The sequence below is a fragment of the Mirounga angustirostris genome, unplaced genomic scaffold, assembly GCF_029215605.1.
Source record: "Mirounga angustirostris isolate CCGP_5_RB_7025 unplaced genomic scaffold, mMirAng1.0.hap1 SCAF_4, whole genome shotgun sequence".
Classification (NCBI taxonomy): Eukaryota; Metazoa; Chordata; class Mammalia; order Carnivora; family Phocidae; genus Mirounga; species Mirounga angustirostris.
In genome coordinates this window covers 171,833,897-171,949,528 of record NW_026991712.1, presented here as the reverse complement: position 1 = coordinate 171,949,528, position 115,632 = coordinate 171,833,897, and the positions used below count along the sequence as shown (strand labels likewise).

Sequence of the window (115,632 nt, the reverse complement as noted above, 5' to 3'; positions counted from 1 at the left end):
CCAATTCTTTGTTCATTGTTTACGGAGCCTTATTCTTCTCCTTCCTGGCGCTTCCCCACCTTTTTCCTGCTGATTGCACGTTTTGGACATAGCTCTGCTCATTTCAAGTATGGCCACACATATGGCTTTGGGCAAGTCGCTTCCTCTGTTTGAGCCTCAGTTTCCCCATGTGTATATTGGGGTGACTAATTCCCACCTCACAGGATTATTGAGAGGATGAAAGGAGTCCATGTATGTGTGAGGTCCTGCCACAGAGTTGAAAATTAGGCAAACTCAATGTCTGGCCCTCCTTTCAGCTTCAGCCCTGAAAGCTATCCAAAGACCAGAGGGGCAAAGCTGGACTAGGAGAGAGAAGAGGTCTGAGTTCAAATCTCAGCTGGGCATCTGACTTGCTGTGTGACCTTGGGAAAGCCCCTTCGCCTTCCAGGGATCAATTCCTTCAGCTGTCCAATAAGGACTGGACCAGAGGAGCATTTCCCAAACTGCAAAAAAAAGGGTAAATAGCATACCACAAAAAGAGAGAGACTGAGTCTTAGGCCAAATATGTTGGGAAAAACCATTTAATACCTATTAGAATATTAAAAACTCTGACTGAGGTTGGGCTGTCCAATATGGTAGCCACTAGTCACATGTGATGACTTAAATTAAAATTAATTAAAATCAGTTAGGGGCGCCTGGGTGGCTCAGTCGTTAAGCGTCTGCCTTCAGCTCAGGTCATGATCTCAGGGTCCTGGGATCGAGCCCTGCATCGGGCTCCCTGCTTGGCGGGAGGCCTGCTTCTCCCTCTCCCACTCCCCCTGCTTGTGTTCCTGCTCTCGCTCTCTCTTTCTCTGTCAAATAAACAAATAAAATCTTTTAAAAAAATCAATTAAAATTGAGAATTCATTACCTCCATCTCACCAGCCATATTGCAAGGGCTTGATAGACATGTGCGACTGGTGGTTGCCATGCAGCACAGAAGCAACTGGAGAATTTCCTTGCTCACAGAAAGTGCTGGTTGATGGTGCTGCAGTCAGAGGAGGCCTGTTCCAGCTTAACCAGAATCTCCCACACGCATTTGACTGCACTACCCCTACGGCACATCCACGACCAACGTGAGAAGTAATATTGCTCCCAGGAACATGGTCAGATGTTGAGCGAGAGGAATTTCTTGGGGCCCTTCCAACTCTGAAAGTGAAGAAGGGGGAACATTCTGGTAACTGAATTCCTCCTAGGGGAGGGAACCACCTGTGTGTAGCAGCTCTCTTGGCTAAAAAGACATTGTAATTGTGGATGCAGCTGGGATGCACTGGGAAGGAGGGGGCAGGGAACGCAGTTGCTCATATGAAAGGGTGTGGAATTGGGAGAGGGAGAGGAGGTGAGTGGGTGATTGGGTTGAGGGTCATGGAGGGTCTAGCAGTCTGGTTGGAAGATGGGGCCCAGGCAGGAGGGAGGACGGGGGGTGGGATGGCTGAGGGACCCTGGAGAGCAGAGAGGTCTGATGTGCAGGTGGAAGGCATCTGCTCCCGGCTGCACTGCAATGGAGCGCCCCTCACACATCACCCGCGAGTCAGCACGTGTCTCCCACATCTGGACACGTGACATTGGAGAAAATTAAGAAACGGGAGCTTTGACCTTTGGGCTGCCCAGAAAGGGACTTCAAGAGAGTCGAGAGCTGAAGGATAGTGAATCCAGCAGAAGAAGGTCACATGGAAAAGAAGACTTGCAGAGGCAAACTAGGGGAAATGGACCCCCACCATGAGAGTCTCCAGAGAGATCGGAAGGTGTGGTGGCTCTAAAACATGCCCCCCACCAGGAGGGCACCTGGGTGGCTCAGTTGGTTAAGCATCTGCCTTCAGCTCAGGTCATGATCTCAGAGTCCTGGGATCGAGCCCCTGAAGGGCTCCCTGGGAAGGAGTCTGCTTCTCCCTCTCCCTTACCCCTCTCCCCTGCTCGTGCTTGCTCTCTCTCTCTCTCAAATACATAAAATCTTTAAAAAAATAATTAAAAAATAAAACATGCCCCCCAAATGCTCTGACACTCTTTTTTTTTTTTTTTTTTAAGATTTTATCCATTCATTTGAGAATGAGAGACCACAAGCAGGGGGAGCAGCAGAGGGAGAGGGAGAAGGAGACTCCTCGCTGAGTTGGGAGCCTGATGCGGGGCTCAATCCCAGGACCCTGGGATCATGACCTGAGCTGAAGGCAGACGCTTATCCGACTGAGCCACCCAGGTGCCCCTGTGACACTTTATATGCCCTCTCCTTAGATATTGGTCCTGTGACTGCTTGACCGATAGAATACGGTAGAAATGACCTAAATCTTAAGAGACTGGTAGGCTCCACTTCCTATTTCTAGGGACACTTATTCTTGGAATCCAGCTGCCGTGCTGTGCCCAGGGCACACTGAAAGGCCAAGTGTAGGTTTCTGGCCGACCAGTCCTGACCGAGATTCCAGTTGACAACCAGTGTCAGCTGTCAGCCATGGGCCTGAAGAAGCCTCTGGATCGCTCCAACTCCATTCACCACCACTGCAACCACACAAAAAGCCCTGAGCGAGAACCCCTTGTTAGGCCCAGTGAACCCCCAGAACTGTGAGGAAAAAATAATAAAATGATTTTGCTCTAAGCTAGTAACTAAGTTTTGGTCGATCCATTTTGCAACAATAGTCTCACTGAAGGCATGGATCCCTTCACAGTGGGATGGGATAGGGGAGCCAACTTTTCATGAAATCTTAAAGCACAGAGGGGCCTCAGCAAACTGTTCTACTCGGAGGCTGACAGGAGTGACATCTGGTTGAACTTGGTATGAGATAAAGTTTCTGCTGTGACCTTGAGGAGGGGGCCCAGAGACTGTCCAGGTGAGAAACGGAAAGGTGTCAACGGTGACTTGGAAGCTTCTGTCTTGGGCAACTGTCCTCAGGGACAATGTGAGCTGAAATTGGGGGCGGGGAGGGAGGAAGAGGATGGATGAGCGGGTTGGGAGGAAGGGGAGAAGACCAGTTTGGGATGCACTGCTGCATTTTCGATGTGCCTTGTAGAAATACCAGAACCTGCTGATAGATTAATAAAAAAAGAGAAGCTTCGGCTCGTGTCCCCAGAGCAGAGATTTGAGAAGTCTGAACCCCAGAACTCATTCGTAAATGCCCACGTGCGTTCACTCATGTATTCCCTCGCTTACTCAGCCATTCAGGCAGGCAGATTTATGTCTAAGAGGGCAGACCCTGCAGCCAGACCGCCTGCGTTCAAAGCCCAGCTCGATCTCTTCCTAGTGGCAGGGCCGTGGGCAGGCGACACAGGCTCTGTGCTTGCGATTCTTTATCTCTAAATAGGGAAGATAACGGTATCTATATTATTGTAAAGATTAAAAAAGTACACACGCGGAAAATTCTTAGAACGGTGCTTGCAACATAAATACATACGACCTGTGAGCTACTAATATTCAACCAAAAATCTTGGGTCCCCTGCTGCACTGAGAACACAGCAGGGAACAAGGCAGACACAGACCGGGCCCCGGGAAGCTTCCATGCCAGTCCTTATTCAACACCGGGGCCCTATGGTTCCTTAGGTTTTCTCTCCTATGTATTGTTCCATTTGATCCTCAGAAGGGCCCCAGGAGGTTGTTATAACAGTGAACTTATCCCTACTTGACAGAGGTGGAAACTGAGGCCTGGAGAGGAGAATTGCTGTCCTTGCACAATTGATGTCCTCCATCTGCCGTCACAAATCTGTGTGTCCCTTCAACAAAGGCTCTGTGACACGAGGGCTGACCAACCTCTTGCCCCCGAGTGAGGGGCCCCGCAGCCCTCTCATGCCCAAGGTTCCAGAGGCATGAGGTGGGGGCACTGAGCCTGAGCTGCCCCTCTCCCTGCTCAGTCTCCCAGGTGAAGTGGGTGTTTTTCCACTGGGTGTGACTCACAAAACCCCACCCAATACCATCTTCATGGATGCCTGAAATTCCACCATTCGTGATTCATTCTTTCAGGTTGAGCAATTGCTCCCAGGAACATCTTTTAACATCCCAAATTCCTCTGGGATGGGTTGCTAAAGGCCCTAAATATGATCCCTTTCCTTCTATGGATGAAGAAAGCGTGCTCCAGAAGGAAAAGCGACTTGCCCAAGGACATATGGCCAGTCAGTGGCAGAGCGGGGATGAGAAGCCAACACGGCGGACCCTGGAGCCCCACCCTGGCTGCGGGGGGCACCGAGAGATACTCCCATGCATCGTACGCTACTTTGCAGCCTGCGAGGAGCTTTTCCCTCCCAGGGTCCACTTGCTTCGGGTCATCCCTACCAGCTGGCCGCCCTCCTCCCTGCTGTGGGCATGAGCTATGTGGGGCTGCTACAACCATTCCCTCTTCTGATAACAGGGCTTGGTTTATTATTTTGGGAACTAACCTAAAGGTGCCGTTCCTTGGTCCCCGCTGCTGGATCTCTGAGGGGCTATGGTTTCTGGCCTTTCCCAGGCCTGGTTTACCTCCTCCTTCCATCTTATGGGCAGCCCCAGATCCTTGCAGGGCATTCGTTTTCGTTGTTGAGATAGTTTAAGTAAGCCAAAGTTGGTTTCTGTTGCTTCCTCCTGAAGAGCTCTAATTGGCATACCCACCTTACAGATGAGGAGGGTGAGGCGTGGAGAGGAAACGTGAAGGAGAGGTAGAGCCAGGACTGCGAGCCCGTGGCCTGCTTCCCAGCCTGGGCTCTTAAGGAAAGAGGAAGGTAGAGAGGAGTACAAGTGAACAGGCCTGAACAGAGTGTAAGTGGTTAAGTGAGAGGCTTTGGAGTCAGACAGACCTGAGTTTGAAGTCTCTATCTGTGATGTGTTAGTTTTGGGGACTTGGACAAGTCATTTCATCTCCTCAGAGCCTGCAGGGTACTGTTGGTGAGTAGAGCACTGGGGGAATTTTGCCTTTCACACATTTCCCTGGACAGGGACTCCTGTGCAGTGAACAACCTGGACAATGGTACAAGACATCCCTATGGATAGATAATATCGGCCTTATGTGGTTGGTATGGGGATAAATGAGATAATGTATATAAAGTTTCTGGCACAGTGCCCAATACTTAGTAAGTACTCAATAAATAGTAGCTAAGTATCGTGACACAACACCGCAGGCTCAGTCTGGAAGGTCTCCAGCGCTCTGTGCTGACGCTGTGCAGTCTAAGCTCTTCCCTTTCTCACCACCCACCCCCAAGCCTCATAACCTTTCCTAGATGGCCTCAGTGCCCTGCCTCTCCCTTCGCGGCTCTTCAAGTTTGGCTGGGCTGCTGGGCAACAGGGTTCTGGCCTTGTCTGGCACACCACGGCTTTCAGTTTGGCGACGGCCCCAGATCCGCTGGGGTCCAGCTGGCAAGGCCCTCCTGTTCCAAGTTTCTGAAGGTTCCAGCAGCCAACCCTGCCCTCCAGGCTCCTCCCTCAGACCCCAGGCAGATGGTGAGCATATACTCGGAGCCTAGCTGCTGCAGGCCCAGAAGTCCCCTATAGCAGCCCAAGCCCCCTTCGGCCTCCTCCCTGCTCTCTGGAAAGGCCCAAGTGGCCAGAAGCAGGAATGGTTGGACAAGGGCCTCTGGGAGAGCCACGTGGGCCAGCCCAGTGCCTGCCAGCTCTCAGGCTGATCTCACAATGGCTCCTTTCACCAGAGAGAGGAGCTGGCCTGCCTGTAGCCCGCGAGGTGCTGTCCCAGGCCCCAGGGGCATGGAATGGGAGATCAGAAACTAAGGGATTGCTAAGGCTGAGAGAGGTAAATGTGCTGAGCCACCCCCTCATGACCACCTGATGTCAAGGTCACCACCCCACAACTGGGGCTGCAGGAGATCAGGTTCTCTGGGGCCCGGGGCTGGAGTGGGGGTGGGGGGGTGAATAAGTGTGGGAGCAGATGGAGGGAAAGAGTTAGTCATGGGGTTCTGGGGAGGATGGGAGACTGGGCCCTCAGCCCACGCTCTCGCTGGCATCTGCAGGCCCATAGCAAGAGGGTGACGTGGTCCCGGTCCTTGAAAAGCCCTTCCAGTAACAACTGGGGCATCCCATCCAGGCATCTTTCACATCCCCCCTCTTCTCCATGCCTTCTGCCCAGGCTTCCATGATCTCTCAAAAGGACTTGCATCTTCCTACAAATATATCTGCCCCCATCCGCTCCCCCTTCTCCATTCCCAAGGCACAAATCTAATCTAAGCTGCTCAGTGAATTAAAGTCCTCACCAGCTGCCCACTGCCCAAAGGACCATGGCCTCGGGGTCCACACCACCATCTATGCCCACTCAATATCTATTCCTTCTTCTGATCTCCAAATCCTTTTATTCCCAGGAAACCATCTTTCCCCCACTCTCAGTCCCTGTGGTTTGGGTGGGGCTCACACCTAGGGATAGGCATGTGACCCCAATTTGGCCATCTCCCCCACTTCCACACAGTGACTGGTTCAGGCATAGGCATGTGACCCAAACAACTCCAGGGAGATGCAATTTCAGAATCTGTGTTTAAACATTTGGACAAATGAATCTTTACTTCCACAGGGCTTGGAACTGGGAGGGTGTCAGCCTGGAGCCTCCTTCATTTGGAAAGAACCTGCTCCACAGTGAAGCCAACAAAGGAAGCAGAAAGATGGGAGACCAAGTCCTGGTGGCATCATTTGAACCCCTAGATCCAGCTGTACCTGAAGCAGATAAGCTGAATTATTTTTTGTTTGTTTCTTGAGTCAGTACATTTCCTTTTCATTTAAGCCTCTTGGAATTGTGTTTTCTGTCTCTTGCAACCCAGGACTTATGACCAATACAGCGGCCTCAAGCCAGTTTTGCAGTCCCATCTGCCTTGCTCTGGACTCGCTATTCCCTTGAACACCCCATGTACTTGGTGACTTCTGCTGGGCACTCTACTTGGGGTGGACTTACTTTCCCCCTTTCATACTTGCTCAGCTCTCTCTCTCTCTTTTTTAAAAGATTTTATTTACTTATTTGACAGAGAGAGAGAGCATGAGCACAAGTCGGGGGAGGCAGAGAGAGAAGCAGACTTCCCACTGAGCAGGGAGCCTGACGCGGGGCTCGATCCCGGGACCCTAGGATCATGACCTGAACTGAAGGCAGATACTTAACCGACTGAACCACCCAGGCGCCCCTGTCCTTGCTCAGCTCTTAAAAGTCCAGTTCAAATGCCAGTTCCCTCACAGAGCCTTCCCCAACACCTCCCCAGGGAGAATTTGCTCTTTGCTCCTGTGCACTCCGGAAGCATTATTAGACTGGTTCCTAGTGATTTGCTTTTTTGTATATCCATCTCTTCTGCCAAATTATTGAGCTTTTTGAGGGCAAGACCTATGGTATCTTGTTCTTTTCTTAGTACCCAGTGTGCCTGGCCTGGCACAGAGTAAGTGCTCAAGAAATGCTTCTGGACTGATCTGACTTGCCTTCGGACTGGGTGGGTCTGGCTGGGGTTGGTGCTACGACTAGGCAGCTCTGCGGCCCATTTCCACCTCGGGGCAAATGCTGTTCCTTCAACCTAAAATGTTTATCTCCCCTCAGCCTAAATACCCTACTCATCCATCAGGCGACTCTGCCCCTCATATCTGACGAGAGGCCTGTTTTGGAGGCAAACAGACTTGAGTTCAAGCCCCGATTCTTCTACATGGCTCTTGAGTGATGTGGGCTGAGTCACAGAACTTCCTTGAGCCTCGGTTTCCTTAAAATAGCAAACACATGGTGCTTATTTGTGTGCTGGGCATTGTTCTAAGTGCTTTCCATGTCCTAGCACTTCCAGTTTTCTTATCCGCCCTGTGAGGCGTAGGTTCTATTATTGTCCTCATTCTAGTGACAGGAGAGCTGAGGCCCAGAGAGGTTAAGTGTTGCCCGAGGCCATGGCCCGGAAGTGGCTGAGCGGGGGTTTGGAACTCCAGCCCCAGTCAATGCTCTTCACACTCAACTGTCCTGCCGCATGGAAAATGGACATACTAGAACCTTCTTCATGAGGTTGTTGTGAAGTCCAACCCTCACATAATGTGTGTGGACGATCCAGCAGAGCTGAGCACTGCTGTTACCACTGGTGTGTTCTGAGCCTGGCGGAGTCCAGTCCTCTCAGAGAATCCTGAATCTTGGGGTCGCGCTGCAGGGACTGGGGCCGTGGCTGGGCCAGAACAGTATCCACTTGGCTCTGGCTACATTCTAGGGCTCTCTCTGCTTGGCAGAAGGACTCTGCTCATAATGCTCATTTGTCCAGACTGTGGTTCAGTGGCTTCTGCATTCTCTGCACGCACTTCCCTGGGCCCAGAAGGGATGGAGGGTGACGGGACAGGCTCCAGCCAGGCCAGGGAAAGCTGCTGGGAATTAAGAGGTCTGGGGAGGCAGGATTAGCCTAGTTTCTAGAAACCCCAGCTGTGCCACAGCCTCGTTGTGAGAACTTGGGTAAATCGCATAGTCTCCCTGGGCCTCAGTTCCTTCATCTGTGAAATGGGGACAGTAACTGTGCCTACTTTATCAGGTGGTATAGGGATGAAAGAAGTTGCTGTATTTTGCAGTACCTTTGTGGGCACCTAATAGACAACAGTTAATCATTAGTTTTATTTGGCTGTTTGCTCAGCCAGGCTGCCTAAGTTTCAGTCTTGGCTCTACCATTTCCTAGCAGTGTGACCCTGAGCAAGTTACTTAACCTCTCTGTGCTCAGTTCCTCACTTATAACCTGGGGACGAGGACAAAATGCTAATAAAACAACAATGTGTCTGCCACGTTAAAAGTGCTCCGTAAGCTTTAGCGCTTGCTATTGTTATTCTCCAGCTGCAAGACCTTGGCCACAGCCTGTCCCTTCCCGTGCCTCAGTTTCACCACTAGTTCGGTGAAGTTTAGACTTGACTGTGAATGCCATGTGCTAACAGATTCCCGGGCTCCACTCCACTCTACCAAATCAGTCTGTCCTTGTTTTTGCTCATCGGTGTATTCTCAGAACCTGGCCTGGATCTGGCCCTCACTAAATATTTACCAAATTTATGTTTTTCATTAAACAAACACCAACTTAGTGCCTTTTTTTGCATTTATTTTTATTTTTTTTTTAAGTAGACTCCACACCCAACATGGGGCTTGAACTCAAGACCCCGAGATCAAGAGTCGCATTCTCTACCCACTGAGCCAGCCAGCCGCCAACTTAGTGCTTTTTATGTGCCAGGCACTCTTCTGAGTGCTTTACAGATGTGAATGCATTTATTCCTCGCCATCTTGGAGGGAGGGACTATTAGTATCACCATTTTTTTTTTTTTTAATTTATTTGCGAGAGAGAGAATGAGAGACAGCATGAGAGGGAGGAGGGTCAGAGGGAGAAGCAGACTCCCTGCCGAGCAGGGAGCCAGATGCGGGACTCAGTCCCGGGACTCCAGGATCATGACCTGAGCTGAAGGCAGTCGCCCAACCAACTGAGCCACCCAGGCGCCCCCCATTTTTTTTTTTTTAACAGATGGGGCAGCTGAGGCAGAGAGTGAATGTGCTAGGGGATTTGAACCCAGGTCCTCTGGTTCCAGGTTTATCTTCTGAACTTCTCTGACCCTGTCCCCTCTGTTCAGGAGTGGGGGTGCACAGTGAACCCACCCATCCGTGGGCATCCATTACTCATCTCCTGGGATGGGATTCTCCCATCTTCAGGGTGGGAGGAGGGGGTTGGCTGTGGGATGTGGGGAGCTGAGCAATGCGCCTAGCCCCTGGGGACAGCCTGCCAACACCTGCCACTCGGCCAAGTCCAAAAATGGCTTGGGCGCAGCTCCCATCCTGCTCTTCTTCCTGGGAAGGGAACAGGAAAGGCTCAGAGGTCTGGCTTTGGTACTGACTCACGGGGAGGTGGGGGGAGCCGCGGAGTCAGGAAGGGCTCAGCGTGCGTTAACTTTGTCTTCTTTCCTTGGACACTCACTGGAATAAGGCTGGGTCCCCAGAGCCAGAGGCCTGAATCCACCAAACCCAGAGCCTCAAGATGCTCACAGACTTGGCAGGGGAAGGGATGCTACATTGAAACCCAGTCACAGCATCCCTCCGGGAAGAGGAGGGTCTTTGCATGGCCAAATACACTGGTGGCCACCTCGGGTGTGAAGGGCACTGCCCTCTCCCTGGCCACAGCCTCCAGGGAAGGCCTCGGGCAAGGAAACAGGGAAGACTTGTGACCATAAATGGGAGAAGAGGACAGGAGCAGCGAAATGGAGCCTGAAGAAAGAGGCAACCTGTCCAGAGTCCCATTGTTCCCAGGGTGGAAATGTTTGCTGGATTTTTAAGATGAAGGATATTTAATAATCAGACTCAACTGTTTAGCAGTGACTGCGTCGCCACTAATCCCTCCGGACTGACCACGTGCCACACCCGGGCCTTCCCACCACTTAGGGGCAGAGGTGTTCCAGGACTGGGAGTGGGGGTGTGGACAGCACACATGGGGCCCTAGACAGGTCTGGAGAGCGCCAATTCAGTGGATGCGGTCCTGGGAGGCCAATGAGATGGGCTGCCTGTAACCTGCCCATCTCCTGGCTTTCTCCCTAGGTGGGCACTAGGGCTTTGAATCAGGTGGTCAAGACTGCAGACTGCAGAACTAGATTGTGCAGGCTTGACTCACGTACTGCCCGTGTAAATGTGGGTCCTGTCCTAGACTCTCTGGGCCTTGGTTTCATCTGCAAAATGAGAATAATAACATAAAGGCTAAGGTGTAAGGACTTTATGTGGATTATCCTATTTTAACCCTTGCTACAACCCTGTGGAGTAGGTACTCTTTGCAGGTGAGGACACTGAGGCAGGGGAAGCAGCTGACTACGTTTCCACAATAGGTAGCAGAGCTGTGAAAACCCAGGAGGTCTCACTCCAGAAAATGTGCTATGACCTACTTCATGGATCACATCAACCCATGAAGGTAGTTGTGAATGTTAAGTGAATTTATGTATGTAAAGCTCTCAGAACAGTGCCTGGCGCGTGGGAAGTGCTCGAAAAGTTAAATGTGAGCTCTCATGCTGTGGTCAGTGATGTGGACACCTGACTCAATAGGCTTAAACATTAAGGTAATTTATTATTTCACCAACAGGAAGTCCTGATGCATTCCTGGCCTCAGGATTGATTGATTCAATGGTTTGACGATGGCATAAGGACCCAGGAGCTTTCTTCATCCTGCTCTGTGCATTGGATCCAGTCTAAGGTCAGCTCCCCTCTTGGTGGCAAGATGGCTGCCAGCAACACCTAGACCGTCAAACATCCTTACTCTTTCCCAGCAAGAGGAAGAGGCTATGCCCCTAAACCAGACATCTAGGGCCTTCCCTTCAGTCTGACTGGGCAAGCCATGTCATGTGGTCATCCCTGGACCAATAACGGCACCAAAACAATGCTCCCGAGCTGGCTGGCTTTGCCTTCTCTGTCTACAGGCTTGGAACTGATATGGGGGTAGGCTTTCCCTGAATAAGGGGGCTGGCCAGAGGGTTCTGTTGGGAAGGGATAAAGGGGTTGTGGATGCAACTTTAAAGAACTAGTGACCCTTGTCAACTGGAGGATCTGGGGAGGACCCCTGGGTTACACAAATAATTTGAATACAGTGTGTTCATCCAGTGTCCGTTGGTGCCGGATCCAGAGGAGGAAGAGGTTTATTTGGACTGAGGGTGGAGGTGTATTTGTAGGAAGATCCCTGGAGGCTTCGCCTCTGAATCCTGGACTATGAGAAAGATTTCCTCGGCCGGGAAAGCCTGCGAGGAGGGTCAGAGGGTACAGCATGAGCAAAGATCTGTGTGCTTCTGGGAAGCTGGGGCTTACGGGCAGAGTAGCCTGGGAATGGGCAGTGTGGAGACATGGCCCTCGGCACACAACTGGTTCCTCTCTACTTCCTCCCCAACCAAGAGCACCAGAACGTTAACAGCTAGCACTCCCGAGCACTTGCTATGTGCACGCACTTCTCCGGCATTCAAGGCAATGAGATACAGAAAGCTAAAGTCCCACAGCTGCCAAAGGGCCCTCTGACCCCAACACCAGGGCTTTCAACCTGCCCGGTACCTTCCTCACCAGGTCCCCAGCCCTGCAGCAGGAGGAGAGAGAGGAGCCCCATCGGGCCAGGGCGTCAATGCATGAGTCACTGCAGCTGGTGGTGGCCTCTGTTAGGGGAACCTGCATCTGGCAGACAAAGGCGGGAAGCCAGGTTTTGTCTCTAGTGGGCAGGGAGGTGGCTTCCTCCCAAGGTCTGAGAGATGGGGAGAAGCTGGGGGAACAGATGTGGAAAGGGGCCCTAGAGCCCAGAGATCTTGCTTTCTAGGACTAGCTCCCCAAATCGCTGTTTGCTCACTTGAAGTAATAACAACCCGCAGTATTTCAAATATCCTGCCATTGGGAGGGGGCAGATGGAACACGGTGAAGAATGCCAAACGCCTCTTTACCATGCCATTCAAGTGTTATTTGTTTTTCTTATTAAAGCAGAAATCCTGGGTTGAAAATGTGGGCAGCAATTGCCTTTGCCACTCAGCCTTTGTTCTGCTTTTCTACTTTTTGTGTTTTTTTCCCCCCAGTGTTCTCTACAACGAACATATTTTACTTTTTAATGGACTCCCCGCCCTCACAAAGGAGAACATTAAAATTCATTATTAAAATTCCTCCGTGGGCTATGTCTACATAAACCTATGCATATATTCATAGAATGTCTTTGGAAGGCAACCTAGAAAAATGGTCAAGCACGGGGCTGGTGGGAGGGGAAATGGGGGAGGGGGGCTCTGGGCTGTAGTGTCCATGGGACTGCTTGAATTATTATTTATTTATCTTACCATATGTGTGCATAACCCTTCCAAGAAGTGTGTTTAGTTTTGTTTAGATTTTCTTTTTTTTAAAGTAATCTCCACACCCAACATGGGGCTCAAACAACGCTGAGATCAAGAATCACATGCTGTACCAACCGAGCCAGCAGGGGCCCCTCAAAAAAGTTTTGTTTTGTTTCACTTTTAGTCAAGAATATCAACCAGACCCAAGCCCCAAATTTCCATTGGGTCCCACAGTTGCCATCCTGGGGACTCGGCTATGGGCTTCCCCCTCATTCTCTGGTTCTGGCTCTTGAAGAGACACCCCTTTGCAGAGACCCTGGGTCCAACTGGGAGTCTCCCAGCCAAGTGGCTGTTTCTCCCAAAGTGGGCACCTGGCCACTCAGGGAGCAAAACTGTGGGGGTGCCCCTCTCCCTGGAGGACCCCTACCAGGGCAGGCAGCTGCTCCTCACTGGCTCCTCACTGCACCTCCACACCGAAGAGGAAGGCCACGTCTCTTAGGAAAGCATGGGGTCCTCCGTGACCAGCCCCCCTTCTGTCCAGTTCATCCTCTCCACTCCCTCATCACCGACGCTCAGCTGGGAAGCAGAAGAAACTTCCTTCTCTCACCTCAGGCCCAAGCACAAGCTGTTCCCTGTACCTGAACAGTCCCCCTCCCCCATCTAATTCGCCCAGCTAATATCGACTCATTACGCAAACCTGATCTTAAATGGGCCCTCCTCCAAGAAGCCTTCCCTGATCAGTCCTGTTAGGGGCCCTCCGCAGGGCTCCCATGACACACCGGGATTCCCTAGTGAGGGCTAATTACCTAACTCACCGATCCTCAGTTTTCTTGTTTGTAAAACAGTGCTTAGTGCAGAGTTGTAAAAGATGACATGACTTAATAAAGATAAAATGCTCAAAATAGTGCCTGGTACAAGGTAAGCACTCAATAACTCTTGGTCCTTATCAGGCGATATTTAGAATCGCCCGTTGATCTGTCTCCCCCGATAGACTGTGTTGAGCTTCTTGCACACCGTGGTTGGGTCATGTCATCCTGACAGTCACTCAGGGCCTGGTACATATTAAAAAATTATCAAAAAATTCTTGTTAAAGGAATGACATGATCCATTCACACCAGTAACCATTTCTGGAGCATTTGCAAAGCATGTAAAGTATTGAACGCTCTGTGTCAAACACTGAGCTACATGTACTCTCTACATGATTTTCACTTAATCCTTGTGTGGAGGGTGTGAGTTAGATCCCTGTAGTATCCCCATTTCACAGATGGGTAAACCTTCTATCCTCTTAACCCGTTTTCTTTTTTCATCACGGCACATCCCCTCCTGATGCGTTATGTATTTATTTGTTTGCTAACAATAGAACCTGACTGTCACTCCACCAGCATAGAAGTTCAGTGAGAACTTGTGTTCTATTTTGGTGGTGTTCATGAGGCCTAGCACAGGGCCCAACACATAGCAGATGCTCACTTTATATCTGTGCTAAATATCCTTGCTTCTGGAAAACCTGTTGACTCTTCTCCATCCGAGACTAAGAGGGATGCCACCACCTTTACTTTCACAGGGTGTGCAAATTATGAGTACGTCCCCTTCTTTGATATTCCTTTTTAAATCTGTGGTTTTCTTGGCCAGCCAGCAAACTCTTGGAGGACGGGGCCTGTGGTTAATGACAGGAATAACAATGAACATTTGTTGAGCATTTAGCATCGGCCAGCTCTTCACCTGATGTATCCCATTCACCAGTTTCAAGGAGCCTATGGGTAAGGTCTTGTCCCCTCCTTACAGAGGGGGAAACTGAGGCTTATGGAGGTGAAGAGACTTACCGCAGGTCACGGGCCGGTCACTTGTTAATGGCACCTGACCCAGGCAGTCTGAATTTAACATTGGGGTCCTTAACCACCACACACATTGCCTCTTTGGGAAAGACAATAGTCATCTGGACCATAGACTGAGTGGAGAGCATTCCCAAACGCTTTGACAAGCAGGAAACAGAAAAGGTGGTTTCTGGTTCCACTGATTTCCAGCCCCACTTGAGACAACGGGAGGTGGGATACTTGACAGAAGTCCCTGCAGGGGAGGAATCATGCAGGAGGAATCAGGCAGACTTTCCAACTTGCCTTTCATGACATTGATATTTAGAAGCACATGGACCAGGTATTTTTGTAGAATGTTGCTTGATTTGGGTGAGTCTGTTATTTCCTCAGGTTATACATTCTCAGCTGGAATATTTATGCAACTGATACTGTGCGCATCAGTTCCAGAAGCCCCCGATGTCTTTCTGCCTGGAGAGGGTGATGTTTATTTTGATCACCAGTTAAGAGGCGGTCTGGTTTCTGAATGTTATAGTTTTCATCCTTGCAAGTAGTAAGCAATCTGTAGGGACACTTTAAGGTTACATAAATATCCTGTTCTTGTTGACTCTTGTAGTCTTTTTTTTTAAGATTTTATTTATTTATTTATTCAGAGAGAGAGCACAAGTGGGGGGAGAGTCAGAGGGAGAAAGAGAATCTGGAGCAGACTCCTCACTGAGGATGGAGCCCAACCCAGGGCTTGATCCCATGACCCTGAGATCATGACCTGAGCTGAAATCAAGAGCTGGACACTTAACTGACTGAGCCACCCAGGCACCCTTCTTGTAGTGTTTATTTCTGATCAGCAGGAAGAGGTGCCCCGCCCCCTTTTACCTTCCTTGTCCTTGTCATCCTCCCCTGGTGAGGGATGGGGATGGGCCTTGCTTAGCATACTAGATCAGCATTCTGTGGGGCTTGGACATGCTCACCCCCTGAGGAGCCCCACTGGGTGAATCCAGGGACTCAGATCCTTGCCTTGGCAGGGTGTATCCAGCAGCTAAAGAGACCGGCAGGGGAAGAAAGGACTCCTTCTGGAGCCTCACCTGAAAACGAAGAGGTGAACCAAATGACAGAAGAAAATAGTACTGGGCTCATCCCCCAGGGCCCTGGCCATGTCTGTGAACAGCTCAGACAAGGCTATTGTCCTTCTGTCAGGGACTGTCCCCTAGGGGTTACACAAAGACTAGGCGGTCCTGGTCTAAACATGGACATTGCATTAGCTCTGTGGGCCTCCAGGTATCACCAGGCCAACAACTGAGGGAGGTGGACCCCCAGGGCATGGGATGCAGCTGGGAAAACATCAACTCCAGGCTTTTCCTTTTCCCCTGTTTGCAGGGTCTCCTCTGGCTGCTGACATTCAGCACAGCTCAGAGCTGGGGAACTCATTTATTCTTTTGAAGCGTGAAGGACACTTCTCAGCTTTGAAAAAATACTGTTGCCTGCTTGAATTTCAAATAGTTTAATGCCCCCTCTGCTACCTAGCTGTGATCTAAAGGACTGATTGTTCAGGCCTCAAAGTACCGAATAAATGAACTATGAATGCCCAAGGATGGAGAAGAAATGTCCTTATTCGAATCAAACCTTATGGCTGGAGACAATTGTCCATTTTTGCTCTTATGTAGCAAGGAAACAGCTGGGAAGGAGACTATCCAGCCCCAGAGTTCTCCTGGAGCAACGGCTTGACTGTCTCTGCACCTTTAGGCAGAAGGAAATGAGCAGCTCCTCTGAGTCAGGGCCACTAGCTATTTGTCTATGTTGCAAGATCGCCTTCGTAGTCTTAGGTCAGAGGTCACAGAGCAGAGCAGGCATCTAGCCGAACACTGTTGAACACAGGGTACTGCCCACAGAATGGCTGTGGGGGTGGGGGAGGGGAAGAACAGTGTAGCACAGGGTACCACCTGCAGTCAGAATAGCCTTGGGTCCAATCCCAGCTCCGCTGCTCATTTACCAGCTGTTTGACTTAGGCAACTGATTTAACCTCTCTAAGCCTCAGTTTGTCCTCTGCAAAATGGGGAGCAATAATAATACTCAACTCAGGGGCGCCTGGCGGGCTCAGTCAGTAGAGTGTGTGACTCTTGACCTCAGGGCTGTGAGTTCAAGCCCCACATTTTGTGCAGAGATTACTTAGAAATACCACCTTTAGGGGCGCCTGGGTGGCTCAGTCGTTAAGCGTCTGCCTTCGGCTCAGGTCATGATCCCAGGGTGCTGGGATCGAGCCCCGCATCGGGCTCCCTGCTCAGCAGGGAGCCTGCTTCTCCTTCTCCGTCTGTCTACCACTCTGCCTACTTGTGCTCTCTCTCTCTCTGTCAAATAAATAAATAAAATCTTTAAAAAAAAAAAAGAAATACCACCTTTAAAAAAAAATAATACTCAACTCAGGTTGTAGGTATCATAGGTATTTTAAATGAGATTGTAGGTATTAAATGAGATTGTGTTCACAATCCAATCAGGCAGATATTAAGGGTCCTGTAAACCCCTAAAAATAGTGTAAGATCTAATAACAATAATAATGGTGGTGATGATGATGATGATGATCACTATTATTTCTGAGCCTCCAGGCTGCTATGTTAGGGTTGACGAGGAAGTTGGAGCCGGGGTGAAGTAGGAGTAGGGTGTGGGCTAAAGGAATGGCAACCCTCAACCTCATTTTTAATGACTGCATATTATTCCATTATACAGATGAACTATGTCTTATATAAGCAAACAATCATTTTTAACAGTGCAGAATATATTTTTTTAAAGATTTTTTTTTAAAGATTTTATTTTTTATTTATTTGAGAGAGAGAGCACAAGAGGGGGTAGGGTCAGAGGGAGAAGCAGACTCCCCGCCGAGCAGGGAGCCCGATGCGGGACTCGATCCCAGGACTCCAGGATCATGACATGAGCTGAAGGCAGGCACTTAACCAACTGAGCCACCCAGGTGCTCAACAGTTGCAGAATATTTCCATGATTAGATGGATCACATTTTAGCAGGGAAGCAAAGGGGTGTATTAGAATAGGCTGTGAAGATAGAGATCATCAACCATTTAATTAACACTTTTTTCCCACCTTGACTCCGGGCCAGGCCCTGTGCTTTGTGCCAGGGTAGAGAGGACAGATGTGGACTTGCTCCCACAATGCTCATGAGCCACAGTAGAGACAGACATATAATCGGACCTGACTTTAAACCCCTGGCTATGTGGGCTTAAGCAAGTCACATGTCCTCCCTGAGTCATACTTTCCTCATATTGAAAGTTCAATGTATAGTGTTACAACCACAGTATTCAGCCAACAAATACTACTTCTCTTTTCTAATGATTAGTGGTTTTAAATATATATATATATTATTCTTTTGTTTTTATGGATACTGTAGCCATAGATATCCTCATAAATGTCTGGGGTTTTTGTTGTTGTTGTTGTTGTTGTTAGTTTTGTTTTGTGCATGGGTCATTTATCATCCTGGGATGATTTCTGTTATCCAGCTAAATAAGCTTTTCTAAACCCTCTGCTACTTTTGAATGTTCACTAGGCAGAGGCGTGGGTAAGAGCCACTGAACTGGTGGCAGGAAGTGTCAGCAAACAGGTCACCAAACTGTCTGGAGCTTTGATTTCTCAGCTGCCTCTTTACCATTTCTCCAACACGCTGAGGAAATTCCTGCCTCAGTGCCTTTGTACTTGCTCTTCTCTCTACCTAGAGCGCTGTTTGCCTGGATATTGTCCTACTTCCTTCAGGTCTTTACTCCAATGTCACTTTATCAGAGAGGCTGTTCCTACTCCCTGCCTCCAGCACCCCTCCCCATCCCCTGACTCTGCTTTGTTCTTCACAGTAGCTCTTATTACCTCTGGACATAGGCAAATTGTCCTGGGTATTGGTTTATGGTCTGTCTCCCCAGATAAAATGTAATCTTCGTGAAAGCCAAGATGCTGTCTGACCTGGGCCTGGAACAGTGCCTGACACACAGTAGGCTCGCAATAAAAATTTATGGCATGGGTGAATAAAGAGATCAAATGAGACTACTCACAATACTTGCAGTGTTTGCTAGTGCCTGGAAACAGTAAAAACTTGCTCAAACGGAAGGGAGAGTCATAATAATTGGAAACTTAATACAGGACCTTATTTGGGTGGTAGGCCATTGAAGATCTCGGCTGGGCCGTGTGCAAGTGGGGACTGGGGTGAGGGGGGAAATATTTCCTCCCTGCCAAGCTGCAGCAAGAGGCTAATGGCCTCCACAGGGATCCAATCCAATTAAGGCCCTGGCTCCATGTCAACTCGGGTTCCCTTCCTGGCTGCTGCAGCTTCCAAGTGACAAAATGAAACCTGTAACTTTCCCAAGACGAGACAGTCTCCAGGCGAGCAGGGCAGGAAGGGGCTGTGGGTAGGGTTTCTGCTCCCAGGGAAGCAGATGTGCATTTTACCCAAATGGTTTTAATACTGTGTGTGTGTGTGTGTGTGTGTGAGAGAGAGAGAGAGAGAGAGAGAGAGAGAGAGAGAGAGAGAGAGAGAACGAGCCAGGATCAGAGGCTGGGTCACCATCCTCAAGACCAGTCCTTGGAGGGAAGGAGCTGGATGCAGTCAGTGGAAAAGAGATGAAAGCAAGGAGACCTGGGCTCTCCTGCTCCCACCTCACTGTGTGGCCGGACCAGAAACCAAGGCGGTGAGAACACACGCCCTGCTCGAGGTCACATAGCTCCCGTGGTGGAAGTGGAAAGGCTACTGGCCACAAGTTTAGGTTTAATGGCACTCAGAATTCATTTTTTCTTCTTTCTTTCTTTCTTTCTTTCTTTCTTTCTTTCTTTCTTTCTTTCTTTCTTTCTTTCTTTCTTCTTTTTAAGATTTTTTTATTTGAGAGAGAGAGAGAGAGAGAGCACAAGCAGGGGGAGGGGCAGAGGGAGAAGCGGACTCCCGCTGAGCAGGGAGTCCCATGCTGGGCTCCATCTGGGGTCTCCAAGATCATGACCTGAGCCGAAGGCCAATGCTTCACCGACTGAGCCACCCAGGCACCCCTGTTTATTTCTTTTTAAAACCAATTTTTGGAGAAGTTATGCATACCCAAGCACAGACTTTTTCAGTTATGAAACAAAACAGTGTAGAGTAAACAAAGGGGCACCCCTGTCCCCTGTGAGCCAGTTCTCCTCTCGGGGGATAAATACCCTTAGCAATTTCTTGTGTGTCCTTCCAGAGAAAAATGCATATGTGATGAAAGATGAATTACAGGTTATGAAAAGATGATTCACAGGTGTGCACATGTGATATACAGGCATGCAAAGATGATACATGGGTATCGCATTAAATTTTGGATTAATATAGAAAGACCTAATATCATAATGATTTTGAGTCTCCTTATGCAAGAATAGATCATGCCTCTCAATTTGTCCAAGCATTTCCAAAGTTTTTTTGTGAATATATATATTCTCTCACGTATATATGTTTCTCAAAAGCATAACCATTTTTTTTTTCAAATGGAACTTGTACATGTTATTTAGATGCTTTCCTATTTCTTAAATGTTTTTATATTTTTGGTCACTTTTAATAAATGAGATGTTTTGTTCCATTACAATTTAAAAGATGGTAGGGGTTTGTATACAGAAAGACACTGATTTCTAAAGAATATTAACTTAGTATCTCATCGCTTTTGTGAGGTCTTGTATTGTTGGTGATAGATTTCCAGCTGGTTTTCTCTGGAAGTAATGTTGAAGACAGCCAACCCAGTAGATCCTGTGAGCATGTTAATAAATTCTTTTCGATATGAATAATGGCCTCTCACATCTGTGTAAACTTTCCCTTCCTTCCCTGATTCCACATAAGCCTCTGACACTTGGCAGAAGAAGAAACTGAGGCTTAATAAGGTGGAACAATTTGCCCAAACTAGTGAGCGACAGAGGTGGAATTTGAACCAAGGCCTGTGATGCAACCTCAGGATCACGAGGCAAAGGAGAAATTGAGTTGAGGAGGGGTTTGTGCAGAAGAAGCAGAAGATGACAGTTTTTGAATGTCTACACTGTGTTAAAAACTTTACCATTTTAAAATTTTGATTTGATTTTTTTTGAAGTAATCTCTATGCCCAACGTGGGGCTCAAACTCACAACCCTGAGATCAAGAGTCACATGCTCCACTGACCAAGCCAGCCAGGTGCCTCTATGTGCCATCTTTTTTAAGCACTCATAAGAACCCTTCAAGACCAGCATTATGAGCAGATGGATGGCCAGGGTATGGGCAACACGGATAAAGAGATTTGGGTTTGATTATTGGTTCTGCCACTTACCGGATGTGTGACCCTAGGCAAACTGCTTAACCTCTCTGAACCTTTCTCCACTGTACCCTTGTTTCAAATGGTACCTGGATGGGTCCTTTTTTTTTTCTTTTTTTTTTTAAGATTTTATTTATTTATTTGAGACAGAGAGAATGAGAGACAGAGAGCATGAGAGGGAGGAGGGTCAGAGGGAGAAGCAGACTCCCTGCCGAGCAGGGAGCCCGATGCGGGACTTGATCCCGGGACTCCAGGATCATGACCTGAGCTGAAGGCAGTCGCTTAACCAACTGAGCCACCCAGGCGCCCTGGGTCCTTTTTCTAATGAAGGTCCATCTACTGGGGCTTGTGGCCAGGAGGAACATGTTAGTCCTTGGACCCACACACTGGAACTCTATTCCAAGGGCCTAGAAAAGCTGAACTGAAATGTGTCTCCAGCTTCTGTGTTTGATTCTTCCAGGGGAGCCCAGATCTATCTATAGGGAGGCTGGGAATGTTGGTGCTCCTATGGACACAGCATTCAGGTTAAACTTTAGCCAGAATTATGGCTAAGTCACAATTAGCAAGATTTTATAGGACCTAATTCACATCAATGGGGACAGAGTTGAAATTCAAAGCTGCGTTGGGATTTTCCATAGCTGGGTTGACTGGCATCACCAAAGAATAACTGAACACCTATAATATGTGCAGTGAGAGAAACAACAATATGAACTTAGGAAATGGGAAGTTAAAAGGCAATGTTTGAAATTTATTTTATTTATTCTTTCACTTAGTCTGATTATTATTATCCTATATAATGCGGCCAGGCACTGAGTTAAGCATAGTAGAGCATATATAATAACTAATGTGTATTGAGCACGTAGTATATGCTGGGCACAGTGTTAAGTGCTTTACATTTATTAACCTGTATAATCTCCATCACAAGCCTGTGAGGTAGGTATTGTAATTATCATCATTTTGCATGAGGAAACCGAAGGTACAGAGAAGGTAACTTACTTGAAATCACGTGGCTGGGAAGTGAAATATTTAGCTCAGGTAAGGATGTATATGACAAGTTTCCCAGTGCTCCAGGAAGCTCATAGAATACCAGGGCAGAACACATTGATATGAATAGTAATCATAGCTAATATTTATTAAATGCTTCTTATTAATTGCTTAATGCAGATATTATCTCATTTAATCCTCACAGTGACTTTATGAGTTAGGTTCTCTTTTATTGCCTGCTGTAGTGATGAGGGAATGTACTTGAGTAACTCACCCAAGTTGGGGTTGGAAATCAGGCAGTCTACCAGTGAAGCCCACACTGAGAACTGCAACACCACCCTGACCTTGACCTTGATGTGTAGTGGTGTAGAATCCAGACCAATGCAACAGTGGAAAGACGCTCCATGGAGCAGGGGAATTTATGAGTGTGCTTTGAAGGATGAGTAGGAGCCTACTTTTTCCCATACCACTTAGTGGACAGTGTAGCCAAGAGATAACTGTGGGTTCGAATAGCAGCCCCACCATCTTCCCAGCTGAACGGCTTCTGTTTATCCCCTCTGACCCTGTTTTCTTAATTGTAAAATGGGGACAATGAAAACTATTCCTCTCACACCCCCTGAGGAATAGATATAATTGGTTCAGGAAACAACCAGCTAGCTGTTGGGCATGTAATGTGGAACAGTGGTCAAGCTGATGCACACATGGGTACAATATCAACAGTCCCTACAGAGCACTTACCACACACCAGGCACCATTCCAAGCACTTAACATAGATTCACTTGCCAATGATCTTATCAAATAGGTACAATTTTTAGGTCCATTTTATAGATAAGAGATGGTAGCCCAGAGAGACTGAATAAGTTATGCTGAGCTAGGAAATGACAGAGTGGAAACCAGGCAGTCTGGCCCCAGAGTGCATGTGCATAGCACCTCTCTACTGCCTCAGTTGTAGAAAGTGGGGTTGAGACTCTCGGCCAGCAACGCCACATAATCAAGAGTGGGAGGAGGGAAGTGTGTCATTAGGGGAAGCTTTTTGGAGGCGCCATCTTGTCCTTTGGAAAACCTGACTCCTTGGCAAGTGGCAATCATAACACACACAAAGCACCTGGCTTCTCAGACCAGGAAAGCAGGACCCTCCAGAGTATGCCCGGGGTACAGGAAACCATAGCGTAAACACGGCTCGTTCACTCATTCCATAAGTTTTTATTGTGTACCAGGAGCAGTTCCACGAGCTGGAAATATAGCCATGAGCAAAATCAAACAAAAATCTCTGCTCTCATAGAGTTGATGTTCTAGTGTGGGGAGACAGACAAGATGCAAATAAATAAGTAGACTATATGACCGAGGGTGGTGGTATAGAGAGAGATAAAATGGAGGGTGGAATGACCTATAACAGCTTGCGCTATCAGATAGGATGGTATTTGGGAGATCTCTCAGAGTGCTTGGCCTGTTGAAGGAGTAGCAAGGAGATGGGTGTGGCTGGGGTAGAGAGCAAAGGGGAGAGCAGTTAAGATGAGGTCAGAAGGGTGGGGGGGAGGGAGGTGGGAAGGAGAATGCATCTCCACCCATCTTTAAAGTTGGTGTGTGTGCTATAGAAACAAACATGAGTTTAGAATGCAAACTATGCATACATTTCACAGTTGGAAAATGAGACTTGAGCACAAGGTGCTCATGGAGCCTCCCCTGCATAAACATCCCAACTCACCCCCTCTCTGCCCATCCCTGTGAGCCCATGGGGTTGAAAGTGGGAACACCAGGTATGAGTGACTGTGACCGGGTTTCTAAGGCTTGGGGTCTGAGCCTTGGAGACCACCACTGCCTCGGCGTTCCGAGGAGGAGAACGTCTGGTTTCCTCACAGCTAAGATGGGAGTGTAGTCAGGGAGGTCTCAAGAGCCCTACTTCCAGGCTTTCCCCAATCTCCTTATCCTGGTGCTGGGAGGCCAGTACGTGACCGACAACAGACACCGCAGGGAATGTTCGCCGATTCAAACTGAATTCGATAAACCCTCAGGCACACCTGGGAGAATAGGATGCCTGGAAATATTCCTCAGCTCCAGGGCCAGTTTGGGGCCTTCTTTGAGGTTTCATTTGATCGTTTTAGACTTGGATTTGCTTTGAACTGGTTGACCACTTTGGTTGCTTTTCAGGCAGGGTGGAGGGGGGTGGCTGGAAGGGAACTTTGGTTCAGTTCATAATTTCATGAAAAACTAACATTGAGTTCGGTTCAGAGTCCAGACAAGCACTTCAGTTTGTTTTAGGTGTTAAGTCCCTATCTGGGGGGCAGCCCCCTGGTGTTTCTTTCTTTTCAACAAACAAGCTAGTCACGGAGGGAGTTGAATATGACGTCATCCTAGCCTGTAGGGGTGAACGGGGACGGTACAAGGCTCAGGGCAGAGCTAACAGCCGTCACCGACTGAGTGACACTTGCCGTAAGGCAGAGACTGGTAAGAGCGCCCCACCCGCCATAATGAAACAGGCTTAGGGGTTTCAGGACTTCATCTGACTCTAGACACTGTCTCTTTCACAGAGTCCCTACAAGAATATTTGAGCAACTTGCTGTGGTCTGGGAGAGGAAGAAGCTGCAGGTTTCACAGTATTTTCATGCATACATTCAATTTGTTCAAACTGAAATGTGTTAATACACTAAGGATGTCGAGAGACAAACCTCCTACGACTGACCTCCATCATTCAACTGAACCTGGGAAGTGGGGAAAAGTTGTGAGTCAAGTATTACCGAAAGTCAGAAGAGGGAACAAGTAACTCTTTCCGGGCAGGGGGTGGGGGGGTGACATTTGCTCCAGGCATTCAGCAGTAGCAAACCTAGACTAGGTACCCACCTCCTGCCGGGCTCAAAGGATCACAGTCCCTGTCTTTGGGGCCGAAAACCCAGGACAGTTTCTCCGGTTTAAGGACCACCTGTATCAAAATTGTCCTGATGCTTGTTAAAATGTGAATTTCCCCTCTCCCCAGAGAACGGGAATTAGATGGATAAAGCGGGTCTGGGTGTAGCACCCAGGTGATTCTAATGCACATTCGAGTTGGCCAGGTGAGCGGGGGTAAGAAATCAGTCCAGGCAGGAGGAACAGCATGGAAATAGCTTGGGAATCCTTCCTAGCCTTCAGGCACTGGGGTTGCAGCTCAAGACTGTAGGCTCTAGGAGAGGGATCGTGTCCGTGCTGTTTACCACCCGGGGCCTGAAACACACGAGGGCTTCATAAATATTTGTCAATATGCTGGCTCCAAGACAGAAGTGACAGGAGAGTCAAAGAAAAAAGGAAGAAGTCAGAGGAGGAAAAAAAGGTGTTTCTAAGGGGATGAAAACTTTCCAAAAAGTCCCTCCGGAAGGCAGCTCCGCCTAGCAGAGGGAGTTGGGGAGGTGGCCGCTGCGGAAAAGGGCTGAGTCCAGTCGGCTGCAGCGGGGGGACAGAGCGGGAGGCGCCTCCTCTCCTCCCCAGGCCAGCCGAAGGCATGAGGTCACCGGGCAGGGCGCCAGCAGCAGCTGCGAGGCCGCGCCCGCGCCGCCGCGGGAGGCGGTGTCAGGCTCCGGCCCCCGGGGGAATTTCCCTCCCGCCCCCTCGGGAGGCGTGGCTCGGAGTCCCGCCCACCTACTGCCCGAGCCTGAGCTTCTCCACCGCCCCCGCCCGAAGCCACACCCCCCGAGCTTCGTCCTCCCCGTTTCCTCCAGGGTCCCGAGACGCCGGGCCTTGGCCGCGCCCCCGACGACGCCCCGCCCCCGGGCCCCGCCCCGCGGCTTGAAGTGGCTCGGGCTGGGGCCGCCTCCGAGTCGCGCGCGGGGCGTGGGGCAGTGCTGGGCGGGCGAGGCTGCGGCGAGCTCGACGCCGGGACCGTCCAGGGAGGCGCAGCGCAGCGCGGCGGGAACCCTCAGCCGGAGCAGCCCCGGAGCAGGAGCAGCCGCCGCCGCCGCCGCCGTCCACGGAGCGCAGCCGAACCGGCCATGGCGTTGTCGATGCCGCTGAATGGGCTGAAGGAGGAGGACAAAGAGCCTGTCATCGAGCTCTTCGTCAAGGTGAGCGCTCGCCCCCGTCCCGCCGCGCTGAGCCCCCGGCGTCCGCCCGGCCGGCCGTGGGGGGGCGGCGCTCCTCGGCCCCGGCGCCCCCGCTGCGCCCTCGCGCGGCGCCCGCCCCGCCCCCCCCGGCCCAGAGACGCTGCTCCCGCGCCCCCGGCCCATTGTCTCGGGCGCACCCGCGCCTTCCCGCCGCCCAGGCCGGTTGAGGGAGCCGGGGCGGGACCGGGACCCCCGGCAGCCGGCACGCGGAGCGGCGGTCACCGCCTCCAGCTGCGCGGGCTCCGGCGGCCGCCAGACCGTCGTCCCGCGTCGGGGTGGGACGCGCCGCTGCCCGCAGGACCCGGGCGGGGGTGGGCCCCGTCACCCCCGGCCCCGCGCCCGCCCGACCCCACCCTCACCTCCGAGTCTCCCCGGCCGGGACCGAAACCTCTCAGTCGGGAGATGATGAACCCAACTTCTTGGAACGCTTTGTCAACGAGCATTTCGCTGCCCGCTGGCATGAAACTCTAACTTTAATTTTCGATGCGATCTTAATTTTTTTTTTTTTTTTTTTGAAAAGCAGACATTCCAGGGCTTCCGGGAAAGACCGAGATTCCCAACTTGGGTTTTCCTGTCTTAGGTAGTTTACCACCATCTGGGTTTCTTGTTTCTCAAACTCGGAGTGGTTTGTATGATGCAACATTTTGGCTGCTCCCTTCGGTGTTGCTGCCTCGGGAAAGATTGTGTGCCCTTTTGTTTTGAAAGAAAAACTGATGAGGGAAAGAATTCATAACTTGCTTGGGCTTTAAAGGGTTGATTTTCCCCTTTGGTCTCTTTCCTGGAACTATCTTACTTGCTTACAGATTATACCCCTATCTCTTTCCTATTTTAATATTTTTCTTTTTAGCAAAGGAGAGAGAAGTTATGAACATCTGGCTCCAGCTGCCTCCCTCAAAACCTCAAAATCCTTGAGATGCTCATAGTCACTTACACAGGCTTATTCAGGGCTCTGAATTGGAAAGTTAACAGGAATCTAGAACAATTTTGTTCTTTTTTCCCTGAGTTTTTATTTTAAAGAAGGGAAGATATTGAAGGGTGTGTTTGAGAGATGGGAGAGAAGACATGATCAGAACAATGTTCGTTTTAGGACTTTCTTTCAGTTATCGGTGTTAGAAATATTTTGGTGTTAGAAACATTTTGGTTCGGGGAACCGGAACAGCAGACAGGTCTAGAACCCCCAGAATATTTTCAAAGATTCTGTTTGGGTGACAGATACAGTACTGGGAAGTGCAGAGGATGTAGGAAGGAGCCTGAAATAAGAGAAAGTAAGATGGGTGGAAGGCAGAAGGATGGGTCACAGATCAGTGTTCAAAAAATTTTATTGAATTAGGAATAGGAAGGAATTTCCATACACTCAAAAACAGTATATCTACTGAAGTTCTAAAAAAAAAAAAAAAAAAACAATACTTAATGGTGAAACTTTAGAAGTAGCATTAAATTTAGAATCAGATAAGGATACTATCAGTAATGGTTTCTTTTCAGCCTTGTGCTGGAGGTCCTAGCCAATACAACAAGACAAGAAAAAGAAATCAAGTGTATGAGTTAGAGAGGAAGAGATCAATGCCTAATGCTCTGCCTACTATTAATTTAACCCTTCAATTAGAAGGAGAGGGGCATGGTGCATTGTTTCTCAACCCTGAGTGATTGTATACTGCTTCCCAGTTTTCCATATTTGTGTTGGATGTGTATTATTATTTACTAAATACATCTTGTAGTAATATCTGAAACTGATTAGGTGTGGTGATTATATTTCTCCTGTGCCTAACTATTAAAGTAAAAAATGTTGTGATCCACCTAAAAGCATCCTGCTTACCACTAATTGTAAGTCTTTCTCACGGGGCTTGGTGGCGGAGACCCAGGGTTCAAGTCTCAGTTCTGTATTCAATGGGCAAGTTGTTTTCCTTTTCTGAGACTTATTTTCTTCATTTATGAAATAAGAGGTGAAATGTTTTCTGCTGCCTTGTGATCCTGCTTAGGTAAAACATTGTATTGATATAAACCAGGAGAGTTGTTTCAAAGGAGAAAAAAAAAAGGGCCAGGTAAATTGTGGTAAAGAGTATTCTTTTTTTTTTTTTTTTTTTTTTTTGTTAAAGAGTATTCTGGATTTCTTCTCAAAACCTATTTATGGGAAATGCAAATGGGGGAAGATACCCTGGTAAATATAGTTATTTTGAAAGCAGTGAGGGGGCAGAGGCCATGGTTGTTCAGCATGGTATGTTAAACAGTGTTAATTATTCTGCCAAGAGGTATCTGAGTGTGTAGCCAGAAACTATTATACACACTTAAAGCATATGAGTGAAAAGGATACTGAGCTTCCCTGTTTAGGTAGCTTTAAATTTAAGAGAAATAGACCAGGACCTTACTAAGTAGTGTGACTGGACTCACAGCTACGTTGCCCTCCTGGTGAGTGTTATTTTTGGAGTTCTCTGCCCCTGAGTCCAGCGGCTCCCCATCACCTGGATAAGTGCAGTTCTCCATTTGTGTTTGTTTACCCCAATACCCAGAGGGTAGGGCACCCTCCCAATAGTAAAAGAAGCTTACAAAGGCAGTCATCCTCAACAGTGGGAATGCCTTCTTCCCCCACCAAGAGGGGCCTGGTAGGTGTATATATTTTGATATACCAGCTCTAGTTGGGAACCACTAACCAATAGGGTGAAATTCCGATCCTTTAGCAAGGGCATAAGCTTCTTTATAATTTTAATTTATAATTAAAATTTGTGGTCCACTTTGTTCACTTACTAGTTGTGTGTCCCAGGACACAATACTTAAACCTCTCCGTATCTCATCTGTACGGTTAGGATATTAATAGACCAAGCTCAAAGGAATAAATTAGTTGGTATATGGAGCATGTCATAAGATAAGAACAGCTTCTGATACGCAGAAAATAGATACTAAGTGTGTGTCATTTTGTATGTACATATTTATATGCATATCTCCCCTTCTAGATAGACAGTTCCATGAAGGTAAAGTCTGTATATTCTTCTAAGTGCCTGGAAAATAAGAGGGTACCAAATGTTTAAAATGAGATTTGTTTCCTTTTTTCTTAGCACTTTGCTGTTTATATGTATGTGTGACATGCTTTGGAATTGGGAACTACTTACTTAGGTCCTCATAGTCTGAGTCTCAAACCTTGGTCCTTTGCTTCTAAAAAACCCTGTGCGGTTTTATCTACCTACTTTACCCTCCCTCCAGTTTGTAGTACTTCTAGTCTTTTCTTGTACCTTCCATATTTTCCATCAATATTTCTTCTTGGCCGTGTTTAGAATTTGGGAACCAAGATTTCTGTACTAAGTAAAAATGACTGAACCACACAATGAGAGAAACTGAAAATGACTGTCGTTTTTTTCTCTGGCTTGTATAAACCCAGCTCTTGTTGACACTGCTGACTCCCCAGCCCTTACCAGTAGCTTTGGTATGATGCGATGGTATTTCTGATCTTAGCGTAGAAGGAATCCCTTTGTAGAGTTTAGTTTTATGGGCTGGAATTTATTTATTTATTTAACGATTTATTTATTTGAGAGAGAGACAGGGAGAGGGACGGGGGAGAGGGGAAAAAAGAGAAGCTGACTGCCTGCTGAGAGCAGAGCCCTACTTGGGACTCCATCCCATGACCCTAAGGTCACCACCCCAGCCAGAACCAAAGAGTGGGGATGCTCAACTGACGGAGCCACCCAGGCGCCCCTTATGGGCTGGAATTTAAACTTGGTGGTGCATGATTTTGAACCAGGACGATCCCTGTTGGCAGTGGTCACTAAACTGCTGGGATTGGGGTGGTGGTTGTAAAAAATTAGTCTGGTGCAGGGTGGCATAACACACAAGAATAACTGTTTCTTTTGAGATACTTGGCAGGATTTCCAGTGTGCACGGACCCTGGAGCCAGACTGCTTGGCTTGACTCTGGCTTCACGTAGTGTGTCAGGCAAGTTTCTTAAGCTCTTAGCACCTCAATTTCCTGACCTCTAATATCAGGATAATAATAATAACAACAATTTTATAGGGTTGCTGAGGGGATTAGCTGCTAATCTGTATGTATTAATTAGGGTAGTCTGAGGTGCTTTAATAAATAATTCACCCCAAACAATGATTCAAACAAGATGGAAGTTTATTTCCTTTCTCATTTAGCAGTCCAGGGAGCGTGTTTTGGACATTGGGGTGGCATTCTTTCTTAGTCATACAGGGACCAAAGCGTTAACAACTTGTTTTTCCAGCAGTCTCCAGAGCATTGAACTCCCCTAAGCTGTCAAAGCTGGTGGCTGGGAAGTCGTTTATAGCCAGTGGGAGGTGGAGTATATGTAGGAAGCACATGTCTCTTAAGGGCCCTAACCCAGAAGTTCTGCCTGTCCCTTCCTTTCTCATTCGACTGGGAAGAACTTGATCACATGGCTTCTTCTAATTGCAAGGAAGGCTGGGAAATGTGATCTAGCCATACACCATTCTATAGAAAGCATTGGGAATAGGGCTTGGCACACAGTAAAGACTTATTTTTTTGTTGATGACACTATATTATTCTTTTTTTTTAAATGACAGTATATATATATTTTTAAGATTTTATTTATTTATTTGATAGAGACACAGCGAGAGGGGAGTGGGAGAGGGAGAAGCAGGCTTCCCGCGGAGCAGGGAGCCCGATGCAGAACTTGATCCCAGGACCCTGGGATCATGACCTGAGCCGAAGGCAGACTCTTTTTTTTAAGATTTTATTTATTTATTTGACAGAGAGAGAGACAGCAAGAGCAGGAACACAAACAGGGGGAGTGGGAGAGGGAGAAGCAGGCTTCCTGCCGAGCAGGGAGCCCGATGTGGGACTCGATCCCAGGACCTGGGATCATGACCTGAGCCGAAGGCAGACGCTTAACGACCGAGCCACCCAGGCGCCCAGCAGACTCTTAATGACTGGGCCACCCAGGTGCCCCAACAGTATATTATTCTTTTTTTTTTTTTTTTAAGATTTTATTTATTTATCTGACAGCGAGAGAGCACAAGTAGGCAGAGTGGTAGACAGAGGGAGAAGGAGAAGCAGACTCCCTGCTAAGCAGGGAGCCCGATGCGGGGCTCGATCCCAGGACTCCAGGATCATGACCTGAGCTGAAGGCAGATGCTTAACGACTGAGCCACCCAGGTGCCCCCAGTATATTATTCTTAAATGTAGGCTTCATTAATAGGATTCAGGGGATTCTGTAAATCCTTGAAATTACATAAAAAATCCTATGTGAGTCTTTTTTTTTTCTGGGGATTCCTGACACAGGTTTAAGAACCATTGCTCTTAAAAAAGTAAATGGTGGAGTTCTGATTGTCAAGCATAATTCATATAAGCAAGGTGTAAAAGAAGGGTTTGGGCTAGATCATCATTAAGGTCACTTCCATCTGATTATCTGTGACTTAAAGCATTTATTGGAATGAATTAAGTGCCCAATACTGAACTAGGTACCATGGGAGTTATAAGAAATTGTTAAACATTTCCTATACTGAGGTTTATAAATTTTATTGGAAAGAAAACAACAACACAAGATGGTACATGCTTAAGGAGTCAAGTGTAATTCATATTAAGCTAAGAGATGGGGGAAAGATGGAAGTAGATTTGGATTTGACCTTAAAAAAGTGGGTAGAATAGGTGGATTGGGAATAGCCAAGAATGGGAGTGTTAGGTTTTTGTTTTTTTGTTTTTTTTAATATTTTATTTATTTGACAGAGAGGGAGGGAGAGAGGGGAATGTTAGTTTTGACATTATTTGTAAACTCATTATTCGGGAAATAGTAGATAGATTGATACTTTTGAAAGAAGGAGCCAGGAATGATTCAAATCCATAGTGCCAAGGAGACAAGTTATTTAAAAGTTGAGGTTGAGACTTTTCAAACCTTACTTAGGTTTTTGCTCAGACATACAATTTTCCCAGGCTCGTTTGTTCTCCTAACACTTCCCTATGTTTTGGATTGCTATCTACTCAACAGCTTCTCCGTGGCATTTGGGAGGGTGCAGTTGTATCACAGAGAAGGGCAAACTGTCAACTATTTTGCCAGTATAAAGTGAGTTGTGTATATTTTGTATCAAGGGCAGCTTTCAACCTCCTTTTTTAACACAAATGAAATACATTTTCTATAGGGAGTGATGCTGGGAACTTTGTTCTTAAAATTGAACAAAACGAATTCAACATTAAGACAGTGTTACCTTGGCTTTAATTGGTTTGACATTCCTTTGAGGTTTCCAGAAAGGAAAATTCAGGAGATAAAAATGAATGTAAAATGTGATGTTAGTGGGAACTCTATTCTTTCTACATGTCTCACCTATTCCTGAGGTCCTACTAGTGCTACTCTTTGTAAGGGCCAAGGTCACGATTTTGGTTAACTGTAAAATTCTGAGAGAAAGGGACCCCAGGTGGGGGCTGCTGAGGTAGGGGACTGAATCAATGAGAAGCCTAACACAATATGAATAATGATAGGAAAGAGGCAGTGGGGAGGACCTGGCTGTCCCTGAAAATTACAGTTGGTTTGAAAGGATGCTCACAGAGATGCTGAGAAGCCAGTAAAAGGATGATGAGCAAGACTTTCCCACTTCCTGTTTCATTAGTACTGTGGATCCTCAGTGTCAGGTGTCTCCTGGATAGGGAATTAGTGAGTCCATAAAAGGGAAATGTGTTAGGCCGGCTGGGAAGTGTGATTAAAGCATTAATTAAGATTTAGATCAAGTAGGGGTAAGTTAAGATGAGTTTACCCATTTTAGAGACTCTTGTAGAGAATGGAAAGGCAGTTTCTGAAGGAAGATTACATCATTACAAACCTTCCAAGTATGAATTAACAGGAATCTAAATTTAATTCAGGGTATCAGTTTGTGAGTTCTCTTGGAACTTTTAATCCTGTTGTCTTTTTTTGGACTTGGCTTTTATCCCTCAGTGCTCAGTACTTAGTATTGGTTTAAGGAATATCAATTAGCCTTGTTTGGTTTCTGTTTTTTCTTCCCATTTATTTATTTATTTACTTTATTATTTTATTTTATTTTTTTTAAAGATTTTATTTATTTGACAGAGAGAGTACAAGCAGGGGGAGTGGCAGGCAGAGGGAGAGGGAGAAGCAGGCTCCTGACCCTGGGATCATGACCTGAGCCAAAGGCGGACGCTTAACTGTCTGAGCCACCCAGGCGCCCCTCCCCTTTATTTAAAACCAGAAGACTGTATTAATCTAAATTTATGAAAGTAACAACTTAATGTAGATAAGTAAGACTGTATGTGAAAGTCTACTGATACATGTATATGATATTTATGTGGTATTTAAAGTATGTGAGATCCAAGTCTACAGGTAGACTAAGAGTATCTTAAATTTTAATGGTTAATGGTTACTTTGAAGAAGTAACAATATTAGAACCAGGGCCAGATACTGACCTGAATTTATCGTGCATATATTTTGTTTCATAGATTTTTGTTTTGCCTTTTTTTTTTTAAGAGGCATGTTTTTTTGTTTGTTTTTTTAAGATTTCACTTTTTTTTTTTTTTAAGAGGGAGGGAGAGAGAGCAGGGTAGGGGCAGAAGGAGAGGAGAGAGAGAATCTTAAACAGGCTGGGCTCGATCTCACAACCCTGGAATCATGACCTGAGCCAAAATCAAGAGTCAGCTGCCTAACCAACTGAGCCACCCAGGCACCCTTAAAGGTTTCACTTTTTAAAGTAATCTCTACATCCAATGTGGGGCTTGAACCCAGAACCCTGAGATCAAGAGTCACATGCTCCACCGACTGAGCCAGCCAAGAAGCCAGGCAAAAGGAAGCCCCTTCTTTTCTTTTCTTTTCTTTCTTTTTGCTTTTCTTGAAGCTGAAATACAATGTGGCTCTAAGTAAGGAACATACCCCCCTTTTTCTTTTTGTGATAAAATTATTCCAACTTTACATGTGCAGTAACTCATCCTTATGAAAAGGATTTAGTTTTCATTATAGTAGCGTTGGAAACATGTCAATTGTCTGTAATAATTTAAGTATTGGATTTTACCACCACACCGCATAGCTAATTATTTGTATCTGTGAGAGAAGAAAGAGAATCTGAGCAAACACTGGAGACTAGAAAAGCTGAAGTAATTAAGAACTTTTAAGGATATGTGAGTTCTTCGCTTGTTTTGCTCTGCTAACAGCTAGTTCCTTTATTTTGGAGGTGGAGGTGGTGAGGGAAAGTTCATTGAAAACTGAAGACAAACTGAAGTGGGCTGTTGCGCTGCTAAGAAAGCTGCCAGAACTGTAGCCATGACAGCCGCTGGACTAACAGGCTAATGGGAGAAAAAGAAGGTTCAGACTTAGGAAATGAAATTTTGGCCTTGAACATACAAATGTCCGAGATGGAATTGAAAAATTTTCAAAGAAATAAACTTAGGAAGGGTGTGCAGTTTTCTATTACTTGATGTTCTCATTTACAGCATATTTTAGTTAACACAGAGATCCAGAGTTTTGGCTTAGAAATGTTGAAGGCTTGTTGATTCTTCACTGAATGGTGTAAAAACTGTTGCTAGCTATTGGTAACACAAACTTTATTTACATTTTGTAATTGTCCGCAGGACCCTTGGTTACAAATATTTGGTTTTTTAGTCACTTAGCATAAGTAGTATCTAACTTTGGTCTACTTTTATTTAAATATTGGCCCCAAATTTGGAAAGTAATGTCATTTCCTTTCTGCTTCCTAGTATATTCATTTTATATGTAATGGGCTTTTTAAAAAATATGTGTTTTTTTCCCCCAATTATAACAAAGCATATGCATTCATTGTAGACAACCTAGAAAACATACATAAAATTACTTATCACTCCTCCTTTGGAAATGGCTGCTGTTTCTATTTTGTTGTATGTCATAGTCTTTTCTATAAACTTGCATGAATTATTGATGAGAGTATAATATTTTAATGTTCTTCATGACAGCAAAATACTTGGAATGAAAAATGAAGCCCAGTCTAGTATGTAACATGTATTGAGTTGTGAGTTGGTTTAAAGGAAATATACTTTATTTCATTTTTTTCAGAGAAACTCAGATTGTATCTGGATTTATCTTCCTAATGGCACTAAAAGAGCATTTACTCTGTTTGATCTTTGCTGGAAGAAAGCAGGCTTTTTTTTGTTGTTGTGAAATTTGCCAACACCTAGAATTGCTCACAGAATAGATACTGATTAAATGGTTTGAGGTAGGCTGTTCCTTTACGCTCTTGAGGAGAAATCTGTTCTGAAAATCCAAATGATTTTTTAGTATTAATTTTCTCCTTCAATCTTATAGTAGGTTAGAGGATATATGATACAATCTTTGTCTAGAAATGGTCTAGCACAGTTTAGGGATATTAATAGAAGCAAATGTTAATTGAATACATTCTATGCAGTAAGTGCTGGAGAGATAAAGAAATAAGAGCAAGTCTCTAGTCTTGGAGGAGCTCACTGTATAGCCTAATGAACAATCAGCAGGTGAGTAAATGAGCCATGGTTGATGGCTTTTTCCTGTATAGTATAGTAACTTTTTGTCTTGTGCTTTTTAAAATCCAGTTAAGGGGCACTTGGGTGGCTCAGTCGGTTGAGCGTCTGACTCTTGATTTCAGCTCAGGTCATGATCTGAGAGGGTGGTGAGATTGAGCCCTGAGTCTCTGTGTAGGGCATGGAGCCTACCTAAGATTCTCTCTCTCCCTCTCCCTCTGCCCCGCAGCTAAAAAAAAATTCCAGTTGAATTAAGACCTTAAGAAATGACTTATGTGACAACCTAAATGAACTAATTGACTTAGAGATGAGTGAAATGTTTATGTTGTATGCTGACAGATGAAGGGTAGTTAGTATTATGGAGTCTAAGTATGGTGTATATTATCAGTTGTTTAAAAAAACTTGTATCTTTTCCCTCAATAATTTAGTTATTGTTAATATTCTATAATTTTAATCTGTCTAAAATTGATACTTCTTGCCTCAAATGTTAAATGGATCCTACTTTCTCTAGTTTATTGACTTAGATTCAACAACTTGATCTGGCAGTCAGAATCTTTCAGATCATGACCCAGCTATGTTCCCAGGCTTATCTCCCACAGCAGCTGCACATTCTAGCTAGACTCATCCTGAACATGCCCTGTACTTCTCTGCCTTCATGTAAGATTTTTCCTGGTGTTTCCTTCATTTGAAATATCTTTGACTGCTCCGGCCCCTCTCCCACCTCCAATTTCTGCCTACCAGAATAATTATTCTTTTTTCTTTCAGTCATTGAACAAATATTGAGGTAGTGTTGTGGTAGCTTGGCTACAGTGAGGAACAGCATGGAGTTCATATTCAGGTGGCGGAGGCAAACAAAGTGTATGTCTGCTAGTGATAAGGGCTATGAAGAAAACTGAAGTGTAGGGTAAGGAGTATGGGGAATGGTAGGAGGTGCTGTTTTTGATTTAACAGGACATTTGGATAACCTTGCAGAGAACAGCATATCAGGAGGCATGGTCAGAAGCAGAGGGACCAATTAGGTGTCTATTTAGTAATTCAGGCAAGAGATTGTGGCTTGGGCTAAGGTGTGAAGTAGTCTGATTCTAGATATATTTCTAAGATGGAGATAACAGGATTTCCTGATGTGGAATATGAGAGAAAGAGGAGTCAAAGATAATTCTGAGGTTTTCGTTCTGAAGAAATTATAGAATGGTGAAGTTGCTATTAATTGAGATGGGGAAGGCTGTGGAGAGCTAGTTCTGACGGGGAGGAGACCAGGAGTTGATGTTACATTGAGTATGTTAAGACCTTATGTAATCTCTTGTCTAGTGGGAAAGGCTTATGTTAAAGAAATACACAAATAAAGACAGTATATAATTACATTACAGACAAGAACAGGGCATCTTGAGAAGGAATGACAGGAAATCCGATTAAATAGAAGCTGAGTGAGGCGTTCTCTGAGAAATGACATTTGGATGAATGGTGATTAAGAGAAGAATGAGGAGAAGAGGATTCCAGGCTGGAGGAATTGATATATGTAAAGGCTGGAAATATTCAACAAATACTTTTGTTTGAGGGTATGCCTGGAATGGAGAGAACAAAATTGAGGTCCAGAGTGAGATATAGATGGGCCACATCATGGAGGTCTTTGTAAGTCATGTGAATTTTATCCTTAGTAAAAAGAGCAGTTCTCAAAATGGTTTAAGCAAGGGAGTGCCATGGTTTGATGTGCACTTTAAGATGAGTGGTCTAGCCACTCTCTGGAAAAGGAACTGGAGAGGAGACGCAAGAGTGGAAACAAGGCAAACTATATGGAGGCCATTGTAGTTGAGAAAGAGATGATGGTGGTTTGGATTAGGGTGGTGATGGGGAGAAGAGAATGAATTTGAGATAAATTTTGAAGGTGGAGTCAATAGGAAGATATTGAAGGAGATGGGAGTTTCTAATCAGATTCACTGGTTGGTAGCAGTGCCTTTTATTGAGATGGAGGAGGAGCAGACAGTGTTCAGGTTTTGACTTGATGAATTTCAGATGACTGAGATGTCAAGTGGTGATGTCTAGTAGAAAGTTGGATATACAGATCTGATGTTCAGCCTTGATACATATGTATGATATTTATGTGGTATTTAAAGTGTGTGAGATCATGCAGTGGATGAATGAAGAGTAGCAGGGAAAATGCCCAGGACCAAGTTCTGAGGAACTCTCAACACTTAGGGGTGCAACGTTAGAGGAGAAACTGGAGAAGGAGAGCGGGGAGCTGCAATAGGGCAGCGTGGGAAAGAGGAGGACTATAGGAGTGAAGTACCAAAGAAGCCAGGAGAGGCTTTTAAGAAGGGAGTGACCATTTGTGTCAAGTAAGATGAGTGTCTATTTGATTTATCGGCCTGGAAGTCATTGGTACCACTGTAGCACCCTTGGTGGAATCCTGGTGGGGACGCCAGAGTGGCGTAGGTGCAGGAGTGAGTAGAAGCAAGAGTAGGGGCAACGTGTAAAGCCAACTCTAATGAGAAACTTGGCGATGTAGAAGGGACAGGTTGGTAGCCAGAAGGGGAAACATTTTAAGGGGAGGCATTTTTAAAAATTATGAGCTGAAAGAGCTACAATGTTGGAAGGAACACTACACCATCATGTTAGAGGGGAAAATATTTCCCATGGGAGTCATCATAATTCACTGACTGGGATGCCTTTTTCACTGCGAGGAAGGTCTGTTTTGTGTATATTTAGAGTAGATGTGCTTATTACCACTGACTGATTTTTTGGTTGCATTTCCCAAATGCATGAGATAGAATGAATATATAGAAGAGTATTTCATACTTAATTGAAATAATATAAACATTTATGGGGTGCTTTCTATGTGCCAGGCCCTGTGTTAACTGCATTACGTGTCTTAACTCAGTAAAATGTATGCTGAGGGAATATACAGAAGCTTTTTTCTCCCTTGCACAGGGTTGATTCCAGAGAAAGCTGGTGGGAAAAGAAGAGAGAAGATGTCATATGCTTGGGGAAAAGCAAATGCTTATTAAATTTACAGAAATCTTTGTACAAGAAGCCAGAGAAATAGAATATGATGCAGATCGCTGGGCTCAGTTCATATTGATTTAGTGCCTCAAGACGGTAATTTTAGATTGAAATGAAGATTTACTTTTTTTTCTTGCACAATAGAAAAGAGCAAAGGGAAAGTCCACGATTGTGTCCTGTCCCTGAGTGTGTGGCTTGACAGCCAGTGGGATGAAGAGTTGCAGTCACTGTCTTGATGACTCAGCAGAGACTCCTGTGCTAGATCATAGTGCTACCTTGGTATTGCTCGGAAAGGTTCTTTCTATCCTTGGTAGTATTTGGGATTTGAGATCCCAAGTCAGAGCCAGAGGATGATTGTTGACTTCAAGTATCATTTGTATTCCCTCTGTAGGCACTAAATAGTCTATTTCAGAGTTGAGGATGGTTAGAATTAATATTTATTTATTTATTTATTTATTTATTTATTTATTTATTTATGAGAGAGAGAGAGAGAATGAGATAGAGATCTTGAGGGTCAGAGGGAGAAGCAGACTCCCCGCCGAGCAGGGAGCCCGATGCGGGACTCGATCCCGGGACTCCAGGATCATGACCTGAGCCGAAGGCAGTCGCTTAACTGACTGAGCCACCCAGGCGCCCAAGAATTAATATTTCAAGTTGGCAATTGAGTTGTCATTTGGAAGACTGGATCTTTGTGTTACGTTGTTGTCATGCTGTAGTGGTTAAGAGCGTGGCCTCTGGAGCCATATAGACTGTTTCAGTACTGGTACTACCTTTTGCTAGCTGCCTTAGGGTCTTCACTAGGGTAATGGTATCTACTTCTTGGGCTTTTGTAAAGATTAAAAGAGCTAATACAAGAAAAGAAACTTAAGGTCTAGCATATAGTAAGCATTGTTTGCTTGTTATTATTCCATGGGCCTCTGGAATGCTGAGTTAAGACTGTATCAGCTCATGGTTAGCTTATTTTATTTTATTTTTATTTTTAAAAGATTTAATTAATTTATTTATTTGAGAGAGAGAGCAACAGAGATAGAGAGCATGAGCTGGGAGGAGAGGGAGAAGTAGGCTCCGCACTCAGCAGGGAGCCTGATGCAGGACTCGATCCCGGGACCCTGGGATCATGACCTGAGCGAAGGCAGATGCCTAACCGAATGAGCCACCCAGGCGCCTCTCATGGTTAGGTTATATGTTCAATATGTGGGGTTTCAATCTCCAGGATGTTACTAAGAGAAGCATCTGCCAGGCTGCCACTACAAATAAATAGGTGGGGGAACTTACCCTTCTTTATCAGAAGAGCATGTTTAGTGTAAAAAAAAAATCCAAGATTAGACTCCAATTTAATCCTGAATTAAGTGAACCATGATTGTGTTGACACTTTCTAGATAACTAAAGGACATTCAGATTGGACTCTGCCATCTTAAACTCTGCCTGAGCAGCTCTTTCTGGACTAGTAGCTCAAGCTTAAGAGTCTGTTATTAGTAAGAGTGGTTTTCTTTTTTCTTCCTTTCTTTCTTTTTTAGAGCATGAAGAAGTAAAGAGGAGTAATCTGTGGCTTATAGGATCTAGTGGTTCTGTGGAAGTACTTATTGAATTATGGATTTGGCATAATAGCTTCTTGTGCTACTACATGTTACTATTCCTTGATTTTTGTGGTATTATAAAGTTGAGCTGATCATATATTAACTGACATTTATGTAAATGCTTTCTTTACGGGAAATACAGACATGTTTAGGAGAGATCAGGATCTTTCTACTTAATTTGTAGCAGAAGAAATTGAGATAGTGTAGATTGACAGGTGTTATGCTTAGTAATTTTTAAGGGATTAGAGTAGAGAGTTGAATCTCCTAATTCTTACTTTATTTCTAGACCCTGAGATTGTTGTTGTTTTAACTTTTTACTTTATACCACAATGGGATGATAATCAAACTTTAAAACTTTAGCATGGCTGTAATTGATAAGTGATGTAGGGATCTTAAACTGATTTTAAAACACTTCATTTTATGATAATGTTTTAAGCTTCTTTTTTTTCTAAAAGATTTTATTTATTTATTTGACAGAGAAATAGCGAAAGCAGGAACACAAGCAGGGGGAGTGGGAGAGGGAGAAGCAGGCTTCCCGTGGAGCAGGCATTGGGCTCAATCCAAGGACCCCGGGATCATGACCTGAGCTGAAGGCAGATGCTTAACAATTGAGCCACCCAGGCGCCCCGTGTTTTAAGCTTCTTGAAACTACTTAATTTATTCCTGTATAAAATAGAGTACACTGATACATGAAAATAAAGAGTAAGTTTTTGTTTTTCTGTTAAAGTCAGAATAAGAGTTTTGTTTTTCTGTTAAAGTCAGAATAAGAGTTATAAAATAACAGCATTGCAAGCTTATTCTCTCTGGTCCAGGCACAGTGTGCCAAGCCCTTTACATGTTAGCTAATTTAATCCTCCTATAAACTCTGAAATAGGTACTATGGATACTATTTTACATGTGAGGCTTAGAGAGGTCATTGCGTGTGGTCTGGTCGTGGGGCTGGTAAGTAGCAGAACTGGGATTTGTACCAAGGTCTTTGTTATCCAGAGCCTAACTCTTAACCACTAAGAGCTTTTTTATTTGTTTATATCCTTTCTTTTATTTGAAGCTCGAATGTTTATCTAATTGTTTTCACTCTTTGCTGTATTCAGTCGCCCTGAAAAATAAAAAATAAGAAACTCTGAGAATGTTTAAGGGTATTCCTAAAACGTACTAACAATCGGCGACTCCAAATGGTTCGTTAAATGAGTTTGGTTGCTTTCAGTTCTCTTAGTTAGATTTGAAAGGAAACTGTAAAATTTCCATGACCTCACCTCTGTGCATTTTTGGGGCCTGGTTAATTAGTATTTTGTAAAGTTCTTTAAAGGGTTTATTTATAAACTTGTTAAGGAACTTGACTGGAACATCACATATTTGATTTTAGGATTGTTTTACAGTTTATAAGTGTCAAAGCAGTCCAAGTTTAACAGAAATAACATACCAAATTGTTAATATTTTTCTTTGTGTTCTTTTTTTTTTTCTTAACCTCTCCCTTTAGAGGAGCCTACACTAATCTTTGCATTGTTGATAGAAAAAAAAGCAAGGAAGTTTCTTTTTGTGGAGAGAGGAAATGGCTGTTAGTTTGGGACTTTATCCATATTAGGTATAAACTAAATATAGAAGTGTAATCCAGGAGTGAAGTCACATCTATAAAGTTTCTTAAGCAGAGCTAATGAGATCAGCCAGTGCTTTTGGATCTGAGGTTTTTTGTTTGTTTGTTTGATTTTTTTTTTTTTTTTTTTTTTTAACTTTTGGCTCACTTAAAAGGCTACCAAACTGTTTAGTCCTATGGTCTGTCTTCCTTTGTCCTTTAAAGAAAAACCATTTACAAGGAACCTTTTCTTTAAAACAAACATACACACACAAATTCTTTCTATATAAAGAATAGTTGCTTATCCCCCTTTGAGAGAGGTTGTAAATATGTTGGTTTCTTTAGTTTCTTGATCCTGTTGTCATTTTCCTATCCCCAGTTCTTCTCTTTTTTTTTTTAGGTGGTTTTATCCTTAAGTCTTTTTCACATGTATTTTTACTGTGAGACTAGACTCTTGCTGTCTTTTGGAAGATTGGTATTTTCTTGGTTTATTCAGTTTTTAACCATTAAGTCAGATCTCACTGTGAGATAATAAGACTCTTCTGATGGGTTGGTCATAGATATTGTAGAACAGAATGAAGGAATAAATCTGTTTCTGGCCAAAGCACATGTTGTTCTCAAATAAGGACTCTTAAAAGCCCCCAAAAACATTCTTACTGACAATAACTGTTTTCAGCTTTTGAGCTCCTTTTCAGAGCTCTTTGCAAGCATGCAGAGCATTCAGGCACTTAGGAATGTGCTATGTTTCTGAAGAGAAGAACCATATACCTTTATGGCATATTTTATTATAAATATTTTGGAGTACACCCAACTCTGTAAAAAGTTTATCTTAACATATAATTTCAAGGGTTTTAGTTCATGAAAACAAATGCCTTCCAAGGTTTTAGCACCTTCTCTGAATTTGTTGCTCCCTCAGCAGAGCGAATCCTTCCCACTCTGTCTGGAGCTTTGTGCATTTGCCTATTCTGCCATTCATCTGAATCATTTCTCATCCTCTCTTTGTTTCAGGCCCAAGTGTGAATTCCAGGAGATCAGGGATCAGGGACTATTTTCTTCATCTTTTATATTTTCACCCAACACAATCTAGTTATATAGTAGAAAGCTCATTAATTGAGTAAATGTCTTTTGGAGTTTTGGGGCAAATTGGTATGTGAAGTCTGGAGACAGATGCATGTAAGAGAGTTTTAAGTTCTGTTTTTGGTGTTGGGTTCTGTATTGCCTCGTAGTAAAATACCAGAGATAAAAATTGCATTCAGTTATTGAACTTGAGACATGTAATTTGGGTTTTATGTCTAGTGCTCACTAGATAGCCATTGATCTAAACATAATAACAGATGGGTTTAGAGGTCTAGAATCTTCAAATTACATAACTGGAAGACCAGGTTCAAATTGTTGTTCTCATCTGTAAAGTGGGTGTGTTTCTTAGAACTAATGTCCAATCTAGTCCAGATTTATTTTATGTACCAGAGTAGCCTTAGTTTTGGGTATTTAGGTCCAGACAGAAAATTGAGACTTGTAATTTCAAAGTCAGATCCAGATAATTAAATTCTCATAATTAGATGCAGTTTATTGGAAAACAAATACAAATGGAAGTAATAAAAATTCTCAGTGATAATGAGGGCAGTTTGTCAGAGAAATGAAGAATATTTCAAAAGTGAATTCTTTGACTAGAAATATATTTTATTTTCCAGACGAACTACGTGAAAGATAAAGATTTTGTTTGTTGTGTCTAAAATAAGACATACAGAATTATTTATTCTAGGTTAGAATTTACCTTTATCATATTTAAGGCACCTGTGCATTGAAATGGCAAGTAAGAATTTCAGTAATAAACATGCTATCTTGTACTGTTCAGATATTTGAAATTTATTTTAGACCACCTAAGAAGATAGACAAGAATTTTAATGTTAATTTTTCACAGCTGCAGTACATTGTCGAGTATATAATAAAAAAATATTTTGTAATATATTTTAATGAAAAATTTAAACATAGATAATCCAAAATAAAATACCAGAGAAAAATTCATTCTTTCATGTTTATTGACTGCTAATACTTTGTTAAAATTCTATAACATTTTTATGACTGCAGTTTTTTATTGTTCATTGTTATCATTAATCCACTGTTCTTAGTTATTTACAGGTCCAAAATTTACCTGTTAAACAGTACTGTAATGTGTGTCTTTATAGCTAATTTTCTGTGCATAACCATATGATGTAATTGTTTTTAAAGTTGCTCACATATCTTGTTTATCCTCTGAATTCTTTTATATATATATATATATTTTAAGATTTTATTTATTTATCAGAGAGAGAGAGAGACAGAGGCAGGCAGAGGGAGAAGCAGGCTCCTCGCTGAGCAAGGAGCCCGGTGTGGGACTCAGTCCCAGAACCCTGGGATCATGACCTGAGCCGAAGGCAGACGCTTAACCGACTGAGCCACTCAGGCGTCCCTATCCTCCGAATTCTTTATTTTTATTTTGTTTACCTAAAGTGTAATCTCTTAAAAAAGAACTTCCTGGAGAATTTAGATTTTTTTTTTTATAAAGGGAGAAATTGGATTTTTGATCCTATTGCTGAACTCTTAGTGGAATTTCTAGGTCTGGGAACTTGTTGATAAAGAGAAATACCTCTCATCCACTAAAATCAGGTAGCTGCTATAAACACAGATCGGGGAGGAAGTTTTCTTTCATCCCAGGTCTCTTTCTGAGTCTAGTTTATACTATAGCATGTATATTTTTAAACTACCCTTAGGGAAAGTGGCTGCTGGGTTTTGACTTGCATAAGAATTTCACCCCCCCCCCTTATTTGTCTTTGGCTGATAAAGGAAGACTCTGGAAGTTAGTGCATTTATCTTTGGTTAGAAGATGTTAAAAGAATGAGTCTTAGACATTGGAAAAGTTGGAAATACATTTTTTGTATGTGACCAAAGTGCAAATAACTAATTGTAAAGGACACATATTTCTTTTTTTTAGTAATATAATTAAGATAGATTTATTTATTTATTTATTTATTTATTTATTTATTTATTTATTTATTTATTTATTTATTTTAGAGAGAGAATGTGCTGGGGGGAGGGGAGAGGAGCAGACTCCCTGCTGAGTGCATGCTGATGTGGGTCTTGATCTCACAACCCTGAGATCATGACCTGAGCGGAAATCAAAAGTAATCAACTGAGCCACCCAGGTGCCCTGAGCATATATTTCTTTTATGTTCTTGGGCATAGTTATAATAACTGCTTGAAAGTCCTTACCTGCAAATTACAGAGTTTGGGTCAGCATAAGGTGTGTTTCCTTGATTATTTTTTATCTTGAGAATGGGTTTCCTCTTTCTTCCTGTGGGGAATACTTTTGGATTGTATTCTGGATATTGTGAATGACAAGTTGTAGAAACTTGGATTTTGTTATGTTCTTCTAAAGAATATTGATTTTGCTACCTTTTTTTTTTTTTTTTTAAGCAGGTAATTAAGTCAGCTGAACTCAAACTGCAAAACTCTTTCCTCTGTGGTGGTGGCAGCTCAGATTTCAGTTCTTTTAGCTGTCTTGCTTGGAGTCTGTACTGTGCATGTGTATGTCAGGGATCAGCTAGAGATTTGGGCAGAGTTTTATTCAGATTTTAGGGTTCCTGTCTTTGGCTCTCTTTTTTATGGTCTTCTACCTTATTTTCCAATGGCGATGGTTGCTCTGAATGCTGTTCTTCAAGCCAGCAGACCTGTGAATTTTCCATTGGCGTTTTAGCTGCCCTGCATGGCATGAGGTTAAAAGATAAAAATTGGGGAAACTTGTCCAGCGTATTTCCCTTTTTCCAAATGTCATTTCCCCTCCAACATCTGCCTGCTTTTGTTTACTCTTCAGTGCCGTCAAGTGGTTGTTTTGGTCTAGAAGTTATTCTTGTTATGGGGGGCAGAGGGTTGATCTGTGGCAACTTTTTGCCATACTAGAAGCCTCAAATTGTTCATTTATTTTTACTTTTTTAAAAAGGTTTTAAAGTAAGTTCTACACCCCATGTGGGGCCCAAACTCACAACCCTGAGATCAAGAGTCATATGCTCAACCAACTGAGCCAGCCAGGTGACCCTCAAATTGTTTTTTTTAAAGTTAACTTTATTATTTTAGAATGGTTTCAGATTTATAGGAAAATTGCAAAGATAGTACAGAGAGTTCTCAAACTGATTTTAAATGAAAAAAATTTTTAAAGATTTTATTTATTTGAGAGCTGCGTGCGTGTGAGCGAGCACATGAGTGGGGGAGGGGGAGGGGGAGAGGGACAAGCAGACTCCCTGCTGAGTCCCAATTCCGGGACCCCAAGATCATGATCTAAGCCAAAGTCAGATGCTTAACCAACTGATCCACCCAGGTGCCCCTGAATGAAAATATTTCTAAAATATATTAATGGTTCCTTGACTTCTTAAAATGCTGAATTTAACTGCCCATTAATGCCAGCATTCTGATGAATTCGGTAATATGGCAATGGCCTGGGGAACTGTTGAGGTATGGAAGACTATTTTTGCCCTTCTGCTAAGTGGCCTCAGCTGTTACACTTTTTGAATCTAGATCTCTTCTGTGTGTGTGCATGCATGGATGTGTGTGTGTGTGTTGTGTGTGTGTGTGTTTTATTTCTTCCTTTGCCAGCTTAGCTCTGTTGATGCAGCCCATTTCCTTTACTTTTCTGTTGTAATCTGTTGTAGTTTGGTAAGCCAAACTTGTTCAAGGTTGTTTGGAATAAGAATAAATCATTTCTGAGAGCTTGAATGTTGAGTTGATGAGTCCAGGTACACAACCTTTAGTACATGGTCTTGGTGGTCTTGGTGTTGGTTGTTCAGAGGCTTTTTCTGTAGACATGTGCTGACCAATATGATAGCCACTAGCCATAGGTGGCTGTTGAGTGCTCGAAATGTGTTTAGTTTGAATTGAGATGTACTATAAAATCTGTAGCAGATTTCAAAGATTTAGTACAAAGAATGTAGTTATTTTTCATGTCGATTACATGTTGAAGTCATGATATATTTAATTTCACCTGTTTCTTTTTTACTTTTTTTAAACTATGGCTACTAGAAAATTTGAAATAACATTTGTAGATTACATTATATTGATTGTAGTTCACGTAATTTATCTTACTTGGTAGTAATGTCCATATGAATGAGATGGTGGTTGTACCATAAAATCATGAGATTAAACAGGTAAGATTCTATTACCTCTTTCTCACCTTGGTGTAAGAAATTGTCCAAGTGCTTAATAGCATGGGCCTTAGACGTCAGACTTCAGTTCTGCTACTCCTCAGTTGTATGACCTAAGGCAAGTTACTTAAGCTTCTCAAAATCTGTTTCCTTATCTGAAATATGGGGAAAACAGTATCTAACTTCTTATGGTTATTGTGAGGATTAACATATGTAAAACATTTTCATAATAGTGCATATCAAGTGAGAAAAACTGGATTAAACAGTAGCTGTTAACTTGTTTCTAGGCCACTTTGGTGACATTTTCATTTGTTGTATTTGATTCCTATAGGGAGTAGAATCAAAGTTGATCCAGACAGAAAGAAGGGTTCTACTTTTGGTTATCTTCTTTTTTCCTTTCTTGTCATTCAGTATTTTTAATTATATATGGCATATAATTTGCTCTGAAGAGATAAGAAACTTTATTTCTCCTTAGGCTTTTGATGGGTGAATGTAAATTAAATATTCCAGCAGAACTTGTTTTTGTTATGGTTCTGTTGTGCTTAGATGGGAAGTCTGGTCATTGTATATCTGACACTTTGTTTTAACAAATGATTCTAGCTGTGACATTTCAGATTTGATTTGAGTATAGATTAGAGCGTTTGTTTTCATTTTCAGCATATGTTTCAAATATGTAACAGAACGAAAGTTATTCAATAGAATCTTTCTCGACTCATTCATTCCCTACTTTATTTAAGCTAGTCATTTTTGAGTGATTACTTTGTATTCACCATTTTTTCAAGCAATATGAAGAATTCTAAAGAATTTCTGTCATCTTGGGGCGCCTGGGTGGCTCAATTGGTTAAGCGACTGCCTTCGGCTCAGGTCATGATCCTGGAGTCCTGGGATCGAGTCCCGCATTGGGCTCCCTGCTCGGCAGGGAGTCTGCTTCTCCCTCAGACCCTCCCCCCTCTCCTGCTCTCTCTCTCTCAAATAAATAAATAAGTAAAATCTTAAAAAAAAAAAAAATTTCTGTCATCTTTAAGCAGTTTAGTATCTTGGCAGTGGTTAGGGACACAAATAAGATTGTCATGTGTAAACATTTTGAACATTTTCTTCTTTTGTAATTTTCTTAAATCCTGCCTGCCAAAAAAAAAAAGGAGAAGCAAAACAATACAGAGGTATATAAAGTTAATACCACTGTCCCCACCTCTCCTGAAGTGTGTCGTGAGGTCAACAATGTCAGTTTTGGTTTGTAGCCTTTCACACTTAAATATTTTTAAGCCAAGGTGATAGTTGTACAGTTATCTCTTGAAGGATTTTTCTGTTTTCCAGCAAAGTATAGGCACCCCCCCTCGCGTCCCCCCTCCATCTTGAGGCTTTCCTCCACCCAGTTGCTCAAATCAGTAATCCTGGAGTTAATTAATTTCTTTCTTTCCTTCACTTTTGGCATGCAAATCCTCACATCCTCACAAGTCTTTAGGATTTTACCCTCCCAGTTCAATTTAATCCATGCATTTCTAACTCCATTGCCTCGAATCCAAGCCACATTCCAAGTCTCCCAATGTACATTCTTTGCCAGCTCTATGTCCCCAGCCTGTTCTCCATATGGTAGCAAGTGTTATTTATTGTCTTAAAATGGAAGTTGGATTTTGCCCTCATATGCCCCTACCCTTCAGTGGTATCCCATTACCCCATTCTCTGGCATTTCCCCCAAGCTCAATGAAGTTGTGAAATTGTTCTCTACTTAGCACATACTTTGTTACTGAGCACTTAACCAGATGCTGGGCAGTGTTTTAAGAGATTGTCATATTTACTCATTTAATCTCCTAACTATGAAGTAGGTAATCCCCATTTTACATATAAGGAAACAGAGTCCCAGAGAGGTTAAGTAGTATCTAGTATCACACAGTAGGTTAGGTAGACCATCAAACCAGACACTCTGCTTCCACAGTCCTTGTTGCTAACCATTGTATTAAAGGATTTCTTTCTGCGCAGTAGGCACTTGGTGAACATTTGTTAAATAAGCAGATGTTCCCACTGTAAACATAAAATTCAAACTCCTTGATTTGGTCTAGAAGATCTTTCATGATCTGGCCCCTGCCAGTACCACTTCCTCTCATACTCACACTGGCTCCTGCACAGCTGGCTTCTCATTCTGTAGGTCTAAGATCTTTTATGACCATCTTATCTATAGTAGGTGCTCCTTATCCTTATTCTTAGTACTTTGTTTCCCTTTTGGCACTTACTACAGTATAGGGTTTTTTTTGTTCGTTTGTTTTTTTCTTTAAAGATTTTATTTATTTAAGAGAGAGACAGAGATAGCGAGAGAGAGCATAGGTGGGGAGGAGAAGGAGAAGCAGGGTCCCCGCCAAGCAGGGAGCCTGACGCGGGGCTCGATCCCAGGACCCTGGGATCATGCCCTGAGCCAAAGGCAGACGCTTAACCCACTGAGCCACCCAGGCGCTCCAGTATACGTTTTTAACTTGATATATTATCTGTTTATTCCATAAAAATCTGAATTTCAGGAGCTGTCGGGTCTTATCTGACTCCTTCACAGTTGTTTCCCCAGTGCCAACTCCCAGTGCTTGGGAGATAATAGGTCCTCAGTAAGTATGTGTTGCATGTGGAATAAATGTACCTGGGTCCCGGGCAAGGAGGTGTTCTTTCTGTGAGCTGTCCCATTAATGAGGAGGAGAGCTTATAGCTTGAACATCAGCGGCACATGCTACCCAGCCCACTGAAATCCCAGAGCAAAGTAAATCGCAGCCTGTAGAAAATAGAATTAATTGTAAACAAACCAGAGCCCTGGAATGGCTCTTATAGCTCCTTTAGCTTATATCGAGAACTTTGTTTTTTCTTTCCTTACCATACAAATGTTTTTATTCTTCCTGCTACTCATAATTGGAGATAAATGGTGAGAACGTTTTGAATACTTATGATTGTGAAAAACAGAAAACTCTACCTCAAATTGTCTTTAACCCCTAAGGAAACGTATGTAATGAAAGAAGTGTAGTAGGAGGACTGCTCTGTGTATAGTATGTCAGGGTCTGGCTCCCTTCTTTGCGATGCCCTTGGCTCTGTTGTCTTTTGGTGTTGGTTGCAGCCTCTGGCTTCCCTGTCGGGTTGGCCACAGCAGCCACAGGCCTGACATCCAAGGGTTTCCTCGTCTGGTGTCTTTGTCTTCAGAGCAAAGAGCAAAGACTAGGACTGGATCTAATCACCGGGTCTTGCCACTAATTCCTGGCAAGAGGAATGGAACCATCATGACTGGCTTAGAATCAGTCAGGATTTATTCCTAGCTTTGGGGATTGGGTCATCATCCTCTGTGTCCCTTGGGGGATGGACAAACAGAAGCCTCATCAAAAATGGGAGTTCTATCAGCAATACAAAGTGGGAGAAGGGGTGTTGGGCAGCCAACTCTCAGAGTTTGTTATAGTGGCTTCTCTGGTTTGTTAGCTCTGTCCCAAGTTCACCTGGAGAACTAATTGAATTTTTGAGAAGCCTTAGTCAGGAAGATTTGAGTTTTTTTTTTTTTTTTTTTTTTTCTGTACTGATAACCTGGAGCTCATTCTTTGTAACTCAGAGGCTTTCGTTGTTAGCAATCACTAGAAAGCTAATAAATAGTAAGGCACCTGCAGCAAATGAGGTGCTATGGGAAGATAAAAAAAAATGTATGCCATCTCAGTGAAGTTACAGACTAGCCCAGGAGATAGAGTGCAGGGAACGGTAATGATTTAAGAGATCACAAGGCAACTCAATACTAATTGTTAAATAAGTGGCACAGGCTTGCTACTCCTTCAAGTTTGTAAGAGATGCAGAATCTTGAGCCCCACCCCAGATCTGCTGAATCAGAAGCTGCACCGATCTTCTGATGATTTGTGTTGACATCTGAGTCTGAGAAGCCAGAGTAGAAGTTGAGAGGACAGGTAACTGGTTTGGGCCAGAGTGATCTAGAACGGTTTCGTAGAGGTGAGGCTTGAGCTTCACCTGAAGGGCAGGTGCTGCAGTGGGTATTTTTGTGGAAGATAATGTGATTTGAGTCACAAAAGTGTCCAGGTTCATGCGGCCTTGTTGTACAGGACAAATGGGAGGGGATAATGGAATCGTGGTATAGGGTCCTCTAGAACGTGGGTGGGAGGTCATCTTGGGAGAGGAGAAGTGAGAACTTTTGCAAAGACCTCATTTTTATAGACTATTGTACCTATTTACAGGCTTCTTTTTATTTTAAGTTAAACTATCGGCTATATTAGGTAATTGAATCATAATTTGGTTATTTACTAATGGAAACAGAACTAGCCTGAGAAGCTATTGGAAAATGAATTCTGTTTCACATTCGACAGGTGTAATAATCCATAGTTGTAGGTGGACAAAGCTTAAAAAAGAGAGCTGTATCACTAAACCATGACATTTGGCTAAGGCAGTGGGCTAAATTGTGTATTTCAGTGATTTCCTCCAACAGCCTTCAAGTAACTTTGAATCTTGATGACTTTAGTAATAACTATAAATTTTAGAAGGTTATTTTATATGGTTAAGCACGATAAACTTTGTCTTATACTTTTAGTTGCTCCCTCCCACATTTAAAAATGTGCATAGTACAAATATCAAAAAGTGTGAAAGGGTATATTTGAAAATAAAATAAAGCGAAAAGACATATTTTTGAATAGTTTTGAATAATTCCTCAATTTGGTGATTTAGACTAAAGCAAGAGAACATCAAGTCTCCCGTTAAAAGCTGAATTACCAACTCAGAGGAGGAGCCATGGCAAGCCCATAAAACTGAAACTCACAAAATCGTGATTTATTGGGGGGTGTTTATGACACTTTAAATGTTAAAGTGTTATTTCAATTGTTGGGAAATGTGGGTTTTTTTTTTTTTTAAGATTGATTTTATTTATTTGACAGAGAGCAGGAGAGCACAAGCAGTGGGAGCGGCAGAGGGAGAGGGAGAAGCAGGCCCCCTGTTGAGCAGGGAGCCCGGTGCAGGGCTCGATCCCAGGACCCTGGGATCCTGACCTGAGCCGAAGGTAGTCGCTTACCCAATTGAGCCACCCAGGCGCCCCTGGTTTTTTTTGTTTTTTTTTTTTAAGATTTTATTTATTTATTTGACAGAGAGAGAGCACAAGTAGGCAGAGCGGCAGGCAGAGGGAGAGGGAGAAGCAAGTTCTCTGATGAGCAGGGAGCCTGATGCAGGGCTCGATCCCCGGACCCTGGGATCATGACCTGAGCTGAAGGCAGCTGCCTAACCAGCTGAGCCACCCAGGCGCCCCTGTTTTTTTTTTTGTTTTTTTTTGTTTTTTAAGATTTTATTTATTTCTAAGTAATCTCTACACCCAACATGGGGCTCAAACTCAGAACCCGAGATTAAGAGTCGCATGCTTCACCGGCTGAGCCAGCCAGGAGCCCCAGATGGGGGATGTATTTTGAGTTACACTGTATCCTATATTGATTTTCATTTTTAGTGTGTTCTCATATTCTTAAATTATTCAGATTCAATTTTGTAGAACATAGGTAATACAAAGGTAGGAGCCATGTCTTTTCTTATTCATCACTAGATCTCCAATATTTAGTGTAGGTGGGTCCTCACATTGTTGATGGATGATTAAGAAATAAAAAATTTTAATTTAAAAAGATTTTTATCTGTCCTTGGGGATAATATAAAAATGGTACAGTAAAAATGAATTATAGTTATAAACTATTAGTACAGAAGTGGGAACTAGATGAATAATTTAAAAACTACTAATTCGGAAATAATTTTACACTTTCAAGTTGCAGGAATAAGAACAGTACAAAGACTATCCTTTACCCAGTTTACCTATTAACATGTTACCCCATTTGCTTTATTTGCTCCTTTTCTTGAAGTTGCATACACTGTATTCCCTGAGAGTAGGAATATATATCTTGTATCACAACATTATAGTTACCAGCTTCTGTAAAGCAGTCTCCAACCCCCACCCCCTGCCCCAGACCACCCCCTTTTCCAGAAGAGAAAACTAAAAGTCAAAACGGTTAAGTGACTTACCCAAATGTAGAGTTCTATAGCTTCTAAGTGGAAAACCCAGCCTGTTTTTCAAGTCAGGTATTGTTCCATGTCCCTAACATCACAGAAGAATCTTTTCTTTTTTTTTTCTCCTGACAAGTCAAATCGTTTAGTAATATAATATAGTAATTAAAATTTGCAATTGTTCTTCTAAACCAGATACAACAATCCCACAGAATAAAGGACTTGATCTGTAGAGGACTCTGTGTCACCATAATGTCCTTAACATTATATTTGGCTGTAGGATAAGCCCTTAGAATTATTATTGTTACATTGTTTTGCTTCTGCTTCTTGGTTTGTATAAATAAGAATGTTCTTCAATTTGAGTGTCTAGGTGTTTTTGTTTTGTTTTGTTTTTAGATTTTTATTTGAGAGAGCAAGAGAGAGAGTGCAAGCCAGGGAAGGGGAACGAGAGGGGCAGAGGGAGAAGGAGAGAAGCAGACTTCCCACCGACCGTGGAGCCCAACATGGGGCTCAGTCCGAAGACCCTCAGATCACGACCTGAGCCTAAACTAAAGAGTCCATCCCTTAGCCAACGACTTAACTGACTGAGCCACCCAGGCGCCCTTGAGTGTTGGTTTTTAAGGGCTTTTAGGTTGCCTTGGTTTAAGTCTTGATATATCCTGCTTTGGGGACAGATAGAGTAGTATTCCTTTAAAGTATGAGAGGAGGCTGTTATTTACCAAAACCGCGTCTAACAAATGGTGACCAGGTTGCTGGTCTACAAAGAGCAGAGTCCAGAAGGCATCACGAGGAGTTAAAATTCAAAGTCTAACTGTGGAATAAACTTCTTTCCAGTCTTTATTTTTGGCATGTTTTTCCTCTGTGTCAATATTTACCAAAATGTGGCCTGCTCACCAAATGAATCAGAATTAGAATTGCTTGAAGTGCTCGTTAAAAATTGCAGATTCCTGGACCCCAACAAAGACATACTGAATCCAAATGTCCGGAGGTGAGGTCTGGTAATCTGTATTTTCTTTTCTTTCTTTTTTTTTTTCAAGATTTATTTTAGAGAGAGAGAGAGAGAGTGTGTGTGTATGTGTGTGTGTGTGTGTGTGTGAGAGAGAGAGAGAGCGGGGCAAGGGGGAGAGGGAGCCCAATGCGGGGCTAGATCCTAGGACCCTGGGATCATGACCTGAGCTGAAGGCAGATGCTTAATTGACTGAGCCACCTAGGCGCCCCTGTGACTTTTGTTTTACATCATTTTCATATGTTTGGGGTGGGAAGGCTTTTGTTTGCTTGCCTTTTTTTTTTTTAATTTTATTTTATTATGTTATGATAATCACCATACATTACATCATTAGTTTTTGATGTAGTGTTCCATGATTCATTGTTTGTGCATAACACCCAGTGCTCCATGCAGAACGTGCCCTCTTTAATACCCATCACCAGGCTAACCCATCCTCCCATCCTCCTCCCCTCTAGAACCCTCAGTTTGTTTTTCAGAGTCCATCGTCTCTCATGGTTCGTCTCCCCCTCCGATTTCCCCCCCTTCATTCTTCCCCTCCTGCTATCTTCTTCTTCTTTTTTTTTCTTAACATATATTGCATTATTTGTTTCAGAGGTACAGGTCTGTGATTCATCAGTCTTACACAATTCACAGCGCTCACCATAGCACATACCCTCCCCAGTGTCTATCACCCAGCCACCCCATCCCTCCCACCCCCCACCACTCCAGCAACCCTCAGTTTGTTTCCTGAGATTAAGAATTCCTCATTATCAGTAAGATCATATGATACATGTCTTTCTCTGACTTATTTCGCTTAGCATAATACCCTCTTGTTCCATCCACATTGTTGCAAATTGCTTGCCTTTTTTTTTTTTAATGAAAGATTCATGTGCATGGTACAAATATCAAAAAGTGTGAAAGGGTATATAGTGAACAACTCCCTCCCATGCCCTTGTTTTAGACCATTGTGCTGTTCTAAGCCCTTGGATTTGTTAACTCCTTCAGTTCCCCTCAACAGTCCAACTAGGTAGGTCATCGTATTGTTTCCATTTTGTGGAAGAGGAAAACTGGCCCAGAGAGGTCGAAATCACTTTTTCAAAGTCACACAGCTAGGAAGTGGTGACGTCCTGTGAGTGTGGCTTTGCTGAGTCAGAGAATATAAGGATGAACTAGGTGAATACATGTGAAGAGCTTGTTTGGGGACAGTAGAGAGTTCCTTTTCAGTAAGGTAAATGTTTTATGTGGAACTCGAACAGCCTAGCCTGGAGTTTCATCTAACCCTGGTAGTTGGGTATCTTCATGTAATTTCACACGAATCTGTTCTTCCCTAAATTGCATAGGACCTAACCTGGAGAGTAGACTTCAGGGCTTGGTGATCCTGAACAAGAAGATGGGAGCATCTGAGGTCTTTCCCATGCCCTGCCATTGGCTGTGTTTTATTTACGTAACCAGAGCTTGGGATATAGTAATCATTCCATCATGTATCCTTTGGCTTTATTTGTGGAATTATTCTTCCACAGTTCTTTCCCCTTTCTTATTTTTTGGAAGAATAAAGGAACTAGGGAGTCTAATGACTAAGTGCTTGAACTGAAGAACCTATTGTTAGGCCTTGAGTTCTGTGCATGAAGCATCTTTTTTTTTTTAAAGATTTTATTTATTTATTTGAGAGTGAGAGAATGAGAGAGAGCACCTGAGAGGGAGGAGGGTCAGAGGAAGAAGCAGACTCACTGCCAAGGAGGGAGCCCGATGCGGGACTCGATCCAGGGACTCCAGGATCATGACCTGAGCCGAAGGCAGTCGCTTAACCAACTGAGCCACCCAGGTGCCCCTGCATGAAGCATCTTTAAAGTCCAGTAACATTTACTAATTCTTAACATATGCCAGGAGCTGTATGTACCCCAACTGATTTGACCCCCTAATAGCGTGGTGTAGGAAAGTTTCACAGATGTTAAGTAATTTACTAAAGATTACACATTAATAAGTAGTGAGGTCAGGATTCAAATCCATATATGTCTGATTCTAAACCTTGTTGTTTCCTTCATGCTCTGCAGACCCCATAGAAGGATGAGAGCTTATTAAACCTTAGGACTCTTAAATCTTGGTTCTAGCATGTGGTTAGGAAAAGCTCTGAAGAAATGAATAATAGAAACCAGATGACTTTGCCCATTTATCATGTTGTTTTGAGACTTTTTAGGGTAATCTAAATCAAAGCAAGCCATTTTGTGTATTCAGACAGCTAAGTTAGATAGAATCCACACTAAAGGTAAATGAAGCCTTAAAATTTTTTTTTTTTTAAGATTTTATTTATTTATTTGACAGAGAAAGAACACAAGTAGGCAGAGTGGCAGGCAGAGAGAGAGGGAGAAGCAGGCTCCCCACTGAGCAGGGAGCCCAATGCGGGGCTTGAATCCAGGACCCTGGGATCATGACCTGAGTCGAAGGCAGACACTTAACCGACTGAGCCACCCAGGTGCCCTGAAACCTTAAAGTTTTTAAGTTTATTCTTTTAGCAGCATGTTGTAGGCATTCCCTAGAAAATGTGTCAAGGAAAATAATTTAATGGTCAGGAGCACATTTTTACCTTCAGATCCCAGGCTTGTCTTTCTTACCCTAGTCACCATCACCCCCACCCCCAGTCCCTTAAACCCAAAGAAATAGGAATGAAGTTCAAGCTCACTTTCTTGGGTGTTTTAAAATGACTATTCTAGCAACTGATTAAACTAGATTTTCTAAGTGGGCCCTTCCTTAACCTTGAATTAGTAAAACATTAAAACATTTATGGCATCTACCACTGACCCCTATTCAGCAATGTAGGAGTTAATCTGGCAGTTTCTGATTAAATACTGGTATTAGGCAATTGAGGGATTACAACAGGGGCCTGGAGGGAGAAGGGTGAGGAATAATGAGTGTGTAAGAGAAACCCCACATAGCAAGTTAAACAAAAGTACCCCTTTTATAAGAACAAATCTAAAGGAATAGGAAGATTCATCCTTTATGTGGAAATTGGTGGTTATTTCTGTGTCATTGGGATTCTTCAAGTTTTTGCTTTATTTGAGTTTTCTAATTTTTGGGAAAACATGGGCATGTATGTTTTTTGTATAATATGAAATCATAATATTAGAACTATATTTCCCAAATTAAAATCTTTTCTAGTATATGTATATTTATACTTGTAATTTGTGCCTATATATTTAAAACAGCTTTATTGAGATATGATTCATATATCATACAATGCATCCATTTAAAGTGTGCAGTTCAGTGGTTTTTAGTATATTCACAAAGTTGTACAGCCATCACCACAATCCAATTTTAGAACATTTTTAGTGCTCCAGAAAAAAATCACTGTACTCATTAGCAGTCATTGCTCAACCCTTCTTCCTTCCTGCCCCACAAAAGCCCTAGGTAGGTAACTACTAATCTACTTTGTCTCTATGGATTTGCCTATTTTGGACATTTCATATAAATGGAATCATATACTCTGTGTTGTTTTTTTGTGACTGGCTCCTTTCTTTTCTTTTCTTTTTTTTTTTTTTTTAGAGATTTATTTATTTATTTATTTGACAGAGAGACACAGTGAGAGAAGGGACACAAGCAGAGGGAGTGGAAGAGGGAGAAGCAGGCCTCCCGCCGAGCAGGGAGCCTGATGCGGGGCTCGATCCCAGGACCGTGGGATCATGACCTGAGCTGAAGGCAGATGCTTAACGACTGAGCCACCCAGGCGCCCCGTGACTGGCTCCTTTCATTTAGCATAATTTTTCAAAATTCATCCGACTTCTAGCATATATCAAGATACCTCATTGCTTTTTATTGTTGAATACTATTCCACTGTATGGATATACCACATTTTCTACATTTTTAATTTTGCTTTCTAAATTTAGTACTTCTGAGAGACTTCCGCTTCTGGGAAGGCAGAGTAGATGAGTTTCTTGGTTTTTTTTTGCCCTGATCTAGCCCAGACTCAGAGCTAGAGGAGCTGGCAGCTGGAAACACCAACAGGTGCAGACAACGCTCTAAGAGAAGTCCACTCTTGCTAGCCAGAGGACCAGGAAAGGGGCAGCCGAGGCTTAAGACAGAAGCCTCAGGCAATAGCTGCTCTACTTCAAACACCACAGGGAAAAACTGACCATACTCTTACCCGTGCCAGCAAAGACCTCGTGGTTAGCCCAGACTTCCACCCTCTGGCGGTGGTCTGTAATTAACAGATCCTTTATTGATTGGCACTGGGTGGTCTTCAGTGGTTTGCCGTTACAAACGGTGCTTCAGTGTTCCTCTCTCTTGTGTCTTTGGGCATCTGTATAAAAGTTTCTACAGAATAAATTTATACATAGGAAATTGTTGGATGAATAGCATAAATGAAGCCTTCAAAAATAACTGTTAGATGGATGACCTCAATATATGGAAATATATAGGAAGTGTGGTATTTTCAGTCTACTTTTTCTCTGTGCAGAGTGGGTCGTTTCTGTTCTTTCTTCCAGTTCAGGGATTCTTTCCTCTGTTCCTTCCATTTGGCAGTTTGGCTGTTGAGCTCAAACTCTGAGCTTTTTTTGTTGTTATTTTATTTTTTAGTTATAAAATTTCCTTCTGGTTCTTCTTTACATATTCTGTTTCTTTGCTGAGGCTTTCTATGTTTTCACTTGTCTCAAGCTGTTCATAATTGCTCACTGAAGCACTTTTATCATGGCTGCTTTAAAATCTTTGTCAGTAGATTCTAACAGCTCTGTCATCCTGATGACGACATTATTGATTGCCTTTTTTCATTCAGTTTCATATGGCTCTCAGTATGACAAGTGAGTTTTGTTCGAAACTTGGACATTTTCATACTGTGTTATGCGACTCTCGATCTTGTTTAAGCTTTGTTTAAACTTCTCTAACACTCAAATAAGACTTCTCTGACGCTGCTCTGGAGGAGGGTGGGAGGGGAGAAGGGCAACGACACTGCCTTGTTGCAGCCACACAGAGAATGAGTAGCTACAGTGGCCTCCGGATACCCCTGGGGCGGCTCCTCATTTCTGCTAGGCGGGGCTGGGGGTTCCAGTTCCCTGTGTAGTCTCCGCTGATATCACCTCTAGTTGACCGTGAGTGTCCTGACTACTGTATACTGGGCCTCCTCTGACCACCACCCCCCCCCCCCCCCGCCCTGAGCAGGGAGGAATAGGGCCTCCTTTTCCTGGCTGGCAGGGTAGAAAGCCCTGGCTCTCTCCTTGGCCTTTTTGGACACCATTCTGGCAGGCACATTATAGCCTCTGGAGGGTTGATTGCATTGAATTGAGAATAAAATAATGTAGATCATAAAAAAGTTGTATATCGTGTGATCACATTTTTTTTTTTTAAGATTTTATTTATTTATTTGAGAGAGAGAATGAGATAGAGAGAACATGAGAGGGGGGAGGGTCAGAGGACGAAGCAGACTCCCTGCTGAGCAGGGAGCCCGATGCGGGACTCGATCCCAGGACTCCAGGATCATGACCTGAGCCGAAGGCAGTCGCTTAACCAACTGAGCCACCCAGGCGCCCTCGTGTGATCACATTTTTAAAAGAGAAAAGTAGTTATGTACACAGAAAATAAAAATCTAGAAGATTAAGCAACTAGCGAATGGTTCAAAGGTAAGGGAACTCTGACCTGCAGGGTTTCAGTTTTTAAGTACTTTTAAAATAATGAGTGCACTGTTAGAAGCAGTAAAAAGCAAAGTTGTTTTTTTTTTTTAAGGTATACTTTTCTTAGACGCTATGGTTAGATATACCTATGTGTTAATTTTTGTTATAATAAAAAACTGGGTGTAGAATAAAGGTATCCTGATTTTCAGTGTGTAATGCTTTCCACTATACCGGAACATCCTCCTCAGTGGATTGTACCAGTAGTTTATGTTCAGTGTAGTTCATATTGAAGAGCATGCTTTTGATCCTTTACCTTGAATGGAATTTTACTGAAATGTTGAAATGGAACTTTATTATTACAACATGCATTACAAGAGGAAGTTTTTGACTTATGACTTCTAGAGATCCGAATTTTTCCAGTTCCACTACACTTGATGAAAACATTATCTGGTTATTAGCTCCCAATCTTCTCATGCTATTAAAAGTTCAGAGAAACTTGTACTTGGCAATATTTCTTATTTGAATTGTCATGAGTTTTGGGAGTAATTAAAATAGCAGTTCTTCAGATCTATCTTGAAGATTACACATACTTTTATTTGTGTGTGCATAAAAGAATAGTTTTATAGGGAGTATGAGATGTGTAATAAGCTTCACATATGCCTGAGAGAGTACATTTGCTAGAAATTATAGGCAAGGGAGGTGAAAGGAGAGGGGGCATTTGCATCCTGACTAGGTCTTCAGGAAGCGTCCGTGTCCCAAGATTCTCCTGTCTGTACGCTTGCATATGCTCTGCAGACCATCGTGGGAAATTGTGGTGTGGTATTTTTGATCTGTAGCCAGTTGCTGTTTATCTTCAGCTTGCCTTGGGTTTAATGTCTTTCCAAGTACCTATATGTAACATCTTTATTACAAATTCTTTACCAATATAATTATTTTAACACTGCTATGACAGGCATCTTGGGAAATTATGGTTCATTTTATAGATTAAACAAGTGGAATAGGACAAAGTGAGTCAGACTTGTTCTTTGTCTACCAAACTTTACTGCTTTTTCAGTAAGTCTGAAATTTGATATATGTTTTCTTGTTGTTATATTTCTGCTGCTAAGCATGTTAATACCGGGAGGGGAAAGCAAAAACAAGAATGATAGTAAGATTTGAGTATCTAAGGCCACAACCTTGTGTAAAAATATTAATCATCAGGCTATATAGAAAGATGTATCTTAACTTTTTATTATCTGTGGTAAACGCACTCACATGTTATCAGCGTTCTATAGGTGTTGCGATGGCCAGCATCTTCAAAAAAGCAACTTTGAGTACCGGTTTGTTACATTGTATCATAGGATGACTTAATACTGTGAACTGACTTGTACTTTGAAGAAGGAATATCATCCTGACCTTCCCACACCAGTGTCTCTCCGCATGTTGAGCAGATAGATGTTCTGCTTTGTGATCTCCTTGGGTGCCTATAACAAAATGAGGATTCCTGGGCCCTACCTAGGAATTCTTCTGAATCAGAATCTCTGGATATAAGGCCCAGAGATCCTCATTTAAAATGTTTATTTAGGTTATTCTTAATCACATTAAAGGTTAAGAACTAGGCCTTCTTTAGAAAGTCAAGTTTTGTGCAAGTTGCAGTACTAGAAATTAATACGATTCACTCTGGCTACAATTCTGTGTATGTTTCATTTCTGATAAAGAACGATTTAAAAAGCAAAAAACGAGTTCAGTTGTAACTCTCATGCTGTCTGATTAGGGTAGGGTTCTGGAATCCTCCTTTTATGCCCATTTATTTTGTTGTGTTATGTTTAATCAGGTAACTGCTTTTATTTATTTTTTTACTCCACCCCATTTCCCCATTAGTTTAAGGAATTAGTAACATTACTAATGTAGCATCTTACTGAAATGGCTTCTAAATATTTTGAGAGTTACTTTAGGATAATAAACAGAACTTGAGCCGTGCGTCTCTGAATGAGCTGTTGAAAGTTATTTCTGGCTTTTTCCACCGACTTTGTGGTGAAGAAGGCTGTGTTGCTCCCTAGCAAGTGTCAGAATGTTCTCTTCCAGCATGCTGGCTTTCTTGCCCCCACTCCTGTTCTTTGCTTCCTCTGTTCCTCCTTTGTGAACTGGGGGCATACCTGACAGGAGTAAAGATTTGTCTCACCCTGATTTCTAGGAAAATTCTACCTCATCATTGAGCTCAGGGAGGTCGTCAGCTGCTCCATTCATATTAAGTAGGATTACAGATAGCTTTTATAAAGATACCTTGTTATTTTCTTGCTCCTTGAAAGAATGTGTACAGGATATGGGATTTTCATAATGAATATTTTTTTAAATGAGTGGGGGTTGGGGATTATTTAACTCTTTGGAGATAGATACACCTGCAGGTTTCCCCCTTTATGTTGCTTTATAAAGAATACTGTCTCATAGAACAAGAAATTACTTAATATTTAATAAAATTAATTAAAAGCAAATTAAAAAATTCAGTGGAATTAGTCACATTTTAAGCACTCATTAGCCATATGTCACAAATGACTACTGTATTTCGACAGTGGTAATACAGATCATTTCTACCATTGCAGAAAGTTCTGTAGGACAGTGCTGTAGTAGACTAGCCATTTTTAAGAAGAGAGGGGGGGCAAATGAAAGCAGAGTAAGAGACCTGAGTTTCCACCCTTCCTTCTACAATGCAACTCTTCCTGTTTCCTTGAACCCTTGATTATAAATCAGAAATCGGTCTATCGTTTTAAGTATCACCACTTTGACCCTGTTCTTCAATGTTGATTTCTCTTTCCCAGGCTGGCAGTGATGGTGAAAGCATAGGAAACTGCCCCTTTTCCCAGAGGCTCTTCATGATTCTTTGGCTCAAAGGAGTTGTATTTAGTGTCACAACCGTGGATCTGAAGAGGTAAGACTTTGTTGCAGTTTGAAATCAACTTGAGTATATACTGTTTTCAGTTTGAATCTCTCCCCATTCGTCACTTGGCATGCGTAAGTTCTCTAAAGGAAATAAATATATTTATTAAATTTCAGCTGATTTGTGGACAAATTTAACTTGTGTAAGTATTATGGATAACTCACAGTGTCAGTAAATTGCATTTACTGGCCACTCAGTATTTTTAAGAACTTACTGTATGTTTACCTTTAATTTCAAGAGCAGCACCAGGAGCTAAATTTTAGTATGGATGCAGGGACATTTTTGACTTTCCAGTGTACATGTGGAGCTATGAAGAACTTTCTAAGCCGACAACTTCTTGGTTTAAAATGTACTAAACACGTGGTGTATGTAATCTGGATCCTTAAAAACAAGAGTGAAATTTTAGGAGGATGAATACTGCTGTGGTCTATTTCATTTATTCTACTTTTCAGGGAATAATAGGCATTTTCTGTAATACGATTTTAACCATATTTGGTTAAATATAATTGTAAAATAAGAGGGATTATCCGTGGCCCTGTGATTGTTCTTGCTAGTTGAAGAGTGTTTCTAACTTTCTCTCCATAGACCAAAGTGGAGAGGGCTGAGAAGAGCCCTGATAAATAGTAAGCTTCTTTGACTCAGGAGCTTCTGTTTTTCCTTAGCAAACAGGTTTGAGGTGAAGAACATTCATACTTAGGGAAAAAGAAGAGACTTAAATCAAGGGTTAAGAACGGTTACACTAACAGAAAATTTAGGATTGGGCAGTGGAAATGTATGCCTCTTGACACAAAGGTGAAACATGGTTTGTTGCTTATTTTTTAAGCATGTCAGTCACGAACAGTGTCCAGGAAAAACTGGACGGGCTGTCACATGATGGGTGGCGGAATTCATGTGTGTTATCCCTCCCGGCATCACCAAGTGAGAGTTATCTGGGAGCTGTCATTCCGTTCCCAGTTCTTGGCTGGCATTCCCTGGTTCTGTCAGTTCCTTAAACTCTCTTCTTTACTTACTTCTAGTGCACTTATTTGAGATTTTAGAGACTTAAGGTGTATTTATTGAAAATAAGCTGTGAAGTCTTCCAGGAACCCCTTTAGTTATGTATATGAATGCAGAGGTAAACCTCAGGGGATAGTGAGAGTTCAAACTGCAGGCTCTTTCAAAGATACACCTACCTCATTTTGGACAGAGCTGCCATAAGAATGAAATCATTCATGCGGTTACCCTTCTATTACTGTTTTTTTTTTTTCCTACATGCACTCAAAAAGGAAGTTTCTCAATGTAACTTCTAAAAATAGACCATGCTACCAGGCACACACCCTGTGTCTTAAAATACACGGATTTCTCCTATTCCATTTTTGGCTTTGAGCGAGTGAGTTGACTGCCACGCTTCGAGAAAGCCTTCCTTGAGCAGCTCGACACAGTGCTTGATTGTGGTCCACACAGTGATAGTGCTGTGAACGAGGGGGATCTGGTTCAGGAAAGGAAGTGAACTCAGAATGGCTGTTTCGCTTTTCCCGTACAAGCTCCTGAAGATATTATTTCTGTAAGTTGGTTGATATTTGAGGACTTGTATATGTTTAAGAGTAGGATGCCCTACATGTAAAAAGTGACACAGGGGAGGCAGCATGAAAGATTCAGGGCTTCCCAATTAGTCAGTGTTACCATCCAAAGAAGATGTCTGTTTATTTTCTAGGGCTTTGTGTAAAATCAACAGAGAGCACTTAAAATTGGAGCCAATATTAGTTTTCTTTAGAAATCTTAGGTCTACGCTACATCTAAAACGTGCTTCTCGAGGGCCATTAAAGGTGCAGAAGTAGTACATGATAATGAATCCCCTCCACCCCCAGGCCCTGGTCATCAGCTTCCCCCTCACAGATACCACTGCATTTGGGTTTGGTCTTTATCCTTCCAGACCTTTTCTATGAATTTAGACACTTAGAGTCTTGACTAAGATTTCAAGAGAGTGAACATGGGCTCAAAAAACCGTTGAAAGTTAAAGTTGTCACGGAGGAGTAAAACACTCCGTAGTAAAAAGTACTTTTTATAATCTTAACTTTAAAACTTTAGGTATGACTGTTTTTATAAAACTGGGGGGGAGAAAATGCCTCTAGTGCTTATTTTCTTGCTTTTCCTGGTAATTGCTAATTCCTTGCTGAAGAGGACTGATCGCAGAACCAACCGGTGGAGAGCAATAAGACTCGATTGCGAGCTATTTAGAGGCCCACTCTGTGCTCTGAGGAAATTATTGTTACATGACATTTCATCCATAAGAACAAGCTGGTTTCTAGTTCTGGCATCTTGTGACACGTTCTCTTTGAATCTCAGTTGGCGTTAATGACTATGCTGGTGGTGTTCATGTGCCCCTGTGAGGCTTGGAACAGTTTCCCATTGCCTGCCTGCCTTAATGCTTTGGTGGGAGTCATTTCTACACCTCATTTTCTGTTCATGCTGCAGTTGTATTATGGAACTGGTAGATTAAAAAAAAAAAAGTGCCCAGGCTTCAGAAGGAATTTCGGCTTACATCAACCACCATTTAAGCAAAATCTTCAGGTAAATCTAAATGAAAATATTAAAATTTGGGGCATATTTAAAGATGTTATCACATGTCATTAAATGGGGAGCAGTGGAGTAGGGAAAGAGACCTGGTTCTGTGTGGAGAGAGCCCTGTCACTTGTTTCCCTAGGACATTGGGCAAGACGCCTCATCTTTGGAGGTCAGTTACCTCGTTTTTAAATTCACAGAAAAGGAAGGAAAACATTAACATTTCTTCTTCATTGTCTACTATGTGCTAAACACTGTTCGAGGTACTTTTTTACTACTCATCAAACCATTTTCCGACCTTTTGTTGAATAGAATTCATTGTTTTATGTCATACTTCCTGGCTGACAGGTTTGTGGCAGTGATGAAAATCTTTGAAGACTTCTGCTACCTTCATTATGCCTAGAAATTTCTAAATCAGTGATCAGCATCTTTAGAGCACAGATAAGCCTGAGAGGCAGGCAAAGGGAAGAGAAAGAAGAAAGTGTGACAACAGTCATTCCCCCCCCACCCCCCGTCTTTTCTCTTTGTCTCTATTTCTCTGACTCCCCCCCCCCCCAACACACACACACACACACACACACCCATCCCTGAGATGCTGACTTGCATATAGCTGAGTGTCACATACTTGTTAGGTAAGCTTTTCTAGTTTTGAGAAGTGGTAACTTTAAGAAATTAGCTTTTTATTGTAAAAGCAGTGATACCTGCTATATTATCACTGAATAAAATCCCTCCTCCGTGGTGTTCTCTGAGAAAATAAATAAATTGGAGAAGACCGCTTTTAAAAAATCTGGGAAATGGGGCGCCTGGATGGCTCAGTCGTTAAGCCTCTGCCTTTGGCTCAGGTCATGATCCCAGGGTCCTGGGATCGAGCCCCACATTGGGCTCCCTGCTCGGCAGGAAGCCTGCTTCTCCCTCTCCCACTCCCCCTGCTTGTGTTCCTACTCTTGCTGTCTTTGTCTCTGTCAAATAAATAAATAAAATCTTAAAAAAAAAAAATCTGGGAAATGTATGCTTCCATTTTCCCATTTCCTCAAACGCTGAAACTTCCTCATCCTTTGCATTGTCACAAATGGTTTCCTTCTGCTTCACATGTCAACATACCATTTGTGAGGTATTGTGTAAGACTCACTTAATAACAGCATAAAGTTTTAGAAGCTTATTATGATAGTTTAAACTTTAACAATTTTGTAACCATTTAACATGGAGCCATGGAGCCATAAAATCTTAAAAGTCCTTTATAAACTCAGAACAAAATCTGATTTCTAAATAGATTCTTCAGCTAATTTGCTTTCCTTATCATGTCTCTGTGGTTCCATCCTTCTGAAAACTGTCTTCAGCAAGCTGAGAGATCAGTTTGGTTTCCAGGTGGTGACAGCGGTGTGAATGACACTACAGAGAGAGACTGAATGGAATGGAACAGGCCAGCCTTGCAGAGAAACCCTCCATTTCCTGCTGTTGGCCAGCCAGGAGAGTACAGACTCCCTTCTTTCCCTTTGTGAGGTTGACTTGAGCTACATGAAGCCCTTGTTACCCCTGCAGATCAAGATATGTGTCTCGTAAACACATTCTGAATCACGCGGACGCCCCGTGTATGTGTGTGTTTTGAGGGTGAGGGGACAGATACACGGAGAGAGACAGACAGACATGGACAGGCATAGAGAGAGCATGCCTCACGGCCACATCCTTACAGGCTTTTTCAAAATGATTTCGAAGATGATAGATCCTGTTGAGGTCACTAAGAGCTGAATTAGAAAAACATTATTGGTGAATGTTTTTCTAAACCTATCAGTGTAAACTCTAAATTGTGTTAAGAAAATCTCTTAAGAATTATAGAAGTTGTATTTGAAACCTTTTGGTGGGTGCTGTTTTGTTTTAACATGGTTGCTCTGCAAATTGACATTAAAGTAGACAAAGGTTTAGCAGTATACCACATCATGAAAATAAAATCCTTTAACTGGTTGAATTGGGACACATAGACAAATGCTTAGTAACTGGGACCTTGGTGTATATGTTTTGGTGAATCCATGATTCATTCATTCAGTTGGTGACTTTAGTCAGAATATGGCAAACCTAGTGAAGAATAAGTAATAGGAGTAAAGTATTCTGAAACAAAGGATTTTTGGTGTTACATTTTTTTTTTCATACTTGCCATAGAGTGTCCAATATTCTCTTGATTTGTGTGGATGAATTTTATGCCTTGAAAATCAGTACCTTCAAAAATAAATCAATTAAAAATAGAAGTTCTAGGGGCACCTGGGTGGTTCAGTCTGTTGAGCATCTGACTCTTAGTTTTGGCTCAGGTCATGATCTCAGTCTTGTGAGCTTGAGCCCAGTATGAAGCCCATGTGGGACTCCATGCTAAGCAGACTTGAGATTATCTCTCCGATTCCCCACCCCCCCCCACCGTGTACACATACACACACTCTTTTTCTCTCAAATAAATAAATAAATAAAATCTTTAAAAAAAAATATAAGTTCGGGTGCCTGGGTGGCTCAGTCATTAAACGTCTGCCTTCGGCTTAGGTCATGGTCCCAGGGTCCTGGGATCGAGCCCTACATTGGGCTCTCTGCTCAGTGGGAAGCCTGCTTCTCCCTCTCCCACTCCCCCTGCTTGTGTTCCCTCTTTCGCTTTGTCTCTGTCAAATAAATAAATATCTTTTAAAAAATATATATATAAGGGCGCCTGGGTGGCTCAGTTGGTTAAGCGACTGCCTTCGGCTCAGGTCATGATCCTGGAGTCCCTGGATCGAGTCCCGCATCGGGCTCCCTGCTCGGCAGGGAGTCTGCTTCTCCCTCCGACCCTCCCTCCGACCCTCCCCCCTCTCATGTGCTCTCTCTCATTCTCTCTCAAATAAATAAATAAAATCTTTAAAAAAAAAATAAGTAAAAAATATATATATAAGTTCTGCATAGTATTTTTTCCCTCCATTTAGTGGAGTCAGCTAGTTACAAAATAGGTCATCTTTAAGACCCAGCTCCAGGGTCCTATGGCTATACTGTACTCCTTTTATAAGAAGCAGCTGGAGCTGAGCCACCAGCCCAGTGTTCTCCAATTGTTGCAAGTGTACTGAATTAAACTTTAATTGAAGTTAAGCCACTTAAGTTGCTTAAAGTATTAGGTCCCATGAGGTTCCTCCTAGTCCTCCTTTCCCTCTGTCTCTTGTATTAGTTTGTTTCTCTTTATTTCCTTTCCTTCAACCAGAAGCAAAAGAATCTTTTTTCATCTACTCTGACAAAAAATAAATAAAGACTACTCAGATAAGTAACATTAAAAATAAGAAAACCCCCAAACATTGAAGAGTATTTGTGCTCTTATCTCATGGCATGAATTATATGCACTTTGCTTTTTCTAGGTGTCACTTGAGGAAATGAGTTTGAATGACTCATTGAGTATTTATTGAAGGGCTTTTATGAAATAAACCAAAGATGTCCTGACAGTTTTAGCCATTGCCTGTCTGTTCAGTTTCATTTCTGCCCTACTGCACTTTCTGAAATGTTAAGTTTCTATGCAGCATCTGTAAAATGAGCCTTTGTGGGTCGAACAAAACACCTGAGGCCTTAGGAGTGCCAGGTGAGATTCTGCTTGGCTGATGACTCGATAGATACAGCTTAAGTCACCTCAGTGCTTGCAACTTGAACATTTATTTTGAAGTCTGCTAATCCATTCAGATGCATCCAAGTTTCTTCTGGGATCTACTTTCACTTGGAGTAAGGACCCAGCATGGTTGCCCTTCATCTCAACACTTAATCCTAGAACACAGTTTCATCACCTTTGCTTTTTAAAAATCGATACAGCTTTTCAGTAGAAACAAAATGGAATATTCACTAGTCACTGATATTAGTAGAAAATTGGTAATCATATGCTTGGTTTCACTTTACTTATATAAGACTCTTTTTTTTTTAAGATTTTATTTATTTATTTGAGAGAGAGAGAGCGAAAGCACGAGATGGGGGAGGGTCTGAGGGAGAAGCAGACTCCCTGCTGAGCAGAGAGCCCAGTGTGGGACTTGATCCTGGGACTCCGGGATCATGACCCGAGCTGAAGGCAGACGCTTAACTGACTGAGCCACCCAGGCACCCAATTTGCAAGCCTCTGTTAATCAGATTTATTACCAGTCAGTTAATGCTAGATAACCAGTTTTGAACCATCAGACCTCAAGTAGAGTTTAAAACTGCCAGTCTCATCTCCTACATAATGCTTGTTAATGTGATCCTGAAAGCAGGCGTGGATCTTATTCTCACACTTTGGTTTAGCTCATGTTCACAGGCCTTATTTGATCTTCACAGGCAAAGCAGGTCTTATATTGCAGCACAGAGCAGGAAATCCGAAGAGGTCGTGATTTCCCTTGTCACATAGCTGGTGGATGGCAGAACTATCCAATTTGGGACTTTAACCAGGTCCTTTTTATTCAGTCTTTGGCTCTTTCTTCTCTACCATGTCAACTCTATCCCTCCCCATTTTTATTTGGAGAGCTAAAAGCTGTCATAATTTATTATAGAATAGCTGTTACTTATTTTGCTGCCCTCCCCCCATGGGTTATTGTAAAGCGTCTATCCTTTCTTCTCCTTTAATAACTCTACCTTGTTCATGAAAAAATTATTTGTAAAACATACAGATGTATGTTATTATAACCGTACATTTAGGCATTAATGGACTGTTAGTCATAAAAATGTTGATGGGTATGTTTTATAACTTTGGAATGAGAAAAGTCTTATTTATTTTTTTTAAGATTTATTTATTAGAGAGAGTGACAGTGGTGGGGGGAGGGCCAGAGAGAGAGAATCTCCAGCAGACTGCCCACTGAGCTCGGAGCCTGACGCGAGGCTCCATCCCATGACCCGAGTCATGACCAGAGCTGAAACCAAGAATCGGATGCTTAACCAGCTGAGCCACCCAGGTGCCCCCCCCTCCTTTAACTTTAAAATGTTAAAACTTGAAAATTACGCACCCTGAACTGTTAGGGTTTCTGGACCCTTGGTTATGTACAAGGTCTTCGTGAGTTGAGGAAATAAAGTGTAACTGGGAACATCTGTGAGCTGTGAGTGGGAACGTGAGGGGGACTTGAAGACCAAAGATGGCACGGTCTGGGACCTGTTGGACTTGTTAGTGATCAAAGAACCAGTGGTCAGGGTGAGAAGTAAAAAGGACTAACTAAACAAACCAAAGAAATGAAACCTAGAAACAGACTAGTTCTGACCTGGAGTCGAGTACTTACATGAGTTCCAAGAGTCTCATGTGTACATCACTGTTTAAATACACGTGGATCTGGAAGACTTACTCAGCTTTCATGTTTTCCCGTCATTTTGTGCTCAACTTTACCTTCTCAGACAAAGTCTGCTCAGGAAAGGAATCAGAATTAAACATCAAATCAGATTTTGACTTTTAAAAGTCCTCTGTTAGAGCTTAGGTTCTTAATACAAGTTGATAGAAAACATGTCTTATTTTTCTTTGGTTTGGGAGGGAGATGGGCTCTAGAGCTTGGGGGGGGGTTCTGAGCTAGAAAATTTGGAATGATCAGATAATTAATAAGCCTTTGTATTTTTGGAATGTAGTCATAGATGAAACACTTTCCAAACCTGAATGGAGTGGAGGGAGAAAAAAAGGGAGAGGGACCCTGAAGGAATATGTGTAAGACCAGGGAAAATTGATAAGCTGGGATGAGTAGAGATTTTGAGGTATACTCTATTTTAAAAAATTCTTTTCAGTGACAAAGTATTTCATCTTCATGATACACTTAGAGATATCCTTTGTTCAAATTCTGTGCATTTATGTTAGGGAATGAAGGAAGGGCTATAATAATAGGTAGGGGAAAAGTTCTTTGAAGCAATTTTATAGTGCTTTTTTTAAGTTTTAAGTTTTTTAAAGTTTTATCTTTTTAATTATTGAAAGTTTTCAAACATACACAAGAATAGAATAAACTTCCCCCTAACTTCAACTCCGTTATTGAGATTTTACCCATTTGCTTTGTCCCTTTTTTTCTTCTTTTTATCCCTCCTGGTATGTTTTAAAGCAAATCCCGGGAATGCTGTCATTTCAACCCTCCATACTTCAGTGTATATCTCCAAACAGTACTTACATTTTCTTACCCAACCACCCTGCCATTATCATGTCTAGTCCCCAGCATATGATCCGATCTCCCCAGTTATCTCCAAAATATCTTTTTTTCTTTGCCTGGTTTGTTCAAATCACGATCCAAACAAATTCTACTCATTATATGTGGTTGTTATGTCTCTTAAATTTTTCTTAATCTACAACAGTCCCTTCCAGCCACCATTTTTGCCTTTTTTCCCCTCATGCCATTGACTAGAAATCCATTCTGTTGAACTGTAGAGTGTCCCCAATTCTGTATTTGGCTGATTGCTTCTTTGTGGTATCATTTAACTTTGTCCTGCATCTCCTCAAGTTTCTTGTAAATGAACTTTTTGGTCTCAGAACTCCTTTATACTCTTAAATTATTGAGGACCTCAAAGAGCTTTCAGTTATGTGGGTTATATCTATCAACTTTACTGTATTAGAAATTAAAGCTGAGAAATTAAAACATATTTACTAGTTAGAACATTCATGAACCTATTATTTGTTATCACAGAAATATGTTTTTAATTAAAACTATATTTTCCAAAACAAAATTAGTTAGAAGAGTGGTGGTGTTTTACATTTTGGTACATCTCATATGTCTGTCTTAATAGAAGACAGATTCTCATGTTTGTTTCTGTATACAACACTTTGTAATACCACACAAGTAGCCTATGGAGAACTCTACTATACAGGCATGAGAGAATGAGGGTGGAAAAAGTAAGTGATGTCTTAGTATTATGAGAATGGTTTTGACTTCATGGACCACCCAGTGAAAGGGTCCCCTAGATCATACTTTGAGACACAGCTGCCTTAAGAGGCTTGATTCTAGATTCAGGTTAAACTTCTTTGGTAAGAATATTTCATAGATGGTGATGTATGCTTTGTATTTTATCATTAGGATATACGCTATCTGGTCATTATTATTGATCCTAGGATTCACTGATGGGCTTAGGTGAGCCATTTTGCTTTTTAACAGAGTGGTATCAAGGTTCCATGCTATTAGTAGTTGTAAGTATCCACTTTCACCATCTTTATCACTGTTCTGTGTATTTTCAGTTTTTCCTAATTAATAGGAGAGAGATGTCATCATAGTTTACACTTGAATTTCTTTGGTAATTTTTTTTTTTTTTACATTTTTCTGTGTGTTCATTTATTATTATCTATTCTGTGTGTTCATTATCTATTGTGTATCAATTTCTTTTGGCTCCTATCTGTTTGACTTGTTGATGGCTTTTTAATGAATTTGGACAAAATTCTTAATCTAATATGTATTTGAGCCTTTTTTTTTTTTTAAAGATTTTATTTATTTATTTGACAGAGAGAGACATAGCGAGAGAGGGAACACAAGCAGGGGGAGTAGGACGCTTAACGACTGAGCCACCCAGGCGCCCTGTATTTGAGCCTTTCTTATTCACTGTAATATTTTGCCCTTTCTGTGTTGTGTCTTACCTTTGGTTATGCTCTGTTTTATATACTGAAGTCATTTTGACTGGTGATCTTTTTCCTTGTTGAGTGTGGACTTCTAGGAAAATGGAAAATTGGTAGCAGCTGAATTTGGAATTGCATGGTTAGGACTGTAGGAATCAGCGGCTCTTATTCCTTATTTAAAAAAAAAAAAAAGAGGAAGACCTAGAGAAGTTATGGTTTACTCATCTTTACACAATGAGTTGGTGCTAGAATTGAGACTAGAGACTGTTTCCTTTCAATTCTACCACCATTTCTAATAAGCACTTCAGGTGAATTTGGAATAAGAATGGGGGACTTTGTCTTTTGGTTAGAATCAGAGATTCCTGATTTTTTTATCATGAATTTTGTGCTTTGTGAAGGTTTGCTTCTCCATAGAATAGTATTGCAACTGTTTAAATAGTGGAAAAAAATACTACTTCTCTTTCTTTCTTTCTTTCTTTTCTTTCTTTCCTCTCTTTCTTTCCTTTCCTTCCTTTCCTTCCTTTTCCTTCCTTTTCCTTTTCCTTTCCTTTCCCTTTCCTTTCCCTTTCCCCTTTCCTTTCCCCTTTCCCCTTTCCTTTCCCTTTCCCCTTTCCCCTTTCCTTTCCCTTTCCCCTTTCCTTTCCCTTTCCCCTTTCCTTTTCCTTTCCCCTTTCCTTTCCTTTCCCCTTTCCTTTTCCTTTTCCTTCCCTTCCCTCCCCTCCCCTCCCCTCCCCTCCCCACGAGCCGGAACAGGCTCCACGCCCAGCATGGAGCCCGATGTGGGGCTCGATTCACAACCCTGAGATCATGACCTGAGCTGAAATCAAGAGTCAGATGCTTAACTGACCGAGCCACCTTGGCGCCCCCCAAAATACTAATTCTTACTCATTTTTATATATGTAAACATTTAAAACCACTCGGAGTATTTAAAGTATTGTTGCCTTCCCAGAGTTAAAAATGATCCAATTTTGACTGTTTTGCCTAACAGGAAGCCTGCAGACCTGCAGAACTTGGCTCCTGGGACCCACCCACCATTTATAACTTTCAACAATGAAGTCAAAACGGATGTAAATAAGATTGAAGAATTTCTTGAAGAAGTCTTATGCCCTCCCAAGTGAGTATCAAGGAAAATATGCATGAAAATATTGCCATCTCTTTAAAGCTTGGTCTTTTCTGGCCTTTAAAGATCTTTCTCTGGATGATACTGGAGTTAAATTCATTCAGCATTAAGTTGCAGTGATTAGGGCTTCTCTTCATTCATTATAATTAATGCTATAATTACTGCTACACAGATGTCAGAACTGCCTTCTGGCTAGGCCAATAAGCATAGGTAGGAATGTGATTAAGCTATAGAGTATACATTGAAAGTAGGTTTGGGACGTGGGCGCTAGGTTAGGAAAGACTGATTATTTGAGGGGAATTGGTCCCAAACTGAGAGAGAAGTTTAGGGAAGAGAAGGGATGAGGAGAGACAGGTTCAGACTGAACCCAGCCAGAATCTCTAAGCAGGTTGCTGGGGGGTTTCTTATCAGGCCATTTTAAAGGTAATTGTGGGAAGCTCTCACCCAAGGGAATTGACTTTTTAGACTGTGTCCCTGGGATTCAGTTTTTCTTTATGTATTTCTCTGAAGTGTTCTAGATTCCCAGGTCCTGCACATTAGTCCACATAGTTAACGATTTTAAGGTACTCAACTATTTCCAATAACGTGAGGTACAGGTGAGGGATAGATAGACTATAATGACAGTTACCTGAATTGCAAATGTGCAGTTTTGCATCATACTGTAATCTTGGAATAGGTTCAATGCGTTTCGGATTGCTTTAGGCTTTTCTGGCTTCATTATCCTGAAAACGGAAATGTTTTTCTTCTGGCCCAAGCCTTTCTTGCTAGTTGACTTGACTTTTACTCTCCATATCCAGATAAATTTCCCAGGAGTGGGATTATTGGGTCAGAGTTCTAAAATAATCGGTTACTCAGAGTTCACTCATTCATTTGTTCTACAGTTACTAGGCAACAAAGCCTTACGAATAAGGTAGTGAATAAAACATCATTCCTGGGGCGCCTGGGTGGCTCAGTCGTTAAGCGTCTGCCTTCGGCTCGGGTCATGATCCCGGGGTCCTGGGATTGAGCCCCGCATCGGGCTCCCTGCTCGGCGGGAGGCCTGCTTCTCCCTCTCCCACTCCCCCCTGCTGTGTTCCCTCTCTCACTGTGTCTCTCGCTGTCAAAAAAAAAAAAAAAAAAAAAATCTTTAAAAAACATCATTCCTATCCTCAGGAAACACAGTCCAGTATGGATGGAGAGGTCGTGGTGGTGGTGAGGGAAAGTGAGTGGAACCAGGAAAGGCTTTAAAAAAGAGAGAACACTTGGATTCAGCTTTAATTTACAAAAAGTGGCATCTCACAGGTGAATGAAAGAACGATGGGCATTCCAGGCTTTCTTCAACTGCAGGAACAATTGTAATTATTCCTTCTTGCTTTTTTTCTCAGAGGTAATGGACATGAAGATAATGGTAGAACTAATATCAAAATATTCTGGTTTCTTGCAGCCTCTATAAGACATATCATAGCTTTCTTAATTGGACCTTGAAAATAAACATTTTCTTCCTTCTTTTTTTTAAAATATTTTTAAGTAATCTCTATACCCACTGTGGGGCTCAAACTTACAACCCTGAGATCAAGAGTTGCACGCTCCACCAACTGAGCCAGTCAGGCACTCCCAAAATAAACATTTTCACTTTGCTTTTTATATATAGAAATTTCAGCTTGATTTTGTTTGGGCATATTCATAGAGATACTCTAACCAGAGATGGTCTTTTCTTTCAGTTTAAATAATTTAAAACTTGGAGATCTTTCAGTTCTAAAGGGTTCACAGTGTGCTAAATTCTCTCTAAGGGTATTTTCCTTGTGCTTTTTAAAATTTATTTATTTTTTTATTTTATCATGCTAAATGTGCTCTTTAATCCCCATCCCTATTTCCATTATTTTCCTTGTTTTTCTGTTGTAGTTTATATTCTGAAGAGAGTTTCTAAATAAAGTTTTAAAATTTCACTTTGTTTATAGAAGGGAGTATTTTTGATGTTGCTGCTGCCTCTGCTGTTATTAACTAACATTCAAGTGCTAATTATGTGCTATGCACTGTACACTGTGGATTATTTTGTGGATTATCTCACTCCTCTCCAAGACTTTGTGGAGAAACTGAAGACAAGGAATCTAAATAACTTGTCCTGGTTTTATAGTTACTGGTGACGGAGCTGCGTACTTCAAAGCCAGGCCTATAGGACTTCAAAAACCCATGTCTCTTCTATTTTTCATTTTGTTGAGTTTGACTTTTACAAAAGAGGTGACATGTAAGTCTTTAATTGGGATTGTGCTTTAGTGAGTGTAAAATTGCAGGCTGGCTCAAGCTTGGAGGAAAGACAGGAGAGAAATCACAGAGTTTCCTGTGATGAGCAAGTGGGACTGAAGGGGGCTGTCAAACAAAATTTAATGAATCCTTTTTAAGAAATAGGTGAGGCTTAACTTCTGATGAGTTTTTCTTTCTTTCTTTCTTTCTTTCCTTCCTTCCTTTCCTTTCCTTCCTTTCCTTCCTTTCCTTCCTTTCCTTCCTTTCCTTCCTTCCTTCCTTCCTTCCTTCCTTCCTTCCTTCCTTCCTTCCTTCCTTCCTTCCTTTCCTTCCTTTCCTTCCTTTCCTTCCTTTCTTTCCTTCCTTCCTTTTCTTTCTTCCCTTCCTTCCTTCCTTCCTTCCTTTTCTTTTCTTTTCTTTTCTTTCTTTTCTTTCTCTTTCAAGAGTGCATGCCTATGTGCGCATGCAAGTGTTGCAGGGAGGGGCAGAGAGAGAGAATCGCAAGCAGACTCCCCGCTGAGCGCAGAGCCTGACTCAGGGCTTGATCTCAACACCTTTGAGTTCGAGACCTGAGCCAAAATCAAGAGTCAAACGCTTAACCGACTGAGCCACCCAGGCGCCCCTGGATGAGTTTTTATTGCTGTGCAATGGAACAGCATGTTTAGATTGAGAGTGCCTTCCCCTGACTGGCCTCTGCAGCCCCTGATGTGATATGCTGAGGGACAGCAGAGCCTCTGTCCAGAGGAATAACAGGAGGAAGTTCTTTCCAGGACCGCCACGGGCATTCCTTTCCCTTTCCTGTGTTCTAGGGCATTCAGGGGACATCCTGGCTCTCTCCCTTTCCCCTTGAGGACAAGGAGGTCTTCGGGTCCTTAACTCCTGCTGATCCTCCTCACACCCTGATTGAGAGCCTTCTTGTTTCTAGACTGGATGAAGAGAAAAGTTGCACAAGCTAGCAGACCAGAATTTAGCATTTCTAATAACATGTTTTTGGCATTTGATGATACTGAGAACAGAGTGTTTTTGTGAGAGCACTTCTGATTCAGTCATGACAAACAAAGATAAATACAGGCAACTGCTTGTTCCAGAGTTGTTCAGAATCTAGAGAGCAGTGAAGAGCTTAAAGCAAGGAACTTTTGCTGGTTTGTGTGGCCAGTATACATAGAAAGAAGAAACTTTATCTTCTCCTCTGGGGAAAGTATTTATACATATATATTTAATTCCCCTTGCTTGAATGGAGGGAGTACTTTGCCCAAAAAAAGCTTTGAAACTTGGATTTTTAACTGAAGCAGACCTGTGTGCGTGGCTCACTTACTGATGAAAGGATAGAAGGGTAGGGGAAGTTAGACAGTTTTGGAGAAGAGCCCTATAAAGTGTTAGTAAGCCTTTTTTTTTTTTTTTTTAAGTGAGAAATACGATGAAAGTTGAATTTACAAGGGTAACTTAATGGGTTGTGTAATCAGACTTTATTCTTACATTCACATGAGAAAGAAAATGTCTGAGATCTTTCCTAAAAGGATGGAGATATTCTTAGCTAGGTCTTAGCATTAATAGTCTGTGATGTAATACAGAATAAAGGATGGATCTGGAAGTCTGCACGCCCTGGGTGCTCGTGCCCACGATGTTGTTGACACATACCCGTTTATTGATTATTTGCCTGCCTTTTGTCAAATGTTGAAATGAGACTCTCAGCCATTGAGAAGTTTTGCTTTATCAGGCTATTTGGGAAAGTGAATAATGATGAATTATTAAAATCCAGTGTTTGGGGGAATGCAAAATAAGCTGGCAACTGATTGAGGACCTCTTGGTTTGAATTTGATTTATCTTTCAGAGAGAACCTGATCTGTAGTAGAACAAAAATAGCACTTGATTTGGGGACAGGAAACCTGTGTTGTAGTTTGGCAATACTTTTAACTAGTCTAGGGATTTTGGGGGCCCAAGTATATAAGCTTTCTGGAATATAATTTCCTTTTAGGCAAAATGAGAGTTTGAGGTGAATGGTCTCTTGTAGTTCTAGTATTGTATGCATTAAATTAATAGTACAAGTGTAATGGTTTGTCTTGGAGAAGAATAGGGCCTGTTTAACCTGCTTTAAAGAACAGTGGTTTGTTTTTTGTTTTGTTTTTAAGAATTGTAATAGCATCTGTTTTCAGATGGATAAGGATATGCCAATTGCAAATCCTTCTTCATTCTTACCTGTTCATTAAAATAGGTCTCTAATAAATATGCTTCCATATGCTCATCTAAGTGTACAACCTCTGCACTTAGTGTGATGCCTGACATAGGGTAGACCCTTAATAGTTAGACTAAATGAATATATGTGAACAATGAATGTATCAGTGATCTGCAGTTTAATCCTACCTTCAAGCCTTACTTCATTAGAAAAAGTAGGTACAGCTAAATATTGGCCAGGGAAAAGAAGAAGAATTTTGGAAACTTGGCTAGAGGAAGACATAGATATATTGAAGAGACACTTACGTTCCTTGTGCTATTTTTTGTTTGGAATGAGTCAGTGAAATTACTGTATTACAAGCAGTAAAAACATTTAAACTGGAGGCTGGTTGTTTTTATAGTCAAGGGGAATTCAGGGATGTTGAACCTGGAATTAACTCTTTTAGCCCAGGCAAGGGGGAAAAAAAAAGGATAAAGTTTTCTGTAGTTAAGAGGAAAAAAGAAAAAAAAAAAAACATATAACTATATATTATTAATATAGTATACATAATATATAACCTCATGAAATTCATTTACTATAATTGTTCACTGAAAAATTCATTATGTAGGGGCGCCTGGGTGGCTCAGTCGTTAAGCGTCTGCCTTCGGCTCAGGTCATGATCCCAGGGTCCTGGGATCCACATCCCAGAGTCCCACATCGGGCTCCCTGCTCAGCGGGAGGCCTGCTTCTCCCTCTCCCACTCCCCCTGCTTGTATTCCTGCTCTCACTGTCTCTCTCTGTCAAATAAATTAAAAATCTTTTTTTTTTTTTTTAAAGATTTTATTTATTTATTTGAGAGAGAGAGAATGAGAGACAGAGAGCACGAGAGGGAAGAGGGTCAGAGGGAGAAGCAGACCCCCTGCCGAGCAGGGAGCCCGATGCGGGACTCGATCTCGGGACTCCAGGATCATGACCTGAGCCGAAGGCAGTCGCTTAACCAAGTGAGCCACCCAGGCGCCCAATAAATAAAAATCTTAAAAAAAAAAAAATTCATTATGTAAATATTTTTGTTTACAAGAGAAATCTTTAAGCTTAAAAATTGGGAGTTATTAAAAGGGAAGATAAATTGAGCATGTATGTATTCAGTAGGTATTTTATAATCTCTTATGTCCAGTTTTTTAGATCTCTCTCCTTGAATTCAGAATCGCACATGTAAAAAAAAAAAAAGAATAAAAAAGCTAACAAGACACTACACCACAGCTGGCGACGGAACTCAATTTCTTCCTAAAAATACCTCACCTTCATTTTTAATTTTAAAGACGTGGCAAGACAGCACCCTAAAATATATGAAAAAATATAAATTACTAGTTTAAGATTTTTTTCCCCCCGAGTCTTAACTGCACCAAGCCCAGTTTCCAGTGAAATTTTACAGGGCCTGTAAGCGGACGAGCCTTCCCTAAAATGGTGCTACTGGTCGGAATTCCTGTGGAGCCGACTCCCAGTGGGTGTAGCTCTCTGCTGAAGGGAAGAGGGAGGAGCTGAACCTTCTCACATGTATTTTCCAATGTGAGGAGGAAATAGACACTGAGTATGTGTGTTTGGAATTTAAGTATATAAAATACACATTTGTGTGGTAGAAAAAACAAAAAGCTGTGTGTCATGAATGTCCGTTTTCAAAGCAGATAAACTTGGTAAGAGCACTTGTTAGCAAAATTCCCAACCTCTTATTGTTCCGGCGCTCAGTCCCACCCTTACAATATCTAGTCCATGGGAGGTTCTGGAAAATCCCAAGTGTGGGATCGAAGTGAGTGATCTGCTTCCTGCTGTTTTTGTCCCTACACTACTGCGGATGACCGAGGTGCCCGCTTGCCCCTGCCATCCGGGTCCTCTAGTACCGCCACGCCGGCTGCCTCGGTGCACGGCACATACCAGGGATCTGGTTGGCTTTTCTGTTTCGAGAAAGCTGGATAGTTGAAATGTGGCTAGTGCAATGGTGGAAGTGAATTTTTAACTTTATATAACACCGGTTCATTGATACTCATATTCAGATAGCCAGCCACACTTCACTAATGGTTACTGTATTGGAAATGCAGATACAGAGTATTTCCATCATTGCAGAAAGTTCTTTTGGACCGTGTTGCTCCAGACTTCTCTTTCTAAGATGCCCATTGGCTTGGCACATGCCTCTGAACAAGTAGGCTGTTTCCGCAGCATCCTAATTTATAAAATGGAGGTGGAGTGCAGATGCCCTTTGGTTGCCAAGAATATTAATATGCGAACAAAAACACTGCAGAGCTTTGTTTCCTAAGGAAAAAAACACATCTTAAAAATATCATAGAAAACAGATGATGGCATTTCTTAGAGTAGTAACTGTTCAAAGATGTCTAGTAACTGCTAGCACAATGGTTTGTTGATGGAGAGAACGTACACTAATGCATCTTTGGAGGATCTATTATCCATTCTCACTTTTCCCCCTTAGGTACCTGAAGCTTTCACCAAAACACCCAGAATCAAATACTGCCGGAATGGACATCTTTGCCAAATTCTCTGCATATATCAAGAATTCAAGGCCAGAGGCTAACGAAGGTAAAAAACAAAAACAAAAACAAAAAACTCCAAGTGATTAGATTACCACCGGAGATAAACAAACCAAAAAAACCCCAAATAAATCCAAAAATCCTGTTATGACAGTGATTTAAAATAAATATTTTGGAGTCCAGACCTTCCCATTAAGTATTAAAAACTGGCTTTCAAAGTTGATTAGAGATTTGATGATAAACCAGGGTAAGTCCTTAAATTGCTATTTTCCTGTTTCAGGCTAGTGGGACAGTGCCTAGCATATGGTAGTTGTACGACACGTGTTTACTGAATGAATAGTTTTCACGAAGGGGGACCTAGACAGAGAGTTAACGGTGCATCAGAAACAATGAATGGTGTGGTTGTGGTGGTTTGGAATAGATTGTTACAACTTCATTTAAATTATTACTAAATCTTTTGTTTATTGTTGGGTTCTGGTAGCCTAAAATCAGCCTGGGTGAATTTTTGTGATAATTATCCTTAAAGAGCAATTTCGGGAGTTACTCCAAGAGAGCATTTATACTCCCCAGTCTTCCTAATTTCTCTGCATCCTAAAATGGGATTTTAGTTTCAAGTCCTGTTTTCACGTGAGAATTGTTTAGGGTAGTGCAGATACAAATTCCTTCTTCTATTTGTTAAAGGACCCCATCTTATTATTTCGTTTACTGAACTTATGTATGGTGAAGGGAAGCCTCTTTGAAAGAGGTCCGTTTAATGAACCTTGTCTCAACTACACCATTCAGTAATTTTTCCTCTCTTTGAGATGTTAAACATCGTTCTGAGTAAAACTCTCAAGAGAGAACATTAGTGTTTAATTAAAAGTAAGTACAGTAACAAGAATGCCAGCTCCTAAAGACACTTTAATCCATCCCGGTTTTGGACAGTTTGGTGGCTTGGGTGCGGTTCTTTTGGGTAGACGTTTATGGCTGCAGATGAACAAGAAAACCAAAGGGAAAAAATTATCATTGCTGGTTAAGCAAGAATAAACCATCTTTTAAAAAATGGAAACACTTGCCAATTTCCTTATGTGATTGCAGTGGGCAGAGTTCCAAGCTATTCAGGCTAGTATTTTTTTTATTATTAAATTTTAAAATTGCGGCATTTTATAATCTAGTATTGAATTTCAAGGGTTTCTGGGATAATGTTCGCTGCATGTGATGTTTTTCTGCAGCAGAGGGAAAGAGGGAAAAGCCGTAGTGTCCAGGCCTGGCTCATAGCTCTTCAGTGTGTTCCAGTAGCCGCCTTGGTTTGGGGACAACTTTCCTAAGTAATTGGCTTTTTTCCTGACTGATGTTTCGGTCTAAGCATTTCATATGCTAAACAAACAGTTACGATGGAGCCCCTTCTATCTGCACACGGTATCCTTTCTGTCGTACCCATCCTTCCTGCAGGTGACTTCTTTTCACGAAATCATCCTTTTATATCCAGATGCTCTTGCCCATAGTTCCTGAACCGTCTGAGTTAAATTCATAATGTTTTTATTTCTCTCTGTAGTTTTGGAAGCTGGAGGGTGGTTGAATTTCTTTTGACACTTGGTGGGGAGGAGAGGGGAATAAAATATGTTTGCTTAAAAAACCCCCCCAAAAACCACAAAGAACAAAACCAAACAGTTGCTTTGGGGATGGGATAGAGGGGAGAGAACAGGGGAGAAAGTGACTCATTTAAGTATAACTTTGTATTCTATTTTTTCCTACTAGTTTGTTACTGTCTTAAGTAGCCACCTACGCTTACTGTCCTTAGAATGTTATAACCAGTAAGAACAAACAACATAATGGATCACACAATGTATAACTTAGGCGGCTTTATATTAAATTACCTGTTGGTAAATAAGAATTCCAGTTGCCAAGCAACTTTCCCCGTAGGGCCTCTCACTGCCAGGAGATTTTAGAAAACGATATTCCAAATCACTTTGGAGCTTACTGAGTATATGTAGATTTGTTGAAGGTGTCTTGTCTGTCTGTTTAGTGCAATAAAATGCCTTAAATCAGCCTTGGAAATTAGTGTTCCAGCTCCTTCTTCCCCCAAACTTTATTATAAACCGCTTACAAAGAGATGGATTTGTCATTTTACGTGGTAAATCAGAGTAGGCAAGCTTTTGATTAGTCTTACCAGCCTATGGAAATAGTTTACAAAATTCAATATGTTTGGACAATTTTAAGACATAATTCTAAGTAAGGAATTAAATGCCTAGATGCTGTGCTGTCGGGCCAGTGAAAGAGAAGGGTCAGTGCTTAGATGGGGTACAAAATAAACAAATAGGGTTTAAAGAATAAAATAAAGGGAAATACGGTAGGGAGGGAGGGAGGGAGAAAGAAAAAAAACAAAGAATGAATGAATTCTTTTGGTAACATGTCCAAAGCTGATTGGGAGTAAGTTTGTGTAATCTTTTGAAGCATTAAAAGAAATTAATAGGTAATTCCTTTTATAAAAGGGAATGGGTTAGATATGACTTGTCCCAGATCTTTTTTTTTCACTTCTGTGATTTCATTAATTTATATAAATTATTAAGCTCCCAAATGTAACTAATAGATCATTTATTAGTGTGTTGGTATTTATAATATTCTTAAGAGCTCAGTGAATTTAGCAGTGATGAAATCTGCCATTATATGTCCTAAGGCATATTTCATAATGTCCAAATTCCTGTTTTTAAGTGGAGGCAAGGAATCTATAGGTTCTAATTAGTTCCTTTTTATTCAGAATTCCCTCCCTGCCTGTCTCCCTTCCTTTTTTTTCTCTCTCTCTGTGAAGTGTTTGGAATCAGAGGATGGTTGTTCATCATTGTAGCTATGGAACCTAAATGTATATTTAGTCACCCTTAAATACTCCTTTTTTTTTTTTTTTTTAAGATTTTTAAAAAATATATTTATTTATGTATGTGAGAGAGAGCATAAGCAGGGGAGCAGAGGGAGAAGCAGACTCCCCATGGAGCAGGGAGCCCGACGTGGGGACTCGATCCCAGGACCCCGGCATCATGACCTGAGCGAAGGCAGATGCCTCACCGACTGAGCCACCCAGACACCCCAAGATTTTATTTATTTGAGAGAAAGGAGAGAGTGCACGAGCAGGGGGAGTGGGAGAGGGAGAAGCAGGCTCCTCAATGAGCAGGGAGCCCGATGTGGGATTCAATCCCATGACCCTGGGATCATGACCTGAGCTGAAGGCAGAGGCTTAACCAACTGAGCTGCCCAGTCATCTTTTAAATACTCCTAACCTCTCCCTATTTTATATTGGCCTTTAAAAATTGTTTGCATAAGATTACCCTTTATTGAGATTAGCAGTAGCTTTAAAATACAGTTTTATCTTTGTAAGGGCTCGTAATTTTGGTTTTCTTCGTTGTGAATTGTATTCTTTTCCTACAGCAAATATGGTCATGTTAAATTTAATGCTTTCTGTCTTGCATTTACTCAAATTATACAAGTAATTGAGGAATGTATGCTTGTTGAAAAAGTTAAAATAGTTTAGAAATAAATTTAATAAAATTTCAGTGTCCCTTCTTAACCTCATTTGAGCTCTTCCCACACAGTTAATATTCATCCTTTTTTTCTATGTAATTTTGCAAACATTGTATATGAGTGTGTATTTATGTGTATATTTACATTCTGCAATCGTTCTTTTCACATATTATGTGGTAGAAGTCCTTCCATACCAAAATATAGATCTACCTTATTTTTTAGAAACATTGCTTAATGTTCCATAATACGGATTTTTATTTAACTGTTTCCCTGTTGATAGTCATCTGGATTGTCTCAAGTTTTTTTTATTGTGACAAACAATGCTGCCAGTGAATGTCCTTGTGCTAGATTCCAAATAGGTCAAAAGGTTTTGTTTCTCAAAAGTCTACACCAGTTTATATTCCCACTAATGTGAAAGTATTCATTTCCCCACACTTCTGACCCTGGCATGGGTGTATGAGTGTGTGTGTGTGTGTGTGTGTGTGTGTGAGTGAGAGAGAGAGTTTTAAAATTTTGCTGTAGTTTCATAGGCAAAAAAAGTTGTTTTGGTTTTCAGAATTAATTTAAAACTAATCAGATGGCCTCTATTACAATTAAGTACTAATTTTTTTGGAGAGCTTTTCAAATACCTTCTTAGAGATACCAGCATTACCACAGCAGGGGTGTTAGAGAATGGTAGTGTAAGACAAGGGCCTCCTTTCTCATAGCTTGCTACTGCCTTCTAGTGGTTAGTCTTGACATTTTCTTTATCTTAACCAGATTCCTTTGTGGTTTGTCTTCAAAACTTCATTATGTTTATTGAATGATGCTCTTTAATACCTCTTGGCACCTCTGTCTTTCTTTGTTTTGTTGGCCTTCCTCGTGTTGTTACATAAAAATTGAATGAAACGAATTCACCATTCTTTGCATTACTATACCCTTTATTCTGAGATTCTTAATGAAAAATCATTAACATTCTAGCGAGGTACAGCAATTCAGCTTCATTGCAGGTGCTTTACTAGGTCCAAAATTGTAGAAAGAATAGTAATTTTAATGTATACCAGGTTCTTAATTTTAGCCTTTGTGTTACATCTAGGATTATACGCATCATATGTTTCAAACCTTGTAAATTTAGAATACTTTATTTTTTCTGTTGGATATATTTGAAAACTAATTCAGGAAAAGGATGAATTTAGAGCAGGTTGAAGATCATAAACTTGCCATACCCCTCAAGTGCCATTTGAGACTTTGTTTCAGTGTTTGACTTCACAGTATTATCTTTGGTAGAGGCCGTGACTCTGTTCATTATAATCTGATCAAAGAATAAGTCCTTATATCTGTCTTATATCTGTGTATTTATTCTGTATTCACTGATTTTTTTAAAAGATTTTATTTATTTATTTGATAGAGAGAGACACAGCGAGAGAGGGAACACAAGCAGGGGGAGTGGGAGAGGGATGGGCTCGATCCCAGGACCTGGGATCATGACCCTAGCCGAAGGCAGACGCTTAACGACCTAGCCACCCAGGTGCCCTTGTATTCACTGATTTTGATAGGAAGCATATTGAATCTTTAAGTTGGTTCTTTCACAGTCCTGAGATTTACTGTCCCTTCATTCTCACCACCCTCCACCCCCTTTTAAGTACAACCATGAAAAATTTTCCATCCTGCCCTGGACTCCTTACTAACCTAGCTATTTCTCACATTTTATTCTCTTGTCAATTTATAAATTTAACATTTTATGACTACATGCATGATCAATACCTTGTATGTAATCAGTGAAAGGTTATATCTATTGCTTTTGTATTTTTGACCTTTTATTTTAAATGGCTTGACTCCTTGTCACTTCCGTAGTTGCAGTTGAACTCAGTTCCTCAGCTTTAGTTTACTCGGCTCCAGTGTCCTCCTGCTTAACTCTTTTCTCTAAGAAATAAACTAGCTTGATCCTGGCTATGGCTAGAGTGACCTTTTATTAATAAAATAGGTAGTTCTTTGATCTTGATCTTGTCATCTGTCACTTGACATACATACATTCCAATTTGTTTGATATTTACCTAAGTAAAAAATTTTACCAATTCTTCTTTACATTTTAAAATGGCTTTTATGTTCTATAGTAATATGCAGTTCCTGCCTCCTTTTCAGCTTCCCACAAAGATGTAACAGTCAGATACAAATATCTCCACTCATCTGACTTTAAAAGTGTCTATTCTACATGTTCACCTGATTTCCTTTTGAACCTTCTCCACACATTTAATGTTTATATTTTTTTATATTTATATTTTTTTTATATTTAATTATTGGCCTTTCTCAGTCTGTGGCAGATGTTGATCAGATGTTTAATTTGTGCTTGGGTAGAATGCCATGAAATTTGGGGGATCTACAGAGGAAGCACAAGACAGACTTTACCTTCAAAGAAAATAGAGTGCAGTTGGGGAAGCAAGAATAATGCATTGACTTAATAACAAGAATTAGAAGGAAGAGGTTCATGATTTAGTAGACCATTAGTTTAATATAAACCAGCCCTGAGTTTAAAAATTTAACAGCTCTAAAAATCTAACAGTGCTAATATTAAGATACTGAACATAACTAATACTTTTTTTTTTTTTTTAAGAGAGCGTACGAGCAGGGAGGGGTGGGGAGGGGCAGAGGGAGAGAGAGAATCTCAAGCAGGCTCCACACCCAGCATGGAGCCCAACAACGGGCTCCGTCTCACAGCCCTGAGATCATGACCTGAGCTGAAATCAAGAGTTAGACACTTAACTGAGCCACCCAGGCACTCCACTAATACATATTTTTAAAACATAGTAAAAACTACAAGGTACTCAGTTATCAGATACTGACTTTAACTTTATTATAGTAGATAGTCAAAGGTAGAAGAACAGCGTGGGACGTTTGTTTGTTTGTTTTCTAAAGATTTTATTTATTTGACAGAGAGAGAGATAGCGAGAGCAGGAGCACAAGCAGGGGGAGTGGCAGAGGGAGAAGCAGGCTTCCTGCTGAGCAGGGAGCCCAACGTGGGACTCGATCCCAGGACCCTGGGATCATGACCTGAGCCGAAGGCAGACGCTTAATGACTGAGCCACCCAGGCACCCTAACGGGGGAAGTTTCAACTAAGAACTAGACATTATAAAAAACCAAATGGAAGTTCTGGAATTTAAAAATACAATATCTGAAATTATGAATTCAGTATATGAATCGAACAGATTAGACCATGATAATTGGAAGATAGAATTAGTGAACTGGAAGATAGATCAGAAGGAAATAACTAATGGAAGCACAGAGACAAAAGGAAAAATAAAAACAGAGGAAAGAGTGTAAGACTTGTGGAACACAATGAAAAGAGTTTGATATATGTGTAACTGGAGTCCCAGAAGGAGAGGGGAAAATGGAGCCAAAGGTATAGTTAGAGGTAATCGCCAAGAATCTTCCAAAACTGATGAAAGATAAGCCATGGAGTCAAACATTACACAACCCAAGCAGGCTAAATATAAAGAGAACCACACCTGTGTGTACCATAGGCACCTGCTGAGAACCAGACAGAACCTTACAGGTGGCAGAGAGAAAGCTCTTCAAGGTAAAAGCAGCGGGAGTGAGCACTGATTCTCAACAGAAGCAGTAGAATCCAGAAGGCAATCTTAAGAGCTCTTCAGAGAGCTAAAAGTGAATTAAAATTCTATAAGTAGTGAAATACTCTCCAAGAGCGAAAGCAAGCACATCCAAATAATTTTTTGTTTTTGCCTCAAGATAGGACATTTATATTTATTGCCCTGGATTCATATACTTGCTAAACTGGTCAGCTTTTTCTTATGGCCTTTTCCGTGAACCTCTAAAATTTACTGTTCAGTTTACAATTCCAAGTGGTCAAAACACACCCACATTCTCTAAGATGTCAGTCAGGTCTCTTCTTTGATGTTCAGAATAAGGCAGATTCTCCTTCACTTCTATATCTTTAAAGTAGGATATTATCTGCTCTTCCCATGTCCCATGGCTGCTCTGAGAATTAATTCTACTATTATATATTCCCCAAGTGTTTCAGCTGAAAAAATACTATAAGAATAAGACATTAATTTTTTATTTATGGATTTTAATAAGTGATGGTGAAATAGACATTTTTAAACAAACAAAAACTGAGTACTTATCTCAGTAGATTCCCAGTAAAAGAAATACTTAGTTTTTCAGACAGAAGGAAAATGATTTCAGATGAACACCAAGAGACACAAGAAGGAAAGAAAGCAAAAAGTAGTATAAATATGTTACAAAGTATAAATGCATACTGTCTGTATAAAACAGTAATGCCTTGTGGAATTTAAAATCTATGTCAGATGAATATACATGACAAAGCAGCCTTCAGGACAGGAGGGAGGTAGTGACGGCAGAGTGTTATGAGGCCCTTGCATTATCCTGGAAGTGGTGAGAGGGAACAAAGACTAGTAGAAGACTACAACACACTAACAGAGGGAGAGATGAATAATGGATTTTAAAAACTTACTCCAAAAGAAGCAAGCAAGAAAGAAGAGAACACAGAACAAGTAGAAATCAAAATGTGTGATGACAGATTCAAACCAAAGTTTGTAGTAATTACATTCAATGTAAATGACTTAACTACTCCAAATTGAAGACCTCACTTGCCAGCTGGCTCAACAATATGTTGCTTTTATGTACAAGACTGAATACACACATATACGTGAAACACACACATGTATTCAGGAAAGGTGAAAGGAAAGTAGTGCAAATACTAACGAAAGAAGGGGGCAAAGCTGCACCGATACTGGACAAAGGAGACTTTAAGGAAAGAAGCACTAACTAGAGATAATGAAGCATGTTTCAAACTGATTTAAAAGGTTAATCTATCTGAAAGATAGAATGATTCTAAATTTGTATTACTAAATACCTAGCCTGGAAATATGTAAGCCAAATTCACAGAACTAAAAGAGAAATAAACGAATCCACAGTCTTGGTGGGAGATTTTAACTCACTCCTTTAGTAACTGTTAGAATCAGCCAAAAACTAATAATCAGAGAGTCTAGCAGAATTGAACAACACAACGAACACGTTTAGTCTCGCTGATACGTACATAGAACACTGTCCCCAACGACTGCAGAATGATACATTTGGTTTTCACATGCTCGTAGAACACTTCATCAAAATTGACTGTAAATACACAAATCTGAAAGATTTTCCAAAAAATGGGAATTGAAATCATACAGAATATTTTTTTCTGACTATAAAGAAAAGAAGCTAGAGATCAGTGACAAAATCACAGCTAGAAAATTTCTACAACTTTGAAAACTTCGCAGTACGTTTCTAGTAATCTGTGGGCTGAAGAAAAATAAAATTATGAAAGACAGCAGGTCTAAATTTATGTGATATGGCAAACAATGTGCTTAGAGGGGAACTGATACCACTAAGTGCTTATGTTAGAAAAAAAGATTGGAGGGGCGCCTGGGTGGCTCAGTCGTTAAGCATCTGCCTTTGGCTCAGGTCCTGATCCCGAGGTCCTGGGATCGAGCCCCGCATCAGGCTCCCTGCTCCGCGGGAAGTCTGCTTCTCCCTCTCCCACTCCCCCTGCTTGTGTTCCCTCTCTCGCTGTGTCTCTCTCTGTCAAATAAATAAAAATCTTAAAAAAAAAAAGGATTGGAAGTCTGACGGTCTCCACCTCAGGGGTTTAGGTAGAAAAAGATCAGCAAATTAAACCCAAGAAAGTAGAAGAAAGGAAATACTAACCAGCAGATTTCCTTGAAATAAGAAACAAACCTGACAGAGGGTCAGTGAGGCTAAAAGTTAGTTCCACGAAAAGTCTAATAAATAAAAATTAATAAATCCTTGACAAGAAAAATCCAGAAAAGTGAGAAAGGCAGCAATAACCAATATTAGGAATAAAAGATTGTTACAGATCTTACATTGAGGTGATTTTTAGGGAATATTATGAAAAATTTTATGCTTATAAATTTGAAAACACTGTTGGTTAAATTTACAGAAAGTATAGTGTAACAAAATTACTATAGGAGGGCATAAAATGTAAATAGTCTTATGTCTGTAATTAAAAACCATTTCATAAAAAAAACTCCAGATCCAGATAGCTCCACCGATGCACCAGAAGCATTTGGGGAAGAAGTAACATTGGTGTTGCACATAATCTTGCAGGGAACAGAAGGTACTTCCCAGCTTGCTTTTTTTTTTTTTTTTTTTAAAGATTTTATTTATTTATTTGAGAGAGAGAGAATGAGAGAGAGAAAGCACATGAGAGGGGGGAGGGTCAGAGGGAGAAGTAGACTCCCCGCCGAGGAGGGAGCCCGATGCGGGACTCGATCCCGGGACTCCAGGATCATGACCTGAGCCGAAGGCAGTGGCTTAACCAACCGAGCCACCCAGGCGCCCCCAGCTTGCTTTTTGAGGTCAACCTCGACACTCAGACCACACAAGAACATCAAAAGAAAGATGGTTTCAGGCCAGTCTCTCCCAAACATAGATGCAAAAATCTAAATAAAATATATCTAATCCAGCAAAATGAGAAAAGATAATACACACAACCAAGTGGGGTTTAAGTCAGGAACAGAAGATTGTTTAAACATTAAAATATCTGTATAAATTAATAGCATAAAGGAGAAAAATAACATTTCAGTAGAAGCAGAGAAAGTACTTGATAAAATTTGATAACTTATGGTAAAATGATATATATATATTTGTCTTAACAAACTAGATGTAGCAGGGAACTGCCTTAATTTGGCAGAAAGAATCTACCAAAAAAGCTATAGCAAATATCAAATGTAATAGGGAACTAGTGAAATTTCGGTTTCCTTTGAGACTGGGAACTAGGAAGTGGTGCTCACTATCACCACTTCTATCCAGCATTGTAGTGAAGGTCTTGGCCAGTACGATAGGCAAGAAAAAGAAATAAAAGGTATGAGAATTGTAAAGGAAGGAACAAATTTGTCATTATTCTTAAGCAATATAATTGTGTATGTAGAAAATCCAAAGGAATCTACAGATAAACTGTTAAGAATAAAAAAATGAAAGAGCAAGGTTACTGGATATGAGGCCATTATAAGAATCAGTTGTATTTTTACATGCTGGCAACAAACAATAGAAAACATGCAAAAATATTTACACCATCAAAATGTCAGATATTAAAAAGTCAGATATTTAGGAATAAATCCAATAAAAGATGGTCAAAGCCTCTACACAGGAAACATAAGTCACTGAAAGAGATGTTTTAAAGATTTAAATAAGTGGTATTAATAGATTGGAAGCCTCAGTATTGTAAAGATGCCAGTTCTCAGGTTGGGGTTCTGTTGAATCTGAATTATTGAAAAGCCCAGCCGGTTTTCTGTGCATGCATGCATGCACGTGTGTGTGTAAATTGACATGCTAATTCTAAAATTTATTAGGGAAATTGAAGGAAATTGAAGAGAGACTTAAATTACCTGATATCAAGACTTACAAAGGGATAGTAGTTAAAACAGTGTGGTACTAATACTAGGATAGACAAACAGAACAATGGAACAGAATATGGAGTCAAGAAAATACCCCTATCTCACACCTACACAAAAACCATTTCTAAGTGGATTGTAGATATAAATGTGAATAGTAAATAATACACAATATCTAGAAGATAATGGAGGATATCTTCATAATTTAGGGGTAGGTAAGATTTCTTAACCTGGATGAAGCACTGGAAGTTTGTTTGGAAGAAACAAAATTGATTAATTGGACATTAGGTTTAGTAACTTCTGTTCATAAAAAGTCACCATTAAGGGAGTGGAAAGGGTGAAGGAATACGTGATACGTATTACCACAAAGGGCTTGCATCTGTAATTTATAGAGAACTCCTACAAATAAGACAGGCTATGTGATGAAAAATGAACAAACAGCACTTTACAAAAAGAGGATATCCAAATAGTCGGTAAATATGAAAAGGTGTTAAACCTAATTTGTCATCCCCCCGAATGGCTAAAACTGAAGAGACTGACAGCACCGAGTGGTGTCGAAGATGTGAAGTCACTGGGATGTCACTGCACTGCTCTTTGTTGTGTTGAACTTGGCAAGTTGATTGCAGTTTCTACTAAACCTGAACACAGGTATACCCAGTAACCCACAACTCCATTTTTGAGTGGAATATGAACCATTGTGCACCAAAAAGATATGTCCAAGAATGTTTGTTCCACGATTAGTCATGAGCCTCAAACCGTAAACAACACAGACCCCATTTACAGGATGGATGAATATTTCTTATATAGTCATATAGTGGAATGCTAGATAACAACGAAAATGGCTGATCTGCCTTGCACAACACCACAGATGATGTTCCTTAGGGTGCTACCCTGGGCCCCCCGCCTGTCCTTCGCTTCCGTGGTTTCGGTGTTCATTTATGTTCTCAGGATTCCCAGCCATACTGCTCCAGCCCAGACTGTTCCAGACACTGTAGCCCAGCTCCTACTCTGAGGTCTCACAGACAACTCACCTCAAAGGCAGCACGTACTGAACTCTTGTCCGCACCCCCTGAACCTGCTTCTCTAGGCAGGTAAATGTTTCAGCAAATGATACCAGCCTTTACCCTGGGAATAGTTTGTTGGCCGTTTCTCTGTACTATGCCCACTCCCCAAAATGTAAACTCAAACTGCTTTGTTCAAGAGTGAATTTAACGATGCTTAGAATAAGAGTTGGCATGTAGTAGGAGCTCACATCTGTATTTTGTTGAAAACATCTATCCTCTTTCCATATTCAGTTTTGCTTCCAAGCTCTGTTGGTTTTTATCGCCTAAGTACCTCCAAAATCCACTTACTCCTTTTTATACCCACAGCCCCTTATCTAGCCCCTTATCTGTCATCTGTTGTCTGCACTGCAGGGGGCGGGGCACTGCCAAGAATGAATGGGTGGGAGCAATTTGGAAGAAGAGGTTTTGGGTTAGGACATACTTATGTTGCTGGTGAAATATCTAGTATCTGGTGAAATATCTAATACGCAGCATATAAAACTTTTGTCTTTTTCTCTAATGGAACCAAATTTACTCAAACTTATAACTGTATTGGTTGTCACCTCATGATATGTAGCTTTCTTTTATGGCCAAGCACTGTGGTCACCAGTGTGAGCTTGTGCATTCAGAGGGTGGGGGGTGAAGGTGGCCTGGGAAGGTAAAGGGTAAGGGTAGCAGAAGACTGGTCTGCTCTTAGTCCGTATGTGTATCTAACAACCTTCCCACCCCCTCTGCTAAAGGTCACTAACCTTGACTTTCCAGGTACACAGGGGTGGCTCTGTCCCACTCGTCTCTGAATTATAACAGTCATAATATCTTAATCTATTGGGGTGAAGAGCCCCCTGATGCACTTTTGTAAATTGAACTCTCTAATCTGATGTCTGTGTTTTCCGTGTTATTATAAAATAGTGCTATTCTTGACTTCTTGTGTATTACAAGACAGTGCAAAAACTTCAGGCTTTCTGCTTGGATTGTCTGTATCGGAGTATCTTAACGTGTTTCTTGGTGATAAATCCAAATATTCCTGGGGAAACAGGCATTAAAATTCAGGGCAAGAATCTCTGTCTTGGCAAGATTTTCTTCCCTAGACTTGAATTAATAGGTTTGCCTTTTCTCACTAATTTTTCTAGTTTAAACATCCACTGTATTGGGCCATAGTGTGTTTTTAAGTGGGACATTTAGTTATTGAGTTTTTACAGATTCCAGTTTCTGAAACGGTCATGCTCATTTCTGTGCTTACCTGAACAAATGTACTTGTCTCATCCCTTGCCCCATGTAAAGAAGCTCCAGGAGAGCAGGAACCTTGTCTGTCCTGTTCTACAGTGCCTCATGTCAGAGTAAGCAGTTGATAAAATAGTTATTGACCGAAAGAGTAATGCTTCTACTTCGGGACTTGGGTGGTTTTCCTTCTTACAGTATCCCCATCTTTCCTTCAGCACTGGAGAGGGGTCTCTTGAAAACCCTACAGAAACTGGATGAATATCTGAATTCTCCTCTCCCTGATGAAATTGATGAGAATAGTATGGAGGACATTAAGTTTTCTACACGTAAATTTCTGGATGGCAATGAAATGACATTAGCTGATTGCAACCTGCTTCCCAAACTGCACATTGTCAAGGTAGGCCTGCAGGATGTGGTGTGACATCACCATTAGACTGGGTATTCTCTGTGTACTAAGATAGCACTTTATTTGTCTATGAATTTTTTTTTTTTTTGATCTGGTGTATGACTAGGAACCCCAAACAGTATAACTTAATACTATTTAGGCAACAGTTGGAATACCCTCGAGTTAACAAAATGGAAAATTATGTCTTAAAATTGAGGCATATGAGAAAGAAGATTTTTTTTTTTTTTTTTTTTGGTGACTGTATAAAAATTAAAAAATGTAGCAGGTAACTTTGAATTGGAGTTTGCTACATTGACTTACGTTGTCAGATTCTGTTGTGTGATCACCTGGTTATTTCTATATAAGGCAAAGAAATATTTACTGAGCATTTATTGTGTAAGACACTGCGCTAAATAGAAGAGTAGTAAACACTAGTTGTGATAAAGATCAAGACCAAGGAAAACAGAGATGTAAAATCATGTGTGTGCCTTGAAGTATTTACCCGGAGATTACACCTGGCTGTCTCTCTGGGTCACCAGGGCAGGCGTTTGCAATCCCTGTCACATTACTGAAGTTCAGATGTACTTTGCGGTCCTTGTCATTATTTAAAACTCTAGTTAGAATGAAGGTGACTTCTCAAATAGAAGCAGTTCTCAGAGATTCACAGAATTAGTTTGCCCTAAAATCAGAGATAAGTCTGGTTTACAAGTCATGGAAAATAAATGTTAACTTTTGATCTCTTTGTATTTCAGGTGGTGGCCAAAAAATACCGCAACTTTGATATTCCAAAAGGAATGACTGGCATCTGGAGATACTTAACTAATGCGCATAGTAGGGATGAGTTTACCAATACCTGTCCCAGCGATAAGGAGGTTGAAATAGCCTATAGTGATGTAGCCAAAAGACTTACCAAGTAAAATATCCCTTCTGAGAGAGATGTCTTTGCATCTTCCCCTAAGGATATGCTTTTCCTAACAGACTGCTCCTGTTCCTATAAAGTAGAAATTTTATTTTGCATGAACGTGCAGTTACTCAAGATTAGGATAAAGGCTAGACAAGGTATAGTAGCTATCTTTAAATATACACTCCTAAGCAGTATTATGTTAAAATACTTTATCCTGTCTCCCTCCCCTGCCCCATACCCTCCTCTCCTCTAATCTGGAGACACTCCGCCACACTCTTCACTCTAGAGGTAGATTGCCGTCCCTCCGGAGCCCTCACCGTTGTGTCTGTTCCCTGTGGACTGAGGGCAGAACTTCGGAGGGCCAGTGTGTAACTGTTAAAATAGTACCCACGACTTCATCAGTCAGCCGAAAACTGGTGCACAATGCATGGTACAAGGAATATTTATGTATTTTGGGGATTGTATAATATTTAGTAAGAGTATATGAAAGGATTGCTACTGTATCAGAATACTCTGTCTCAATTCAGTCTGTCCTGGGTGTGTCACCACCAGTGAAGAGAGCCTTCCACAGAAAGTCACTACAGATTTTGCTGTTTTACTTTGTACATGGATTTTTACTTTTGCTTAAAAGCATTTATCCTTCATACCAGTTATAACATCGGACACTGTGTAGGAGCTACAAGTTCAGAGAGAGGGATGATATTCTCAAGATCTTCCTCAAAGCATTTTATCTATTTGAGAAAAACCTATGGGCACCTGCTACTCTGTCTGAATGTGTTGCTTTTTGTGTGTATTTTGCCCAGTGCCATTCTTTTGGAGCCTTATTGCTTTCCTCCTTTATTTTAAAAAGCTCCTTTTTAGGTAAGCGTAGACCTTGCTGTCTAGATCTTTTGAGTAACACTACATAAACTGATATTTAGTTGATTTAGTGATAGCAATATGACTTGTAATGTAAAAGTTAACACAGATAATAACCTAAGGAATGTAGGGTGGGTTTGTCAAAATGTCAAGCAGAATTTTGTTTCTGAAGCATATTTAATTAATATGGATAACCTAAAGAATGCCTTTTCCATCGTGTATTAAAAACAAGATAAAACAGCCATCACCAGCTTTCCCATTCAACCCCCGTTGACTCTTAAACTTTGGGTAGAGCATGGTTAACTCCTTTGGAACTAAATTATAGTTGTTATGGTGAGTACGTATTTACTGCAGTTTTGCCTAATCTCAATCATTGTACTTCCTTCAATTAAATTTTTCTAAAGCCACATTGAGGAATAGCACTCTGCATGTTTGTTTTTTAAAAAATTGGAAGTCCTAAACCAGGAATGATTTGTGCTCTAACAAGGGAGGATGAACTTGGTAAAAATAAAACAAAAGTTTGCTACGTATTTATTCATTTTTTGAAAATGGACTAAGTACTACTGCTCCAAAGACCCTAGTTGTAACTATCATACATTTTTGGTAATTTTTTATATGTAACTTGTTTAAGAAGTGCTATTTCTCATAGGCTGTTTTTGGAAATTTACATTATTGCTTTAAAATGGCAATGTTTTCCCCCGTTTGGTGTGTTAACATTTAGTAATCACTGGCATTAGGGAAGCAGCCTGATTTTTATAAGTGTATACTGCATTTTTTAACCTATCAGTCAGTAATTAACCTTGGTATAGGAAGATAAGCTCCGTATTGTATCCATTTGGCTCAGGGAGGTTTCTTTGCCTTGCCTTTCTTAGAACTCCTTACTGCTGATAAAAAATTTGGGCACCCACCTTTAATTAAATATTGGATGATGACTTATCTGGTTGCAAGAAAAGCACTCAGGTTATCGCTGGGAAGTTCTATAGCAGTAGCTTCGGTGGGAGAAAATGTCACATGTGCTCCAGGACACAGGCAGCCGTCACCACTTCTCACCTCCCTTTAAAATAGTAGTAACTTGGCATTCAGGTGATACTGAACCTCGCCTCCTGGCTCTCAAAGTATGAAAAAGATTCAAGAGAAGGGTCTGTTCTTTCCAGTGAGCAGGGGACTAAGTGGTGCAGAATAGAGGGGCTAATGAGGACGGAGGTACATTTCTCAAAATAGAGGGATGAAAACCACATTCTGAAATTCAGTCGTGAACTACTTTCACTTTGGATATTTATTCTCTTCATTGTCTTTTTAAAATTTATCCCATGATTTTACTTGGCTGTCTGTCTAGATGTCCAAGGAAGGCAGGTCTGTCTGTTACGATTTTGATGTAGAAAGACAGATCTTATTATTACTTTATCAGGGAAGATAGATGAAATTGAGATTGGCAAATGGACAAAAGCTAGGAAAAAGGATGATCCCAGAACATGATTTTTTCCCCCCATTTTATACTTGTGGAAAGATCATAGCTTAAAATGTTGGGAGATTTTAGGGCATAGAAGTTTTCATGGCAGTTCATGTAGTTTATAAACTGACATAATGCAGATCATCTGATACTATTTCTACAACTACTAAATCATTTCCCCCTTAATGTAAACCCCTTCTGTTCCACCTCAACAAGATTAGAGTCTGAATGGAAACTCTCACTGTTTTCCAAGGAATTCTGAGAAATTTTTGTGTTGAACAGTTGGAAAGCTCTTTACTACTTCAGTTGATATAACTTCCTTTTTTTTTTTTTTTAATGTAGGTGCAGATTTTCTATACCCCTCTGCTATCTTTTATTAAGAGCATTGACTTTTGTGATGAAAATCATACTAGGTTTGATTTCTTGATAACTCAGCTTACACAATATTTTTAAACTCTTGAGCAATCTGTGTACAATTAAGAGATTTCTGACATTTATTCTTCACTAAGTTGATCAACTAGAATTTAGGCATTTTAACATCGGTTGGGTTTTGGATCTTTCTAGAGTTATGTAGATAGCTTTTGTTTCTGTACATTTAAAATATCCATTTAAGAAATACCTACAAGGTAAAAAATGAGAAGAAATAGCAATGTATTTTTTCATAAACATTTTGATACACATTTCATCGTTTATTGATTAACCATTTTCTTACACTGGTTATAATCAGCATTTGATTCAGAGAGGGAAGCATTCATTATTGATATACTAAATGGGCTTTTTTTTATTCCATCCTTTACAAATGATCAAGATCGGGGCTTGTCGAAATTATATTTTTATCATCGAAAAAAATTTCAACTCCCTAAGTCCTAATGTTGAACAGAATTGGAGTATTTTCTTTAGAATTACTTGAAAAGGCAAATGAAAGCTTATTATAGAATGCTTGTATTTTCTTTTCTCTCTCTAGAACCAGTATATTGCTGGCAGCTATTGTATTAAAAAAATAAAGTATATTTTCACTATCATAAAAGGTTCTTTTTTCCCCCCATCATGAAAATAAATAACAACCTGGGGTAAAAGTGTTTTACTTGAGACTACTTTTTTCCCATGACTTGAGACTACTTTTTTCCCATGAGTGGGTGACTCAACACATTTAATAGATTAAAGGGGAAAAAATCATATGGTCATCTCAGTAGGTGCATAAAATAATTTGATAAAAACTTTAATGATTCTCATTCTTAGCAAAGTAGGGCCAAAGGCAAAAATTTTTTAACCTGAAAAGCCATCTGCCAGGAACCTACAGCAAATTTCATATGTAAATATGAAACAAAAGCCCTTCCATTAAAGCCAGGAATAAGACAGGATTGCCTTCTGTCACAGCTATTATTCAGCTACTTTTTACAGCTACTTTATTAGAAGCATCCTAGTTAATGCAGTAAAATCCTTAGAATAGGGAATGGAAAAGAAGTGACCAAATGGTTGCTCTTTGCAGATGATGCATATACATAAAGGAAATCCAAAATAATCTATCAGAAATAATAAAATTCAGCCAGATTACTAGGTAAAATATTGAAAAAATATAATTATATGAATATTAACCATATTAAAATTAATAAGCTAGTAACATAGGATGACATTTCTTCTGGACAAAACCTGGGTGACAGGAAAATGAGAGCTTTGAGAAATTTGTAACATATATTACCTATTCTAAAAAATAAAATGCTTTAAAAGATAAACTAATCTTTTTATTAATTTATTAATCTTAGATCAAATCTAATAAAAATGCAATTCCTTTATAAGAAAAGTACAAAATATTATCAAAGGACCTAATAGAAATTTGCTCAATGGATAGGTATACCATGTTTATGGATAGGGAGCTTAAGACTCTTAATTAAAAGTTTTAATTCTGTCTCAAGTAATTTATAAATTCAATAGGTTTTTCAACAAAATCTCAATTGTGTGTGTGTGTGAGAGAGACAGAACTAGACAAATGCATTTTAAAAATTCATATGGAAGAGTTATGCCCCTCTATAGCCCATATATATTTGGAGAAGGGAGGGAAACCTAGGAAACTTGCCTGACGAGATATAAAGACTTAAAAGTTTACAGTAATTATTGGGTAGGATATAGTGGGTCACAGCAACACAACAGTCATACTGCAAATAACGTAAACACCAAAATAATATTTTATTTCAGAAAACTGGAAGCAGTAAGGACTAAATGAATTGGAATTTAAGAGAGGGAAGCCTTTCTGAGGTGGACTGGTGGTTTGGCCATTTTCTTCCCTGGGGGGCATTTGCTGATTCCTGGCCTGAGACTGAGGATTGGGTTTGGCCCAGCAGAGGGATCTGCTGGGGAAAAGAAAATCACAAGACTCTTGGTTACAGGGCACACTGGAAACGTGGGGACCCCAAATACATGACTGGTTTTCTCACAGGACATTTGCTGAATTCCAGAGCTGTACATGGCATCCTAGAAGCTAAGCCCAGGGCTTCCAAAAGGCAGAATGAAATCTCCCATAATCTCACCATATTTAGGAGACAAGATTTCATTAGCAGGAGTTTACCCAAAACACAAAGAAAGCAGCATAATGGTTGCCTGGCACTGGGGGCAGGAGTGGGAATTGCTAACAAGCATAAGGGATTATTTTGGGATGATGGATCTGTTCTAAATATGGATTATAGATAAGGGTCTAGTGTCCAGAATACATAAAGAATTCTTATAACTGAATAATGAATGAGCAAAGATTTGAATAGATACCTCTTCAAAGAAGATACACAGATGGCCAGTAGACACATAAAAGAAGCTTAACATTAGTCATTAGGGAAATGTAAATTAAAACCACACACACACACACACAAACCCTGTCTAGTATGGCTATCAAGAAGACAATTATTAAATATGGGCAGTGATGTGGAGAAATCGGAACTCTCATACATTGCCGGTGGGAATGTAAAATGGTGCAGCCACATGGGAAAACAAGTCTGGCAGTTCTTCAAAAAGTTAAACATAGAGGAGTCATATGACCCAGCAATTCCACTTTTAGGTTTATAGCCAGGAGAAATAAAACTTTGTCCACACATCTTGTACATGGATGCTCATTTCACTGTTACAGTAGCCAAAAAAAATGGAAGCAACCCAGATGTCAACAGATGAATGGGTAAAAAAAATAAAAAATAAAAATCTTTCCATATATGCATATAATGGGATACTATTCAGCCATAAAAAAAGTACAGACACAAGGTACAATACAAGAAGCTTGAAAACCTGCTCAGTAAAAGAAGCCAATCACAAAAGGTTACATATGATTCCATTTATATGAAATTTCCAGAATAGGGAAATCTTATAGAGACTGACAAATTAGTGGGTTGCCAGGAGTTGGGGGAGGAAAGAATGGGGAGTGACTGCTGCTGAGTATGTGGTTCCTTCTTGGGGTGATGAAAATGTTCCGGAACTAAGTAATGGTGATGGTTATTCAACTTGGTGAATACTAAAATACAAAAAACCACTAAATTGTGTACTTTTTTTCTTTTTTAAGAATTTTTTATTCATTTGAGACAGCAGGAGCAGTAGGGAGAGGCAGAGGAAGAGGGAGAAGCAGACTCCCTGCTAAGCAGGGAGCCCAATGTGGGGCTTATCCCAGGACCTGGACACAATGTCCTGAGCCGAAGGCAGACGCTTAACCATCTGAGCCACCCAGGCGCCCCTGAATTGTGTACTTTATAAGGGTGAATTTTATGGTATATATCTCAATTTTTAAAAATTGCATAGAGGCAGCTCTGCCATGCTGAAGTTTTGGATAATCAGTATATTGACAGGTTAATTGGCAAAATTAGTGATGTGGATTTCCTTTCTGTTTGAATTAAAATTCAATTTAGGGGCACCTGGGTGGCTCAGTTGGTTAAGCATCTACCTTCGGCTCAGGTCATGATCTCAGGGTCCTGGGATCGAGCCCCGCATCGGGCTCCCTGCTCGGCGGGAAGCCTGCTTCTCCCTCTCCCACTCCCCCTGCTTGTGTTCCCTCTCTTGCTATGTCTCTATCTTTCAAATAAATAAATAAAATCTTTAAAAAAAAATTCAATTTAAATGTCATCCAAAATACATTCCTTTAAAAAAAAAGATTGAGAGCAAGAGAGAACATGAGAGGGGGGAGGGGCTGGGGGAGAGGGAAAGAGAGATGGAGAAGCAGACTCCCCACTGAGCGTGGAGCCCAACATGGGGCTTGATCCCAGGACCCTGAGATCATGACCTGAGCCAAAATCAGATGTTTAACTGAATGAGCCACCCAAGCGCCCCTTTCCAAAATATATTATTAAGAGGGAAAAAGGAAAAAGAAAAGACTTCTATAAACCATCTGGGTTCACCTAAAATGGATGAATTCTACAGTTTGTAAATTATGCCTTAATAAGGCTTTTTTTTTTAAATAGCTGAAAAGCACAAATCTGAAATTAATCCATTTTATGGGCTTAACAGCAAGATGGACACAGCAGAAGACAAGATTAGTGCTTGAAGGTAGGTCACCATAAAAAATCCAAACTGAAGCAAAGACAGTAAAAAGAATGCAAAAACAAAACAAAAATCTACAAGAAAAGCATAGGAGACAACGCAATATAAAGATATGTGTAACTAAAGTCACAGACAGAAACATAATGGGGCAGAAGCAGTATTTAGTGAAATAATGGGTGAGAATTTTCTCAAAACTGTTGACATCAGGGGCGCCTGGGTGGCTCAGTTGGTTAAGAGACTGCCTTCGGCTCAGGTCATGATCCTGGAGTCTCTGGATCGAGTCCCACATCAGGCTCCCTGCTCGGCAGGGAGCCTGCTTCTCCCTCTGACCCTCCCCCCTTTCATGTGCTCTCTCTCTCTCATTCTCTCTGTCTCAAATAAATAAATAAAATCTTAAAAAAAAAAAAAAACTGTTGACATCAAACCACAGATTCATAAGCCTCAGCAAACTCCATATGGAATAAAAACAGACCACACCTAAGAATGTCATAGTCAAACTGCTGAAAACCAAAGACAGAGAAAATCCTAAAGACGTCCAGAGAAGAATGACCCATAACCTTTGAAGGAGTAACAATAAAACTAATGGTTGACTTTTTTTTTTTTTAAAGATTTTATTTATTTATTTGAGAAAGAGAGAATGAGAGACAGAGAGCATGAGAGGGAGGAGGGTCAGAGGGAGAAGCAGACTCCCTGCTGAGCAGGAAGCCCGATGCGGGACTCGATCCAAGGACTCCAGGATCATGACCTGAGCCGAAGGCAGTTGCCCAACCAACTGAGCCACCCACGCGCCCACTAATGGTTGACTTTTCAGCAGAGACATTGGAAGCCAGAAGACAGGGGAATCTTTAAACTGCTAAAAAGAAAAGAAAAAACCTGGGGTGCCTGGGTGTCTCAGTCGTTAAGCGTCTGCCTTCAACTCAGGTCATGGTCCCAGGGTCCTGGGATCGAGCCCCACATTGGGCTCCCTGCTTGGCGGGAAGCCTGCTTCTCCCTCTCCCACTCCCGCTGCTTGTGTTCCCTCTCTCGCTGTGTCTCTCTCTGTCAAATAAATAAAAGAGAAAACCTTACCAATGGAGAATTCCATACTTAGTGAAAGTATTCTCACAAGCTAAGTCAAAAAGGGCATTTTCAGACAGACAAAACCAGATAATTCGGCACTAGCAAACCAGTGCTAAGGAAGATACCGAAGGAAGTACTTCAGCCCAAAGGAAAATGACCCCCAGATTGAGGTACAGAATCAGAAGGGAGAATAAAAAGCAATGGCAAAGATAAAATCTGTAGGCAAATATAAAAGCATATTGATTATTTAAACAGCAACAATAATGTCTTGAAGACATGCACTGTTGTATATTTTATTTCTGTGGAAGTAAACATTTACATATTTATATTCTTTGGAAGTACATTTTGTGGAACATGTAACTGGCTTACAGAAGTAAAATATAATGGAAGAAAATATACAATGTGGAATATATAACAGTAGTTACGTATTATGAATATATAACATTGGTGTAAGTGTAGGAAAGTAAGTGGAGTTAAGTACTTGCAGGATCTTTATCTGGCAAGTGGTAAAAGTACTAATTTAAGAAAACTATAATAAATATTGCAATGTCTAGGGTAGCTATTACGATAATTACAAGAACAAATAACTTAAAAATCTAAGGTTCAAGGGGAAAGGAGTTAAAAAAAAAATCCAATGAATCCCAAAGAAAGGACAAGAGGACTAAAGGAACAAAGGATAGGACAAACTGAAAACAAACAAAGCAAAAGGTTAGCCATAAACCATACACCATTAGTACTTCTATTAAGTATAAGTGGACTAAACAATCTGATGAAAAGTCAGTGTTGAATGATAAAAAAAAATCGAACCCCAATATATGACATGCAGAAGAACCCAACTATAAGGATACGGAAAGGCTGAAATTAAATGATGGAACAGTCAATCTGTGGACACAGTAAATCAAAGGAAAGCAGATGTAACCATTTACCATACAAAGCAGGCTTTGAGGCAAGAAGTATTACTAGAGCTGAAGAGAAGGACATTTTATAATATAGGACATTTATAATGTCCTTTTGTAATGAAAAGCTTATTTACTAAGATGATACAACAGTCCTAAATTTATATGCATCTGATAACAGTCTTGAATACATAGAGCAAAAGTTAAGCCAGAAGGAGAAACAGATACACCATCGTAATTAGAGATTTTTAACATAGCTCACTCAGTAACTGATAGAAAAACAGAAGAAAAAAAAAGCACCCTTCCCTCCCCAAACACGCACTAAGGAATTTGAATAACTCACTTAACCAACTTGACGTGATTGACACTGGAACACTATATCCAACAACAGCAGAATGCACATTCTTTTCAAGTACACAGGAACTTTTAGCAAAGTAGACCATATGCTGGCCCATAAAGCAAGTCTCAATAAATTTCAAAGAAATGAAATAATACAAAGTATGTTCTCTGACCACAGTAGAATTAAATTAGAAACGGACTGAAAGACAGCAAGAGAATCCCCAGAATGAGGAACCAATTATATAGCAAGTGCAAAATAAGACTAAGACCTACACTGAAATTGAAAAAAATTTTAACATATGTGCTTATTATATGCCAGGAACTATGCTAAGCACTTTACATATATTAACTCAGTCTCCCTAACAATCCTGTGAGATGGAAACTATGATTCCCATTTTATGGATGAAGAAATTGATGCACAGGGAGTTAAGAAAGTTGCTCAAGGTCACACAGCTATTAAGTTCAGAGCCAAAGTTCAAGCCCAAGGCATGGAGCAATATGCAGATCGTGTTCTGCAATCTGCCCAAGTGTTTCTGCTCTTACTAGGGTGGACTTGGTGGCCCAGCCCCTGCCGGCCAAGGTCATTGGGTGGCCAGGCCAGCCGAGCTCCAGCGGAAGCAATTCTATTCTTGTCTGTTCTCGGGGGCAGGGCCCTGGCGAGGAGCAGAAGGTAGAGGGCCCAGGCCCCGACAGGCCCTGCCTCCTCCCGGAAGGCTCACCACCTCGCTCTGCGGCAAGCCTTAGCCTCGCCCTGGCCGACTTTCGTTTCGCCCGTTGCGTGCGGTTCTAAAAACGACCGGCAGGGGGCGCAGGCTCCCCAGCTGTGGCTCCCGCGGCTGCAAACGGCCGTGACAGCTGCAGACCCTCGTCAGTTTGGGGAGCCGGCAGCTCGGCTCGGCAGCCTCGCGGGCTTCCTTCCTCTTTATCAGATCTGTCAGGGCTGCCGCGCGCGGCGAAGGCACCTCCGGCCTCCTCCCCTCCTTCCGGTGCCGAACGGCCGCTCTCACCCGCGCCTCCGCGCCGGGGAGGGGGACCCGCTGCCGGGAGGCGAGGCGGCCCGCGGGCTTCGGCTCCCCGCACAGTCCGGCTCCTCCGCGCGCCCTCGCGGGGCGGGGAGGGGGGTGGCCGCCGGGAGCGCCTGGGCCGCGACGGCCGCAGCCGGTCCCAGCGGCAGGCGGCTGCAGGGAGGGCCAGCAACGCGGCCGCCGCGGGTCCCCGCCGCGGGGGACGGCGCGGGCGCAGGGCGGGGGCGCGGGGGGACATGGTGGGCGCAGGGCAGGGGCGCGGGGGGACGGCGCGGGCGCAGGGCGGGGGCGCGGGGGGACGGCGCGGGCGCAGGGCCGGGGCGCGGGGGGACGGCGCGGGCGCAGGGCGGGGGCGCGGGGGGACATGGTGGGCGCAGGGCGGGGGCGCGGGGGGACGGCGCGGGCGCAGGGCGGGGGCGCGGGGGGACATGGTGGGCGCAGGGCGGGGGCGCGGGGGGACGGCGCGGGCGCAGGGCGGGGGCGCGGGGGGACATGGTGGGCGCAGGGCGGGGGCGCGGGGGCACGGCGCGGGCGCAGGGCCGGGGCGCGGGGCAGGCCCCCCGCAGGAGGGGTCCTCGCGGAGCGCGGCGGGACGCCGTCGTCCCCGGGAGGGGGCACCGTTCCAGGCCCGGCCGCGGCCCCGGCAGGAGGAGTGGCATCCGGTGAGGGGAGCCCCCCGGGGAGGGGGTCCTTCGGGAGAACGACGGCCGGCGACGCAGCCCTCATTCTGGTTTGTATACAGTGAGAGCGCGCGTTCCTCGATTTTTTTCAAGTAATCCTTCTTTCTCTGACTTCCTCAAATAAGAGTAATAATTTTCAGTAAACACCATGTGCCAGTTACTGTGTTAAGCTTATATATAACGTACATATAAATATATAAAATGTCTTGATTTATATGTAAATAAAATGTTTCAGATCTTTTAATCTGGTCAGCACTCTATTAGGTAGGGATGATTATTAACCCCATTTTTCTTTTTTTTTTAAAGATACGTTTAAGCACAGAAATGTTCAATACTTTGCCCCAGGCCACGTGCCCAGGAAGGTGATAGAGGCCTGTCTGGCTCCGGAATTTACCTATGGCGCTGGGTTGGGAGAGGCTCAAGTGGGGACTCAGCAAGGCTGATTTCTCGGCCCAGCGGTGGGGCCGCCCGGAGCTCCCCAATTCGACTCTTCCAGGGGGCGCAGGGCTGTACCCGGCCCAGCTCCAGCTCCAGCTCCGGGGCGCAGTCAGGTGCCGTGTGCTGGGTGCTCAGCAGCGCTGAGCCTTTCCAACACTAAGTACCGAGTGCACCTCGCGCTTTGGAGGAGGTGTCCTGTCCGATGAGAGGGGGCCTCCGGGAGCCCGGGGAGAGCGACGGGGGCCTCCCTACCTCCTTGGCTCAGAGCTAGATGTGCAAATCGCTGCTGTCTGCAGAGGTCACTGTAAGCCAGCGAAATCGTCCTGCTGCTGAGGCGGCGTGGAAGGGTTCCCCATCCAGGGAGGGGCAGAAGAAAAGCCAGGGTATCTCTCCCTTCCCTTCCTTCACTGGCAACACTGTTAGGTCAACGATGTCCTGTCCTTCTCCTAAATGGTTGACTGCAGAGAGATCATTCTTCATCTCTACACGTGCTTCAAGATAGGGATGGTCCTTAGCAGAATCTTAAGGTTGCCTATTTTAATTATTTTTAAAATTGGACCTAAAGACAAAAAATGTACATAAAGTGAAATGGAGCCCAAGTCACTGGTGCATAGTATTGATTTGATTATCCAGGGAGACTTTTTTTTTTTTTAAGAAAAATTCTACAGTGTTCTTAAGATACCTACCAACTTGATATTCTGAGCCAACTTCCATTATCAGATGCTTTTCAGAACTCATGGTGACCAGCAAGCTGGAAATACTCCAGCACCCTTGGCTCATCCAGGAACGAACTAAGGATGAGTGACTTGCCCACAGCCCCTTAGTTAATTAGTTGCAGTATGGGGACCCCTAGGACAGTGTTCTAGGGACTAGACAATGGGAGGGCCACCAGGTAGGGGCACAGTGGCCCCTGGAACCACATCTTGATCCCTTCTGCTTGACTCTCAGGGAGTTCCCTGACTTCATAAGGAATGGGTTTAACAAATAATCCTTGGGATCCACAATCTTAATCTGTTAAAACACACTTAACTATATCAGATGCTCCATTCATTAAAAAAGTAACACTGAGTGCCTCCTGGGCACAAGGCCCTGGCTGATCACGAATAAATGGAGACACATGACTTCTGCCTTCCAGGAGCTTCCAGGATCACAAGGGAGAAAAGACATAAACACAAATAACCAGGCAATAAAAGCAGAAGGTGAGAAACGATTCACAAGAGACTTAAAAGCTCTGTTCATGCCTTCACTCTTGCATATTTATGGAACCTACCTTGTGATGACTTGAAAAGGGAAAATTGCTTTTCACTAGGAAAATCAACAGTATATCAAGGAGAATAAACTCATAAAAGGTTTTTAACCATTTAAACGATTATCAAAGTGATTCTGCTCACTGTAAAAAGTTTGGAAAGTACAGAAAAAAGTAAAGAAGCACATACACAAATTTCCCCCGAATTCACCACCAGAGGCAACCCCCATTCATGGTGTGTTTTCCCACCTATTGGCTAGGATTTTTTTTTTCTTTAAGAATTTTACAGCTTACTTTCCATTACAAATCTATCATATCATAAGCATTTCCCTCATCATCTGGAACTCTCGATTATTATAAGGCTATTTGCCTAATGCTTTCCATCACATGGATGCATCATAATTGACTCACTGATTCCCCGGCTGAGGGGTGTTTAGGTTGTTTCCAGCTTTCTGTTATCACACATTTACATCGCAATGGGTATCTCTGTGCATACATCTTTGACCGTCATTCAACTTCCATGTTTCGGAGAAAATAATCAGAAATGTGAACCAGAAGTATGAACCTCTTAAGAGGATTGACACGTATCACCAAGTTATTTGCCGGAAAGTTTCTAGGAAATGGCTTAAAAAGTTATATGGACAGAGAGTAGGAACATTTTTCAGGCTTTTGATAAATATCACCAAATGGCTTGCCAGAAATATCACACTGGTTTACAACCCCAGCCCTCCCAACCCCAGCACTGCGGTGGATGCCATCTCGAGCAGTCTTTGCTAACTTCGTGGCATCTTACTGTTATTTGCATTTCTTTGGCCTTTTAGACACATGGAGCATCCTTTTTCCCCTCCAAGTGTTTACTGGCCACTTATATTTGTATTTCTTATTATGTCTTTTGCCTTTTTATCCATGAGCATCTTTGTGTGTTTTTTTTTTTTTATTGATTTATGTGGGTTCTTCATAAATTAAGGGTTCTAACCATCTGTCTGTGGTATTTGCTGCAAACATTCTTTCCAGTTGCTTGTCTTTTAATTTTGCTTGTATTTTTTAATCACACCGGAATTTTTTGTTTTTTTGTAGCACGGATCTGTCAAACATTTCCTTTGTGGTTTCTTCCACAGCTTTGAAGCTTAGAAAGCCCTTCCCTGTGCACAGGGCAGTTGGGGAAGGGAGTTCCCAGGTGAGGGATACAATGGGGCCTTGGCCTGGAGGCCAGAGGTGAGGCAACTGTGGGTGCCCGGATTGGACTCGTAGTTTGGGGACAGATCAGGGACGCTTTTTAAGGCTGTGCTGTAGGGTTCCAGACAGGGGAGCCACTGAGAGTTTCCAAGCTGAGAGAAGACATAGGGAAGGGGCTGCAAGAACAGATTCTGTGTCTTCAGGATGAGACCTGAATATTGGAACATCTGAGGTTCGCTGGGACCAATATGGAACCTATTCTGGAAAGCTCTTACGGGAAGCCCAAAGTTCATAGCTCAGTAAAACTTGAGAACTCTCTCCTCTTCCTTGTGAGTCTGCAGCCATTTTGGGATTGGAGGGTGATGTTTCTGTTCTGATTCTGTTACTATCAGCACTGGGAAGGATCTCCCAGGGCTGCAGATTTCCCTCTTTCTTCACAGCAAAGTGATAACTTCTTGCTCTTTTTGCCCACAACGTTGTGATACCTTCTCTCGCCCTCCCCAGTCCAGGCGGTTCTGTGAACCTTGGGAGCAGGCCTTCACTTCTCTGCCTTTAACGTAAATGGTAGTTGCCATAACCGATTCTGCTAGAGAAACCACACTTGAGCTATTTGTAAAATCTCTGGGAAGGAGTTCATCTGGGTGGTCAGATTTTCGGTGAATTAAAAGCTTACTCCTTAGAAGACTAGATCGTAGTTTCTGATTAGACACCCTACAGAGATGTATTTTACCTCTTGGCCCTTTCGTTCATTCCTTTGAAAAGAAAGTATAATACATTCTTAGAGGAAATACTTAAAGATGTAAAGATGGCAAATGAAATAAAGATGTAAGGATGGCCAGGAATCCCTGCACCCCAACGCAAACATTTCCGGTTCTTTCCCTCCCGTCTTCCAGAGCGTGTGCGTGCTGTAGGACGTAGATCCTCGTACAGGCTCTCCCATGTCACTGGCCAGAGCCTGGCCACAGGTGTGTAGATTTTATACAGTGCATGTAAAATGGTCATTTTAAAACATTTTGTATTGAAATAGGGTGTATATACAGACTAGTAACGAATGCACAGCTTGATGAAATTTTGCACACTAAACGCACCCATGATCTGAACTAAACAACCCCCGGATCGAGAAGTAGACCATTATCAGCACCTGGGGGCCCCCTCCTGACTGGCCCCAGTCGCTAACCTCCCCCTCTCACAGGGAACCACTACCCTGATAGCATAGATTAATTTTGAGTGTTTTTTTTTTAATTTTAATTTTAATTTTTTTAAGATTTTATTTTTTATTTATTTGACAGAGAGACAGACAGACAGACATAGAGAGAGCACAAGCAGGGGGAGCAGCAGAGGGAGAAGGAGTAGCAGACTCTCCACTGAGCAGGGAGCCTGATGTGGGGCTCGATCCCAGGACCCTGGGATCGTGACCTGAGCCGAAGGCAGACGCTTAACCGACTGAGCCACCCAGGTGCCCAAGAGTTGTTGTTGATGGTGGTGTTTTTAAGTTTTATTTACTTATTTATTTAAGTCCTCTCTACACCAGACCTGGGACTCGAACTCACAACTCTGAGATCAAGAGTCACGTGCTCCACCGGCTGAACCAGCCAGGCGCCCCAGTTTTGAGTGTTTCTGACCTCTTTATCAGTAAAATCACAAAGAATGTCCTCTGCTATCTGGCTTCTTTTGCTCAGCATTGTGAAGTTCCCCCACATTGCCGTATGTTGTATGCAGCAGATGTTCCTTCACGTTCCTTGGTGCATGGCGTTCCATTGCATGGGGCATCGTCTATCCACCGCTGTGGAACAAGTTACCCCCAAACCTAATGACTTAAAATGACAACATTTATTCATTAATTAAAATTTTTTTTTGTGTGATCAAAGCATTTCATGGAGGGGTTTTGGGGAAAGGTCAAGGACCAAGAAGACGATGAGAGCCGATGTCCTTGGCCTGGCCAGGATCTCTTTCCAGCTTCGTGGACACCCAGCCACAGCACTTATTACTCTCTCGGCGTTTCTGTGGGTTAAGAATTTCGGGAGCAGCTCAGCTGGCGGTTCTACCTCATGGTCTTTCATGAGGTTGCACTTGAGACGTCAGGCAGGGCTGTGGCGTCGGAGGGCTTGACTGGGGCTCTGGGGTCTCCATTCCCAAGATGGCGCGCTCGCGTGGCTGTTGGCGGGAGGCCTCAGCGCCTCTCCACCTGGGCCTCTCGGTCGTGGGGCTTGCGTTTCTTCATGACATGGTGGCCGGCTTCCCCCGAAGGAGTGATCAAGAGACTGAGGTGAAAGGGGCAACGTCTTTCACGATCTCTCCTTGAAAGCCGCCTGTGGTCCCTCCCGCCATGGCCCACGGGTCACCAGGCCAGCCCTAGTCAGCATGAGACGGGGCCTCACCAGCGTGTGACTAGGAGGAGGCAGGGCCTTTGTGGGGCCTTGTGGGCGTCGGCCACCACGTATGGAGAAACTCTTTCCCTGTTGCCGAAGATCACTGTTTATAGAGTCTGCTGTCCCCTTGTTGGATTATACGGCATTTGCTGTTGCAGTTGATATTGACACAAACTTCTTTATGCCTACAGCTTCCTACTTCTGCTGAAGTAGTTCTTAGGAATCCATCGCCGGGGATGGAATTCCCGAGTCAAAAGACCATACCCTGCTTCCAGCTCTTCCACCACTGTCATCCATTGCTTCTGGAAGGATGGTCCTGGTCTTCAGCGCTGCGGGCATCCAAATGGTAGACTGAGGCCACTTCAGCTTTATCTACAAAACGTTGCCCGCGGGACATAAAATGACCCTCCGTCATCAAGAAAATGGCAAGTGATGGACAGTGGTCACTTCTGGGCTACAATACAGTGGTGCCTGGTGGGGCGTCTGTATCGTGAAGAACCGATGACTCTTCTCTAAGAGGCACGAGATAGTAGATCCTCTGGATGTATTACAACCAAACTGGTTTAGAAATTGCATTTTCTGCTACCTCAAGGGAAGGCTGCAGTATATCCACCTATAAAATGGGGATCATAACACCAAACGCCCAGGACGGTTGTGAAGATTACAGGGATCATGGACGTAGCATTCCTAGCACCTTATGTAGTAGGCGCCCAACAAATGTTGGTTCTCTGGCTCTCTCCCTCTCCCATGTCCTCTTCTTAGTTTAGCAAGTGTCACATAGTTTACGCTCACTGGCTGAAATACGTCCTGTGATACGTCCTTGGTTTCTCCTGGAGGAAAAAAAAAAGTATAGTATTCTTTGCCTAATTATAATAGTGATACATGTTCACCAAATAAAAATTTGGAAAGTGTGGGAAAGTACAAAGAAGGAAATAAACATTACCCGCAATTTCACGCCCCAGATCTGCCCCTGCGAACATCTGGGTGTGTCTCCTCCGGGGTGTTGGGCCACTTCTTATTCTCAGAATTCTAAGGTGTGGCTCTGGGGCAGTGTGACACCTCTGTCCAGGCCCCAGTGACACCGAGGATGAGGGTTCGTGGGAACTATGGGGTCCCAGCTGTGAGGGGTGTCCTGGAGAGGGCCTCCCCTTTGGCGGCCAACGGGAGGCCCACGGGACTCAAGGCACGGTCCTCACCACCCACAGAGAGCAAGACAGGGAAAGCCTGGACAACAGGATGGGGCTTTCTTCGCCCCTCTCGCCCTGAAAGGCCCTGACCAAACTCCACCAGACATGGGGCTCTCCCTGTCTCTGGGCCTCAGTTCCCTCATCTGTCAAAGGAGCAGAAGGGCCTTGATTTTCAGGACCAACATTGTGTGACGCCAGAGATGTATGGGAAGAATAAAGGGCTTTGAAGCTTGCAGGGCCTTACCCAGAGTACACCCTCGTTATTTCTCTGGTGCCCTCATGGCTTCCCTCTTAGAAAAGAAGAGGACAAACCTCCTACCAGCCTCGGATCGCGTTGGGACCTGGGCCAGCTCAGGTCGGCCTCCTCAGCTGCCCTTAGAGTACCTGAGTCGGGCACGCAAGCCCTCTGGGAGGGCACGACGAGGCCTCTGAGGGGATATGATCCACTGGTGGCACTGTGGCTAGAGAGAGACGGCAGAGGTTCATATCCCAGCGCCACCACTCACTGGCTGTGTGACCTCAGGCAAGTTATGTAACTGCTCTGTGCCTCCCTCATCTCTAAATCGGGAAGATGATGGAAACGACGTGTGGATTAAATGCGTTAATCGGCACGAGGTCCCTAGAACAGCGCTCGACACACAGTAGGTGCTATGTGAGCGTTAGTGAAACCAGTGAGGGCTCCGAGGTGTGCTCTTGAGAATTGTGAACTGATCCCCAAAATGCAGATGTGTTTGACATGAAAGTGAAAGTTCTCTTCCTCCACCTACTCTCACTCTCCTGAAGTAACCACTGTGAACAGTTCAGTGGGCCACCTTCCAGATCTTTCTCTAGGCATACACAGTGATCATATGTATCTAGGGTTTTCTTTTAGAAACAACAAATCATGCAGGTTGCTCTGCAGCTTGCTTTCTCCCTTGGACTGTCATAGGCCTACCTTGGCGTCTGGACGCGCAGACCCACAGCTGTTCGATTTATGCTTCTAGTCCTCTCCTCGTGGACAATTACGCAATTTCCAGTTTCTTCGACTATACAAAGCGCAGGAAGGATGTTCTTACTCCCAAAGGAGGGTCCCTAGGGGGAGGGGGCGCAGGGGACAGAGCTGTGCGTCCGTCGGCGCTCCTCTGGGAGGACCGAGTCAGAGGCGGTGGTTGTCTGCCCTTCTGGGCACTGGATTCTGAGTGGTTCTAACATGTCACCGTGGGAGGATGCTCCCCACACGCCCAAAGCAGGCAAGGGCCTGCCCGGGAGGGTCTCTCTTGGAAAGGAAGATGACTGTGCAGGCTGGGGGGGAGGATAGAGAGAATTCAGCTGGCCCCGGGACCCCTTTCTCACCGTTTCCTTTACAAAAATTATGAGTAAAATCAAAATAGTTTGTAATTTTATTATGAAAACCATCAGATGTACAGAAAAGATGCAGGAATAGTCCAACAGGGGCCCCTGGGTGGCTTGTTTGGCTGAGCATCCGACTCTTGGTTTTGGCTCAGGTCATGATCTTGGGGTTGTGGGATCGAGCCCCGTGTCAAGCTCTGCGCTCATTGCAGAGTCTGCTTGGGATTCTCTCTCTCCCTCTGCCCCTCCCCCCGCTTGCGTGTGCGTGCTCTTTCTCTCTCTCTCAAATAAATAAATAAATAAAATATTTGAAAAAAAAAAAAAGAATAGCCCAACTATTCACCATACTTAGTACCTGGTTATAATAGCTGTTGACATTTGGCCATATTTGTTTGCTTATGTACATTATTTCTCCAGATCTATATTTCTCTGTATCTGTATGGACATCTGTATCTATATATTTTGTCTGAAACATTTCAAAGGAAGTTGTAAACGTCATGACACATCACTCCTAAATAATCCAGCCTAAGAAAATTAATTATCATATTCTAATCTCAATGAATAATAAACTGATTTTCCGATTCCTCAAGTTGTCCTCCAAATATATATATATCTATACAGTTTTACAAACCAGCGGATCACTGTTCTCTTCCTGCCGGAGCCTGTTAGGTAGAGACAGCTTGTGTGGCGCTTTGGGGCAGATTAGAAAATGTGTCTCTTGTGGGTACCGCTCACGTGCCGGTGCGCAGTCAGGTGGGACTTCAGCCCCAATTCCAGCGACAGCACTTTGTGCAGTGTACGAGCCGTGCAACCACCCGTGGCGGCCCTGACGGGGAGGGGTATATTTTGGCTAGTGAAAAAGGGCAGAGAGAGACCGTGGCCCGAGAGCAGGCAGGGCAGTCTTAACAGCAGGCTCTCCGCCTCGTGGCAACAGCAGTACCGACCGCCGGTATTTATTGAGAGTTCACTCTGCGCCAAGCCCTGTGCCGAGGGCCGTAGGGAATGCTCCCGTATTTTCTTCATGCCCCCTGTGGAGGAGGTGCCAGTATCACCCTCACTTTAGGGATGAGAAGACAGGCTCAGAGAGGTTCAGTTATGTGCTCAAGTTTACACAGCTCATAAGGGGCTGAGTTGGGGCTCCGTCCTGGGTCTTCCGGCTCTTGGGATTAAGCCTGAAGAATTGTGCCCTACAATGCAATTGTCAGGGGCCTGGGAGCCTAATGCAGCGGATGCCAGGGCTTTGGAGATTCCGAGTAGTGGGTCGGAGGTGGGCGCTGAGCAGTCGGTCCCTCCCCCTCCCCCACGGGTGTACCCGATGTGCCCCCCATCCTGCCCCATTGAGAACCACTGGGTGGCAAGAGCACGTGCAAATCCAGCCACTGTCACTACTGGGGGCTGCTTGCCAGCCTAAGTCCCCAAGGCAGAAGTCGAGTCACCTGAAGGCTAAATGGGGGGGTCAGGAAGGCATCGGGAATTTGTGACTCAGGCAACGCAGGGCCCAGTCCTGTCACTCCCTGTCCCTGCAGCATCAGATGCAGGGGATGGCTGGCAGGAGGGGGGGTGTGGTTGGGCGTGGCCCACATGGACACCCAGGCGTCCTGATCACCCTGCCAGCTGAGCAACCTGGGATGGGCTGGGGAACAAGACTCACCCTGGGCTCCCCCTACCCTGGCCGTGACGGTCGGCTTGGGCCTGGAGGGGTTATAGGAGCTGGCAGCCGAGTCAGGGGATCCTGAAGCCTCCGGCTCATGTTCCCGAAAGAAGTAGGGGAGTGTGGTCTGGGAGCAGATTCTGAGGCCACCTCACAGGCCGTCCCTCAGACAATGGGCAATTTACTGCACCCCTGCCCAGACGTTGGCACACGTTCTGCGGGCTCAGACTGGCACTCCCTTCTGGAAGAACCTGTCGCTAACTTCGACAAATTCACTAAGAGCCTGCACAGTTTGGATGGGTGGGTGCCCGGAAGGGCTGGGAGGTTTGCCAGATTACCTTTGTCCAGGACAAATGTCTCGCTGCAACCCACATCAGAACTCAGGGCTGTTTCTCAGTTGTTAGATAAAGGTTGTGTTTTCTACAGCTGGGCCTGAAAGAAATCAGGCAGGGCTTCCAGATCAGGCAGCGGACCAAAAGGACACTTAGGCCGTGCCTCCTTCTGGTTTGTTTGTTTGGAGGGTGAGGCACTTTGCCGAAATTCTTGGCTGTGGCCCCCAGCTGTGGAGGCTTGGAGGGGAGGGGGCGGCTGGCCATGGGCGAGGGGAGCGCTGCTGGAAAGCACGGTGGGTAGTGGCGGACTGAGCCAGAGATCTGTGCGGAGATGGGGTCCCCAGACTCCCAGAGAGGAAATGGAGTGGCCAGTGGCGAGCTCAGAGTCACAGTTGGAGGCAGGGCACAACTGAGTGGACACCAGGCATCTCTCCAGGCCACCTTCATCCCTCCGCCTGGTGACAGAACCCGCATTTCCCCTCCCCCATGCTCAGCAGTGGATGCGCTGTCCCCGTTGTCCTCGCCGTCATGCACCC

At 42.6% G+C, this 115,632-nt stretch overlaps 1 protein-coding gene and 2 long non-coding RNA genes across 6 annotated transcripts; all 3 read left to right on the top strand.

Annotated features, from left to right (window-relative positions):
* The first annotated feature begins 5,056 nt into the window (after positions 1-5,056).
* On the top strand, positions 5,057-24,591 carry LOC123859948 (uncharacterized). Of its 3 annotated transcripts, none has more exons than XR_010411054.1 (4): positions 5,057-5,407; positions 6,483-6,663; positions 10,990-11,100; positions 24,281-24,591. It is a non-coding gene; the product is annotated as an uncharacterized LOC123859948 (long non-coding RNA). The 3 variants fall into 3 exon arrangements; XR_010411053.1 differs by lacking the exon at positions 5,057-5,407 and adding an exon at positions 5,414-5,714; XR_010411055.1 differs by lacking the exon at positions 5,057-5,407 and adding an exon at positions 5,414-5,714 and having other exon boundaries at positions 6,483-10,821.
* Positions 24,592-25,529: 938 nt separating this feature from the next.
* CLIC4 (chloride intracellular channel 4) lies at positions 25,530-97,942 on the top strand. Its single transcript, XM_045898417.3, has 6 exons — positions 25,530-25,780; positions 61,911-62,020; positions 73,063-73,188; positions 80,046-80,152; positions 93,485-93,666; positions 94,407-97,942. The coding sequence occupies exons 1-6, from the start codon at positions 25,709-25,711 to the stop codon at positions 94,569-94,571; spliced, it is 762 nt and encodes a 253-aa protein (XP_045754373.1). The 5' UTR covers positions 25,530-25,708; the 3' UTR covers positions 94,572-97,942.
* Positions 97,943-105,242: 7,300 nt separating this feature from the next.
* On the top strand, positions 105,243-113,448 carry LOC135364213 (uncharacterized). 2 transcript variants are annotated; one of them, XR_010411052.1, is made up of 4 exons: positions 105,243-107,005; positions 108,130-109,193; positions 109,518-109,684; positions 110,789-113,448. It is a non-coding gene; the product is annotated as an uncharacterized LOC135364213 (long non-coding RNA). The 2 variants fall into 2 exon arrangements; XR_010411051.1 differs by lacking the exon at positions 105,243-107,005 and having other exon boundaries at positions 107,013-109,193.
* Positions 113,449-115,632: the final 2,184 nt, after the last annotated feature.

What these genes read in the sequence shown, in the direction of transcription:
- CLIC4 (XM_045898417.3), top strand. Translation starts at nt 25,709, where the DNA reads ATGGCGTTGTCGATGCCGCTGAATGGGCTGAAGGAGGAGGACAAAGAG. An exon ending in AAGGCCAGAGGCTAACGAAG is followed by an intron (nt 80,153 to 93,484) that starts GTAAAAAACAAA and finishes TCTTTCCTTCAG; the next exon opens with CACTGGAGAGGGGTCTCTTG. An exon ending in CCAAACTGCACATTGTCAAG is followed by an intron (nt 93,667 to 94,406) that starts GTAGGCCTGCAG and finishes TTTGTATTTCAG; the next exon opens with GTGGTGGCCAAAAAATACCG.